At 33.8% G+C, this 137605-nt stretch overlaps 14 protein-coding genes, 1 non-coding gene and 1 pseudogene across 17 annotated transcripts; 13 read left to right on the top strand and 3 right to left on the bottom strand.

Annotated features, from left to right (window-relative positions):
• The first annotated feature begins 21167 nt into the window (after nucleotides 1–21167).
• LOC145581429 (uncharacterized) lies at nucleotides 21168–23281 on the top strand. Its single transcript, XM_081638435.1, has 5 exons — nucleotides 21168–21532; nucleotides 21641–21691; nucleotides 22092–22139; nucleotides 22339–22410; nucleotides 22855–23281. The coding sequence occupies exons 1-5, from the start codon at nucleotides 21229–21231 to the stop codon at nucleotides 23229–23231; spliced, it is 852 nt and encodes a 283-aa protein (XP_081494561.1). The 5' UTR covers nucleotides 21168–21228; the 3' UTR covers nucleotides 23232–23281.
• A 914-nt stretch (nucleotides 23282–24195) lies between these two features.
• Nucleotides 24196–25564, top strand: LOC145581422 (non-specific lipid transfer protein GPI-anchored 9-like). The gene is made up of 3 exons (XM_081638433.1): nucleotides 24196–24529; nucleotides 25004–25084; nucleotides 25269–25564. Exons 1-3 carry the CDS (start codon nucleotides 24217–24219, stop codon nucleotides 25349–25351), a joined length of 477 nt encoding a protein of 158 aa, XP_081494559.1. The 5' UTR covers nucleotides 24196–24216; the 3' UTR covers nucleotides 25352–25564.
• Nucleotides 25565–31048: 5484 nt separating this feature from the next.
• Nucleotides 31049–31624, top strand: LOC145567525 (non-specific lipid transfer protein GPI-anchored 9-like). The gene is made up of 2 exons (XM_081626826.1): nucleotides 31049–31373; nucleotides 31551–31624. The coding sequence occupies exons 1-2, from the start codon at nucleotides 31049–31051 to the stop codon at nucleotides 31622–31624; spliced, it is 399 nt and encodes a 132-aa protein (XP_081482952.1).
• A 9332-nt stretch (nucleotides 31625–40956) lies between these two features.
• LOC145567518 (non-specific lipid transfer protein GPI-anchored 3-like) lies at nucleotides 40957–41770 on the top strand. Its single transcript, XM_081626817.1, has 2 exons — nucleotides 40957–41281; nucleotides 41691–41770. The coding sequence occupies exons 1-2, from the start codon at nucleotides 40957–40959 to the stop codon at nucleotides 41768–41770; spliced, it is 405 nt and encodes a 134-aa protein (XP_081482943.1).
• A 4632-nt stretch (nucleotides 41771–46402) lies between these two features.
• On the top strand, nucleotides 46403–49274 carry LOC145581416 (non-specific lipid transfer protein GPI-anchored 9-like). Its single transcript, XM_081638425.1, has 3 exons — nucleotides 46403–46769; nucleotides 47202–47264; nucleotides 48975–49274. Exons 1-3 carry the CDS (start codon nucleotides 46454–46456, stop codon nucleotides 49085–49087), a joined length of 492 nt encoding a protein of 163 aa, XP_081494551.1. The 5' UTR covers nucleotides 46403–46453; the 3' UTR covers nucleotides 49088–49274.
• Nucleotides 49275–50054: 780 nt separating this feature from the next.
• Nucleotides 50055–53319, top strand: LOC145581409 (non-specific lipid transfer protein GPI-anchored 7-like). The gene is made up of 3 exons (XM_081638421.1): nucleotides 50055–50444; nucleotides 51024–51059; nucleotides 53066–53319. The coding sequence occupies exons 1-3, from the start codon at nucleotides 50132–50134 to the stop codon at nucleotides 53158–53160; spliced, it is 444 nt and encodes a 147-aa protein (XP_081494547.1). The 5' UTR covers nucleotides 50055–50131; the 3' UTR covers nucleotides 53161–53319.
• A 1400-nt stretch (nucleotides 53320–54719) lies between these two features.
• LOC145594778 (FAM10 family protein At4g22670-like) lies at nucleotides 54720–60444 on the top strand. The gene is made up of 11 exons (XM_081651114.1): nucleotides 54720–55044; nucleotides 55140–55176; nucleotides 55293–55448; nucleotides 55881–55968; nucleotides 56056–56133; nucleotides 56239–56303; nucleotides 56796–56936; nucleotides 57706–57822; nucleotides 57913–58248; nucleotides 58411–58468; nucleotides 59968–60444. The coding sequence occupies exons 1-11, from the start codon at nucleotides 54935–54937 to the stop codon at nucleotides 60057–60059; spliced, it is 1278 nt and encodes a 425-aa protein (XP_081507240.1). The 5' UTR covers nucleotides 54720–54934; the 3' UTR covers nucleotides 60060–60444.
• A 10866-nt stretch (nucleotides 60445–71310) lies between these two features.
• LOC145581399 (MYB-like transcription factor ODO1) lies at nucleotides 71311–73912 on the top strand. The gene is made up of 2 exons (XM_081638412.1): nucleotides 71311–71752; nucleotides 72735–73912. The coding sequence occupies exons 1-2, from the start codon at nucleotides 71490–71492 to the stop codon at nucleotides 73390–73392; spliced, it is 921 nt and encodes a 306-aa protein (XP_081494538.1). The 5' UTR covers nucleotides 71311–71489; the 3' UTR covers nucleotides 73393–73912.
• A 7480-nt stretch (nucleotides 73913–81392) lies between these two features.
• On the bottom strand, nucleotides 81393–81480 carry TRNAM-CAU (transfer RNA methionine (anticodon CAU)). The gene is given in 2 exon segments: nucleotides 81393–81428; nucleotides 81443–81480. It is a non-coding gene; the product is annotated as a tRNA-Met (tRNA).
• Nucleotides 81481–92553: 11073 nt separating this feature from the next.
• LOC145594758 (flavonoid 3'-monooxygenase CYP75B137-like) lies at nucleotides 92554–95045 on the top strand. Its single transcript, XM_081651096.1, has 2 exons — nucleotides 92554–93753; nucleotides 94218–95045. The coding sequence occupies exons 1-2, from the start codon at nucleotides 92833–92835 to the stop codon at nucleotides 94839–94841; spliced, it is 1545 nt and encodes a 514-aa protein (XP_081507222.1). The 5' UTR covers nucleotides 92554–92832; the 3' UTR covers nucleotides 94842–95045.
• A 436-nt stretch (nucleotides 95046–95481) lies between these two features.
• Nucleotides 95482–97997, top strand: LOC145594722 (cytochrome P450 71AU50-like). Its single transcript, XM_081651059.1, has 2 exons — nucleotides 95482–97004; nucleotides 97222–97997. Exons 1-2 carry the CDS (start codon nucleotides 96063–96065, stop codon nucleotides 97867–97869), a joined length of 1590 nt encoding a protein of 529 aa, XP_081507185.1. The 5' UTR covers nucleotides 95482–96062; the 3' UTR covers nucleotides 97870–97997.
• Nucleotides 97998–98271: 274 nt separating this feature from the next.
• On the top strand, nucleotides 98272–102329 carry LOC145594731 (carnosic acid synthase-like; annotated as a pseudogene). Its single transcript, XR_014102865.1, has 2 exons — nucleotides 98272–100957; nucleotides 101049–102329. The product of XR_014102865.1 is annotated as a carnosic acid synthase-like (transcript).
• Nucleotides 102330–102441: 112 nt separating this feature from the next.
• LOC145594740 (cytochrome P450 71AU50-like) lies at nucleotides 102442–105489 on the top strand. Of its 2 annotated transcripts, XM_081651085.1 has the most exons (3): nucleotides 102442–103994; nucleotides 104082–104746; nucleotides 105354–105489. In XM_081651085.1, exons 1-2 carry the CDS (start codon nucleotides 103062–103064, stop codon nucleotides 104724–104726), a joined length of 1578 nt encoding a protein of 525 aa, XP_081507211.1. In that variant the 5' UTR covers nucleotides 102442–103061; the 3' UTR covers nucleotides 104727–104746; nucleotides 105354–105489. The 2 variants fall into 2 exon arrangements, with proteins under 2 accessions (XP_081507211.1, XP_081507204.1); XM_081651078.1 differs by lacking the exon at nucleotides 105354–105489 and having other exon boundaries at nucleotides 104082–104896.
• A 128-nt stretch (nucleotides 105490–105617) lies between these two features.
• Nucleotides 105618–107191, top strand: LOC145594769 (flavonoid 3'-monooxygenase-like). Its single transcript, XM_081651106.1, has 2 exons — nucleotides 105618–106735; nucleotides 106815–107191. The coding sequence occupies exons 1-2, from the start codon at nucleotides 105791–105793 to the stop codon at nucleotides 106998–107000; spliced, it is 1131 nt and encodes a 376-aa protein (XP_081507232.1). The 5' UTR covers nucleotides 105618–105790; the 3' UTR covers nucleotides 107001–107191.
• Nucleotides 107192–107714: 523 nt separating this feature from the next.
• LOC145594714 (amine oxidase [copper-containing] gamma 2-like) lies at nucleotides 107715–119963 on the bottom strand. The gene is made up of 5 exons (XM_081651046.1): nucleotides 119075–119963; nucleotides 109699–110387; nucleotides 109354–109467; nucleotides 108615–109162; nucleotides 107715–108515 (listed from the first exon to the last, which is right to left on the bottom strand). Exons 1-5 carry the CDS (start codon nucleotides 119673–119675, stop codon nucleotides 108311–108313), a joined length of 2157 nt encoding a protein of 718 aa, XP_081507172.1. The 5' UTR covers nucleotides 119676–119963; the 3' UTR covers nucleotides 107715–108310.
• Nucleotides 119964–120760: 797 nt separating this feature from the next.
• On the bottom strand, nucleotides 120761–132870 carry LOC145581389 (frataxin, mitochondrial-like). Its single transcript, XM_081638406.1, has 5 exons — nucleotides 132520–132870; nucleotides 132059–132131; nucleotides 124347–124394; nucleotides 124156–124250; nucleotides 120761–121123 (listed from the first exon to the last, which is right to left on the bottom strand). Exons 1-5 carry the CDS (start codon nucleotides 132777–132779, stop codon nucleotides 120994–120996), a joined length of 606 nt encoding a protein of 201 aa, XP_081494532.1. The 5' UTR covers nucleotides 132780–132870; the 3' UTR covers nucleotides 120761–120993.
• Nucleotides 132871–137605: the final 4735 nt, after the last annotated feature.

Raw genomic sequence — 137605 nt, 5'->3', positions numbered from 1 at the left:
GTTTGTATTTTGATCGAACTAGGTACAACCAAATTCTTTTTTTTTTTTTTTTTTTTTTTTCTTTTTAGGATATATTTGTACCTAGCTCTAGGTACAACTAGTTGAATGGTAAAAGAGCTTGCTATAATCTTGTGCCCTTGAACTTTTTTTTTTCTTCCCATTTTCTTGTTATATATTGATCCATGCATCAATCAAGTGAATTTTTGAGTTTTAATTTGACCTTAATGATCGAGTATTTTTTTTTTTTAACCTTAATCATCGAGTAATTGATTTAATTTTATTCAACATGAAAATTATATGCATAAAGAGATGTTATTATAATTTTAATTCATACAATATGTATAACAGTATAAAATATGAAGTATGCATTACATTTATTAAGATACATGAATTGAATGCATTATCTTCATCATAAGCTTGTACTGATTTTACTATTTTTGATGATGAAGATTCGAATTCAAGCCTTGTTTTGCCTCCATCTTCCTCGCCAGATTCGCCACCAAGTAATCTCTTATCTTCCAATCCTAGAATTTGCTATTAGGGTTTTTTTTTTTTTTGTTTTACATATACGGAGTATATACTTTATATGACATGCATCATATTAATAAATATGATAGAATATATAAACCGATTTAAAACCGATTCTAGGTTTCAACCATCAATTTAAACTTTTGATTGAGTTGATTCTTTAACAAAATATTTACTGATGATTTCATGATTATGCAATTTGAAGGTATTAGTCCTACAGAATCTCCCGTTTCTCCACCTACAGGTAACATGACTTTTTTTTTTAATCAAGTTTGTTTAATTTCATATTCAATTTATATTTTGTTATTATGTGTAAAATTATACGATATTATTGTTATTATAATGAAATTTAATGTTGTCAATTTGATACGAAGACGTTCCAACTCCATCAAGTCCCGTTGAAAATTTATTTCCACCAACGCCAGGTAATCTTTCTTGATCATACAATCAAATTTTATATATAATGGAATTTAGACTAATTAGTTGCCATCTTTATAAATTAAATATGAAGGTCCACCAATCCCAACTGAATTATTATTTCCCCCAACACCAGAACAACCAGGTAAATATTTTTACATCTCCATTTCTTAATAGTTGTATTTATTTTAACTGTATACGTTAGTCAAAGATTAATTCAACGGGATAATAAAATGTACTACCTCCGTCTCATATTTTTTACAACTTAAGAATATTTTATATCTTACAAATAATACCTTAAATTTGCAAAAAAATATGAAGCGAAGGTAGTATTTTATATGGTTTACTTGATAATATAAAGATAATGAGTTAATTACATTGTTTATATCTCTTTCAGCTACTGATAATGATACTGGCAATGGAAGCGGTGATGAAAATGACGACAGTAATGCAAAGAAGATCGGATATCCAATGGTCTTAGTTTCTAGTAGTGCACTACTCCTGATTTGGGCGATTCTATTGTCTTGACTCTTTCTTAATATATACTTTGTACTACTTCCATTTTTGAAAGTTCGACTCACTTAATTACTATTGATGTGGTCAAAATAAAACAATTTTGACCTCAATTTAAGATTTATACAATAGAAATAAATTAGTATGTGTTAGTAATTTGGGACCGGAAACAAGCAATAATAAACAACAATGCCAAAAAACAATAAAAATAACACGAGCAATTTATGGGAAACTTTGTTACCCTTCTCAAAGACAATCTCACTATTGAATTTGAGCTACAAAACCAAAATTACAAACACTTTTAATGAGCTCACAAGTTCTCTAGTATTTGCACTCACAAGCTACTAACAACTACTCACTCTCTTATGTTTTCACTCAAAACCTTAGAGTAAGTATGTTATTCTCCCACTCCTACTTGTGCTTAGTGATGCTACAACAAGACCCATGTTATAGCTTATATAGCACTCTACCAAGTTTGGCTTATTCTACAAGCCAACTATAAAGTGTACAAAGCACACTATCACAAAAGGAACCAATTAAGTCAACATTTGGCTTACTCTACACACTACCTTGCATGGCTTATTTCACACACTACTAATTGATTGTCTTATTCTACAAGCTATCCTACTAGTGGTAGACTGGTAGTAGTGAGTCTTGAACACAACAGTATGTGAGGTCTTATTAGATTCCCTTTATCATAAATTTTTAAAATATCAACTTTTTATAATTTTCACTTATACATAGCCAAATATATTCATGGTCAAAAATGTTCATTGAAGACCACACAAATATAAAGTGAGCCGAACTTTAAAAAACGTTGGGAGTATGAAGTACTTCGTATTATATTAATATGGAACGATTAATTCTCACTCCAATGTTCTTTTTTAAAAAATAAAATGTTATAACACAAGTAGCCTAAATTGAGATTTCATCCTAAAACTAATTGACAATCACCTAAAAATCTCCATCTCAAGTGTGAGCCTAGCTATACACTTCCCCCTGAACAAAATCACACCCAGAACTATATATACAGAGTTAACACTAGGTAAGGCGACACTCACAAATGGTCCTTAACGCCAAGAAAAAGAAGCCTACAAACCAGAGCCCAATTAAATCGAGGTTTCATCGTAAAACCAATTAGTAATAGGAGGAGTAGCTTGCTTGGATTACAAACTGAAAGCCCTTTGCTTTCTTTTTCAATACGGGATAAACACCGCTCATACTTGTACCTAACATAATATGTAGTATTTTAATTTATTGGTCAAAGAGATCTTTATCAACCTCTTTTTTACTATTTATTTTATTTAGCAATTTTGACTTTATATCAATCATTTGTGTTTTTCCCCTCTAGCAAGGTTCTCTCCTTAGAAGGGTTTTTTGGTTCCCTCTAGAGTTTCTCTCTTGGAAGAGTATTCCTAGCCTCCATTGCTAGGTTTTTTTTTATGATGGTTTTTCTTCTTCCTTTTCTCTTAATCACTACCATCTTCATCCTTCCCTCTTGGTCTCAGTTATGAATCTTTGTAGGGGATTGTACTGGTGTTTTTAACGATGGTAAGCCCGAAAAACTTTTTGATTGCTTTCAATAAATACATCTCATCCTTGAGATGATGATTTTTTTTTTCTCTTGTGTTTATTTTCATTTTCTCTTTGTATGGTGAGATTTGAAAATTTAGGGTTTCATAATCTCCATAGTATTTCAAGTCAAAGGACTACACATCAGTAGATTTCAAACCGATTTAGCTAAAGCTAACTCACATATTGTTTTTCTTCATATCGATGAAGCTAAGTGTTTTATTAGGGTGATTGTTGATCAAATCTATGATATATTTAGTTTTAAGGTGTTATGTTTTTGTGATGAAATTTTTTATTTTTGTAAAAATTATATGTAAGTGCCGTTTGAATATATTTAATTAATGAAATCCCTTTTCTTCTTTTCAAAAAAAAAAATATTGATCAAAGATGCATATGATATCTATAATTAAGACTAGCAAACACAACATAAATTATTGGATAAAATAATATTCGATCTAAGAAAAAACCACAATAATTGTTAAAATGATTGGTCTTTATTTATTTTTTTCTAAAAAAAATCATTATACACCCAGGTATACCATGCGCATGATATATCTGATTTTTAAAAGCGTATAAAAAAAACCAAAAAAAATATGATGGCAAATAAATATAAAGTACACATGCAAAAAAGTCAAAATATTTTTCTCACTGATTGAAGGGATTGAGTTGTAATTTATATTCCATATTATTAATACGAGTATCATTTTTCTAGAGACATAGAATTTCATTTTTTGTATAGAGAAAGAAACATTTTTTAAATTTTTTTTTACATATATAAAAAAAACTAACGTCGAATTTTGAATTTCAAAGTGATTCAATGTAGAATAATATTACGTTTGGAGTTGGTTTTAACGTATGAATGAAATAATAGAGAGATGTAATTAACGAAATTGTTATTGAAAGAAAAAGTATTACCCAAGTTATTTCTATATTTTTTTGTTTTTAGTGTTATTTTTTGAGGTTTAGGATGATTTTTTTTTTTTTTTTTTTTTGGGATTAGGATGAAGTTCTTTCTCATTTCTTCAATCCATATTCATCGTTTTTAATTGGAATGTATGATACGAAGTATATGCTATTTAAGTTTGATCAATATGTTCTTTAGGTTTGAATAACGTTACTCCGTATTTTTATTGCAAATTAAGTTTTTTAAGGCACATAAATAAAAGATTATATTTTAAAATATTTGATGGGTTTCAATAACATGAATTATGTTCTATTTAACTTGAATAATATGTTCTCTTGGTATGTATAAATGCATGTAATAAAAGAACAAATTAATCAAAACAATTTATACACGTCGTAGTACCTAACAAACTCTTCTCTAATCTTGGTGTTCAAATTATTTTCATAAAATTGCTCATTTAATGACCTATTCTAATAAACTCTTTAAAAAACGTGCCAAAAAAAGTGTATTGCATTTAAATAAAAATCTTTAAAATTAAATAAGTTCCAAGACCTTGTGTGCAACTTGTATACATACATGAGATCAACTATCTATTACATCGTTGAATAACTACGAAGTATAAGCAATACATTACAGAACAAGTTGTAGAGGCAGAATACGTCTTCGTGGTTGAGGCACACTAACTTAAGTTCATCTATTAATCTAATGCAAGTAGGAACTTAACTAATGCGCTAAGTTAAGTAATGCGCAAAGTTAAGGGTTGCAAAGAGCCATCAGATCATCACGCGTACATAATGAAGAATGTGATAATTAAGGTGTAAATTTATATCCGAGTGTGTATAGAATAAAATTCATACGTAGATACATATATCATTCCTCGATATACAAAAATTTTAATTTATACGTGTGCTTTTGTGACTTTGCTTGTCATAAAATTGCTTTTGGAAATTGTATAATTAAGTATAATCTTAGACATTAGAGGATGTTAGGAAATTTTTGTTATTTAGCCAACTTTTTATTTTGAATTGAAATAATATTAACTTAAAATTGTCAACGTATTCATATAGAGGGATCAGGGTGTTAATAGCAATTGTATATTAAGTCAACTTTCTTAATTATTACAACAACAACAATAAAATGTCTAGAATATTCTATTCCGCATTAGTACTCAAGTTATTATATGACCTAGTGACCTAGTGTATGTATGACCAAATAATTTCTCATAACCAACATGTCTTATTAAAAAACAAGAAGAGATAAATTTGGATGTTAATTTCGGAAGCAGACTCGTATATATATATATATATATATATATATTGATTAAATCTAGAGAAATAATAACAATAATCAAGAAAAATGATGGGAAGCGAGAGAAGTATAGGATCAATAATTCGTAATTTCGACAATATTATTAGTCGGAATAAGGGGATCATTCGCACAAGAAAGCGTAGACCGATCATGCTTGTTGACAATTAGCGATTGTATGGAAGATTCAAGCAGTATTCTTGATTGTTGTCCAACCATCAAAGACGCCATTGCAGATGAAAGAGAATGCTTTTGTTTGACAAAGGAGATTTTCGGACGCAATGCCTCCCATGCCAGAACTTGGTCTAACATTCTCATTTTTTGTAACGTTACTGCTTCGTTAGACTCCTTATGCCCGGGTGAGTTCGTTACTTTGACTTTTGCATTATTTATTGAATGTACGTACAACCACAATAATCTCATGTCTTTGATACATGGATAAGTCAATGTATGTATTAAGACACATCGTTACATATTCATGTACTGACTTTGGCTATTTTGATTTTGAAGATTCTGATTCAAGCCCTATTGTGCCTACATCTTCCTCGCCAGAGTCACCACCAAGTAATATCTCAGCTTCCTTTAATATACGACTAACTTTTTTTTGTTTCAAATATATGGAGCATATATTAATTCTGGTAGTTATTTTTTTTATTAGTTTACTAAACTACATAATCAAATACTTTAATTTTATGACATGCATCGATCCAATGGTACTATATCATGTACTCGTACTAATGATCATGCAATTTGAATTTTAAAGGTATTGAGCCTAGCCCTTCAGAATCTGATCCCATTACCCCATCAACAGGTATTTTTTATAGGAACCACACTTATATTCACATGTCTCAATTTGATAGGCACATTTGTCGAGGTCAAACTTTGACAAATGGTACATATCTTACGTACTAATGACAATGCAATCTGAATTGTGAAGGTATTGAGCCTAGCCCTACGGAATCTGATCCCATTACCCCATCAACAGGTATTTTTTTTATAGGAACCAGAAAATATATATAAGCAATTATTTGTGAAAATTTATTCAATTAATAATTAACTTGTACGTACCTCTTTTGTGTCATTCACATGTCTTAGTTTGATCAATACATTGTCAAGGTCAAACTTTGACAAATGATACATATCGTTCGTACTAATGATAATGCAATTTGAATCTTGAAGGTATTGAGCCTAGCCCTACAGAATCTGATCCTGTTTTGCCGCCAACAGGTAATATTTTTATAGGCATCAATATATGTATAGATCATGATTCAATTGGTTAATACTAGCATGAGTACATTGCATGACCATACTTGTTTATTCGCGCTAAGAATGTCATTAAAAATGGCATGAATCGATCTCAGTATCACGTTAAATCGGGATGAAAACTCTAACCACTTAATCTATCCATTACTCTCTTGAAATAGTAAGATATGATTATGATGAATACACAAAGGAAAAAAAAAATTGGTAATTGGTGCCAAAAGAGTTATTGGATGGATTATGCATGGATGCCAACTTTGACATAATAAGTAGTTCTAGCTAATTAGGGGGGTTTTTTTTTAGCATAAATGTAAAATGAAAATTTTATAGTTATTATTTGAACCATAATTTTTTAAATTTTTTTTGTATTCATTTTATATGCTAAAATTAACTCAAAATGGGTTTTAAAAAATCATAACTTAATTAAGAAAATAAAAAATGAATGAATAGTTAATTTTTCAATTCGGATATTCAAAAGGAATTTATAAAATAAAAAATTATTTTTGTAACTATTTTTAACATTTGAAAATAAATAATTCAAAATCAACAAATTTAATCTGTCTATTTTTAAACATTATGGTTGCACCATAGAATCATCCTACTAATTGGCTCAAGATCACTTCTTAATCAAGTCATTGTGTCATTATGTTTTATTTGTTATTTAACTTGGTAAAAGCAAGAATCGTATGTAATATAGGATGAATTATGTAAATTAAACTAATTTAACCTCAAGTCTTAAATAGTACTATTTTTTTTTTTTTTTTTTTTTTTGGACAGCCTAAATAGTACTATAACCAACTAAAACTACTACTTAACCTAGTTTGACTATTATATAATGATATGAGTATTAATGTTGTCAATTTGATGCGAAGGTGACCAAACTCCATCAAGCCCCGATGAAACTTTATTTCCACCAACGCCAGGTAATCTTTTTTTATTGTCCAATCAATTTTTTTCTAATGGAATAATTTACACTTATTAATGTTTTTTAAAATGAAGGTCCTTCAAACCCTTTTGTGTATCATTGAAAGAAAAAAAAAGTAAATGAAGGTCCACCGTCAATCGTTAATTCATTTTTCCCTAGCAACATCAGAACAACCATGTTACTAGTTTTACACTTATGTCATTTCTTTATACTCAAACATACTCCGATCCATTTAAATATATTTTTTCTTCTATCATGATCTTCATTGTACTAGTGTACTCAAACCCTAATACTCTTTTAATAAATACTTCCCTATCAAATTTACTATTATTACTTTTTGCCTAGAATTATATGCTGGTCAAAGTTTTACACAGAAAGAGCAGTTTATATAGTTTATATCTCTTGCAGCTACTGATTATGATACGGGCAATGAAAGTGATGAAAAGGATGGTAATGATACTAGCAATGAAAGTGGTGATGGTAATGATACTAGCAATAATGGAAGTGGTGACGAAAGTGATTATAATGATACTAAGAACACAGGAGGTGGTACCAGCATAAGAGGTAGTGATAAAAATGACAGTAATGCAAACAAGATCAGATATTATCAAATGGTCTTATTTTCTAGTAATGCACTCTTCATTTGGGCAATACTATTGTCTTAAAATTCTGCGGCAACTATAATTTTTTTTCTTCAAAAATACCTTTATCATCTAAGCGCATTTTTGGAATCGTTATAAAAATGTTGTATAAATTGGCTTGGCTTTTACTCTTTATTACTCCCTCTATTCCTCAAAGAATGTTATGTTTGCCTTTTTAAGTATTTTCATTTAATGGTTATGTTTCAACTATTTTAATTTTCGATCAATACAAATTAACCCTTGAAAGCTATGCAAAAAAAATCCTCCTCACTTACTTACATTATTATATTCATTGTATATCCCCATTTTTGTATAACAAAATGTTCATTTTAAAAATCTCTTTAATTTAATGGATTAAGAGTGTGTTCTATTCACATGATTTTTACTTATCTGAACTTAACTAAACTTATCTGAACTTATCTGAACTCATCAACCCTTATCTGAACTTATTACACCTTATTTTCACTTATTTGACCTTATTAACACTATAAGACTTTATTAGACATTATTTGTCATTCTTGAAACATATTGTGTAACATATTAGTAATATGAGTATATATATAACAATATATTAAAATAAAAGCAATAAAATATGAAAATATTAGCATTTTGATAATTTCAAATATAAAAAAAAATAAACACTGAAACAAGCAAAAGTGTATGTTGCAATAACACCAAATAAAATTTTAATCTTCTAATGCTTCATCATCATCATTCTCATCATCTCCTTCAATTCTTCTGTATCATCCTCTACGACACCTCCAACCGACTTCCATATATCTTTTGTTTAGGGGTGTCCATAATTCGGATTAAAACTGAAATCCAATCCAATCCAAACCGAATTATTAATTCGGATCGGATCCAAACTTTAAATCGGATCGGATCGGATTAAGATTTTTTGAAAATTCGGATTTTCGGATCGGATTGGATTGAACCTAATCGGATCCAAACTAAACCGAAAACCGAATTATAAAATTAAGCATGTATGAATATGACTCAAATATGGACTGCTTGCTGTCTTGAGTTACTGCTGCTAGCTACCTATTGTTGAAAGTTAGTGGCTCTAACATGGTGAAAGTTTTTACTTGCTGGTGATGTTTTCCTATTTGGTTCTTGATGTTATTATTGTAATGGTGTTTCCTTATAGGTGTAGTGGTGTACTAGTATTAGTTACTATTGAACAATTTATTTTATATAATCATGTCTATTTTAAAGATTTGTATTAATATTAAGGCTTGGACAAATGTGATTTTTATAATTGTATTTGTATTTATTTTCATTATTGTATGAGTCTATTAGATGCTAAAAATAAAAGTTTTAATTCGGATTTTCGGATCGGATCCAAATAACCGAATTTTAATTCGGATTGGATCGGATTGGATTAGGAGAATAATTCGGATCGGATCGGATTGAAAATTTGAAAACCGAATTATATTTCGGATCGGATTGGATTTGAGCTAAATCCAAACCGAAAACCGAACGGACACCCCTACTTTTGTTATTTTATCCCGAATACGGTTCATAGCTTTTTTCCTTTGGATATCATACAAATTATAATCTGCTGTAGTCTCCATTTCTTCAACCTCTTGAAATATTGGTATCCCTAATTCGTATAGACGGATAAAATTGTGAATCGTAAATGTCGTAACAATGATAGACAATTGAAATGCTTCATCCATCGGTGGCATCATCTTTAAGATTTTCTATTTTTTCTTTAATACGCCGAAACATCTTTCAATTGTTGAACGTAAAGAGGAATGTCGATAATTATAATGCTCTAAGTTTCCAATAGGTAGGTGGACCCCTTTCTTCAAAATCTGGCAAATGATACCTCAAGTCTTTGCCCATATGCGGGCTTAGATATCCAAGAGTATTTGGATATGCCGAGTCAACTAAAAAGTATTTTCCTATTCATTCAGAAGAAAATATTAGTATACACTAAGATAAAAAATGCACAAAACAACAAACACTCTAAAGCTATAGTTTAAAAACCAAGGTACACGTACTACTCAATTCCGAAATTCGTATAAGTTAGCAAATCATGTCCTTGTATATGAAATAAAATATTGTCAACATAATGTAAGATAGTATAACATATTTCAAACTTAGTAGCTAATATAGACTTACGTATGTAGCTTGGTTGTCCATCAAGTATACTTTTTATTGAAACTACCTCCGCAAAACCTGAAAAATATAGTACGAAAATAGTGTATTAGTATCAAAATAATGAAGTTATCTACAATACTCATAAACAAGCTCTCGTACCTTCTTGGTGTTTTGTGAAGATACATCTAATTAGTTGTTGAATAAGAAAAAGCATGTGCGTGCATATATATATATATATATATATATATATATATATATATATATATATATATATATATATATATATATATATATATATATTAGTAATGGTAACTAAACGCATGCATGAAGAAACTAAAACCACTATTTTATAGCTTAAAAATAGTGTGTACTTGACTTTTAACAACATGCAATTAATCACTATTCTATAGCTTAGGAATAGTAAAAACTTAACGGTTAACAACACTACTACTTTATAGTTTTGAAATAGTAAAAATTCTCCTTTGATTTTGTTGTTGATCTGACTTTCATTCTCATTAATTTCCCTTTGTTTTTTTCACAAAAATAATAAACTTGTTGATTTGCTTAAATTTTATATAAGCAAAATTTATCTAGTCTTACCATAACTTATGAGTATAACGTTACTTTAATTTTATTTTTTATGCAAATGTTACTTTATTCTTATATGAAATCATGATAATAAAACACATAAAATTTTACAAAAAAAAAAAAAGTGAAAAGTAATCTTGATTAGTAATAACTCTATATAAATATAATAAGTGGAAATAAGGTGAGGAGAACGTTAATTTAGAACTTATTAACCCTGAACTTAACTGGACTTATCTGAACTTATTAAACCTGAAATAAGTGAAAATAAGGTGAACAGAACAGACCCTAACATAAGCAACATGTATACTTTACATTCATTGGCTATTACAGTAAAATAAAGTATTTTGATGGGATGGCTTAACATAATTAAGCACGCAATCTCTTTTAAGGAAAATTTGTCAATTACTACCGCAAGTTAATACTATTTTGTAAATTACTACCACAAATTAAAAAAGTTGTGAATTACTACCGCAAAAAATTTTAAGATGTTGCGATTACTACCAAACCTCCGTTAAACCCAACTATGACGTCTTTATATCACTTTAACCCATGGTTAAAGCCCTTAACCATGACGTCATTATATCCCTTATCCATTTTCTTTTTTGAGGGGGGCTGGTTAAAGCCCTTAACCATGGTCAAACACGGGTTAAAGTGATATAATGACATCATAGTTGGGTTTAATGGGGGTTTGGTAGTAATCGCAACATCTTAAAAAAATTTGCGGTAGTAATTCACAACTTTTTTAATTTGCGGTAGTAATTTATAAAGTGGTATTAACTTGCGGTAGTAATTGGCAAATTATCCCTCTTTTAACGATAGATTCATATTTCATCACAATTCTCCAAAACTTCACTTATTACATTTTGCACATACATTTTTTTTAGGTTAACATATAGTTTCTCTCATAGAATATAGGGATAGACAAAGTATCCTTTCATATAATATTTATCCCACGCATTTACACACACTTTATTAGTAAACTTTCCCAAGCCCACAACCATAATTAGACATGCTTGTTGGATAGGGTAGCCCAATGACAATAGTATCGAATTCAATATTAAAGGGCCCTTAATTGTCATAAACTTTATTGGATGGGACTTTAATTGGGTAAAGTTTGCATATGACCAAAATATTTGCCTAATTTAATAGATAATGAAAAAAAACATTGATATATCTTTGATCATAAATTCATTATACTTAATTAATCATTGCTTATATTCAATTCAATTAATACTTTTTTTTGGGAAATTGTTCCGTGTACCCCTGAGGGTTTGAAAAATGCACCGTGTACCCTTGAAAACTTTCAAATGTACCATGTACCCTTAAGGTTTGTTAAAAAAAAAAAAAATCATCACATACCCTGATCGTCTTACAAATGCACATATCATTGACTTATCAAACTAAAATTATGCCCAAACAAAGAATCAATTTTAGTGCTTTATATTTATAGAGTAAAACCGCCTAAAAGCATAAATTACATCAAAATTTAAACTCCATCGATCATTCTAAATCCTAAACTTTAAGGTGTTAGAATTTGATTTATGAATTAAGTTTGCTTGATAATTAAATGTTTTAGCATTATACTAGTATTACACTGTAACAATTTAATAGAATTTGATGCTTATAGCCTATATAGGGTCTCAATTTAACAAAATTATCATTTGTTATATGAGTCTAGGGGTATTTGGTGCAAGTTCTTACAAACCTCGGGGATACACAGTGCATTTGAAAGTTTTCATGGGTACACGGTACATTTTTTTAAAGCTTAAGGGCACATAGAACAATTTCCCAATTTTTAATTGACATGTTTTGGCTTTGCGAACTATTCACATAACCTACTTTTACTTCGTTTTTTTAGTGTAAAAAAAAAAAAATCATACATGGTCTTGTTAGATTCGTCTCAATGTCGTCTATTTTCCAATCAAACTTTTATAAATTTTTGCTGATAAGTAATCAAATAAGTTTACATCTAAATGTATGCATTGACAAATGTGGCTAAAGAAATATACTTCGGCCCACCCATTATGAACCCCTCACAACCTAAATGTTAGCCCGACATGTTTTTAGATGTACTCCCTCCGTGACATATTACTCACAACAAAGGGGTATTATTTGTGAGACATAAAATATTCCTTTCTTGCGAGTAATATGTAACGGAGGGAATATAAAAATGCGATCTTCGGTGATTCGATTAAGAATGGACCCTAACCCAGCCTGCCTAATAACCAGTTTTGGCCAAATTATATCATACGTGATACCTACCAAGTATCACAATTTTAATTCCACCTACGGCTACTATTCTCTTATTCTCAACGTACTGTACTTTCGTTTATAAAAAAAAAGTCAAACTCAAAATTTTCTGAGGTCAACTGCCATGCAACTTGCGCACGTTCACGTGTTTAGCGCCATGCATGTCATTCTAGAAGTTGACATTGACCAACTGCAAATTAAGAACTTTTTTTTTTTTTTTTACACACAAATTAAGAACTTAAAATAAGGCTAAAGTTTTCATAACACTATCAGCGCTCACATGAACAATGAATGAGAAGAAATTTACAAAATGTAGCTAATTAAGGAAAAACTTAGTCCGTATCATAATACATTAATATCCGAATATACAAAAAAAAAAAAAAAAAAAAAAAAGAGTACTTGATAGAATTACTACTTAGATTTTGACCCTTTGATTTTGTTTTACTTAGAGAAGTATACAGTACAGAACCATTTGGTGCATGCACATTGCACATGACTATATTCTAACATCAAGAATTAATTAAATTAAAGCTAACAAGTAGGAGTATAAAACAGAAGTCAAATATTATGTTCAACCATTATGCATTGCTACGTACGTACGCTATAGTATGTCTGGCAAACCTTCTAGAAGTTGCCTAATTAAAAACACTTGGTTCCTCTTTAAAAAAGAAAGAAAAAAAAGGGATTGTGTGGGCGTGATCAGGATTATTCGAGTTACTCGATCCACAAGCTGTATATTCAATTAGCTTAGTTAATCAATAACCTTTACATTATTAAAAGAATATCAATTATTAATATTCTTTTAGCTCTTTTATTAATATTTTACTTGTAGAAGGTGGCTATAAATATAGCATACTCTTCAATAATAATATCTTATGATCATATTTACAAACACATTAAGTATTGCATAATATCATCATAAGCTAGAACTTTATAAAAAAGGGTAGTGACTAGTGAGAGTATACAATTACAAGTTAATTAAGCATGAAAATGAAAGCGGTGTTGTTGGTGTTGTTGGCAGTAATGTTGACAACAAAATTAAATAGACCTTCACTAGCACAAGACGATGAAGTCGAAAACGCGGGATGTTGGCTCAAAATATCGAGCTGCCTTGGTGATAATGATGTAGCATTGTGTTGTCCAATTATCCAGCAAAAAATAGACGATGAAAGAGACTGCTTTTGTTTGATGAAAGAAAATGTGCTACAAAATGCAACTGTTGCGGCTTCCTTCTCAACTATTCTTACTTTTTGTGATATTTCTGGTTCTTTTCAGACCTTATGCCCTGACGGTAAGTGCAATCTCGATCTAATGGAACGTACATTATTGTCAAATAAAAACTCGAATTAAACCATACCTTGATCTGAAAGTAAATGAATATTAGAATTGAAGCTTGATAAGGAATTCAAATTACTACCTCTGTTTATAATTTATTAGTTTGCAACAAAAAAAAATATTATACTCATATATCTTACAAATACCTCTTTGTTACACACTTACACATAATAAGAAACAAATATATTCTCTCCATTCCTAAAGAATTGACACATTTAACTTTTTTTTTTTCACTACTAACATAATAGCTTTGACCATCATAATATAGTTGTGTTTTAAAACAAAAAAAAAAATGAAATATTTTGTTAGATAGGTATTAATTTAAAGTTTTATATAAAATCTTAAATTAGGTGTATTAAGAATTGACACATTTGACTTTTTCAATATTAATATACAGTTGTACATAATTAAAACATATTTTATCAAATAAATTGCATTGGCATGTTGCATGTATGTCAATTATTTAGGAATGGAAGGAGTAGTAGTTTGGCTTGTTTAGGTACTCTGTTTTATTTTAAATTAAACGTAACAATTCTCATTACGCACTTGTTAATGCATTATTATTTCTATTATTATATTTTTATATTACTAAAATGTAAAAATTCTAAAAATATACATGATATTATTTAATTAAAGTATAAATCGAGATGGATCTAACAAGATTTCACATGTATCATTAATATATTTATTACTAATATATGAAATTTATAAATTTGATATTATTAACTTAAAGTATAAAACGAAATGAATTTAACAAGATCACACGTCACTATAATTTCTAAAATTATAAATTATCAAAGTTAGTCAAAATTTTGCATGGCTACAGAAAAGCTGATATATATCGCATCTCTATTTTGAAGGTCCTCCTACGAGTTCTACCCCTACTACCGAAGTATCAATTCCATCATCAGATGAGTCACTACCAACAGGTAACTTTGTCATGTGATGCAAATATATATATATATATATATATATATATATATATATATATATATATATATATATATATATATATAATTTCATCCTTTTTTCTAATATACTTGGAAGAATTGCAACACTTCACAAAAAAAATGTTAGAATACTTGTAACACACTATAATTGAAAATATATATATATATATATATATATATATATATATATATATATATATATATATATATATATATATATATATATATATATATATATATATATATATATATATATATATATATATATATATATCTTAAAAGTTGATTAATACCCTTATTTAAAACTCATGGTCTACTATTAAAAATACATTAAATCATGTAAGGTCCCCTTTTTTTTAAATACCATAAAAAAGTATGCGTTGTAACTTACAAGTGTAAAAGAGAAATTATTTCTTATTTCTTGTACATTCACAATTTCAATATAAACTAGTATATGGACTAGGGTTTTACATACATACATAAATCACTCCTTGTCTAGTTGTAAGTCTTTTAATTAAATATTTTTTTTCTAGTAGAACACGCAAATTAATTTTACCAGTACTCATATCAGTATAATCCCACATGACTATATTTTTTTGATGATCAATGTATGTAATTAATTATAATTATGTATTGTGATCCATGTTTTGATGTACAACAAACAGATGTTGGCGAATGCTGGCATAGAATATCAGAATGTACCGATTCAAAGTCTGATTCTTTAGATTGTTGTCCGATCGTTAAACAAGCAATAGCAGATGAAAGGGAGTGCTTCTGTAGTAATTCCGATGCCGACATCTTCTTTCAGTATCTGGCGCTTTGTGAAATTCGCGACTCTTTCGACACAATCTGCCCTAGTAGTGCTAGCCATGGGACAACAGCCAAGATACCAAAGAGCGCAAAGCCCCTAAACATAAAAGGAAGTACCAACAATAATGTTGCACTTTCTGTTGGATTACTTCCCACTTCACTCTTAATTATTTTGGCCTTATATTTCTTGGTATTAAAATGACTATGACATCCTCATTTAAAGAATTTTGATTTGTGCAAGCATTTGTTCAATAATATATAAACACTTCCATATATAATTACAGTGAATGATTTATTTATTTCTATCTATACTACTCTCATTTTTATATTGATGGTTGAAACTCGGGATCGGTTTATATACTCTATTACGTCCGGTACATGAGAGCCACCCTTTGGGCATCAAATGGCATTGGCCTCTCATACCTAACGCGAAATATTCCACTTGAAAATTTTGAAAAATGGACCTATTAAGAATCACCACATGCAAGTGTCCCTACACATTGGTTGAAAAAGAGAGAGTTAATTACCTTATAAGGCTAAGGGGCTACTCTTTCTATCACCACATGGTTTTGGGATAGAATATCCTTTGGATTCGTGAAGTGAACTCTCACTCTTGGTGACGGGTGCGGCCCAGACCAGTAAAACAGAAAGTAGGAGAAGAATGAAATTTGAATCGGTGACCTTTATGTCACGCGCACTGACTCTTAATAATACCATATTAAAGTACAAACTCAATTAAAAATTTATGTTGATGCTTGAAGTTCAAAATCGATTAATATATACTCTGTCAAAATTTAATGAAGTAATCCATAACCGACGGACATCTAAAAATTCTCTAAGATACTCTAGCTAGCTATAACTAAAAAATAACAATTAATTCAACTAATTATTATGGCCAGCCATATTGAATTTGTATTATTATACTATTATATATATACACTTACTCCTATGCACTTTGATCTTTTGCGACAGTATTTAGATACTTGCTCCATTTCCTTATATTGTGATTTGTGAACTTGTAATAATATGTTACTAATTTCCCCAATTAGTGGTTCCTTCATATCATATTTAAATATTTTAAAATTGTTTTAAACAAAATGGTTCCTTCATAAAATATTTCATTAATTTATATATGATAGAACCTCATTTCAATTCACTTCTAGCATTGAGCCTTTTTCTCTTTCTTAACTCCTATCTTTTTTCACATAAAAATTCTATGGTGGTCTTTCGTAAAATGACTGTCATTATAATAATATTTTATTGACTTTTTTTTTATTTATTTTTTGTGTCAAAACTAAAAATAAATGTTTTATATAATATATATATATATATATATATATATATATATATATATATATATATATATATATATATATTTTCAAAATTTATTTTTAAGTTTTTATCTTTTATAATTAATTCATGAATTATTTTTTAATTTCAGTAATAATAATAAAAATAAAATTTTAAAAAACAATTAAGAAATTTTTTAAAAAAAGTTAAAAACTATTTCAAAATTAAAACAGTAAATGAATTCTAAAAATTATGTAAATGAGTTATAATTTTGGACATAAAAAATAAATTAAATTAAAATCATCCCATAAAAAATTTAGTATGTAATGGTAATCATCTTAAAACTAACTACTATTGAATCATCTTTTTTCACAAGGTGGTTTGTTGGCTTGAAAGAAAAAATACTCTGTATGTATCGCATAAGGCCTTTGCTATTGTCAAAAAAAAAAAAAAAAAAAAAAAAAATCGCATAAGGAAAAATAAAAGAACTTGTAGAATTTCCATAATCTTATTGTTTAAAGGTAAACTCACAAAATTGTCACATTTTTTGACATGAAGATAACAGTGACAATGGTAGTAGTGGAAGTAGATCAAGGCATTGTGTCTTACCGGGCCTTCACGGGCCGTGTCTCACCATGCTAGGTAGTGGCTCGTGCCGGCCTAGGTACATGATGGCAGGTTATACCGTGCCGGGCCACCAAATGGCACACCCCAGTCCAAGTCATGGCACACCCCAGTCCAAATCATGGCACCACCACGTGTCTACTGCATCGGGTCGTGTCGGGCCACAAGCCAGCCTATTATTTTTATTATTAATTGAAAAAATTATTATTAATTAATTAATTTTAATATTTTTATTTTTATTATTTATAATTCCTTATTCTTTATATTCTTTATAGTTTTTTAAAATTATTTTTATATTATGGGTCGTGCTGGCGGGCCAAAAGCTCGTGGCGAGTTCATGTCGAATTTTTATTTTTTATGTTCACGGCACGGCCCACGGTTCACCCCTCGTTCCTCGTGCTGTGTTGTGCCGCTAGCGGGCTTGTGTTGTGTTGGGCCGCTTGGTGTGCTCGTGCCACCCGCGGGTCAGCCCGGCCCATACCCAGCTCTAAGTGGAAGCGACAATACTCATATTAACAAAATTTTTGTAGTATAATTATCATATCATAACTAATGAAGTGTATTACTAGCTCTATTAAAAACATTATGTACTTTTTTAATTAATTGTCTTGATGTTATTGTGCACAAGTGGATTGAATTTTACTGTAAGGTTTTCCTTAAATAACAAATAGAGTTTGTTTGGAGAAAAATAAATTCATCGAACACTGTTGTCGATAATTATAGGGTTTTTTTTTCAATGCCTATAAAATTGATGTTGGATCCGTTTAATTTGATGTAAAATATTTTCATAGAAAATAAATTTTTTTTTTTTTTTTCTATTTTCATTTGTTTGGTTTGTGAAGGGGTGGAAAACAATTTTTTCAATGGTGGAAATTGCATCCTAAATGATAGACCTCATTTTTACTTCCCTCCTTACCTCATCCATTCTCACTCCTATTTCATTTTTCTTTTACTTTTTTTTGTATGCAATCAAACTAAGAAAAATTCATTTACAATTGTTTTTTTCTTTAAAAATAGGTTTTTTTAAAAAACTAATTTAATTTTTCATTGAAAAGGTTTTTACTAATATCCAATGAAAACTAAGTCAACTCCCATGCTAGTTGCGCACGTTCATGCACACATTCTAGAAGTACTTGTATTAATGCCCTCCAATTCCGAAGTCGTACCTTACTGGCTGATGACTTATTTAAGAGGCCCTAAAACTTCAAAGTTGACATTGACTAATTGCAAATTTGGAACTGTATGTCAATTTTTTTAAAAATCATAAAGTCTAATCCTATTGTGTTTTAATCTGTGTTACGTTTGATTTTTTTTTTTTTTTTTAAATGTTACATTTGACTAACACATAATTTTAGTAATTAACTTAAATAAAATAAGAGGTAAATGGAGTAGTTGAAATATTAAAAATTTGTAAAAGAAAAAGAGAGTAAGGTTAATAATTTATTGAAAAGTAATGAATGTGAGAGGAAAGAAAAATACTGAGTATTTTTTTTTATATATAAAAAAAAGGTAGTAGTGGATTTGAGTAAAGAACTTGAGAACAGAACGATGTAATATTAAAATGTATTTTTTTATCAAAATATATATATAACACTTATTAAAACATGATCGCATTGATAGTGTTACCCTTATTAAAACATAAAGTGAATATTAGTATTTCAAAATTAGTGGTCATTGCTCTACAATATAATAGTGTTTTGCTCTGTACTCCCTATGTATTCTGTATTAACCATATAGACATAACATTTTTAACATTGTATAGTAAGAAAAATATGATGTAAGGAATATACTTAGAATTAGAAAATTGAATCATACATAAATATATATTTCATTAATAATTAGTGAACAACAATTAACTTGTATCCAAATTATAATTACTTCGTATTATAGAACAAAAATTTCGATAAAGGAAGTATCTTATGTATCGAACTACAAAAAATAATCATTATACGCTCGTGTGTAAAATTAGACTTCACATTCTCCCTGACATACTACAAATTTAATTATAATACATAACATGTGTATCATACATTTTTACCCCCCTCAGATCCTTGTTTTCTATGGCTTTTGTATGATCTTTGACGTATTAGTGAAATTATGCGAAGTTGATCCTTCAATTGACACTATAATGAACCTAACAAGATCTCATCCATCAATTAATTAACTTACTTGGCTTGATCCAATATTTCAATCCACCGTTAATTTGTACAAATTGGGTAGCATGTACTTAGTATAATTTAACGATTATAAAATTTATATAATAGTGGATTTTTTTTTTTCAATTTTTTTAAAGAAAAAACCCAACTTAATTTTATTTAATTTTGTCAAAGAAAAATTACGTACAAAACAATTTCTTGCATGCACATGGGCACATGGCTGTTCCATAAACAACTAAACAAGAAGTCAATAATTAATTATACGTATAAGCTTACAAGTAGGAGTATAAAAACAGAAGTCAAATGTTACGTTCAACGATTATGCATTACTACATAATACATACGCTATTTATAGTATTATGAAATGCATGTCTGGCAACTTTCTAGAAGTTGCTTATTATTTCTAGAAAGCAATAATACTGCACTGGTGATGTAAATGATATGTCATATGACTCATATCTCATGTAGAAGGATGAACATGATGATAAAGTTTATGTGTTTTCAATCATTCAGTGTACCACAAACACCTTAAACACTCACTTTTTACTCCGCCCAAATGAGGAAAAATAAAAAATTATTCTTTATATACTCGGATGTATAACAAAATTTGTTTCGTGGGGTTATAGTGCGTGCTACTTATACTTTGTGTTAGTGTGCTACATTACATATCTCGTAATAATAGTACCATAAAAATGCATATAATTAACGATTGTGGATTTGTGGTGATAAGAATGTAATGTAATAGAAAGTAGAATGTACTATATACCTCTAAATACTTTTTAATAATAAGTCACAGGCGAGGTAGCGTCCATTTGTGAGACACTGAAATACTTAATTATTGTATCAACCTTTACATTATTTTAAAAAATATTGGCAATTATTATTTTTTAAGTTCTTTATACATAATTAATCTACTCCTATGAAATTGGCTATAAATATTACATATGCTTCAATATCATCATATAATTATATTTACATACTCACATTATTATATACACTTCATAAAGCTAGAGCTTTAAGAAAAAAGAGAGAGTAATTAAGAGATCGAATAAGCATGAAAATGATGAAGATGGTATTGTTTGCAATAATAATGTTGACAACAATATCAATTAGAACTTCACTAGCACAAGACGATGAAGTCGAAAACGCGGGGTGTTGGCTCAAAATATCGAGCTGCCTTGGTGATAATGATGTAGCATTGTGTTGTCCAATAATCCAGCAAGAAATAGACGATGAAAGAGACTGCTTTTGTTTGATGAAAGAAACTGCGCTACAAAATGCAACTATTGATGCTTCCTTCTCTACCATCTTTACTTTTTGTGACATTTCTGGTTCTTTTCAGACCTTATGTCCTGATGGTATGTACAACCTCGCTCGATCTCCTTATTCCATCTCATAGCTAATGCATCATTTACTTGCGAGATAAGAAATAATAACTGATTTTGCTATTTTTGTTTATTATGAAGATTCTGATTCAAGCTCGGCTCCACTGGTGTCACCAGACTCTTCATCATCAAGTATTTACATCTCTATCTACAATTTTATATACTACCTTATTTTCATATTATTCGCAATGATTTGACATAAAGTAGAGATCGAGGAAAAATGTCTATCTTTACAAATAATATGAAACGGAGGTAGTACTTCATTTTATTAGACAATAGTCCAAATCTGATACAAAAATATGGAAATCAATGTTAAATTAAATCCGATATGAAATTTAGTAAATGTGATTTAAATCCAATTGTCATTCCTTAATACATGTGTGTTGGTCGTGTCATTCCTTAATACATGCATGATGATCATGTTACATTATTATACTTGTAAGTTGTAATTAAGTTTTGTCTTATAATCAAATTATATACTTACTGCGATCCACTAATAAATTAAGTTTACAATTTTGAATTGATTTTGAAGGCGGCTCTATACCAACCTCAGCTCCAGTAGAAGATCCCTCACCACCAAGTACGTGTAATTTATTCATATGTGAATTAATTACTTATTTTCATATGAACATTTTGTTATTAATAAGATGAGTTTATTAGTTGTACAATGTTGGTCTAGTACTCCGTACAATGATTTATAAATACCTATATATATACGACATACGTATTATTTAAGTGGCCGCATGTACTAATATACATAGCATTTCTAAATTTTGAAGGTCCTACTTCTACAACTTCTACCCCTGCTACCGACGTATCAACTCCCTCGCCAGATGAGTCACTACCAGCTGGTAATTTCTTCGTTTAACTTGATGTATCAATAATTAAAACATTTGTTCTTTCAAAAAGTATGAATTTTACTCATTATCCTACTTGTATATTCATAATAATGACTAGTGTATACATAGATTAGGGTTTTTAATTATCCCTTGGCTAGGAGAACAAATCAAGCTTTGTATCATACCATATAGCTAATGTGTTACGAAATAATTATCATTATTATTACTCGCATCACCATATAGAATTAATTAAGCTCTCGGACCTCAAAGTCCAAAGTTAAGACTAGTGATGCTTGTACATTTTCACTTAACCATTGGATCATATCATAATTTATTTATGCGTGGTAACCAAGCAAAGTTTGGTCTAGTGATAAGGTTAAAAAATTAAAAAAATAAAATAAAAACATGCACGTGAGGTATATTTTGATTTATTTTTCATGTACAACAAATAAACAGGTGTTGGCGAATGTTGGTCAAAGATATTAACTTGTACTGATTCAAAGTCTGAGAATGAAATATCAGAGTGTTGTCCCATTGTTGAACAAGCAGTAACAGATGAAAGTGAGTGTTTCTGTGCTGGTGCCAAGATCGCTGTTCTTGATGATCCTTCAAATGCCGACACTTTTGATCAGTATTTGACGCTTTGTAAAATCAGTGAATCTCTCGATACATTATGCCCTAGTTCAAATAGCAGCACCACAGGAAGTCGGATTCCAAAGAAGACGAAGAACAGCCTAAACATAAGTGGAAGTAACAACAATAATATTGCACATATAGTTGGATTACTACCTAGTTCATTCTTGATTATTTTCGCAATAACTTTCTTGATTTAAAATAATTATAATGTCTTGATTTGAATCATTGTATTTTCAAGAGTTATGATTTGTTTAAGCATTTGTTTTCGATCACTTGTTTTTAATAAATTCTACATCCACATGATATTGTGAAAGATTTTGTGCTTAATTGTGAAGGCTTGAGTTTGAGGTGGGTTATTATAAAATAGAGATCACAAATTTCACACTTTAATTTGAGCATTTAATTTTTAAATGGACATCTCAAAATTTACTATAGTATTCTTATTAATATCTTATAATGTAGCTAGTTAAATTAAAGACTACTTTTTATTTTCATTATTATTAGTCCAATATGTACATTTATCTTCATTTGTTTGAATTGTAAAAATATTATATACCCATACGACGGTTATTGATCTGATCTACGTGAAACTCGTGAGGATATGAGTTAATTCCGTCCATTTATTTTGATGGAAAATATTTTCCAGGAAAATGATGTCTAAAAAAGATACGTGACCAAGTTAATATGGCAGCCAAAAAAGAAAATGGGACGAAAAGCCTAGTCACGGAGTATATATATAACCATATCCTAAGATTTCAACTTCATACATGATGAGTTGTGAATATGGTATAATTAGTTGTTATTCATAATCTATTGTTAAATTATCTTAATATATATCATTAAATTTATCAATTAATTACTCCTTAATTAGTACAACATGAAAATTTCTCAAATTACAGTTAATAACGAAGTTCATGTGATGTATTTAAATTAGTTAGTGGCCAACATGTTACAGCTATTTACTACAGATCAAATTACACCTTGGCTTAAAATTGCCAGGTCCATTGATATCTTAAAAAATCTGCTACATTCTAAGATTCATCCTATATATACAACCAATCCAAAATTCTTCAACAAATCAAACATATTTTCAATAAAATATTTTTTTCTAGTAAAATCAAATTCATATATTAGTACACTAATAAGAAGGAAGTTTTTCCATCCTAGTAGAGATCATATAAAATGGCATTTGAGAAGGTGATGATGATCATGGTACTATTCGCGGTAATGTTGGTATCTACACATGCTCAAGATCCAAGCACGTCGTGCATTCAAGCATTGATGCCTTGCGCGCAGTTCATCAATGCCACTACCAATCCACCACCAATGTGTTGCGGCCCTCTTACGGAGGCGTTCAAAACACAGGTGCCATGCCTTTGTAATATTTTCGAGAACCCTGAACTTGCCACCACTTATCATGTCAATATGACCCAGGCCATGGAGCTCCCCATCAAATGTGGCATTAAAAATGTTGATACCAGTCTTTGTAAAAAAGGTAATATTCTTATTGTTTTATATATATGGCTATTAAAATTATAATGCAACTAGTTACAAGTCCTTAAGAGTTTGAGTGATTAAATTTTACATAAGTATTCAATTTGTTGTACCCTTTGTTCCTTTGATCTTATAATGTGGTTTTTAAAGGTCATAAAAAAAAAGGAATATAAAAAACAATTTTGAAATATTGATCAAATTTGTTGGAAATATAATGTAAAATCATGAAAATTTCTAACAGTCTTTCCAATTGAATGGTCAAAGTTGTAGTTCGCTAGTAAACATACAAGCCAAATTGGAACGAACAATTTAAAAAGCATACTCCTAAAAATTTGCTAATGTAAAACTAAATTGCAGCGAATCTAATAAAATCTTGTATGCCTATTTTTATTCTCTCGTAATTCTCAAACATTCTATTCCTTTCATAACTTTGTACAAAAGTAAAATTTATTTACAACTTATTTGATATTTATAGTAAAAGGAGCAGCACCAACTAAATCTCCAGTAGCTGGTGGTGAAACTACAACTTCATCTGAATCATCTCCAAGTCCCGCAGGTAATTACTACAATTTTAAGATTTCTTTTAGTAATTCTATTCAAAATCAGGATTCAAAATTAATATAGACATACTTTTCACCTCGTGTTAGTTGCCACATATGTAACACTGTATTAATCCATATTATCGAAGTAAATTGAAATAATTAACTAGTTATTGAAATTCATCTTAATTAATCTTGCAGGAAAGAGTGCTGCAAACATCGTTAAACGAGCGGGACCAATTTCTAGCTTGATGTTGGTATTGGCGGGATTAATGTTTTATTAGGAACGTCTACACTCCCAACTGGAATACACATATATAATTCTTGATTAATGCCATTCTTATTAGTGTAACTACTCGTAAATAATTAATATCCGTGTTCATACATAGTATGGAGAACGGATTAAAATGATTTTTTTTTTTTTTTTTTTTTGAGATTGTATTATTGGATTGGCGATTTCGATCTCTTTAATTGGTAACATTGAGGTTGTAATGGATTATTGGTGGTTACATGCAATTCTTTTTCGAATTTCACGAATAAGCTCTACATTGTTCGAAATTTATATTACTAACACATTGCTATAATAAACCACACATACAAACTCTTAAATAGACCTGGTTCACACTAATTTATTGTGGACCACTTATAATAGAGATATTATGGTCGTTTTATTAATTTAATAAAAAGGTCACTATGTTAAAATAATAGTCATTATGTTAAAATAAAAGTGATTGTGTTTTATAAAGGTCATAAGAGATAAAAAATTTTAAATGAAAAATTTAAAATACCGGTCAATATGAATAATATAGGTCACTAGGTTAAAATTAGGATCATAATATCATACTTCAGTTTGCAACAATATTAAAATCACACAAATTTTATTAAAGGTTACTATATTAAAATTAAGGTTACTATATTTAATATTAGGGTCACTATGTTCAATACAAAGCCAGTTACGCACATGTAGAATTTCGGGTCCACAATAATAGTATTGTGAACCAGGTTCATACAAGTTTTTCTAAACCTTACAAGCCATAATTTTGCATATCATCGATAATAATTAAGATATTAACCTTTTGTACGTACTAGTACTTATATAATTGGATTATAATTATTAAAATTGACCTCATATATATGCTCTTTTTATGCTCAGAATAAGGGGGAAAAAGTTCATTTTTTTCGAATAACTAAATATACTCTGTAAACGGTTTTAAAAATATACTATACATATATATATATAGGGGCGAAGGGACCGGGGGGGCTGGTGGAGGCCCGGCCTCCCCGGCCCTTTATTATCAACTCTCGGCCCCCCTTAAAATATTATATATAGCGTTGAAGACACATAAATTACAATAAATAAGGTTTGTCACATTGGTTAGGTAATGATTGGTTAATATGTTTAATTATTTAATATTTTTGGCTAATTTTTAATTTATTAAATGGACCATTAGATCAAATTTTAGGGTTATTTGCTAATTAATTTATGAAAACACTAAAGCTACATATAAAGTTAATGACGGGAACCTGCATCATATTTTTAAAAATTCTTCTTTATTGATTTTTTTAAGTTATGTAATTTCATTTAATTAATAAATTTCTTATTGTTATTTACATGATTGTGATTAGTTGTTTACTTGGTTAATATGTTTAATTATTTAATATTTTTGGCTAATTTTTAATTTATTAAATGGACCATTAGATCAAATTTTAGGGTTATTTGCTAATTAATTTATGAAATCAAAAACACTAGATTTTTTTTTTAAAAAAAAGTTAATAATCAACAAGAAGAGGGTTCCACTTCAAAGGCAAATTTGAATCCCGAAAGTAATTTGAGTGATGATAATGAGCAAAACACAAATTTTGAGGGGCAAAATGATCTGGAACTTCAATTCCCAAAACTGGTAACTTGTGAGCGTGCCTTTTCTGCAATGAATATCGTCAAAACTCAACTAAGGAGTAAAATGGAGGATGATTTTCTTAGAGATGTTTTGGTTGTATACATAGAAAAAGAGATTGTTGTAGAGTTTAGTGTTGAATCTTTGATTGATGATTTTGCTACTATGAAAAATCGTAGAGTACGATTTAACTAATTTTTTTTTTGTAACAATAAAATACTATTTTAAAGCTACGAAATGTGTCAAAGTGATGAAGACTTGGAACTCAAGTTAACCAACCTCGACCATTAAACTATCACTTTAATTTTCTCCAAGTTAAAAGATATCAAAGCATTAATATTATCACCAAAATAGTACTACCAATTTTCAAATTAACAATATTTACTCTCATTTCTATCTCCTTACCAATCATAACGTCGATCATGCACTATTTCAAGGAGGCGAGTGTTATCACATCTTGAACAATTGTAGAAATCTCTTTAAATCTTTTCGTAATGTTTTAGTTTATCATTGTTTTAGGGAGGACAATAAAGTAGCCGATCGATTGGCTAACTTATTAGGTGTGGTTCTCGAAGAAAGGGTAGTTTATTTCGATGCTCCTCTAATCGAAATAAAAAATCTTCTCTGGGAGGACATAGTTGGGGTTACCTCACCCAGGTTTGTTAAGTAGTTTTGCTTGTTTTTTGTTCGGGTTTTTCCACTTTTGCATCAAAAAAAAAAATAACATCGATCATGCACCTTCATTCCTCATCATAACTTAGACAACATATTTGTTGTCCAAAGTCTTAGATCTATGACATCATTGAGTTGAATATACGTAGCTAGCTTTAATTTTTCCCGGAATGGAGATCGAGTAGAGATATAACAATAAAAACCAACTACAATTCTTTCAAAAAAAAAAAAAAAAATTGTGAAAAACTACCCATTATAGTCCAAAATTTGCGAGAAACTACCTATTAAAAAAAATGTTGTAATTGACTACCTAACTTTTGAAAAATGTTGTAATATACTACCTTACACCGAATTATGAAGTTTGACCAAAATTTTCCGGTGTTGACTTGGTCACGTGACACTTAGTGATCATCACGTGGGAAAATTGTGAGAAAATTTGGGAAAGGAAAGGGTCATTAAGTGTCACATGATGGTCACGTGACCAAGTCAACGCCGGAGAATTTTGGTCAAATTCTTCATAATCCGGCGTAAGGTAGTAAATTACAACATTTTTCAAAAATTAGGTAGTTAATTACAACAATTTTGACAATCACCACCTTCTGTTTAGTCCATTTTAGCAATTACTACCTTTTATTTTTTTATTTGAAAATTACCACCTTCTATTTTCAAAAACATCAAAAGTTACCACCTTTTTGCCTCCCCACTACCACATGACGTCATTTTGGGCTCATTCTTTCCTTTTCCTCCCCATTTCCCTCACATTTCTCATTCCTAACTCGATTCTCATCCCCTCTTTCACTTTTTTTCCCCAAACAATCAAAAACACTTCAATTCACTCCTCCAAATCAAAATTGACGAACAATTATTGGTGATTTGGGGGAAAAAAGTGAAAGGGGAGATGAGAATCCAAATAGGAATGAGAAATGTGAGGGAAATAGGGAGGGAAGGGAAAGAATGGGCCCAAAATGACGTCATGTGGTAGTTAGGGGCCAAGAAGGTGGTAACTTTTGATGTTTTTGAAAGTAGAAGGTGGTAATTTTCAAAAAAAAAAAAAATAGAAGGTAGTAATTGCTAAAATGGACATAACAGAAGGTGGAAATTGTCAATTTTCATTGGCCCTGTTCGGTAGTAAGCTTATTGGGGGTATATTAGCTTATTTGACTAACTTTAGCTGATTGACTAGTCAAACAAGCTAATACAAGTGTTTGGTAGTAAGCTTATTCCACTAAATAAGCTCTTTTTGAAAAAGCTCATTTTAGGAGCTTTTTCAATTAGCTTATTCATTAATTATTGTGAAATGACACTTATAACTTCATTTAATTTAAAATCCTATCTAAACTACCTACCCCACAATTAGCTTATTGGTCATTTCACATACTCAATCACCTTTAAGCTATTAGCTATTTACAAAACACTTTTATATAATCAATTAATACAATAAGTTAGTCAAATCAGTTAATAAAATCAGCTAGTCAAAATCAGCTAACTCAATCAGCTTCAACTTTCAGTTTTCAGCTTTCTCCCAAACAGGGTCATTGTTTTTTTATTGGTAGTTTCTCACAGATTCTGGACTATAATAGGTTGTTTTTCACAAAATTTCCAAAGAAAAAAAAAATCAAGTGCGACTTGTATAGTTGTATACAAAGTATGTATATATTTTGATAGTCATATTTTAAAAGCAATGGAATTAGTACTAGTATATATTAGTACATATACATTGGTACTTCGTAATATTCAAGGGAATATCCTAGCAAACTTATTAGCTACTAGTCTACTACTCGTATATTGAAAATAACAACAATGTAGTATTATTTTTTACTGCCACCATATGAAGGTGGTGATGAGTAGATGCGTGATAACAGAAATATTCAAGGATACTTCGTTCATATATATAGCCTCCCTAGATTGGCTCTTGCCATTAATTTTTCTATATTTCTCGAAGACATTATTTGCGTAGACTTGGTATGTTGGTAAGCCATAAGATCAGACTAGCTATATATTACATTAATATATAAGGAGAATAATTTTATTTAGCTAGACATATATATGAACCGGCCTACTTCTTGACAGGCTGACAGCGAGCTTACATTCTAAAGTATTTCATTTTTCAAACAAGTTGAAGATATTTATACAAAGTTTATATATATACTCCCTCGGTATCTCTCTCTATATATGCATTAGTTTGACTTAGCACTCTTTGACTTGATTTTATTCTTTGTACTATTTTATAAATGACAAAAGTTATTATGTGAAGTTTGCTAATAAATTAGTCAAAATATAAATATATATATATATATATATATATATATATATATATATATATATATATATATATATATATATATATATATATATATATATATATATATATATATATATATATATATCCACAATATCAACTTTTTATTAATTTGGCTAAATTAAATGACAATTAAAGATATTAATAATTGTTATTAGAGTTGTGCGTTGGCATATATAAGTCATATTGATGTATTATTTATTCAGATAAAGAGAAGGTATGTATTTATTAGTTAACACAAAAATTAGTGTTCTGATTGATTTCCACATACATCATACATCATACAGCCTATTGTACCTTATTAGATACGTCAATAATCAATGTTAGTTGTAGGCTTAAATTCTCATATTACAAATTCACAAGATATATAAGCACAAGGTGGGGCAATGAAATTATCTTGGTTATATTGTACACGATGTGCAACCGGTCGGATTACCAACTTACCATACATTATATTTCTACGTCTTCTTAGTAGATGGGAAGGACAAGACCGAGATGAGAATTTTAATGGGGCAACGATTCGAGCTATCACCTTTGGTAATATTTAATACTCATACTTGTATAAGAATCAAAATTATTCTCATCCTAGCCTTTACAAAATAAAATAGAATAATGGGAAACTATATTTATAATTATGTTGAATGGAATTCATCCGTTCAACCATTCAACCAAAAACAACTTGCTATTAAAGAGAAGTACATACTTAATTACTATTCCATATAACACACTTCGTATTACAAATTTACAATACTAATCGAGAAGGTCAACCAGCTTAGACGTTAACTCTTAAGGGAGAATCTTTCCCAAAAAAAATAATAAAGCACTTACATGTTGCATTTTAATTATTTGAAAGAAAAATGAAGAAAAAAAATACATTAAGCTCAAATGTATACCTAAGGAAACTCCATTCATCATCATGCACTACAAATCAAATAAATAATAAAAATGACTTTTTTATATTTAATAAGCTACTTACATACATACATACCCAAATAATAAGTCTATAAATAGAAATCAGAATTTGAGTATAAAATTTAACAAACACGTAAACAAATTAAATACATACTTCAATTCGTATATTGTCAAGCTATTTACGAATTACTTAAGAAAACAAAATGAGCAAAGTGTTGTGCTTGGCTGCTTTGATGGTGGTGCTAGTGGTATCAACACCTCTAGCGGCACGATCACAAGATGAAGCTGACGTACCTGACTGTGTTACGGAGCTCGATCCTTGCGGCCCGTTCGTTAACTCGACAACCGCCGTGCCACCCGCCGCATGTTGCCAACCCCTAGAGATGGTGATTAAAAATGATCTCCCTTGTCTTTGTAACATCTTTAGCAGCATTGAGATAATCCAGACTTTGAGTCTCAATGTTACGGAGGCACTTACTCTACCACAACGTTGTGACATCCAATTTGATTTACTTGCTCAATGTGAAGGTAACTTCCTCCAAATTAATCGACTAGCTAGTATTATTATATACGATATATATCGTTGAAAGTTGAAATAATGTGACAACTGATTATTGAAAGTTAAAATAATGTGACAATTGATTGAATATGAAACAAAACATGCAATGGTTCGTTGCTGACGTGGTATTGTTTTTCTAACAACAGCGCTAGCTACGGCTCCATCAATGTCCCCAGCTTCAGCTCCAACTTCAGGTTTGAAATTATGTATTTTTACATGATTGTGATTTTCATTTCATCTTGATATAAATTAATTATTTATAGATTTATTATCTTGGCAAGAAATTAATTGTACTTTTTAGTTTTAATTGACCTTAATTACATACCCTAGCAGTTTAATGATATAAGGTGCGTGCGATTTTGGAGGTTACATACCCTAGCAGTTTAAAGTTTAATCAATGACGTTTATTGGCCTGGGATTGTTTTTTATTAAGAAAAATAAATACTTTGTATATGTTTAATCAATAAGACACTTAATTACAAGAGGGTAACTTTAACAAGTTTATGATAACTTTATCCACGGTAATTTTTAATTTGTAATGAGATCGATTGTATTTAAAGTGTAATCTCTAATAGATACATGTTATGAAGACTAAATATGATTGATTTATACATTTTAAGTATTTTTTAAGGGTAAAATTAATGTTCGAAAAAAGATAACTTTTGTATTATACAAGGACAACTTTAACTCGTCTTACTATAATTAAATGAAAATCTGCCCCAACTAAAAATTTGTGTAATCAATAACATTCAAGCAAGATGCATTTATACAATTATCAATTTGTCAGTTTTCACTAAACATATTTTCCTTTTTTTTCTTTTTTTTTTTCCTAAATAACATATTTTTCATTGTTTTGGTGAGGGACTTATTTAGATTAATGTTATAATTGTACATGAAATTAATTGGCATTAAAACTTTTGTAGGTATGGACTAAGGAAAGTCAGCTGGGTCAATAACATTGCTTGGACTGGATCAGATGTTTGGGCTTTATTCTTCTTTTGTGTTCTTTTGAGGGCCTGTGGGCCTAGGTCCTTTTAATCTTACTTCAATATGTGTTTTCTGTATTGAACTATTGCTTATTTCTGCTCACCCAATAATAAAAGAGAAAAAATTGCATAATTGCTCCACGAGACCATGATGCTCTTTGTAATTTAAGTACTTCATTAAGTTAAAAACGCTATTGTGTTGTGATTTTAATATGCTTCCCCTTTTTTTTTTAATGAGATGTTCTCTTACAATCCATTATTACCTCAATGGGCTCAATCACATTGTTTATACAAATTTCGAGTCTAAATAAATAAAGACGGGAAATAAAGTAACAAATGAATTTATATTAATATGTGATTTTTGGGTACAATCTTTGTATAAAAGTTTATAATAAAATAAACTAAGTCCTCTGATTCTGTTCCGTAGCTTGACGATGACACGTGTGTGACACCTGTAGATTGACGTTTGATGACGTCGACTTGAGTTTAAATGCAGGGTGACGTTTGATGACGATGACACGTGTGTGACACCTGTAGATTGACGTTTGATGACGTCGACTTGAGTTTAAATGCAGGGTGACGTTTGATGATGTCAACCTGTATTCAAGAGTTTTGTTTGAATACACCTGAACGAGGGCTTTGAAGCTTAGTCCCGTTCAAATGTGTTTGAGTGTATCTGAACAAGTCGGCACGAGTTTGATATGCTTGATGACTTACTTCATAGAGAATTCCGTTTGACTTTTATGAGCTCTTGGAATAATGATTTCTGGATCCCTCAATTGATGGAGGAATGGTATATTTATAGGAGATGAGAATCCCTTGAGTGGACTTAGTAGGTTTGGGGCCTGACCCATTTTATGACTTAGAAGTCTTTTAACCTGGTCCATTTAATTTATTTTATAATTCGAATTGTATTTGATTAATTCGGATTACTTATTTGAGTGGGCCAAAAATAATTAAAATGGATTATTCATATGATTTTAATCCAAATTAATTTATTTAATTTAATGTATGACACTCATAAAATTTCCGTGTCTACACACATATAACGTCATATACCAACACTTGTTGGCTCAAGTGGTGATGTCCTAAAGGGAAGTATTAGGTTTGAGCCTCACTGTATACAAAAACTCTTGTTGGGATATTCACCCACCATAAGCCAAGTATAAGTGCGACCCGGGTCAGATTCAGACGTAGTCAGAACTAAGCTCTGGTAAACTGGGTGGATATCCTAGAAAAAAATATAAAACATCATACAAGCAAGATACCAACAAGCATTTAGATTGAACCATTAGATGATCCGATAGCATATCTCTAAATTGCACATACCAGCATGGTTTAATAGTATTAACGAGGTAATAGGGCTTGTTCTCATCAGATTATTTTAAGTTCGGTTCGGTTCGGTTATTCGGTTCAGTTCATCTCCTAATTGCTTTCTCTCATAAAATATTCAGTTAAGTTCAGCTCTAATAAGTTCAGTTCAGCTCTAATAAGTTCAGTTCAATTCAAGTTCAGCTCATTTCAGCAATGAAAATAAGCCCTAAGTACTTAAGTAGTACAATGGTACTAAAATACCTTAAGAACATTTTGCAGTACAGTGTATAGTACTATCTTAGATACAGAGTTGAGCAAGATTTAAGTTTTGACTATTTTTAAAATGAGTGAAGGAAAAATCAAAATTGGTATCGTGCCATCCTTAGGTCAAACTTACATGCATTAATTAGCCAAATTAGGTCCATACCTAGGCTAAATTCTGAACTGCTAATCGTCGCTCCCATTTTACATACTAACGCTCCCTTTTTGACATGAAAGGACGATATTGCCCTTTGTGTAAATTGTAGTGCATAATGGTATAATATCATTCTCGACCCCTCCATTTACTACCACGTGGTAAAAAAAAAAAATCCCGAACTACCACATCCGACCTCGCCCCACCACATTCGATCTACCACCAAAATCCAAGTTTATTTTTTTAAAAAAAATTTATTAAGCATTAGCAACAGGTTTAGGACGATGGATGTCGACAACATTCGGACACCGAAAGCTTCGTCGGAGGATTCCGTAAGTCGTCTTACTTTTTTAAAAAAAAAATTGAAATAAAACATCCGCCTAAAATTTTAGGATCCACGTAGGGGGATCCACTTAAAATTTCCGGATCCACCAAGGAGGATCCTAATGTTTTGGGCGGATGTATGTAGTGTTTTTTTTTTCTTAAATTGATTAATTAATCAAATTTACTATTGTAATCTTTGTATTATTATTATTATTATTATTATTATTATTATTATTATTATTATTATTATTATTATGATTAGTATTAATTTTGTGATTATAGTAATTAGTATTATTATTTTATCAAATTTATTATTGTAATCAAATTTTTTGTTTTCCTGATTTTACTTAATTTTTTTTAGAGAATAAAATGAGAGTAAATGAGAGTATGAGAGTGAAGTGCGAGAGTTGTGAGTATCGTGAAGTGAGTCGTGGCTATTTATTTGATAGGGGTAAAAATGGAAAATCTTAAAAAAAAATGCGAGCGATGCCTAGTAAAAGGGGAGCTACGTTTAACAACCCCCGCTAAAATTTCATCTCAACTAGGCAGGTCATGTCATGTCGCGCCAACAAATCGCTTGATAATTTCTGCGGTTAATCTCCAACTAAGGTCATGCTTCCGCCAATTTTTTTTAAAAAAAGACATTTATGCGCAACCCATTGTCATGAGGTTACGCCATATTTCAAAATTGACGTCTAAGAGTAGAGATGTCAAAAGCACACCCAACCCGACCTAATCCGAAACCGATCCGAAAAATATCCAATTCAGAATTGAAATCGCGTGAACATAACAATTTAGTATGACATAACTTTAAAAATTTACCTAACCCAATCTGTTCATCCGAATTGACACCCCTATCCAAGAGTGCAGTTGCCAGCGTGCCAAGTTGTCCTATGCCAAATTTACTCATGAAGTGTTTAAAAAGATAAATTCTCCCCAATATTTTCTCTCATTTCTACTCTCGTACCAATAATATGAATTTAAAAGTACCAATAATCTTGTTGGTATTTTTTACTCGTATCTTTTTTTGGTACAATTATTATATTAACATAACATGAGATCTAAAAGTACCACCGGATACTTATTAATTAAGTTAAAATTGTCATTAATGACAAGAGTTATTATTCGTGTGTTCTATTCACCTAATTTTTACTTATCAGAACTGATCTTATCTAATCTAAACTTATCTGAAATTATTTGAACTTATTAGACCTTATTTTAATTGTAATTTAATTGCACTTGGGTAATCCTTATTGTAAAGGATTTGATTAAATCATATTTATTGATATTGTTTATAGTTAGCAATCCCTTGATTTACTCTTTAGATTGATAGTCAAAGATATCCCTTATTCTTAGCTAATGTTCCTAAACAAGTACTCCAATGTATCTAGTCGTATTATATTGCTTACTCATGTACTATATATACTCATGGAATCACATCAATATAATTAAGCTTTCCAACATTCTCTTTCTCATAACTCTATCATGGTATCATGAGCTTTTGATCCATCTTTTCTTGCTTCCGCTACTACCATGGTTACACTATCAAAACCTTTTGTTGACACCGACAAATGATGGTGACCATATCAAACTTTCTTCTCGGAAAGCTTCAAACCAAAATCACATTTTTCACTCAACTCTTTTGGCACCCCGTATTTCATATACCAAGAGATGCCATTGATATATATTTTTTTCTCCAAACCCCTTACATGGAGAAACAAACCTTTTTCGATATCCCGTAGTCTACCTACCATGTGTTACCATATACGAAATTCTCTCTAAAACCATTATGGAGAAACATAACATTCTGTTCTAAACCACCATCACCACCATTAATATTTTCTATCTCGCCTTCAATGGTGGTGAAGGATCGGAACCTCTATATTTTTTTCCCTCCCATTTGTTGCGAGTATACGCTAGCAAATTTTTATTTATTTTTAAATATTTACAATCAATGGTTCATGTGTTTAAAAACCGTGAAAAACACCCATTAAACAACATCTTATTCTCTCTCTATATACTACTTCGTATCTTTTTACTTCTTCATGCAACTCCTCCATCTAAAAAAAAATCTCTCTCTTAACTCTAAATTTGGTACGTACACCTCTCAATTGAAGAAACACCAACATCTTGAAGTGGCAATCAACAATCAAGAAGAACATTCATTTTACAAGATTGTACTTTCCCTTTGGCCGTCCATCTTGCGGGGGCGTGTAAAGGATTTGATTAAATCATATTTATTGATATTGTTTATAGTTAGCAATACCTTGATTTACTCTTTAGATTGATAGTCAAAGATATCCCTTATTCTTAGCTAATGTTCCTAAACAAGTACTCCAATGTATCTAGTCGTATTATATTGCTTACTCATGTACTATATATACTCATGGAATCACATCAATATAATTAAGCTTTCCAACATTCTCTTTCTCATAACTCTATCACTTATGAGAACTTATTTTCCTAAATTTAAACTTAAATGAACTTATCTGAACTTATTACACCTGAAATAAATGAAAATAAGTTAAACTATACAGGCACTTAACTTAAACAACCTGGTCACAACATTATGCACCTTCATTCCTCATCATAACTTAGACAACATATGAACTATGGAGTATAACATCATCATTGAGTTGAATACATAGTTTTTTCGACGAATGGTGGGCAAAAATATAACCATAAAATTATCAACTACGAGTCTACGACTAGTAGAGTTGTATACGAAGTTTTTTTAGGAGGGGTTGGTAAAAAGAAGGAATGGGTCAAAACCTCTCATAGGTCTGCTCGGCCCGAATTATCGGGTGAGGTACTTTGGGAATGAGGGATATTAAAAGAGTTATCGGGCTAGGCACTTTGGGAATGAGTAAAATTAAAAAGGGTTATCAGGCTAGGCACTTTGGGAATGAGGGAAATGGGTGATGAGAGAGAAAACACGGTGAGAGAAGTGGTGATTGTGGGTGATGAGAGAGAAAAAAATAGAGAAAGAGGAAGAAAGGTGGGGGTTATAGTAAGGGTATTGGTGTCTATTTACTTAAAATAATGTTGGCGGTGTTGATAAATATTATTTGCGGTGTTTAACTCTCGTGAAATGAATCCTCACCTTAAATTGCCTCTTGTGGGGTTTGATCCCACTCATCCCACAATCTCTTAATTATGAGATGCAAACTTTTTCATTACACGAAGCCTTGTACGTTTGGTGACTGCTAAGTACTCCTTCCGTCCCTAACTTATTGTTTGCACCATTTGGCCCAAAAAGTGAGTTCACATGGTACAAACAAAAAGGGACTAAAGGAGTATATATGGTGGTTATTTTTTTGAAAATAATTGAATTAGTAGTCACTAGTATGTATACCCTACATTGTAATTCGTAATATATATACACTCCCTTTGTCTTTGATATTTGCTCCAGGTTTTTTTTATTTTTTTTATTATTTATTATTATTATTACTTTTCACAGTATACAAAATGTGTTTTAAAACGATTTTATCTCCGTTTCATACATATCTAAAATTATAAAAACTACTATGTATTAATCAAATATTAAATAAGACTTCCAACAAAATCTCACATGACTATATATATTATATATCTTATCTCTTACATATTAATACTCTCTATGTTTCATAATGTTAGTTCCATATGGAATCAATCACATAAAATAAGAAAATTAATATATTTGGAATCTAACATTAAAGTACAACATAATTCATAATTAGTTTACCTTATTTAACTTTTTTGATTTTTTATTAGGAAAACACAAGTCATAATTGCATAATTTAAGGTAAAAATTTCGTTACTTAAAGTTGTGTCATCAATAAACAATCAATTAATTGCAAAAAAATCAAATAATTAATGAAATATATTTAATATAGGTAGATTTTTTTGAAACACCCAAAATAGTATACGGGACTAACATTATGAAACGGAGGGAGTAGAATTTTATGGTAACAGACTTTAATATTTTACTCATATTTTTTTAAAAAAAAATGGGCACAAATAAAGGGATTGAGGGAGTAATATTCTAGGGAATATCCTAATTTAACCAACTTATTTTCTGCTACTACTCGTATATTGAAAAAATAACAATAATGTCATAATGATGCACTTGTATTATTTTTTTACTGCCAGCATAAATGAAGGTGGTGAGTACATGCGTGATAACAGAAATATTCAAGGATACTTCATATATATAGCCTCCCTAGATTGGCTCTTGTGATTAATTTTTCTATATTTCTTGAAGACATTATTTGCCCAGACTTGGTAAGCCATTAAATCAGACTAGCTATTACATAATACATAAGGGGAATAATTTTAGCTATTTATGAACTGGCCTTCATCTTGACAGCAAGGTTACATTCTAAAGTATTTCATTTTTCAAACAAGTTAAAGATTTATACTTCTATATCTCTTTCTGTAAATGCATCATTTTGATTTTGCGCTCTTCACTTATCAATTTTGACTTGATTTTATTCTTCATACGATTATTATTTTATAGTATAAATGATCTATGACAAAAGTTGTTATGAAAAGTTTGCTAAATTAGTGCAATAACGTATGTACATGTCCATAATTACAACTTTTTACATAACTACTTTACTAATTGACAATAATCAAAGATTGATATAATGGTTAGAGATGTGCTCTGGCATGTTTATAAGTCATACTAATGCACTTATTCAATTCTAAGTAGATGGGATGGACAATATCGAGATGAGAGTTTTATCAGGACAACATATTCGAACTACTGCACCTTTGGTAATAATTAATATTTAGGATCTTGTATCAAAACAGCTAGTTTGACAAAATTATTTACCAAAATGGCTAATTATAAAATTTAATTCCCAAACTAGCTAATTTATTAACTTGGAAGGAATTTATCTATTTCTTATTTCCTTTGAACCAGTATGGTTCACCTTTGGTTTATTTTTATTTCCTTAAAGATTTTTTTAAGTTGAAAAATTTAAGCAGTTTACAAAACTACGAAGAACGTAAACAGTGGCAGACTCGCAGATCCCTAATTTCTCTCCAAAAAAAATAAAAATTAAAAGCCCTAATTTTTCATCTTGATCATATCAGTCACAAAAATTTGGATTTCAAGTATTATTGTTCTATCAATCTTACCGCAAATTTATACTACGATAAGGGAATTTAAGATATTGTTCATCTTTTTCATGTCTATTAAATTAATTGTATACTCTTTGTTTATGTCGGCCAGTATGTATAATTTTTTTGTTTAATGTGTATGATAAATCAAACTTACATATATTTATTTCTATTTTTATGTGTTAAAAAAATAGTTGTATTTTTTTTTTCATTTGTTGATTAAAAGTTTGGATCATTTTTTTTTGAGTGGTTGTTTATGTTGTGTAACTTTTTTTAAAATTGAGAATTGCTGCATATATATTATGTTGATTGTTATTGTTCAAATTAATGGGATATTTTAAAGTATGGCATAAGAATTTAAATAAAACCAAATTTTTTTTAAAAAAACCTAATTCTTTTTAAATAAAACAAAAAAAAAAAATAAACATAAAGTGAATCGAACAGGTTCAAAGGAATATTAAAAATAAATAATATCCTTTCAAATCAATAAATTTAGCTAGTTTGGGAATTAAATTTTAAAATTAGCCGTTTTAGTAAATACTTTTGTTAAAATAGCCATTTTGGTAAAAAATCCTAATATTTACGCCAAATAATTTTATTTTTTTTTAATAGCAAAAATATTTCATTAATTAAAAGTCATACGACATCTACAATAGAGATTCGACGTTAACAAATACATAAGATATTGAATCAAATAGAATTTTCCTTCATAAAAACTACGATCGTCGAGTAGATCTTGCACTGCGGAGCATCTCCCGCTTATATCGCTGAAAATTACAGCCTTGTTGAAGAGACAATCTAACGATCTCATTTACGAACAGATGAATCAGAAGGAAAACATCCTCACGGCTACGCCAAATAAAAATTAAAACCATTCCATCTCATTTACAAAATAAAATAGAGTAGAATAATAGGAATCTATTTTTATTAATATACTTCGTATGCTGATTACTGAATGGAAATCATTCGTTCATCCTGAACCATTCAACTATATTAAAACAACTTGCTATTAAAAGAAGTATATACGTAAAAATAAAAATATAATATATTTCAGTACTAATCGAGAAGGTCAAATAATAGCTAGATGTTAACTCGATCTCAAGGGAGGTTCTTTCCAAATATAATTAAGCATATACTTACATGTATGTTTATAATTGAAAAGAAAAAAAATAAAAGGTCAAGATCAAGGTCAATCATATTTTCGGAAATACATGAAGCTCGAACTAATAATACCTAAGGAAACTTCATTCATCATGCACTACAAATCAAATAAATATGAAGAATTATTATTGTTTTTGATAATCAACAATACCAAAAAAAAGTCTATAAATAGAAATCAAAATGAGTACAAAATATAATAACAAACACGTAACAACAAATCAAACCAAACACATACTTAAAAAAAAAATGAGCAAAGTGTTTTGCTTGGCTGCTTTGATGGTGGTGCTAGCGGTGTCAACACCACTAGCGGCACGAGCACAAGATGGCGCTGATTTACCAGATTGTGTAACAAAGCTCAACCCTTGTGGCCCATTCATTAACTCGACAACCGTCGCGCCACCAGCCACATGTTGCAAGCCCCTAGAGGTGGTGCTTAAGAATGATCTCCCTTGTCTTTGTAACATCTTTAGCAGCATTGAGTTGATCCAGACCTTGAGTCTCAATATTACGGAGGCACTTACTCTACCACAACGTTGTAACCTCCAATTTGATGTACTTGCTAAGTGTGAAGGTAATTAACTTTTTCCTAATGTATAACCTATATAATCTAGTAGTATGTACGTACTTCCTCCGTTCTATTAATATTACAACAAGGAGAAAATTACCCATCCCAAAGCACATTTTATATGCTAATTATCTATAATTGTGTAAGAGTAAAAATTATAAAAAGTTAATATTGTGAAAGTATGTTATGAGACGAATCCAACAAGATCTCACATGAATAGATTTTGTTTAACGTATAAATCATATTATATGGTCAAACAAGAGTGATGAATAGTGCAAAAAGTCAATTCTTGCAATATTAATAGAACGGAAGAAGTATAATATATACGTTGTCGAAAGTTAAATGTGACAATTAAGTTATTACGAAATGAAATATGCAATGGTTACTGACGTGGTTATTGTTTTTCGAACAACAGCGCTAGCTAAGGCTCCATCAATGTCTCCGGGTGCAGCTCCAACTCCAGCTTTAGGTTTGAAGTTATATCTTTTTACATAATTGAGATTTTCATCTTTTCTTTGTCTTTATAACTAATAAATTTATGAATTTACGATACCATATCATCAAGATAGTTGTACTTTTTACTTAGGAAAAATTGCCCGGAATAATCCGACTTTTGCCTCATCCGCCCAAAATAATCCCACCTATCGATTATTTTTTAATAATCCGACCTTTATACTTCTCCCGCTCCCAATGGTCCCAAGTGACTTGAAACTGGCTAAACAAGTTACCATTTATAATTTGGAATTGTTTGGACATGTGTCACCACATAGTTGGTTAAAAAATTAATAAAAAAAATTATTGAAAAATTAATAAAAAAAATTTGGAATCTGGTTTGTGCGTGGTGGATTTGCAACGGTGTGAGGGAGAGGGAGGGGGTGGTCGGAATCGGGGAGGGAGAGGGAAGGGATGGTCGGAAACGGGGAGGGAGAGGGAGGGGGTGGTCGGAATCGGGGAGGGAGAGGGAGGGGGTGGTCGGAATCAGGGAGGGAGAGGGAGGGGGAGAGGGAGGGGGTGGTCGGAAACTGGGAGGGAGAGGGAGGGGGTGGTCGGAATCGGGGAGGGAGAGGGAGGGGGTGGACGGAATCGGGGAGGGGAAGGGAGATGGTGGCCGGAATTGGGTAGGGGAGGAGGGGCTGCCGGAATGGGGTAGGGGAAGGGAGATGGTGGCCGGAATTGGGTAGGGGAGGTGGGGCTGCCGGAATCTGGTTTTAGTTTTTTTTTTTTTTTTTTTTAAACAAAAATTATGTTTTTTAAAAAAAAAATTTATTTTTAATTTTTTGACCAATCGTAGAGTGACACGTGTCTGGTAACTTGTAATAACAAGTTATGTGACCGGTTAGGACCATTTAAAGCGGAAGAGGTATAAAGGTGGGATTATTTAAAAATAATCCAAAGGTCGGATTATTATTAGCGGACGGCCCAAAGGTGGGATTATTGCGGGCAATTTTTCCTTTTACTTATACTAGAGTGTATATCCGTGCTAGTGCTCGCCTGCTCGGTATACATGTAACATGTATATTTAGAAAGAAAAAATAATACTCCATAGGAAAGATGGAAGTTTTCTTAAAAAAGTGATGGAAGTTACTTAAAAAAGTGATGGAAGTTACTTAATGGGAGGTTATTAAAAATAATAAAAATAATTTTTTTTTTAAACTCATAAGAGTTGAGGATTGAGGTTTTGGAGAAACCTCATTAACTGACTATGTAATTATAATACAGATTTTATTGACCCTTACTTACACTCACAGCTTAATTAAGAGATAAGGAACCTTGGCTTAGCTTTAGTAAAACTAAGTTGTTCATGATTTTAGAGGTTAGATTTGGTATATAAATACAAAATATTGGCTTTAGGAACCTAATTATTAATAAAAATGTTTTCTTAAAAATAATAAAATGTAAAGAACTACAGTATAATAAATTAAAAATAGTACTTGTATATGAAATTGATTGGCATTAAAAATTTGATAAGTATGGACTAAGGAAAGTGAACTGGGTCAATAACATTGCTTGAACTGGATCAAATGTTTGGGCTTTTCTTGCTTTTGTGAAACTTTGATGTTTCTAATGAGGACCTGTGGACCTGGGTCCTTTCTCCACAATTTCTTTTCTGTATTGAAAATAAAAGGGAAATAATTGCATAATTTCTCCATTATGCTCTTTGTAATTTAAGTACTTTATTAATTTTAAAACGGTATTGTGATTTAAAAATACTTTTTTTTTTAGTGAGTTAAATCATCATACAAGCAATTATATTGAACCTGATAGAGTATAAAACATATTCCTGGGCCTCAACCATAAGCTTAAGCTTTTGGTTGAGTTGGTCCACTAACATGGTATCAGAGCCAGGCCCACGAACTCACGATTGGGGCCTTAATGGCTAAGGTATACTGGGCCAAAACACTATGGACAGCTCACATGTGAGGGGGAGTGTTGAGCCCATGAACAATCCACATGTGAGCATTCTTAGTGTAGTGGTAATGAAATCCCACATTGAAAGAATTCAAGAGTTACCACCACAATATAAGGCTAAGGGGCTACTCCCCTCATTGCCATATGGTTTTGAGGTGGAACCTCCTTGGACTTGTAAGTGGTGGACTTGCACTCTCCCGTGACGGGTGCGGCCCAGACCCGTATTTAACATGGTATCAGAGCCAGCGTGACATATAGGTCACGGGTTCGAATCTCATCCACCCCCCACTTTCAAGTGGAATATTAAGTGCTGGGTATGAGGAGGGCCCATGCTGCATCCACACTTCTAGCCCAAACGGGCTCTCGTGTGAGGGGGCGTGATAGAGTATAAAACATATTCCTGGGCCAGCTTATGTTTTATACTCTATCACTCCCCCTCACATGAAAGGCCCTTTGGGCTTGAAATGTGGATGCAGCACAGGCCCTTTCATACCCGGCGCGAATTAATTCCACTTTAAAGGAGGGGTGGATGAGATTCGAACCCGTGACCTCTATGTCACGTTGCTCTGATACCATGTTAAATAATATAAACTCCTTTATTAGAGTGATTTCCATTGATCAATATTTATAAGGTTACAATGAGAAACCTAATCATATTAGGTAACATAAGATATGTAAAGATATCAAAGATAATCTTATACAAAATATATCTTAAACCTAAGATAAGAATATTCTATAGATATTCTCTATCAGAACCATTAGATGATCCAACAACGTATCTTTAAATGGTACATACCAAGGTACAGTATAATAGTATTAACGAGGAAATAAGTAGTGCAATGTATTTTGCACTATCTTAGATATGTAGTTGACCAAGAGTTAAGTAGTCATGCAAATCTACATGTTTTTTAAAATGAATGAAGGAAAAAATCAAAATTGGTATCGTGCCTTGCCTTCCTTAGGTTGAACTTCCATGCATTAATTTGGTCCATACCTAGCCAACATTTCATCTCCAAAATAGGTCACGTTCACATACCGCTTATAATAAATTCTACTTTTTGTTAACTTTAAAAATAAAAGCGGTACCATGATGACCTTGATCGGCATTGATTCATCACACTTCTGCCAGTTTTTAAAAATTGATATCTATGCACAACTCATTGTCATATTAAGTTAGGCCGTATTTCAAAAATGACGTCCATGAGTTGCTCACGTGCCAGCTTGACCTATGCCAAATTTACCCAAGTAGCGCTTAAAAATCAATAAATTCTCATTGAGATAATAAGATACGTATATTTATTAGTTTGTCCTAGGTGTGTACTAAAACTACTAATTTCTAGATGCATCATATGTATGTAATCTACTCATTGTGACATTGTTGAGGGACAATTGAATTATACAAAGAAGACAGATTCATGTTCATGTTGTGATCTTCATTTTCACATCCTCTTACAAGTCATAATAATTTGCACCATGTGCGCTAACTCAAATTGGTCCTACTCTCCATGTCTACATTATTAGATAGATACAAAACAAAATGTATCACTAAATCAAATTACTTACATAATTTGTCGATTAATCTAACCATCTACTATAAGCTCTATCAAGATTTTATAATAAAAAGATTCAAGTCAAGCCTAAACTCTACTCATGCTAAACTCACTCATCTAGATATTTGTTACTAATAATTAATTGGCAAATTTTCCGTTTTTCATAATAACAAGATATAAATAATTTAATTTCCTATTTATGTGACCTACTCATTAAATCATTTTGAGATAAAAATTGGTCAACGGCCGGAATTTGGTCAAAGGACCCTCCTCGCAACCCAATGTTCATATAAGGACTTTTCGTGCTACCTTTTTTATAAAAGGACCTTCCACACAAGGTCGACCTCATAAAAGGATCTTCCTCGCAAATTTTCCTATTACCTTACTTTGTCATGTTTTTAGTGGCTACAATAATGGGTCCATGTTCCATTAGAATTCAATTAATATTTTACTCCTAATTTTCTCCCCTTTTTTTTGATGATGTGTCAAATTTCTAGTGGTGTTGTATGTAGGGACAACATACAATGAATGTATGTGTATCAGCTCTCAAAAAATTAATCTCTTATAACTTTTATAATGTCACACTAACTTTTATTTCAACATAATAACCTTTATTTTGGTGGTTCACAATAAATTAGTGTGAACAGGTCCATTTAAAAATTTGTAGTCGAGATAAGCACACATATATATTTTGTCGTATCGAGATAGACCTGTTGAATCTAGACCAGGTTATTGGGCGGGTCGGATCAGGGTCGGTTGCGGGTCAGGGTCAAAGAGGGTCACATTTTATAGGGTCAATATAGGGTCGGGCTAATGCGGGTCGATAATGGGCGGGCCTACAAAATATCAATTAAAATAAATATTGGACAAAGCCATTATTAAATACATATGAATACAAATTAATCTATATAATTATTTTTACATTATGTATTTTCTTTATCAACTAAATTGGAAAACATGTTGGCCCTATATTGACCCTACCCAATAAGGGCCCTGTCCATTAATAGCCCTGTCCATTCAAAGCCCTATAAGCTTAGCCCTGATCCTATTATCATTATTGAAACCTAATAAGATAGATATGTTCCAAAAAAAAAATCCAATAAACAAAAACACTATAAAACCTAGCCTAAACTAAAGCTAAATAGTTAAGCCCCCGTGAGTCCGTGAGATAAAATCATTCCAAGTAAAAAACAAAAGGGAACAAACAATCCTTTAGAAAATGGGTAAATTGTCGGTGGTGGTGGTTTTACTGGCGGCGCTAGTAGCGCGCACGGCGGCGCAAGGGTCGGACGGAATACCCTCGTGCGCAACAAAGCTAGCGCCGTGTTTCTCTTACTTGAACGCCACCAAAACACCCGATACAAGCTGTTGTACTCCACTCAAAGAAGCCGTCACAAAAGAAAGAAAATGTCTTTGCGATATATATAATAATCCTGCTTTAATTCAAGCTTTTCATATTAATGTTACTCAAGCTCTTAATCTCATCACTCTTTGTCATATTAATACTGTCAAAGATCCCAGCACCTTTTGCAAAGGTTGGTTATATTTTCATTTATTTTATTGTTTTTGTTCTTTTTGTTTTAGATTTTTATTTTGGGTTTTGTCATTTGTAATTTTACTTGATTTTGGTTTAAAAAGTTTTGATTTTGCTTGGGTTTCTATATAATTTAAGTAGTATTAGTGTGAAATTACTGTTTAATTTGCAATCGAATTATTCAATTAGTATCAAAATTGTTCTTGTAAATTTCGATGTTTTGGATTGAAAATGTTATTGGGTTTTGATTTTGGATTTTGGTATGCAATTGATGATTCTAGTAGTATTAGTGTGAATATACTGTTGATTTCATGATTTGCAATCCTATAGTCTTATTACTCGAATTATTGGATTTGTATTATTGATTAATTTATTTTGAATACTTTTGAATGTGTGATTAATTATTTATTAAATTTTTAACCCTTTTGTTCAGATTTAGCCCAAGCCCCATCTCCATCTTCTTCACCTGCTGCTGGATCAACCCCAACTCCTCCAGGTAAAAAAGCTTCATTTTTGGAATGGCCTTTTGAAATTTGATTTTTCTTAGTTTCTATTTTTGGTTTATTACATTGTGTGTGTGACAAATGACAATAATACTAGTTACAAAACTGAGTGCTTTTTGGATTGATACATTGTGTCTGTGACAAATTGGAAAGAAAAATAAATGGGGATGGTGAATTTTTGGTGGTTGTGAAGTGGGTGGAGTAGAGTCACTATCATGAATTCACTTGATCAAGTGGTTTGTTTTGATATCTGTTTTGGTTAAAGTTTTGATTGAGGCGTCGACATAAGTTTAGCTGGATTTGTTGTACTAGTATATAACTTTGGTTCGTAGCCAATTGTTGCCCGAATTTGTCAAATTTGGGACATTTGACCTCTAAAGACTGACCCTTCTTGAGGTTGTAGTACTTTGTTTACAAGTGACTAATTGCACACTTCAAACAAAGTGCTTCCATTCCACTTGAAGGCCTTTTCTAGCACCTTAGCTTAGGTAAAGGAACCTTAGCTTCTCCTTATGTTAAGCATTTAACATGCGTGTTTGAAAATTGTTGAGCTACTTAGTAAGCAGAATTATACTAGATTGCTGTCTGTCTATCCTAAGTACCTTTTATGATGCCAATTGAATCATTGGTGTCATGAAGAAAGAATAAGGATTGGTGTTTACTTAGACTGTCAGTAGTCAGGAGTTCGCTATCAATTTTCCAATATTTGATTGGTTTGTAGCCTTATTTGATTGAAATAGGAGGGGGGATTAAAGGTGATACTACTCCCTAAGATGAATTTTCATTATAATCAGCCAGTTGCGATTAGCAAGATGGCTTACTTGCCCAGCCCTTTCTCCCACCACTATCACCTTTTGTCACCAATATCCCAGCAATGGAAAGCTGGAGGCCACACTGGCACATTGCCCTCTTTCTCCCCCTGTTTACTCTCTCTGTTGCATGGAATTCTTTTTTTCTCCTCGAATGCGTTTGACAAGAATGAATAATGATAATAGTTTGAGAAATGTTATATTTTCATGAACAAGTTGACCGGGTACAACCTAGTCAAGACCAAGGGAAGCCTGGAAGGGCAAAACTCCCTTCCCCAAGACTAACAAAATCTAGCAGAAACACCTGGTAATAACCACTAATATCAAAAGTACTATACCTATATCTGAAATTGTTTGCATTGGTCATTTGCTCGAGTAGTCCGTCTGAACACTAGTGTTCTGCAACTCTGCATTCAGTCCAAGCGGTCTGCATTCTGTCAAAGCCATTGCTTCGGTCTGCATTCTGTCAAAGCCATTGCTTGACCTGCTGTATTAACTAAGCGATTGAAAGAACAGATGTGGAATTGATTTAGGACTTTCAGGGCCATTCCCACATATAGGTTAGAGTTGAACATGTAAAATGCTCTTTGATGGTTCCAAACAGGCAACCCCCCCAACACACACACACACACACACTCTCTCTCTCTCTTCCCTCCGAAAGGGAACAATATTATGAACTAGAAGGGGTGATTTATTTTCCATGTGGTCATGTGGCAAGATTATGTTGATGGATTTTGATGTTAATTTTATTTGGTAGCATGACCAACCTCTACATATATGCTTTGTAGTAAGTTTGGTACTGGTAGTTAGGAAAGCCTTTATACATTAATTTGCATGAAACCCGTGTAATTTGGATGTACTAAACTGAGCTAATCATCTGATCAATATTTGCAGGGGGCTCGTCTACAAGCAGTCCTCCTGGCAATGCTGCCCCTAAGATCACAGGAGCTGGTTCGGTTGGAATAGTTTCTATCTTACTTATGTTTGGAGCATATACAATGTTTTAGTATGTGCTTCTGCTCTTTTGATATCTTTAATTAACTTGTGTAATCTAGAAATTATTCCATGGTGATCATAATCATCATATCATTATTGTGGAAGACATCAATTCTGATGAGGCCATTCAGTGTGTGAACATTTTCCTGAGTATCTAATTAATTTTTAAGTGCTTTCTTCCATCACAATTTGATGTTATACCTGGGTATTGTCTAATTCCCTCATTGATTCATTGACCTTGATAAAATTGTGCTACGTGAATTGTTATAACAGTGTAGTCTCTTAAAACCATACTTGTGGTTTGGAACATTACTTAAGCTGAAAGAATCGCAGTTGGCATAGATAAGTTGTAATCTCTACCAACTAGGCAACTACTCTTTGGTGAAGCCGGTTTACAGCCGTGACTTCTCCCGGCTCTTATATAAGTGTACTTATATACAGTTGTGTTAGCACGTTTGATTCTTAGTCAGTACAAGACTAATTATAAATTTACAATCATCTAAATAAAATCACACCAATTCAAGCAATATCATCAACCACTCTAGCTAATTAGAAGGCTGAAATTGGATTGTTTATTCTCCTTGATCAACAAATAGTAGAATGCTTACGTTAAGATATTGAGCAAGGTGACGCCATATGTTGAAACTTTTCAAGAGAATGTTTTTATGCTACGAAGTCAAGCCCATTTAACACTCTTACAACTTTTCAAGGAGAATACTTTGGACGATAGAATATATTAAAACAAAGTCATGAGCTAAGCTTTTTGGTATGAGGAATAAATGCAAGAAATAGGAATGTAATTTAGACATGAACGGAGTAGAATATTAAGCGGCGAGTATAGTATACATCTATACAATGAGTTTTTTTTTTCCCCTCCAATTTTCAATGAATATAAACTCATTCATACTAGTCATCTTCTAGATAGGCCCCACTTTCACCTGCCCCTCAACTCCAAACCCATAAAATCACAGTCCAACATTCAAAACAATCCCAAGAAAACTCCCCAATAAACAAGAACAAGAAAAAATATCTTTCTTACTCTCTAAAGTTTAAACATGAGCAAAATCTTTGCTATATTATTGGCGGTAGCGCTAGTGGCGGAGCTAGCGGCGGCGCAAAGCTCCGGCGAAACACCTTCATGCGCGTCGAAGCTAACGGCGTGCGTAAACTACTTAAACTCCACCACTACGCCGCCGCCGAGCTGTTGCAACCCACTTAAAGAAGCGGTTACCAATGAAAAGCAATGCTTATGCAATATATACAATAATCCTGCTTTAACTAAAGCTTTTGGTATTAATATTACTCAAGCTATGAATCTTCCTAAGCTTTGTCATATTGATACTGGCAAATCTCCTAATATTTGCACAGGTTTTTCCTTTTTCTTAATCATCATTATTTTGATTTATTTGGGTTGTTTAATTTGATTTATGAGCTTAATTATTTGGGAATTTTTAAAAAATTACATGTTTTTTCTTTAGGATTGAATAATTGACTTTTTGTTGTTTGATCAATTTTTTCTTTATGATCTTATTAATTACTCCATATTCTATAGAAAATTATTGATGATTGAATCTTCTTGATTATTGTGAATTGAAAAGTCAAACTAAGATAAAAAATAAAATAAAAAAATTCGGCTAAAATGGAATACAATTTTGTGTTCACATGCATTTTGATGATTCAACTTCAACTAGGTGGAAAGAAAAAAGTTAATAAGTTGCATATAGAAAGTTCAACAAGTAGACTGCTAGCCTCTTAATGTGAAATATATCACAATTTGTACATTGTAGTAGACTATTATATGGTAATACTAATAATACAAGTGTATAATCCCGCGAACAACAATGAAAATGTTATTTTAGGCTACTATATGTATATCAATTTCTACATTTACTTTGATGAAATTGTTCTAATACTTTTTTCTATGTATAATTATTCCCCCTTGGTCAGGTTTAGCAAATTCCCCACCATCTTCAACTCCTTCAGGTAACATACTTTTTGATTTTGTCATTTGGTTTAAAGCCTTTAAATTTGAATAATTAATTCGCTTTTATAGGCATTTCAATAATGTTGTTAGTTGCGCTGTACTTGAGAATAACGTGTTGTCCGTACTTTGCTTGAATGCCATGTCCATTTTTTTTTTTATTATGCCCTACTTTGGACACAGATTAAATGTAGATGGTGGTGGTTGATTAAATGGTTGTTGTAAATATGAGGGGTGGAGGGTAATTGGGTAACTAATGTGATGCAACTTAATTCTTTGAATACCTTTAGCATTTGTTTCTTGTAAAGAATTGTCAGCACAACAACATATACTAGTTACTGGTACCATAGACCTATGTTACTCGGACTCATAAAAATGTCGGACCTAGATATGGTGTCTTGCTTGCTATTTTGAACCAGTTATTATCATTGCTTGGAACTTATAACTAGTACTAGTATAAGCACAGGTTCATAGAGTATGAACATGCTATGAAGTATATTTTTATTTTTATTTTTATGGTGATCAAAATTGCATTCTTAGAACGTAGAAAATTGTTCTTTCACATAGAGGTCAAAGAAAATAAGTTGAAGTGATTGAAATATCAAATCATTATCAAAACCCAGTCCAATTTACTCCTAACAATCTATCATACTAGCTTGTAATTGTTGAGGTTTGTAGTGAATAGTTCCTTTATATCAATCCACCTAAGTACTTAGAAAATCCTTGGCTATTTCCATTTGTTATGCTGAAAACACGCCATGCATTTTGTAAGTATTGTTGAAGTTTGGTGAGTTGTTTCTTAGGAGTATTGGACAAAGAAATTTTGTTTGTTCTATTACCTTTATGATGCCAATTGATGTGTCATCGAACGAGGATATTGTTATTGAATGCATTAGTGTTAGGTTTGAATTATTTTGGGGCATTCCTAGTTCCAAGTCTTGGCTAACTATCTTGACTAGAAGTAAACGTCTCTCGGTCTCTGTTTTTCGATGTTTCTCCTAGGAAAATAGCCAGCTGTGATAGTCATGTACCGTATACCTACCTAGACTATTATTCATTTTCTGGCACTTCCATCTTTGTATCTCTTGATGACTCACTCTTTAGTCTTTACGAATCCACCCGCCAGCCCCTCCTTGTCTAGCAGCTAACCCCTCCATCTATTACTTAATGTCCATTAATTTGACACTAGCACCTTAATTCTTGCTCTTTTACTTGTATCTTTTCATGATTACATCTTTCTGAATCTAGCATTTTGAAGCGAACTTACTTAAAAACAATCGATTACTTTGTATGGGAGAAAAAGGAAAACCATTATTGGGTCCAACCAAGCAGTAAGTTATCATATAGGCAATGCTTGGCTTCTCTTCTCTCCATCAAGAAAAAAGGGAATGGCGGAAAGGGTCAGGAACTAAAGTATACTCCTCCGATCTTAATGTCAACCTGTAAGGTCTGTAAGATAAATCTTTGCCGCGTGAGGGCCAATATTATTCCGCCTTTTGCTATGAGATTAGCTGGTGGATTTCCAAAAACTATATGGACTGAGTAAAAGGAAAGGAAATTTGATGCTTTACTCTTCCCTCCAACTTTTAAAAAGTGCAGTACGCTAGCACATTTGAAAAGGTGTTACAGCATTAATGCCACTAAATCTACAATCAATAGAATGAAAACTCCCTAAGTTTTTCATGGAGTCCTATTATGCAATGTGAAATTTTGATGGGAGTTAGAGACGTTTGTATTTCATACTTGATATTATATTACGTCGGTCTGATCAACTTCTGCTCATATGCTTATTACTGAAATTGAGTATACTGCTTGCTTAATTGTACTATTTGGAAATCATGTTTGTTTTATTGTAGCTTTGTATTCATCCAAAGGATGATTTTGGCTGGATATGTTCCTATTTCTTACTTCCTAATTGACAAAAAAACAAGTTATGTCATCGGAAAATTGTTTCTGTAATTTGAATGAACTGACATAATTTGTATCTTTGTTTGAATAATCTTTGCAGGAAGCAGTCCTCCTGGCAATGCTGCTGGCAGGATTACAGGAGCTGGATTAGGTGCCATCTTACTCATGTTTGGAGCATTCTTCATGTTCTATTAGATTGTATTGCATGTATTTTCAATTTTCACGTATATTTTCGTTACCAGTTCAGTTTGCTCCACATTAAATCAAAAGTTGATGATCATTGTTTGCCTCGGGTGTTTATGTATTTATTTATCTCCTGTTATACTAGTATTATGGTATATCTTTATTTTTAGACGACAGTGTATGTCAATTTTATAATTTGTTAGTAGTGTAAATCGATTAATAAAAATAAGGTAAAAATTACCTTATATTTATGTTTTGATTAATTTCTACGGAATACTCCTTTACTATAGAAAATAACTAATAAGTTGTCTTTGAAAAGACCAGAAAGGAATTTAGGAATTTCATTCATTAGTTTCCTAAACCCACAACCAAAACATAACTAAGTTCATGAACTCAAGAAACTCCTAGTTCAAATTGAAAGATATATAGGATGGATAAAATGGGAGGGTACAACTCCTTGACAGCAAACTAATTATCTAATCTCAGTCTTTCACAGCATAACCCGGTACAGTACCGCCATCGGCCCGTGTAAACCAACCATTACAACTTCAAAAGCAAGTCACTAAACAAGCTAAGGAAGCAGAAAGAGGAAAAACATACCATTACCTAAAGTTACTAGGAGTACTAGCACCAATAGTACTTAAAATGGTTGTAATAAGCAAAAACCCAGAATAAGAAATCAATCATGGCAGGCATGTAGCAATGTTGCTCCTAAAGTAGCATTACCTAGTCATCGATCTATCCAACGCAAATGCCACTTAAGTATTCTTGTAATTGATCATTGATGACTACTTAAGCTTAATAGTGTTTTCAATTGGCATTTACAAGTGCTTTTATATTGTATACTAAGCTTTAGACTACTTCTATTGATCAATTTAAATAAATGAAAATGTTTGTAAACTAATCTATATGCTTAAGACAAACAATTGCTAGCCGGTGAAAAGGAACGTTAAATCATGGTAAATTAATTAGGAAAACAATCTTATATATGAATTGAATATTGAATCTTTAGTACATTAATTAAGATTGATTAAAAGAGGGCATGAATCAAGCTAGCACATAATTGGCTTGACATGGTATGACCGTATTCAGTTTATCATAAGTCTGGCACAACACGAGAGACACGAATTGAGCCACAAGTTATACATGGCACTACTTGCAAATAAGAGCCTCCTATCATAGCACAATATATGAGTCTACCTAGCATAGACTCTATTTCTAAAAGATCGACACAACATGACTTTTCCATAACGTGTTTCAAGATAAATACTACTCAACTCGTTAAAGATGATATGGTGATACCCACAAGTCGACTTACAGAGTTACAAACCTACACGAACCATCTCATTCACAAATGCATGATACAAATACACGTGGAGTGTATGCACCACTGCACCCCTATTTTATGCACAAAAGCCCAAAATAAAGACTAGAGAGCAATCTTAAAAATTTTAGGTTTGCCTTTTGGAGCAATAAGAAACGACACCTTGCAAAAATAGGTCATATAACCGTATTTCCCAATTCCAATATTTTCGACGGTGAAATGCATTAATACACTTCATACCCCTAATAAAAGAAAATCATCCATTTAGCAAAAGAAGCTACTAGAAACAATTTAGGGGTTTCAATCAAATTAAAAGTTTCAATTCATTTCATTATTTCCCTTAAACCCTAAATATTTATTAATCATCTTCAACCTTTCTACTCATTTTACTGCGAAACCCAAATTTTTGTTTGATAAATTAATTTCTGCAGATCTTAATCTTATAGCTCGAAGAAGATAACAATGGATGATTCAAAAGTTCAGCAATTGAAGCAATTCGTTGATCTCTGCAAATCCAATCCTTCCATTCTCTACGATCCTTCTCTCTCTTTCTTCCGCGACTACATCGAAGGGTATGAATTTCCGCCATTGCCAAAACCTTAGTTTAATCTCGTCGTTTCTCTATCCTCTTGATTTTTCTCATTGTTTTTGCATTTGTTGGTTTCAGTCTTGGTGCTAAGCTTCCTACTTCTTCCGACAAATCGGTAATTTGTTTCTAGGGTTTTTATTTTTATTTTTATTTCGATTATTTTTATTTGCTTGTTAATTTGTGCAATTTGTGTGTGTATGTTATAAATGTTGTTTGAATTTGTGGATTCAGAAATACACTGTTGATGATGAGAGTGACGAGGATGTAGCGGATGCTAAGCCGCATGTTGAAGAAGTAGAGGAAGAAGAGGAAGAGGAGGAGATTGTTGAATCTGATGTTGAGTTAGAAGGCGAAATCGTTGAGCCTGATAATGATGCTCCTCAGAAGGTCTTTTCATTTTATCTATTTTGTTGATGCATTTGATTTGGTTATTATTGGAAATGTGAGAATTTTCATGTGTTGAACTATTTGAAATGAAGTACTTGTATGATATTTGCTGCTAAAATGCTTGAAAAATCGTTGTTATTCGGTTAGGTTTGGTGAATGAACTTTGTTATTGGAATATTGATGAATAATTAGATGGTAAGAAATTAAGATTCTATATCATTACCCTGAATGCCTCTGCCCAAGCTTCGGCCTTTGACGTTGTAAGTGTAGGGTAAGTAGCCTTATGTGAACAATTGTGAAGGGTGTTGTGCTGTCTTTATGAGTGAGGATTTTGGATGGTGGTTTGAACTGTATTGTTTGAGTTTGAGTAACAAAATGCTCTCCTATAGTTGCAAATATATTGACTCTTTTGTGTATTGGAATTTTTTGTAGATGGGTGATTCTTCGGTTGAAGTCACAGATGAAAACCGTGAGGCGGCTCAAGAAGAAAAAATGAAGGCAATGGAAGCAATTTCGGAAGGTAATTACATCATTTATGTTGTAAAGTTTATTGGGTGTTTTCTCAGCTTTCCCTTGTCTTATTCATGTGTGCCTTTTGGGATATTAGGCAAACCAGAGGAAGCAATTGAGCATTTGACATCAGCTATATTACTCAATCCGTCGGCTATTATGTATGCTACCAGAGGTAAAACTTCATGCTCTGTTTAGGTTATACTTTGTATTTTGATATCATTGTTTTAATTGACTGTTGTTTTAGTGTTTTACTGATTTGTCATCTGCTGCTTCACAGCTAGTGTGTATGTAAAGATGAAAAAGCCAAATGCTGCTATACGTGATGCCGATGCTGCTTTGGAGGTAACATTACACTTGAAGATTTTTTAAACTGAAACTGATTGGATAATGGTTTATGAAAACTCCTCTTGCATAGCTGATTGACTGCTATAGTGCTATATATGTTGCATTTATGTACTGAAAATTTGAAATTTGTTTATTTATAGTTGTCATAGGGTTTGAATCTTGTTGTCAGTTGCCACTGTAATAATGGTCACTGTAGCACTTTTGTGGGCAAATTTGTATGGTTTGCCACTGCCTTAGACTTATATTGCGGTTGTGCTAAGTTCAAAAACCCTATACATTGCACGGTGCAGTGATACAACCAAGATTTAATACCCTTGTACTATTTGAAGAGTAAATGCCTGCCCTTTGTAGATATGATATGATATGTTGAAATGGATAGTCTTCTGCCCTAACCTTTGAATAACCTATTCATGTTCAGTTTGCTCAATTTTTATCCTTGAATGGATTTCATATTGCAGAAGTCTTTTAACTCCTCATTCCTTTTGCCAGATAAATCCTGATTCTGCTAAAGGGCACAAAGCTCGTGGCATGGCAAGAGCAATGCTTGGTCAGTGGGCAGAGGCTGCTAAGGATCTGCATGTGGCCTCAACAATCGACTATGATGAAGAAATAAGTGCGGTGCTGAAAAAGGTGCTACCAATATTGATTTTTTTATCCTGCATATTCGTTTATATCTGTTATTATTGGTTTGACATCCCAGCGTTACACAATCTTACATTGATGAAGTATGTTGAGGGGGGTTTCTTTCCTTGTTAGCAGTAACAGTTGAGCAGGTTAACAGTAACAATGTTATTTTCTATCTACATACTCTACTGGTTGGATGCATTTGAATGAGATGATAGTGCAAGCTATAGAGATATAGTACTTTGTTAACTCGTTTGGCAGTAGTGTAGTTAGCTGGTTTAACTAGCAGTTAGCAGTTATTTAGCTGTTTTGCTCACTAGGATATAGCAATCACCTAAATGGACAAGCATTTTCTATATAGGGACCAAAATGCTGATGCAAAATGATTTTGTAACATACTAACATTTGGAGTTTTAAACCGCTCTTTTACAACCGTTATTGTTATTGTGACCACAATTAATATTTGATTTCCTGTCTAGAACCAGCAATACCTGGCGTTAGGAGAGGGTGAGGCCGCCTTCATGTAAATTGATATTTTGGTGGTGGTTGGGGGGTGGAGCCAATAGGATGCTGGATTAGTTGATTCAAGAATTTGGGTCAAAGCTCTGTTTTCAAGGAGTTATGGCGTAATATTGTGTTTTTTAATGTGAGAAGAAACTAGGAAGTAACAACTTTTTTTTTTGGTCTTCCTGTTGTTTTTGTTTGTTTGGGATGGGAGTTAGGGTTCTACTTTGTATTCCTATATATGTTTACACCTCTCAAATCGACCTATCAGGTTGAGCCCAATGCACACAGGATTGAAGAGCATAGGAGGAAATATGATAGGCTGCGCAAGGAAAGAGAGGAAAGAAGGGCTCAACGAGAAAGACAGCGCAGGAAGGCTGAAGCACAGGTTTCTTTTTTTTTTTTTTTTCATTTCTTATGATCCGAAATTGTGTTATTGTGTTTACTATGCAACTGAAATGGTGATGTTCCTTTTTAGGCTGCCTATGAGAAAGCCAAGGAGGAGGAAAAGTCATCTTCAAGTAGATCTGGCGGTATGCCTGGGGGGTTCCCTGGCGGTATGCCTGGAGGGTTCCCTGGTGGTATGCCTGGAGGGTTCCCTGGTGGCATGCCTGGTGGGTTCCCAGGAGGCATGCCTGGTGGGTTCCCAGGAGGCATGCCTGGAGGATTTCCAGGAGGCATGCCTGGAGGGTTCCCAGGAGGTATGCCTGGAGCGGCTGGAGGTATGCCTGGAGCCACTGGAGGTATGCCAGGAGCTGCTGGAGGTATGCCTGGTGGAATGCCTGGCAATGTTGATTTCAGCAAAATATTAAATGTGAGTTGAAATGCTGTTTTGAAATGGTTTTTACGGTATTTCCATATTGATGATTTGCCAGCCGTACCTTTTGTAGTACTTGATACTTTTATCTCTTTATGCTTCCTGTTTCTCCAAGCCTGAATTTGATTTCTTATATGGTAATTGTAATGTTTGGATCAGGACCCTGAGTTGATGACGGCCTTTAAGGATCCAGAGGTCATGGCGGCTCTTCAAGATGGTAAGTACTAATGTCATTCAGCTCTTTCTGATGTGGTTAATGCACTAATTATGGATTTTGTAATTTTATATTGCTATCTCAACGACTAAACTTCACACCTTGTTTGGTACAAGGTCATGATTTGTTGGAATTGTAATGAATTTTGTACACAGTTTGGTTGGTACTCTGTATTAATGGTCTGTGAATGACCAAAGCTGTACACAATACCCCTACACTTCTATACATGTGCTCTTATTGATTTTCATGATTAATCATTACCACCAGTGACTAGACGCTGTGATGAAAAATGTGAATATTACCTCGCACATTCTTATGGATAACTCCATGTCAGTTTATAAGCAAAATCTTGATTCTTAAAACTTGATGAGATTGGATAGACTATAGAGGTATCTTTCGGCCTGTGATAACCTAGTTTAGTTTTAGTCATCCGACTTAATATTGATTTGTGTCTGATTAAGTGGGCTGACTTGCTTGTTAAAAGTGACCATTTGGTGGTGGGGTGGGGAGGGTTCAATTTCTGTATCTAGAGACGTCAAATCCCATATTACCACATTCTTATTTAGAGAGAAGGGTGTGGATTGTTTTGGTTTTGGCCTTAACCCATTTTATGTCTTGTCAATGGAATGAGTTTTCTTTGTGTTGTTCAATAAACATGTCTAATTATTCCCGTTTCAAAATCACTTCCATTTAATGTTATACATTGGTTTGTGAAAACTTAGCAGCTATTATGAACATTTTTAAATTATTAAGAAATACTGCATTGGTATAACATACAGACAAATAATACTATGTTAGTGCATTGCTTTTTATATGATTGGAGTAATTAAAAAGCTTTTTGGTTCATGATTGTGCACTCCTTGCATGCAGAAGGCAATGTTAGCAAATATGTAGGGTGCCCTAATGTTCTATTATGCTTCATTGCATTATTGGCTCAATCGAGTTGCTAAATTTGTAGTGTGTGGATTGTGGCCATGGAGAGCAGAGCATTTTACATTATTTTTCTGGACAAATTATCTTGTTTTCCTTGCATTTTTGAAATTGTTGTAATTATATCTGCTGTTCTGGCCTTACCACATTGTAGGCCTTTTGGGTGTAGGGTAGAGATACAGACATACAGCAGCGTGAAATTATATTTGCTAATGCTAAATGCTGTGGTTATATTTGGGTCATCTCCCCATAAATTTATTTAAATAATGTTGGCTGAGACTGAGTTACTGGTTAGAGTTGTAGGACTTGCTAATTTGAAATGGGCCTGTCCAAGAATTTGTATTTACTTCTGGTTTAATCTTTGTCATTTCTCATCTTTCTATATTAAGTATGAATTGAGTTCTAAAATTTGATGCATGAAAGAATGTAAGTTTTCTATTGACTAGGTATCATATCATTTGTTTTAGGTCATTGAGATTTTGAATGTCGGCAATCTCCATCCTGATTTTACTCTTTACATTTGAAGTCTGCTCATAATTAAGTTTCTGAAATTTGATTTGGTATGCTTACAGTAATGAAGAACCCAGCAAATCTGGCAAAGCACCAAGCAAATCCGAAGGTGGCCCCCATTATTGCTAAGATGATGGGCAAATTTTCCGGTTGATTGTGGAGATACGTCTGTTAGTGAGACAAAACATGGTGACAAAAAGAATGAGTGGTCTTCCTGCAAAAATTTAAAGGATTGAGTGGAGGTACTTAACTTCGGCACTTTTGCCCTTTTAGTTGACCTTATTGTGCATGTTCCAACATTGATGGGCTTCACTTTTATATATTGCTAGACAGCAGCTAGTTGTAAGTCATGCTGTGATTTAGATGAAACTTGTATCTTGATTTAGAGCAGATCTTATAGACCGATTTTAAAGATAGTTGCTGTTAATATTGCACATTGTCAGCATTAGTTTTATGGAACTTTGGAAATTTGTGCAGTTGTTTCGGTGTCATACTGTCATCGTTATAGTTGAGTTCAAATATTGGATTGTTTTATTGCATCGAGTGTTCTATTTTTGCTAGGAGTATTTCTGCATTCGGTCCTCATGTTCTTGGTACAAGGATTCGAACCTTAGGCACGGGAGTTGAGTGGTAAACTAGCATACCACTTAACTGAACTCATTGTTTCCATGTTAGTAGCAAGATTTGGGAAACAGATGGTTAATTATGCTTATTACAAGATGTTGGTTGTATGAATTAATTTAAGTAGAAGGTACTTAATCAAATTCCATTGGAGTTTCATCTGGATTTATAATCCCCTTTTTTTTAAAACTAAAATTATTACATCATTAATTAAAATCCATGAAAGAAGTCAAAAAACAACAAATGCGAAAGTGTATATCGAACTGAATCAATCCATTTTTATTGTAGTAACGTAATCTATTTTGCATAGGATCCTAATATTCTCCAATTTTACTATAGTAACGTAATCTATTTTGCATATAATCCTAATATACTTTGGACTAGTACGTATTTTGCAACTGAATATGATGTTATTCTAATATGGCTCCTATTGGTTAAGGACTACTTACCCCCACAAGAGGAACTTCCGACTTTCTTAGTAAGTGTTACTGTCATACGAAACAGAATATACTTGAGATGAAGCATCATTATTCTTAAGAAAATAACTCGTTTATTTGATTCTGCTTTGATTATGACAAATGTTCTCAAAATTTTTAATTTTTATTTTCCTTTTTCCTAGGATTATCCATATGAATAAATGAAGGGAAATTCCCTAAAATTTATTCTTTGATTGTGTCAAACAAGTAATCCAAGTACATAATTACAAAGTATGAGTATAATTATTAAAAAAAAAATTAATAAAAAAACGGCTAAATGTTCTTTACAAAAACAGTCATATGTTCTTTACTAAACAGCTCTATGTTCAGCTGGATATACTATGCTTGGTACTTTAGTACATATGACTCTACGAAGAAATTTTCACTGGTCAGAATAGGAGAAGGGGTGGTGATATATAATGGTTTTGACTTTAGGAGGGGGTGTCTTCTAATTTCGTAAAAAGCAGGTGGTAAGTTCAACAAAGGATGATCTAAGAGAATGGTTAATTACAAAATTTCCTACTCCGTAAAATTTTTTTACCCTGAATCTTACGATATACTACTTATTTACTTTAAGTGCTATGTCAAATATGGCATACGAGAAAACTCAATAAAATTAATAAGGAAAATTTGCAAATTGTAGTCATTTAAAGTTCGTATTTTTCAAATTACAGTTATTTAAAAAAAAAATTTGTAAATTGCAGCCCTAAAGTTTGTATAAATTGTAAATTGCAACCCAATTCAATTTTTTCATTGGTTTACATGTCGAAAAATTTTCGGTTAAAGTTTTAGGGGTCATTTTAGGCTTTAAGGGACCGTATTGAGCTCAGAATTAGCAAAAAAAATAACGTTAGTGTCTCGTTTTGCGTAACAAAAATGAATCGATTAATGGAAAAGTATAAAAATGAGACACTTAGGTTATTTTTTTGTTAATTCCGAGCTCAATTCGGATCCCTAAGGCTAAAATGACCCCTAAAACCTTTACTGAAGATTTTTTGACATGTAAACCGATGAAAAAGTTGAATCGGGCTGCAATTTACAATTTATACGAACTTTTGAACTGCAATTTGTAATTTTTTTTTAAAATGGCTACAATTTACAAAATACGAACTAATTGGCTGCAATTTGCATTTTCCAATTAATAAATTGCAGAGTATCTATTTATCCCCTTGCATTATCTCGAATGTAAAGAAAAGTAAACAATTATCTAGATTGAACTTCTTCAATTATCTAGATTGAACTTCTTGTACACTAGTATGAAGTTTCAACTTGCGTATTATTACTGTAGCATATAGCTTAAAACTTACCATTAAATATTCTTGTGTTCAGTTTGGTTCCCAACTACTTGTTTGAAATTGTTTAAATGTTGAATCTTTAATTTCACAAGTTATAATTATCAACTCATTCTTTACCACAAACTCCATATTATTACATTTTCTAGGTGGGGCTAATTCTAAGACTTCTCATTCAATCGTTTAGTCTATATGAAGCTTCACTAATAATCTTTATTTTGTAATAAATTCAAACTCGCATTCTCTGCTAATTTTTTCCTTACAATGAAAAGGTAAGTCAAAAACCACTACATTAGTCAATTTTTTTCCTAATAATCGCGTAAATTACTAAAAATTTAAACTCAAAGAACATCATTTAAGTAGTAAGGAGTACTCGACAACAACAAAAACTATGAAGGGTGTGAAGATAAAGATTTCTAAAAGATATGGTGTGTTAGACGTTGTTCTCCTCATATAAAGTGAACTTATTTATTTAAACCTATTTATCGGTTTCTCCCTTTATTTTTACATCTAATATAATTGGACTTGATCAATACTTGATTAGCCCTTGATACTTATCTTATTTGACTAAGTCAATGATTGTATAAGAAATGTGAAACTTGAGACTTATTGAATCTGTTACAGTGTAAAACATATTTCTCGACTTTAACCATCAGGTTAAACTTTTGGTTGAGTTGGTCTATTAACATGGTATCAGAATCAACCTTATAATTATAAAATATTCTAAATTTTAATAATAATGCAAATAATAACCTACTCAGTAATTAAAATTTAACCTCATTCTTCAATAATCGTAACATATGAATAATTAAATGATGGAAGTTAAAAACTTGTTACTACCATAATACCTTATCTTAATTAGTTCACTCAAGTATAATTTGTCGGCAGTTTAGCACTAATTAGTAGTAATTAGTCAACAACATTGTAAAAATGGTAGTTCTTAAGTCGCTTTTAGTCTTTAAACTAATGGTTTAAAAGCAGTAATTATGCAAGTTGCTCTTTAATTCACCTGTTAATCACTACTTAAGGACACGGACTTACCCATGATTGACAGATGTCTATAACGGGAGATGTGATTTGCTTCCACTTAATTAATTAATCCCTGCCTCCTCTCCATTCTACATCACTTTTATTAATCAAATTAACCACATTTTCATACAATAATTATATCAACTTATTACTTCATCTTTTCAAATCACTTAGATCACTAGCTTAATTACTTTCTAATATCTTTATTGACCTTTGTGACACATATATGTCATTTTTAATTCGCTTTCAACCTCTTTGTTCCTGATCTTGAGCCGTTGGGTATGGTACAAGGTTCACCCTGTGCTAGGTCTCTATCTCAAGGTGGCTAGTGAGATGTTGTTATCGTCATGCGACTTATGAGTTATGACGGGGGATAGACATGAGAAGAAACATCCCGCAATCAATTTAGAGGAGTCTCAACCATTAGCTTAAGATTTTGATTGAGTTGGTTTTGCGATATAAATAATCTTAATCTTCTTTCAAAATTCCCCAATGTGATTTTTCACATTTTCATATTTATAAAATATTTTGTATGAAAAAAAAAAATGAGTCCATATTTTTTTATAATTGAAATATAGCTGTTATCTCAAAATCTTTATTTCAACTAGTTGAAAACTATCTTCAGCCAAAAGGAAACAATGTCTATATGACAGTAATCTTTTTTTTTTTTTTTTTCTACTAGTTTTTGGTTGTTTCATACATATAGACACCTAAAAGTCATAAGCCATATGTAAATTTGTACTTTCTCAATATATATATACTACTTGTAGGATATTATTAATAATAGGTCAAATAAGCCAATTTATTACTCACAACAGTCAACAACTGATTGTCAAATAAGGTCACGTGTAATATGAAATGAATATTAAACATAACACTTAGGCATGTTCTCTTACGTTGAAATTCAGTTCAGTTCAGTTCAGTTCAGTTCAGTTCAGCTCAGTTCAGCTCCTAATTTCCTTCTCTTATAAAATATTCATTTCAGTTCAGCTCAATTCAGTTCAGTCAATTCAGTTTAGTTCAGTTCAGTCACTGAGAACAGGCCCTTATGCTATGTTTGCATAACAGATTAGAAGGGAAATGGAAGGTAGGGAAATAGGAGGAAGGGGAAGGAAGGGAAAGTGAAGGAAATGATGAGCTCCATTTTCCCTCCAATTTTGAAGGGATGGTCTTTATTAAAGGAGGAGGGAAAATGGAACCCTCCCTCCCCCTCCCCTTCCCTCCCCCAACATATTATTCAAACAAGGAAGTTTGTCTCCCTCCCTTTCCCTTCCCCTCCTTTCCTTCCATTTTTTGTTATCCAAACATAGCCTTATTGACACATACTGTCGAGACAATCCTTATACTCTCTACTTAAATTCAAAATTCAAATAAGATCATTATAATAAGCATATATAAGTAACAAATAATGTATGAAAATGTGACATATTTATATGCATGCAAATAATGTAATAGTATGATATGTCCTCATAGATACTTGTTCTTGTATTGCTTCATAAAGATCACGAGTGGAACTATCGTACGTAGGACCAAAAAAATTACATAAAAAAAGGTAATCTTGAAGAGTATGCAAAGTAAAATGTAACAAATGTATAGACTACATAAGTGGTATTCCTAAGTAGAAGCAACTTGTACAAAATAATAACAACATATATTTTCTCTAAGTTATCCCAGTTGTAAGCTTAGATTTTGAACCTGTAACTGAAACTGTAGTATGTAACAGCTGAGGTTTTACCCGACAATGCTCAATCTTACAAGCAATGCCACCATACTTTTCTTGTAATTGTGGTTTTATATAATTTTGGACCACATTTTATGTTACAAGGAACTTCTATTCAATAATTATATATTTACTCCATTACTATAATGTACGGAGTACAATACTTCATCCGGGTCTAATAGTCACATATATACATACAGTTTTATCAGGATTTACGAAAAGATTAAATAAAAACCTATCGAACTATGAATGGAAGTAAAAAGATTTTTATAAAGTTAATCATAATATTTTATAAAGATTGAGCGATGAAAAGGGTATATTTGTAGTTACGAATATGTTTTATGAACGATTAGGACAATGTAACAATTATATCTGAACAGATGGAGTATATTTGGTTGATTGATGATTCCATTAAGATAAAGTATTTATATTCTTGCAAATCTGAGATGTTTGACGTGGTTTATTATCAATCATTGCGAATAATGTTGGGGCATTATAAGAACATGGCAGGTGTATGTCAGGTGTGTTCTTATGGTTTTAAGATAATGACATACATTATATTTTACTTAATCTAATTAAGCTCACTAATTGGCAAGTTAAGCCTCATTTGTCTTTCCTTAAAAAGAAGGCATGCTGTAATTCTTGTGTCACAAGGTTATACGAGTACGTACGTACTTATATTTCTTTATTTATTTACTTATTTTAAGTAACCTATGGTAGACGTAATTCTACATCTATCTAAGCTATAATTTTGCGTCACTAGTTATTTTGATGGAGAACATTTAAGTTTCGAAAATTAAATTTATACGCTAGCTTAGGGGTGGAAAATAATTTGACATAATTCTACATCTATTTAAGCTGTAATTTCGCGTCACTGCTTATTTTGATGGAGAACATTTAATTTTTGAAAAATCAACGTTCCAAATTAAATTTCTTCGCTAGGGGGAAAAATATTTTTGTAAAGAGTAGAGTAGATTAAATTTTCTTTTAGTGAGGAAGGTATGTCATATATTCCTTCCTATTTTTAACGATATACTTTCTCTCTTCCCATCCATCTTATCCGTCGTACTTCTTAGCCAAACAAAGGAATACTAAGCTATGTTGCATATACAACTTCATCATTATTATGATATTATCATTATTTATTATCGCCTACCATCCAAGCTGGAGTATTATTGTTAATTGTTACTAAATTAAGAATTATGCTCCTTCCTCGATTCCCTTAGGGTTACGTACAACGACTTGTAGTATACAATTTGTATACTACAAACATACACTCAAAAAATATAAGATTGTCTATTATATGTAAGTCTTAACTTGCAAGCTGTAAGAAAACAGTAATAGTCATTCTCTTACACACATCTGTCACTAATTTAACCCATTAATTTTTCCATAACTTTATGTTAATTACAATAAAAGAAAACACCAATGGCTTCAATTTCATGGTTTGTAATTTAATTATTTTATTAATTGTAAGTTAAGTTAGTAAAATTCGGATATATTTAGGTTATTTGAAGAAGAAATTAAATGTTGCTGACTGTCAAACATACGTGCAATTTTAATGTATAAAAATCCCAGTTGCCATTATATTTATTAATTGCTAATAATGGTTAGAATAGTCTAATTTTTTGCAAATACTTAATTAATTAGGAGGGAAAACAAGATATAACTTTGAAAACAAACCTAGGATTAAAAGACTTACTAAGCACAGCAACTTATGTCTAGCAAGTTTGGCATTGACAATCAAATTAAAGGAGAGGGCTCCACGTTGAAATTTTAGCCTAAACTAGTAATCCAAGTCAATTACTGCTAATTTGGGTTTTAAACTGCTCCCATTTTTTGTTTTTTATGATATAATTAAGATTATGGTTTTGTCTAATGTTTTGGCTTATTGGGTGTAATGTTTATCTTCATAGATGGAGTTTGATTAAATATTAACAACTTCATGATTATACCAATAAAATCAAGAGCTTGTTTTTTGTTGTTGCTAATTTTGAGTTATTAGTTTAAAGTTAGTTCATGTATGTTTTGGAAATTAGCGTAGTACTATATAGTACTATATGTACGACTTAATTATATAAAAGTTCAAAACTAAAATTAATTGGTCTTGAATTCTTGATACCGCAAAGTTATAGCTATATTTTGTTAACAACTTGAAATCAACACAAAACAAAATAAGAATAAAATTGAATATTCAAGCCATATTCACAATCACCACATTTAATTCTACATATGTGTTCTTATAGAACTAGAAATGTAAAAGTTGTGGGAAAATTTGACATATGGATTTTTGATTGGGTTTTGGCTTTGTTATGCTAGCTAACAACTAACCAAAAATGTTTAGTACATACTTCTTAGATTTTTAAATCAATTGAAAAGTTGACGTTTAAGACTATAAGCCAAAATGAAAAGATACTAGCCTTAGAGCGAGTAACTTGTACAATTAAAATTTAAATATAGTAATTTTTACGGGTTTTTTTTACAACTTCGATAATATGAATATAATTAGACATAGTTATAGATTTACAAGTCCTTACATGTGAGTTTATCAATCAATTTATATTTATTTAAGTAGTCAACTTAAAAGTCAATAAAAATAGTCAATCAAACCAGTCAAGTAAAACAGCAGTACACACGCTAATAAAACGCCCTGTTACCTAAAATTAAAATATGAATCCGGATTTAAAAAAGGATCCGGATTAACCATTAGAACAATCTAGAAAAATAAAATTAAAACAAGTGTCAAGAATTTAGAGCTAGTGTGGGCCAAATTCCCAATGTTCAAACACTAACAAAGCATAAATGAAAATGTGGGCAAAGCATAAAAGTGTGAATCTTATAAAATCAATTTGATTGGCTATTTAAAACTTGCCAATGTACACGCATGCGCGCTTTTGCGTCTGGCCGTGTGGGGAAGCTTTGTAACAATCCTTAAACTTTATACTCCTTACTTCATAGTGGCCATCTACCCTTAAGTGTATTCCATTTAACAAATTTTAATAGCAAAATAATTCACTTTAATTTATTTGCACCGCCATTTTCTTGATTTAATATTTTATTAAATCATGAAATTGAGGATAAAATTATGATGCTATCTTAGCTATTTAAAAAAGATGCAATTGAAGTTGTTTGCATTAGGCTCTATGTTTGTAGTTAAAAGGGCTCTAAATTACGCCTATGTATACATCAATATATTATCATCAAGTATGGTGTTTTTGTTGGGGTGTTCAACACAAGTATGGACATTATTGATGTTGAGCTTTGATCAATTATCTATTTGTATAAATAATTTTAATAGATAAGATTCTTAGAGGATATTATAAAATAAGAACTTGCAATTCATAGTTCATCATAATATATAGTAATATTTTGGTGAAATTTCAACATTTTTTTTTAACCAAAAAGGTGAATATGGATTAAAGAAGTATTTCATTAAACATATAAGTTTTTTTTTTTATTATTATATATGTACCTTATTGTATTGCATAATACATAAGGAATCATAAAAATACACGGGAAAAAAACTTTGTAGATTGCATGCATAGCCGTCAAAGAAGAAAATGGCTAACTAATGAGTTGCTCTCTTTAATTCACTATTTATGAATATGCAACTTTACGGCTAACTTTAAACATAAAATATAATTTCTAGAATAGTATTAATTTCAAGATTAATGACTAAATTAATTATTCGGTACGGTGTTCTCAATGCATGATCAATTGATGTTTAATATTCTAAATTTTAACCCTAAAATCTGTATACTCTATATATAATTTTCGCTCCCTTCGTAAATGATATTTGACTCTTCCTTCTTTTGTTTCACGAGGGTTAAATCGTTAACCTTATAATTGATTCAACGAAGACTTAATATTGAAAGTTTCCATCCCTATTTATTACATCACATATTTTGATAATTTAGTACGTACAAATTGACCATAGCTCAGAATTTAAGGATTATTTGATTTTGTGGCTGCTACATGCATCTGGATGGTCTAAATTCTAATTACAATTAAATGGTATGAATCAGTCTCTAACGAACTAATTAGTTAGTTGGTATTTAATATCTTGATCTAGATGTGATTTCATTGACATGGGGATGTTCTTAATTAGGTCTCACTTGTCAAACATATCTTATAGTTATACCTAATGATAATGATCCAATAAGAAAATAAATGGATTAATGAGTTAACGATAGAGCATTGTTGAGAACATGTGTAATGTACTGTGCTCATGTTTTTATTTTTGTTCTTATTCCCTCTTTATTTGGAAAGCTCCCATGTGTAAATCATTTTACAATTATTTAACTCATGAATTGAAAATAAACAGAATAAATATTCAAATCTAATTACAGAGACTTGGGGAGAACATGTGTTTCTTCATTTTCACCTAATTATAAAAATAGGTACATGTACCAAATGATGTAGCCATATTTACCACATTTGAAGGTGTGAAGATCATGAGTTTGCTTGAGATTGAGTCGACAACATTTCTTGTTTATTTTTTCTTGTGTGAGCTCTAACCGCTTGAGCTATCCCCTACCCTCTTGAACATTTCTTATTCATGTTAGCTAGCTAGTCATTTAAAATTACAAGGTCATCACATTCATATTATTGATCAGTGTAGAAATCGGATCAGAAGCATAAACTAAATTATGATCTACAATGCACATTGATATAATATTAAATCAATTTTAGAGCTCTATCTAGTCTTTATCTAAAATTTTTTGTTGAGTAGATCGGATTCCCTAGTTAACATTGATCAAGAGCTTTACATGTAAAGAGGTGATATGATAGAGTATAAAACCAATGCTGAGACCTAATCATCACATGTGATTGAACATAAACTCATAAGTTATAACCTCAATAGGATTTCACTCTAGATCGACAATGTTTCAAATGTTTAATACTCGATTATAGTTTTCGTCATACATCATATTAATTTTATAAAAAAAAAATAATAAAAAAAAAAGGGAAAATTTAATAACTTGCTTAAGAGAAATATGGTCTTGGAGCAATCAATTAGCCAAACAGACTCGAAGAAGATAAGGTGCTATCATGAAAGTGATAGTTGATTATCTTCCAAAGATTATGCTGACCATAGTCTCTAGTCTACGCGCTAACCATGGTTAAGTTGCACCATTCTTTTTTACATTTTTTTTTCTTTTTATTTTTTATAAGACACTCTTTTTAACATTCAATTCTTTAACAAAAGCCAATGAAAACGTAGGGATGACGAAATGGGTGATGCTATGATTGAGTAAGCTTCAAATTCGGAGGGAATGCGATTGTACATGGTTATATTCAGGGAGAAGAATTATTATTTTTACATTTTTTTTACAAGATTTTTTAGAGATATTTTATGCTAATTTTTTTTAATGCTAAAATGATACTTCCACAATATTGTAATATAGTGATTAAATTAACCAAATAATTGATAAATATTGTAATATATTGATTAAAATAATTAATAGTACGTATTACTTTGATTAGTCTATACCAAATTAGAAAAAAGGACCTCGTTAATAATCGATTTAATGTTTTACATTCCTAAGAAGTATAAGTTTGGTCAGTTATTATTTATTGTGTTATGAGCTACTCCTTAATTAAATTTGATTTCAAATATACTTCGTCTAATTAATTTGTGAATGAATTTTTTATAATTGAGCTTTGACACAAAATTAAACTTATACCTATTTAAGTACTTTATCAATTTCATACACACTTTTCAGCTATAGTGAAGTATTTACCAAATTAAAAATAATAGCTCTAATTTAGGGACTATTATTTTCAACTTAATTTCAGTTTAACTTCAATCAGTTTATTTCAGTTCAGTTCTTTATTTTCTTCTCTCATAGATAATTCATTTAAGCTCTATTCAATTCAGTTCAGTTTTGTTCAGTTCAGCTCCAATCAGTTCAGTTCAGCACAATAAATCAGAACATACATGCCCTTAAACGGAAATAAAGACTTTAGTAATTGTTAATTAACATAATATTATTTTAAAAAAATATTAATTAAAAAAAAAACTTTATGCAAAAAACATGTTGTAGGTCTATAGTTGGGTCACCCCAATTCGCACTATTGGCGTGGGACCAAGAAGTTGAAGCACCAGAAGAAGTTAGATTGTTGTTCCCAAGCACCTTTCAAGTAAACCTCGGTGGGGTCTTATCTTTTGTCTCATAAAATTTTATAAATATTTTGGTACCACTTTTTATTACAAGAGGAAATTAACAAAGTCATCCTTTTATTTTTTTTTATATATAGGTTGGTGTGATCCTCATTTCATTACTCATTTGCTCTTTTACAAGTTTTTATTATTATTTCAACTCTAGCAAGGAGAAAGAGCTTACAACATAACACTTTCATTTTATTATTTCATTCTCTACTCTCTAGCATAGTCATAGTCGTAGTCGCGGTGGTGTTAGTGGTGGTGCTTTATTATACGCGTTATGGGACGACAACCTTGTTGTGACAAACTAGGTGTTAAAAAAGGCCCTTGGACCGCTGAGGAAGATAAAAAGCTTATCAACTTTATCCTCACTAATGGTCAATGTTGTTGGAGGGCTGTCCCTAAGCTCGCCGGTCTTCGGCGTTGCGGTAAAAGCTGCCGTCTCCGGTGGACTAACTATCTCCGGCCTGACTTGAAACGTGGCCTTCTTAGTGATGCTGAAGAACAATTGGTTATTGATCTTCATGCTCGACTTGGAAATAGGTAACATTATTTTTACGTCGACATTCATGCACAAATCTCGTACTTTATTTGTAACATAAATTTAAACAATGTGTGCCTTGTAATTAAATTGAATCAATAACTATGCAAAAGTGAAAATGTACAAAATTGTAACGATACTAATTAATTAAAGTCTACCTTTTCTTAAGATAATACAATAATAAAAAGAATCATGGTTAAAGTGAAATCGTGAAAGATTGTAATCGAGTACTCATGAAAACACCATATTAATTATGTTCCTTGAAAAGATCTTATGGTTTGAAAATAATGACATTTTTAGAAATGTTTATGAAGTTGTTACAAATAGTAATTGCAAAAGTCTAAAATTTATTGCTACTCATTTGACTATAAAAATATGTTTTGCTTAAATTAATTGTCTCTAAATTAAAATCTTGACTAGTAGCTAGTACGGAGTACAAAGTAAAATTACTGTCTTAATACCGTAATTTAAATTAATAACGTGAAAGTTAAAATCACACATAGGTAACTTTCCACCGTCAGCTTATATTGTGACGGTGATATTATATGGAATATGCAAGATAAGTATTCTTTATTGAAGTAACTTTTAATTAACCAAATCACCTAACTTTTGCATGACCATGACAATTAACTAGCTACGAGTAGCACATAGTTTCTTGTCGATTAAATTTATCGTAAATTATGACATAATGGCCTTACAAAAGTTACAATGATATTAATTAATTATGTGATTGGTGTCTATAAATAATAACAATGCTTTAAAAAAGCTTGTCTTTCAAATCCCTTTGTTAAGATTTTTTGGCGGTTTTTAATTCGGAGCTTTTTGGAATATAGTTTTCTCTTTATATTCCTTTTTATTTCTTTATTTTTACCTTTTGCCCCGTGTAGAAAATATAGTATGTATGACAATGACGTAAAATTAAAGTTATGTAAACATTTTTGCTAATTACGAAACTAATTACTGATAATTTTGATCATATTTCAGGTGGTCCAAAATTGCTGCAAGATTACCGGGGAGAACGGATAATGAGATCAAGAATCATTGGAACACCCATATTAAGAAGAAACTTATTAAGATGGGAATTGACCCTGTTACCCATGAACCTTTAAACAAAGATCAATCCCCAAATAATCAAATTATTCCAAACCAATCATCTTCATCTTCTAACAACAATAATAATTCCGATATAAGCACAGCTGAGTCCTTAAATCAAACCCAGTCATCATCATTAGAGACAGCCAATAGCGATCCAGCTAATAGCATGTCGGTCATTAATTCAATGTCGGAGGACATTACTAACAATAATAGCCCTCCGACAGAGAATAGCTCGAGTGTTAATAATGATCAGTCTAACACTACGAGCTTAATCGAAGGCATTAGCATTGATAACTTGCTAATGAATTACTTATGGGATGACAACGATGTTACACCGTTGGAGTTGCCTTACTCGTACAATAGTGATCAAACTTGTTTGTCAAGCAATAATGTTGCTAATACCATTACCTTGCCTACATGGGAAGATAACTGTTCGTGGCTATTCGATTGTCAAGATTTTGGTATCCAAGATTTCGGGCTTGATTGTTTCAATGACATTGAAATTATGAACACAATGGATGTGTTAGAAATGAGTAACAATCAATAATAATGATAATTAATTAGCGCGATGGTTCGGGTCATTATCGGGAGTAATCAATCAAACAACAGTCGAGCTACGCACACGTACAAGATGACCACCGAGAAAGCACGTATGTACGTACATGCATGTATGACATATTGACATACGATGCTACAAAATTAAGTAGCATGTTTCCAAATTAGGTTAATTGATTTTCATTTCTCGGGTGGTTGTTTTTAGCCAACCATATGTGAGAATATCATACGATACCAAAGTGATACGAGTACATCATAGTGAAAAAAACTGAAAATAGTGCACTTTTTATTTGTTATTTTTTTAATTAATTGTGCCTGTAAATTATTGTTCAAAAAGTTGATGAGGCGCCCCTTTGGCGTGGTCTTCCTGTGCAAAGGAAAGCCTTTGTACATAAATTATGTACCTTCCATGATGAATAATAATGATAATAATATTTGTTGTCATTTTATAAACAAATTATTTGTTTAGTGTTGTATATAAAGTAATACAATTATACAAATTAAATATTGATTTGAAATTATTTTTCAATTAAGTGCTAATGTGTATACATGCATGAATTTGATGAGAGGATCTTTATCATTTTGAGGAACTTATTAAATGGCGATTGATTTGAAACCTAGTCTTACTTTAGATGGGATGCATGGTTTATAGATCAGACTTTATACAATAGACAATATTAAAACACGGCCACATTTGATAAGTGTAGCAATTATTAAAACATAAAGGGAGTATGTATAATCAAGACCTGTTTGGTTCCGTATCAATAATGAGTTTAACATCATAATTATCCTTGTAACCCTATCTTATCTCCAAATTGACAATTTTTTTTTTTTTGCATAAATGTCTATTGGCACATAATAATAGCCCACCCCTAAAGTGAAAATGGATTGTAATGTTTCCTTTGATATTGGGCTCTACACCGTTCACACATTTTATTATGTTGCCTTAATATTGAGACGTACTTACTCATGTATGTTTTATTATAGAAGGAGTTATAACGAGGAAATGACTAATTTATTTTTGTTGATTGATTAAGAATATATATTTTGACGTACAATAGAACTCAATATTGGGGAGACTACTAGGATGCATGTATAGGCAAATTGCCTATTAAATAAAAAAATAATAAAAAAGAACAGTGTTTTTGTTCTTTTTAGTTACTCCGTATTTATTTATTTGAAGGGTATGATGTGGGGGGGGGGGGGGGGGAATTTGTGTGTTTACACGACACATTATTGTATTAACTATTGTTTAAAAACAATTAATACATACACAAAGAAATAAAATAATAAAGTGGAAAAAAAAAGATGAAAAAGAAATAAATAACAAATCAACATCGCATTAATAAATAGATACAGTAGCAAATCATATTAATTGGTGCTTGTCTAATTAAACTAGTTTATCTTCATAATTAACCCTTAGACTGTCTGTCATGCCACTTTAATATGCTAAAAACTTTATTTGAGTGAATAATAATTGTAGCTTTCCGACTACCTAAGTTTGCCACTAACAAAACATACCCCAACTTTGATACGATCTATCATTATCAATCTATCAATGGATTTTACCAATTTATATTTATTTTAATTGAGTGGCACTACCTAGTTAACTCTAGAGAGTATATACTAGGACTTACTTCTATGCATGCTCCATTACATAAATTCCAGCATTTTTATTGGTTGATCGATTCCTTCTTTTCTTGTGCTTACTTTATTTTTTGTGGTTGCTCCATAACCATAGATACGTAATTACTCCATATAATCTGTCTCAAATTAAGTGTAACATCTGATATGATATCATTTTAAAACTAGTTTAACGCATGTCATTTGTTAGTGTTAATGGTAATGGTTGACATTGCATTATATTAACAAATAAGGTCAAATTTTTTAAATAAAATTTAATTTTGAGAAGTCAAATGTTAAATGAAAACGGATTAATTTGTGAGCATAGAGGCTTTGTGTTACATGTGTCATCTATTGATGATGTATATGCAAGGTTTTGTTATTTGTGGGCTGACCACATGATAAGCAAGATTTTTATTTTTGAAGTAGTGGTACCATGAAAATTAAATTCTAGATAAAGTTGAAGGTTTTCAATTGAAGCATTAGTACTATCGTATATTCTTAGTGAATTGTGATGTATGTAGAATATTGTCTTTCAAATGCATTTGCACTCAACTAACAAGGACATTGATGTGAAGTTTTATTTCATACTCAGTATGTACTTATAGCCTGGAACTTTATTATCAACGATTAAATAATTGTGTAACACATACACGTGTATACAAAAATTGCAAGAGTTCTAAATTAGTCATAAAGATTCAATTTGGGCATAGCTTGTGATAATTCTAACATCACTATATGTACCGAGTATTCTTTCCGTGTTTAAATAGATGAAATGTTTTGACTTTTACAGAGTTTTAGGAAATTTAGTTGAATTTATTAAACGTAGAGTATAAGTTTGAGGAAAGAAAAGAGAGTGAGGGGTTTTGTGAAAACCATTAATTATACGTAGAATATTATTAAACAAAACTATTAAAATATTATTTTATAATAGAGGGAAGTTACTAAAAAAAAAGGAAATGTTTTAGTTATTTAAACACGAGAAAAGAAAAAAGTTTCATTTATTCAAACACGGAGAGAGTATTTCTTTCTCTTTTTCCTTCAAAGTATTTGAAATTTATTCATACAATTTATGCATTTGATTTTTTTTTACAACTCAGAAATGATGAATTTCGTGACATAAAGGCTTCTTAAAATACTTTGCATATATCTCTAGCTTAGTTTTGTTTGGGAAAGGCATTGTGTACATTGAATTATTCTACTACTAATAATTATACCACTCAAATATAAAGGATAAGGACTTTTGCATACTTTTTCGTCATCAAAAAAATATACACTATAATACTATATGTTCATAAATTGCGCTTTAAGCAACAAAATATAAGCACCAAAGTCATCTTTTTTTCAACTTAATTAATCACCTATAGTTTTGTACTTAGTGACATAATCATAGCATGATAAAGTACTATATAGTATAACAAGACAATTATAGGAATTAAAGCTGTAACTTCAATTGATTTAATTAATTTTGTCACACATAATTAACGTTGGTCAGTTTTCATTTCAAGGCCTACCCCATATTGTATGAACAATATATGCGTTACCTTTTGGCGAATCACGGAATTATTACGGGTATATTTGTTGTATAAGAGTAAGTGTATTTGTTTCCGACAAAGTGGGGGGTGTATAATCATAGTAAACTGTCACGTAGTACATCAAAAATATATTCTATGGCACCAAATTATCAGGTTGATTTATTAGCTTTTGGCAATTGTTAATCACGGACGGTAGAGTTGATGAGACTCATGTTAATAGATTACACAATATAGCATGGAGCAATATTATTTACACATATTACATACACACTCTTATAGTCATAGCGTGTGAGAAGGTTGAACAATAATATTAAAGAAGATCAATACTTTATTTTATTGTTTAGTGTAGAATTGTAGATGTCTGTTAACCAACTTGAAGGCATACTTTTTCCATAAAAAAAATGGATTTCTCTATCTCAAGATGTTCAGTTTGTTAATATTATTGCATAGGTAAACACTTGAAAACATAAAAGTTTGTTTGTGTTGTATATAAACGATTAACCAGTTAGAGGTTTCAGTCTCATAGGTTTATTACATAGTAGATGATGATAGTCTAATATTAATAGAACGTTACATAACACCAACATACACCATGACATAAAATACTCTTCTTTTGCACTTGATCGTGAGAGGATGCATAGCGCGACATATAATTGTGGACGACATGGTTCATATACTAACTATATAAAGGTAGAATTACATTCTACGTACACTCACCTAGCTAAGTCTACATCAAGATAAGATGTGCAACATATGAAATTAAAACTGTAAGTAACCAATTTTTTTTGACAAAGATAGTGTATCAATTCGGATCCACTCAATGTAGCAAGTACACATCATATCACATATAATAAGATACGTCTCACTAATTTTTTCAAACTAATGATCAAAACAAAGTATAAATTTTAAGTTAAATCTTTATTTTCTCCTCTTTTATGGAATTTTATAACTACCAACTTTCGCAATTGGTTGCATCATCATGACCACACAACTATAGTTGCTAATGAGCTAGTACGTACAATTATTCACCTACAAGCTTAATTCATACAACACTACTATTTATCTTACCTAAGCATGATAAGAGGCTGATGAATGTTAAGGAGCAATTATTACATAATTAAGAACAACATTAATCCATTATTATATTATTAATGATATAAAATATTATTAATGATGCTTATGAGAATCCAATTTGCTACTGATAGTAACAATTTATTGATGACGTTAAAAAATTCCTTTGCTTAGTACGGGAGTGGAAAAATAATTGAGTATATACACAAATTAAGCTAAAAACGTGATTAATAACTTTAGCATGCTCTTATGCCTTAATTTGCAAATTTTGTTATATCCATCCAAAAGCAACTTATCATAATACATATAGTAAGTTAATGGCTTATTTCAATTTCCCTTTCTTATAGAAGTATACATTTTTTGTTCTTAATTCTTTATTAATTATCGCAATAGTGCTTTTTCATCCTATTCGGTAGCATGTTTTTATTTTTGTAATAATCACAATATTACTGAAATAAAGCTCGCTTATACGAGTAGTTGTACATATTATCACTAGCTAGATTAAATTAAAAAAATTTCCTTATGTTTGTGAATTTGTGTACTTCCAAACTAAATTTACTATGAGTAGAAAGAACATTTTAGAACATAGACTTGAAAAAAGTAATACCGGATACGAGTGTGGGGTATGATAGTCTTGGGCCTTGTTCTGTTCACTTTAATTCTACTTATTTCAAGGTTAATAAGTTCAGATAAGATAAGTTCAAATAAATTCTAATAAGAGGTAATAAGTTCAGATAAGTTAATACAAGTTCACATAAGAGCATATCAGTAAAAATCAGGTAAATAGAACACACCCAACTCCACAGATGTAAAAAGTGCATTAAATTGAGCAACGAACGATGCCTTCCTGCCTCAACTTGACGGCCACATTAACGTTACAAGACTAGAGTGGAATGCAGGGTGATGCCCTCCCTTATGTTAGAATTAGACTTAAGAAGTAATTGAGAACAAAACGGTTTAAGTCAAAACCCATGAAAGCATGCCAAGAAAAATGGTCCTACTATACAAACCCTTGAAGCTAGGGTAGTTTGTGGAGAAATGACCTGGCTTTCCTACAAAAGTAACAAGAATTAAAGATGAGATACTGTATGTTTGGTGTTAGTGGAATATTGAATCATTATTTCATCTTTCTTCATAAATAAAATTTTGAATTATTCTTTTTATCATCTTCTACTTTATATTTATATTGTTGCAAAAACAAAACATATGTCAGTCGAATTGGAGACGTTGGACCGCCCCATACGTACCCAAATTATAAGGTCCCCATTACATTCCAAAGAAGAAAACAACATGAAATTTCATTCATTGTTTTTAAGCCAAGGGGCACAGCCCCATAATATGTAATTTACATTCATGATATGATTAAAGGTATTAAAGTGTCTCGCTCGGATCCTTATAATTTCTATTTCCCATCGATCGACCTCATTCTTGCTTTTTTTTTTCTTTTTCTTTTTCTTTTTTTTTTTTTAAATTTTATATTTATAATTTATATGAAATATTAATGTGTGGAAACACTTTAAGAGATAGAATCAGAAATGAGGTTATTCGCAAGAAAGTAGGTGTGGCGGGCATTGTAGATAAATTAAGGGAAAATCGTCTGCGTTGGTTTGGACATGTAAGACGGAGACCCGAGGGTGCACCGGTGCGAAGAGTGGAAGAGTGGGACCATGGAGGGATTAAACGAGGAAGAGGGAGACCAAAGATGACTTGGTTGGAAGGAGTGAGGAAGGATATGAAGTGCATGGATTTACGTGAGGATGAAGTTTTGGATCGTAAGGGATGGAGGAGAAAGATTTATGTTGATGACTACACGGAATAATCAAATTTGGTTCATGTTAGCCGACCCCACTTTTGGGATTAAGGCTTTGATTGATTGATTGATATGAAATATGGAGTATTTTTTTGTCTAATATAGATAAATTAGACGAAAGACCAAAATTGTATACTACATATTAATTAATTATGCATTTTATAGGTTTTGAAAAACCATTAATTTGAATAATTGTTACCAAAGTTAGGGCTTGTTCATATTTACTAAGCTGAACTGAAATGAATATTTTATGAGAGAAGAAAATTAGGAGCTGAGCTGAACTGAACTGATTGGAGCAGAACTGAATTGAACTGAAATTAAGCTGAAGTAAACCACGTTTTTTTTTTATTTTTTTTTTATTTTTTTTATACGTTATGACCTTTCAATTGGTTTAAAAAACAAAATTATGGAGGCCAACTATGGCATTGAGTTGAACCTGGTTCTTCTTTGGTGAATGGAGCATTAGTTGGTTAGGCATGGTGGCCCTAGCTAAAGATGGCTCTGGGTTGTGCCAAGTCGTGCCTTGTGCCGAGCCTACATGGTTTGGGTTTAGTAAAGCGCATCCCATGGATCGGCCCATGGATCGGCCCATGAGTTTCGTGTTGTGTTAGGCAGAAATTTTTTAAAAGGTTGGCCCTTACACGGTCTAGGCCCACCTGCCATTGTTCCGGCTTGTGTTGTGTCTAAGCAAAATTTCATTAATTTTAGCGTGCTTTGTTATACCGGGTCAGGTTGTTCCATGCCTCACTATTTTTCTCCCAAATAAAGGTGGCTCATTGCACAACCCGACACACGCACATTACTATACTCGGAACTAAGAACTAAGTAACTGAAAACTGAAAAACATTATGGAAGAGATGGAGTATTATTAAATCTTGCATTTACTATACGTGGACCAATTTATCCACTTAGAACTTTAGGAGGATGTATGAGAAATCTCCACAAAAGTGGCCCACAGAATGAGGGTTGGTAGGTTAATGATCCCCCAATCCCCACTTAGTAAACAAGACGAGTTTGGGTGCCAAAGTAAACACCAATGATAGCATATTTTTATTATAATGTTATGGAGAAACAAACACGTAAATAACGTACACAATAACAATAGCATACACACTATCTACAAAGCTAAATTAAAGAGAGTTTGCAAAGTGCCAGAATGCCATTGTGCCAGGAAGGAAGATTATTGCAAAGTGCTTAACTAAAGTACTTGCCATTATTATTATTATTAGTTTCTATATTTTTCATAATCATGTTTATACACTTCATGTGGACCTCTAATTTCTATCCTAACTCAATGGCCTTAGAATTTGGCCATCTGTGCTACAACTCATACAAAAAAAACTACGTGTTTTGACAACCAAAAATGTAAAGCTATATGCCATTTTAGTATGCAATTAGTTCGTGGTGGGTTTTAAGTCAAATAGCAAAAAGGCATTTCCGTTTCTGGCGGCAGCTAATGTACTTATGTATGTCTTTTATGTGTGTTGATTTTTGACACTATTTATACATAATTGTCTAGTTGATTTGGGATATTTTATAGACGAACGAATATATATACTACTCCGTAATAAATAAGGTATCAAGGTACATCGATCTTATATATCTATGTAAGTGTTATATATACGCCCTTTATTTTCACATTTAAGTTATCAATTGAATGACAAATATATGTGATATGAGAATATTACTACAAATGTTCATGTAATACATTTGTGGATACAATTAATTAACAACAACAATAGTATTTGAATATGCTTATGGACACATGTTTATGTGGTTAGTATTGGAACATGTTTATGTGCAGTGGTTTGTCACATGCTTTATAGAGCTAAGCTTAAAAGTTCTACTCAAACTAAAACCAACATGCTTCATCGACAAAGCTCAAGTTCAGCAAACTAAAACCACTAATGTTAGGGTTGAACATGAGCTTGGCCTATTTAAAAAAATAAAAATTGGGGTGAGAGAGGCTCGAACTCTCGACCTCAGGATCACTCAACTTTAGCTATGAGACCTACGCGCTAGCCAACTGCGCCACCACCCCTTTTTGATAAAATTACAGAAAAATAATATATAGATTGTTTTTCACAAGTAAGATTTGTAAATATTGCCCAGTTTTTAGTTTTTTACAGTACGGAGTAATTTTTTATTTCCTGGTTTGTCTGACTTTTGCAAATCGCCGACCAAATATCACGACAAGTCTAACCATCGCGAAACCCTAATTTTCCGGCGATCTCCATCATGTAATCTTCTTCCTCTTTCTTTCTCCTAATTTTACGCCTAGGTTTTTCAATTATTTGTTGATAAGTCGAATTAATTCATGTATAACATATAAGCTGCATTTTCGTTTTGATTTAAGGAATTGATGTTGGTTACTGGCTGAAATTCATCCAATATGTTTATGATTTTCTCAAGTTTTATTTGTGAAAATTGTATATGTCAAAATTTATAAAAAATTAGGGCTTTTTGAGGTATTATATGTTTTTTTTTTTTTTTGGTGAACACGAGGGGCAAGTCCCAAAAGTTGAGGTATTATATGTGAAAATTGGGAATTGTATAAAGACTAGAATAGACCCGGAGACCCAACCTTCTAGTGTACCATACGAATGTGATTATATTATACGAAATGTGATTTTATTATTACAAAAGTGATTATATCATCTGAAACTATTATGTAAATGTATCACTCAAAAAGTGAATTTATCATTATAAAAAGTATCAAATAGTAAATTACATCATTCAAAAGATGATTTTTAAATTTTATCATCCTAAAGATAATTATATAATCTCATTAAATGGTTTAATATGAGATTAAAATATGACTCACAAAAAGATAATTATATCATCTAAAAGAGTGATTATATCATCCAGAATGTGATTATATTATTTGAAAGTGTCAAATTTTGGGTCTACAATTATTGTAGACCGGGTCCATACAAGACCAATTGTATGTTTGTATGATTTTGCTTTTTAAAAAGTTGTATTGCGCGCTTAATTTATTATTGGTATAGAGAGAGTCGTAAAAGGTGACTAATATAACGGGATTTGATCTCGGTGTTTGATATCACTCTACTTTATTCAAATATACTAGTTGACATCCACATTGCGCCGTCTATTTAATTGGCATACATTGTATGATAATATATGATAAATTAGTAAGAGTTTGTACTTGTCAAAGAGTGGAAAACTATGAAATTGTTAGGTTTGGCGAAATTTGTAAGAAGTTAGGAAATTCTACTTTTGGACCATGAGACACATTAGTTGCTCTAAGTTGCTCAATTTGTCTTAAGTTGGGAATTGATTGTGGAATACAACAACAATGTCAAAGCCTTAGTAGTTAGTACCACCAAAGGTTCTATCTTCCGTGTAAGATCCTCTTCTTTCATTTATTGGGAGTGGAATAATTACAATAAGGAGAGAGGGGGGGGGGGGGGGTAGTGTTGAACTGTTGACAACTTGATAGTGGTTTATGAGTAAGTATTTTTTCTAGGGACAATGTAGGTTAAACTATATGATCATTGTTCCAAATCATGGATTACATTTGACTTGAGCTGTCGAAGTTAAAACTGTGTTGATTACTTTGTCCAAGTGTGTATAATTTATATCATTGCCATTTCTTTACAAAGGTCTTTATAATAGTACGTCTTTTTGTTGTTTTTATGATGATATACTGATTGAATGTAGTTGTCCAAACTGAAAAGGTTTGGCCTTGAAAGCTAAATGTCTTGTTATTTTGAATACATGGAGTATATGCTTGATTTGTCTTTTTGTGTTCTGTTATTCGTCAATGTTACTCGTTAAAACTCATTTGTATAGGATTGTGGGTTGTTTACTTACTTCATTGCTATTAGCGTCTTGTTAATCCCATTTAGGCTTCAAAGGGGTTTTGAAGTACCAGCTTGTGGTGGTTTAGAGCAGTACCAGTACATATTTATTTGTTGTACTTGAGATGTGAACATTTTTGGAGCCATAAAACTGCCCTTTTCTACTATCAATTGTAGCAAAGGGTTGTTGCCCTGCAATCCTTTCCTTAAATTTGTTTTATGATTCCGAATCTCTTCGCGAGGTCAAATTTCAGATTTTGTTGTCTCAGTTTAGAGCATTTTTAATGTATATCTTACTTCAATTCTCATTTCTGTTATAAGATAGGAAGTGTTCTGGTGAGGAAAATTGATCAACTATAGAGATTTTATTTACTCATCTTATAATTGAATTTCAGCTTAAACTTCTTGGAAGCTTAGCTTTTACCATTTATACATAAATCATAAATGGTTTGTGAGAAGCCTGCTTTTTGGGAACCTTGTTCCTGTGAGACTATGACAAAGCAGAAGGTTAGGGCAGTTACAGTCAATGTTCAGTGTAGGAATCTGCTGAATAAAGTTTCTTTTGATCAAGATAAAAACAAAAGATTTATCCCCCTGCAAATATGTATCTGATGGTGTTAGGGCATGATATAACATTATTCTCCCCAAAGAATCAGAAATCTTTTATGAATCCCAAAGTAGCTGAAGTAGTCTATGCCCATTATGCAGCAGAGTAGCTCATCTGCTAGTATGGTGCTCATTCAAATGCTTCCTCCAGGCTCTAGTCAGATGTATGGTAGCACTGGTACGTCTCAATAGTTGCTATAATTTTTTATCCATTAGTCTTCATCTAGAGGATAATGCCCATAAGAAAATGTTGCATGATCTTAAATTGCTGACTAAAAGGTTGCAGCATTCCGTCTTCACATTTTAATTTCTTTTAGTCCTTTCAAATAACCTAAATCTTTGTTTTATTAGTAAATGCTGAGCGCAATCAATCAATTATAGTTTGTAGGGTAGATTATAGAGCTCCAAGTTATGAGGATCATTGAACTTCACATCTGGAAAGAACAAAAGGTCAAATCAATGACTGTTTAGTGAAATTTAGGGATGATTAAAGACAGGTTTGTCCAAGGTACTCTTGTTATTAACATTTATATCTTTATTGTCTTACACACACTGTGAATCAAGTTTAAATGATGGAAAGATTTATTAGTTGTCTGATTGCTATTTTGTACAATATGTTTTCTTTTTTGAATATTTGATTTTGTGCAAGCTGAGGTTGCTGCCCAAGTGGTTTGATGTAATCTAATTCGTCTTTTTCACCCACAGAATGAGCAAAAGAACTCTTTGGATCTTCAGTTCTTCTTCAAATATGGCTAAAGGTTATGTCAAACAAGCTTTGCTGCAAAATATCTCTTTTGGGTAAATTTTTTTACACTTGTTCTATTGATGATGTCTTAATAGTATTATGTGGCATGTAATAAAATTGTCTGTTTGGTCTATATGATTGTATATTTGACTGAGATTAGTTATATATGGGGTAGTAGAAGATTAACTTTGACATTTGAATTTAATTCAGGTGATCATGTTAATGGTGCACCAATGTGTCTCTGAAGCTGCAAATTTAAACGCTCTTCATATTTCAGGAGGCAAGGCTACAAGTCTTTGACTTCAAAAATATGTTGCTCAGGAAAGGTTCTATGGATTGAATTCATCTTGCTTCAATGCTTATAAAGAAGCTGGGCTGTACTAAGCTTTTTTTGGATGTCCTTTTCGTCAAGGATAGAAGGCTTACAAATTAAGAGGTTGTTCTACCTCAGAGATTTATGGAGCTCGTTGATGTAAGCTTCTTACTTCCTAATATTTTTTTCGCTCCAAGGTTCGTTGTTACGGTGCATTTTTAACTTCAATTTTTTGTGTTCAGCCTCTGTAGAATGTCAATACATACAATTGAAGAAGTTTAAGTTGTGACATGTCTGTTATTGTGTATTTGACCATAAACCAATTTAAGATGGGATAGAGGCCATAGGGCCAACGAGTATGGATGATTTACATACCCTTACCTGTATAATTTCAAAGAGATGTTTATACATGATCCTTAAGTGACCTACTTCTATTACACCAATGTATCTGACAGCTGTTTAAACTTGAGCTGAGCTAAGCTGTACAGTACAATCAAGCTCCAAACATTCGTTATTCATCAATTTGAAAAATCAATAACCTTCCTGCAACCTAATCAATCCAAATTAAAGCACCAAACATTCGTAACCTATCTATGTCAAAAATCAGTAATTTTCTTGCAACCTGTAAGTTGTTAGGCACATATTTGGTAGGAATCACAGGACATGTGATTTGGTTGTCAGCTTACTATTGCAGATTTGCAGTGTATGAAATTAAATTAATATCATTGCTTTTTTTGGAATGATTAGCTGCTGCATCTAATTTAACCGTTGCAGAGGAAATCTCCATGATTTCAGAAATTTGGGTTCCTACACTATTGATCCTCCTCATTGTGTTATTGTTGATATTCTTCCCCACCAGCAAATAAAACCATAGACAACCACCTCCTCTCAGTAGATCCAGAACTCCAAAACTACTTAACCACCTTGGCCCAAACCTACTATATTCTCTCTCCGGCTTAGAATGAAGCTTTGTGTGGTAATCTCCTTATCGGCTCTGGCTAAAGAGGTTCTTAAAGACCATGACACCATATTCACCAACCATGATGTGTGCATTGCTGTTAGAGTGGCCATGTACAGAGGCCAAAGCATCGTGTCGTCTCCCTATGGTTGCATGGCGGCTGTTGTGGAAGGTTTGTGTGAGAGATGCTCTTGCACTTGATGCCATTTGTCACAGTCACGCAAGAGCTTTGACCAACCCGCATAGGCACGCAAGACCTACGAGATCTCACTTGCATACACTCGCTTTAAGGGAAACGAGCCAAGTGACGATAAAAGCAACTCACACTCATGTTTAAAGCTTGTGAGGTTATAAGGAATAACCCCATGTGCTTAGACCTTAGTGCTAGCGAGTGCTTAGCTAAATAGGCCTTGGGCTTGTCGCTAGCACGCAAGCGCGCGCTAAAAGAACCTTTGAGTATTTTGATGGGTAAAACTCCATAACTATCTATCGTATTGATTGATGGGACTTATTAGGACCCTAATGGATCATACATGGCCTAAGGGCCAAGGTTTAAGTAAAAGGGTTGGGTCCGAGAGCCCATTATTGTGTTACTGTCAGTTGGATATTCACTAGGTTTTCCGGGCTAAATCAAAATAAAGCTCTTTAGGGGGCATGTGCTCACTCAAGGGTCTGTGGCTAACCTAAGGGTGGCCCTATGGCTAGGAGGCTTGGGCATAGGATGGTCTATGGGGACTATAGCACATGAGGATGGCTTAGTTGAACACTTAATAGGACAAACCGACTCGGTGGTCTTATCCAAGGCGTATGTGGGTGGACCAACCTAGCCTATGGCTAAATACGATGCATTGCTAGCCTAACAAAGCGTGGCTTGATATGGGAATGTGCTTGGGATCATGTCAAGAAGTCTATACGGTCTATACTATGGTGGAGACTACAAAGGCTTCCCCATGGAGGAGCAAGCTCGACCTAGCCAACGATGACTATGGTTCCTATGGTGGAACCATGGACTTATGTGGCCATGGGTTAGTCACTAAGGAAGAGCTTAGGCAAAATGTTGTGGTCTTATCACAAATACCTTTAGTGGACCATAATAGTAGGGATTCCTTGATGGTTAACTTAATCATTGTGGATAGCATATGGTTGTCTTGATTCAAGGGTGGGTTGTGTTATGGAGATAGTGGGCGGTTATGGTCACCACCCACACTTCACCACTCTCCCTAAAATTTCAAGACGGTTATGCTGAGGTGGCACGTGACAAATTATAGCTCCTAAAATATAAGTCCATGTCGGTAGTTGGTTGACTAACCGTTACCTTGACTAAAATCTTGTCCAAAGTCAGTTCGGACATGGTTAACCCATTTGCTACAACAATTCCTATAAAATTGGAGCACCAAAGTAGTGGAGCGTTGCCTAGAACGTGGGTAATTATTCGGAGGGAAGAATGGCACGTCATAAGGTAGTTACGCCACTTACTTAGTGCCCCTAGAAAATAGAAGCACTAAGGGAAAATGGGTATGTCATATAAGCATAATTGATGCATGCCTTCTAAAATGTAGGAGCATGACATAGTAGGACGGTTATGAGATCATGCATGACAAGTTCAGATGCATCTAAGTAACCATGCAAGTAGTGGGCAGATACTAGATCATTGGGTGTAGTGGGTAGTTATCCTAACGGATTAGGATGTAGTCAGTGCCTATAAATAGGTTAAGGCATTCATCTGCTTGGAGCTCTAAAAAGAGATTCTAGAGACAGCATGAGTTGGACACAGTAGTTGGCAGAGACCAACGTTACAAGGTTCGCGGTACGGAGCCACGAATCGCGATCTGATTCGTGCGAACCGGATCGCGTTTGGTGGTCGCGAACCAGAACGTTGAAGGTGGCGACTCCTAGTTGTGGCTGAGCAAACACGGTTGTTCTTCCTCTGCAACCTTTAATGGCTTTTTTCCCAACATTTTTAATGCAGTTTTCTCTCTCTTTCTTCTTTCACGTGTATTTTCTTTTTTAATTTATGAAGTTTTTTGACTTTTTTCTCCCTCCTCTCTCCTGATTTACCTAGCAGTAACATTTTTGTTTTTATTTTTTATTTGTGCTCACTAAGGGTGGCGGCTAGGGTTTTGTTTTACTTGGTAAAAAGCTTAAAGGCCTTAAACCTATATTTGTCTCTCAACAACTTGGGCTTTTTTTAAATAAACAACTTGGGCTTTTTATTTTATTTACTTTTTTTAGCAGTCCATTCACCTAGATATAAAAACTTTTCAATAAAAATCACCTATATAATTTTTTTATTAATTTAATTATTTCGTACCCAATTGTACCGGATTCACCACGGGTAGCGTTCCGCGTATTCGTTTCCGTACCACGTTTCGAATCGAATCCCGTCCCGTGTAACGTTGGCAGAGACAGCATAGTGAAGGAGCATCACATCTATAACTACCTTACCTACAAGTTGTCATGAAAGAAGCACTTTGTTTGAACCCTGTACTACCCTGCTGTCGGAGGCTACACCATCCTCAAGGGTTCCCAAGTCTTCATCAATGCATGAGCTATTCATTGAGATCCTTCAATATGGCCTAACTCATTAAACTTTGACCCAAAATGGTTTGTGAATGCTAAGTTTGACTTTGGGAATGACTACAATTACTTTCCCTTTAGCTCAGGCATACATATTTGTACCGCTGACAAGATGGTCATATTTTCACTAGCCTCTCTGTTACATTCCTTTGATTTGAAGTTGTTGGAGGGGGAACAGTTAAATCTTCTGGCAAAGTTCGGGATTGTCTTGAGTAAGAGAAAGCCTCTCATGGTGATCCCTAAGCTTATCTAGTCCATCTCTATATGAATAAGTAAGCTCTGTGCATTATTCTCAGTTGTGAGATTTTATCATATAATTTTATATACAAAAAAAGTGTTTTGTTAATGCATAACATTTTGAGTAAATAAGAGGAATGGTTTATTATAATTAACGGTATATTGTAGTTTTATCATTTTTATCAACTTATAATTTTACAAAATATGACAAGGTGTCACGAGAGGTGCTTTGGTGGGTAATGTTGAAAAAAGGTATCCCATGAAGGTACTTTGACCAGGTTAAGGTTATGTATCGGGATATGTCAACAAATGTGAGGACATGTGAAGGGTTGACAAAAGATTTTCCTATTACACTTGGATTGCATTAAGGGTCAAGGGTCTGCATTAACCCCTTTCCTTTTTGCAATGGTTCTAGATGAAGTAACTAGACCAATTCAAGATGAATTACCATGGTGTATGCTGTTTGCGAATGATATTGTTTTTATGGATGTAACTAAAGATGAAGTTAATGCCAAGTTGTAGCAATGGAGGCAAAGATTGGAATCTAGAGGGTTAACCGAAGTCGGAGTAAGACTGAATATTTGGTATGCCGCTTTGGTACTCAGAGGTAGTGAGTTTGTATGGAAGGGCTTGACCATGAGTGAATGCTTTAAATATCTTGGGTCAATCATCCAGAAAAATGGTGACATTAATTAAGACGTGACCCACGGGATTAAGTCGGGGTGGCTTAACGGGAGAGTGGCCACGGGAGTGTTATGTGACCGAAGTATTCCCTTACAGTTGAAGGGAAAATTCTACAGGACTGCCACAAGACAAGTGTTGCTCTATGGTCCAGAATATTGGGCTTCTAAGAAGGAGCACATTAAAAAGATAGAGGTTACAGAAATGCGAATGTTAAGGTGGATGTGCGGGAACACTCTAAGAGATAGAATCAGAAACGAGGTTATCCGCAAGAAGGTAGGAGTGGCAGGCATTGCAGACAAATTAAGGGAATACCGTCTGCATTTGTTTGGGCATGTAAGACGAAGACCCGAGGGTGCACCGGTATGAAGAGTGGAAGGGTGGGACCATGGAGGGGTTAAACGAAGGAGAGGGAGACCGAAAATGACTTGGTTGGAAGGAGTTAGTATATGAAGTTTTTGGATTTGCATGAGGATGAGACATTGGATTGTAAGGGATGGAGGAGGAGGATCTTTGTCGATGGTTACATGGAATAATCAAGTTTGGTTCATGTAGGCGACCCTAGTTATGGGATTAAGGCTTTGATTGATTGATTGATTGATGTTTCTACGTCTTCTTTAACGATCTTTGCATCAAGCTATTTTGGAAAATTTGGCAACTGATGAGAGGTTAGTTCAGCTTCTGCTGTTCAGATTGACCAAGCACTAAACGTTTGTTATTTATGCATATCAATATATCATAGTTCAATAAGTTTCTTGCAACCTGGTTAATCCGCCAAAATCTATTTTTATTTATAGTGTGATACTAGTTTTGTTTATGCAGGGAGTCTTTTGATAGCAAAGTAAACTTATCTATTTTGGTCTCCTTGTAAGTTAAGAATATATCAGATTATCAGTAAACTATGTTGGGTTGAAATTGTACAGGAATGCAGAACATTACAGCTTTCATAACTTATGAATTATGGACTCTTGCTGCCATGAAATAGTTTACAGTGGCAGGATATTGGTGAGAGTCGTGAGACAGAAGATTACTGGAGTAGTGACTTGTGACTGTAGGATAAGAGAAGGATAATATTAGGAGAGTTCATTTAGGAACTTCTGCATTTACTATTTTAATCAGTGTGCTTCTATGAGTGTGACTGTTGATTAGTTCTGTTTCTCTAGTTTACAGTGGCAGGATATTGGTGAGACAGAAAATTACTGGTGTAGTGACTGTGACTGTAGGATAAGAGAAGGATAATTTTAGGAGAGTTCATCTAGGAACTTCTGTATTTACTATTTTAATCTGTGTGCTTTTATGAGTGTGACTGTTGATTAGTTGTCCATTCTTTCTGTTTCTCTGAGTTCTTCATTTCAATTTTCAGGAAGAATTCGATCAGTTTTTTTAGTTGGTAAACTTGGGTAATGCATCTTGAAGGAATGTAGCTGTGATGACATGAATTTAAAGTTTCCAGTGTTTTAAACTAGCAATTGATGTTGTGGACCTTATGACAGACTGATATTCATCAATTCCTTACATTGATTTCATGGAGTTAGTTTTGATATTTGTATTAACTTTGTAAATGTACTGAATTATTAATAATCAGTGATTAAGCATGAATAGAAAGTTTTTATGATGGGAATATATGTTAGTCTTTTGTGCATATGTGAGTTTTAGCATGCTGCCCAAGTTTGTTGATTTGAAGGTTTTCCTTTTTCACCAACAAAATGAAGCAAAATAACTCTCGGGAATGGGATCACTACCAAAGAGATTGCAGAAGATATGTAGAACAAGCTTATATCTTCTTTATCTTGTTCTATTGATGATGTCTCAATGGATAACGTGGCATGTGGAAATTGTTTATATTTTAATTGGTCTGGCTGACTGTTAATTTGATTCAGATCAGCTAAGTAGCAAGGATTTAGAAGCAACTTTGCTGTAGATATGAACTTTACTCAGATGATCAAGTAAATGGTGCATGAAAGGTTGCAAATATAATGCTTTAATGAAAATCATTCTCTTGGTATAAGTAGTAAGTCTACAAATCTTTGATTGCGTGCCTAATAAGCTTTGAATTGGAACTGTGATTGTGTTCACCCATTGCTGATATGCTTTCTAAGAAGCAAGACTGTCTTTTCTTCCTGGATGCAACATGCAAGGCTTACATTTTGAAGAGCTGGTATTACCTAGGTTTATGGATTTCTGAACATTGTTGATGCAAGCATCTTATTGTCCAATTCTTTTTTTCCAACCTTTTTGTTACGTTTTTTTTCAAGGTTAAATTTATGTGCAATTTCAGATGTGAAGTTTTATCAAAGTCCAGGGGCAGTTTGTGACATATTTGCTATAGGTTTAAAGCATGTTGATGAACATTACTTCGTATGTGTTTTTAGAGTTAACATCAATATGATTGGTTGTGTGAACCAGATGATGAAAGCTATGCCAATGACTTTTCTTCACTCATTCAAAACCATGCATGGTTTATGATTTCGGATGCGTAAGATTTGAAGCAGCAACTATCACATACGTATATGGAACTTTCTGTTGGGGGTTTCAGCAAGTATATATTTGCCGCTTACCTAGCTGTGGCTAGTTGAGTCCTTGGGAGGTAATTTTAAACTTTTTGTCTTCTTTTTTTCTTGATAAACCATAAACCCACTGAGAATCATTATTGCAAAACCCTTAATAAATAGCAATGCATAAAATTGCTGAAGCATACGCTTTGACTTGAATCACTTGTTGTACATTTGACCATAATCCAACTTAAGTTTATTGGATAGAGCCAACGAGGGTGACCAAGTTTATGTATTAATTACAAGTTTACGAGCCAACTAGTTGAAGTCTTATAGATAAATTATAAATACCACTACAGTAACAAAGAGGTAGTTTGACCTAAGCCTACTACTGAATAATTTGACAGCAGATTTTAGAGGTTATTTCAGAATCAGCAGGCACCAAACATTTTTTATCAGAGAATTTTGTTTGTTTTATATTTTCTGCAATTTAGTTTGAGGTCCAATTTGCTTGACATTTTGGCAAAGGCTTTAAATTTATCCACTCAACTCCCAAGACGTCATGTACAGATTTGGCTGTCAGCTACTGCACTTAATGCGATGTGCACCAGAATATTTAATTAGATACTCTCTGTTTCTGTTTATTTATATATTTATTTTATGTTTTTATGTATCCATTAATAATTTTTTAACTATTTATTTACCCGTCATTGGTTTAATCTATTTTTCAAACACGCTTCCTTTGTCCCACAATATTTACACATTTTTACTCAGTTCCACTTTCACCTATATGTTTCTTACATCCACTTAATTTTTCCCGAAACAAAAGTCTACATAAATAAAAGTGGACAGAGTAATATATTTATTTATTCAGACTGATTAGCTGCTTATTTTATTTGATTGTACTATTATTGATCCAACCATTTTAGAGGTTGCCTCAAAAAAAGAAAGAAAAAAGCCACCATGATTTCAGAAACCTGGATAATTCTACTACTGACCCTCCTCACTGTGTTTTTGGCTATAACCTTCTTCACCAGAAAACAGAACCACCACCAACCACCACTCCCCCCAGGCCCATTGGGCCTTCCCATACTAGGGAACCTCCTCTCACTAGACCCAGAACTCCACACTTACTTTGCTTCATTGGCCCAAACCCACGGCCCAATTTTCTCTCTCCGGCTTGGGACGAAGCTCGGTGTTGTCATCTCCTCTCCTGCTCTGGCTAAGGAGGTGCTTAAAGATCATGATGTCATCTTTTCCAACCGTGATGTACCCATTGCTGGAAAATTGGCCACGTATGGCGGCCACAACATAGTTTGGTCTCCCTACGGCCCCACGTGGCGGCTGCTGCGTAAAGTCACTGTGAGAGAGATGCTTGGTGCTTCTACACTTGATGCTCTGTATGGCATCCGTCGGCAGGAAACCCGGCAGATGATCCGGGGATTGTCGGAGAAAGCGGGGACGAAAACGGCGGTTAATCTAGGAGAGGAGGTGTTCTTGGTGGTGATCAGGGTGGTGACAGGGATGTTGTGGGGTGGTGCCATGGGGATTGAAGAGAGAGAAAAGGTTGAGTCGGAGTTTAGAGTGGCGGTGACCGAGTTTGTAAGGTTGTTGGGTGCACCGAATATATCAGACTTTTTTCCGAGTTTGGCATTGTTCGATTTGCAGGGTATAGAGAAAAGTATGAGGAAGTGTGCTAAGTGGTTGGATGAAATTTTTGAGAATGTGATTGATCAACGGCTGAGAAATAATAGGGAGGGAGATGGCGGGAGGAAGAAAGAGAAGGATTTTCTGGAGGTTTTGTTGCAATTAAAGGATGATTATGAGGGTGAAGGCAATGATAAGGTGTCATTTTCCATGACCCATCTTAAATCTTTGCTCATGGTATGCTTCTTTACTGTAATACTCTTAATTACAGTTGAAAATTATAACTGATAATTTTGCATATTTACTGCTTCAAGATATGATTTTGCCTTGTGATTGACACTCTTAGTAGGACCATACTGATTGAACTTTGGTTTGGCTACATGAATTAGACTGAACTTAATCTGAAGCTTGTGTAGGCCTCAGTTATCTTAAGCTTATTATGTAATCGCTGTAGATTTGGGTATTAGTGAAGTTAAACCTGATTATGGTTGACTCTGAAAGTTGTAGGCTACTATATTTTAAAACACAACAATGTTTCCGTAATTGAAATTTGAAGACAAGTAATTGTGATGGAAATATAGGTCCTCCCCTGTTTAGAGTCTTGCTCATCTCCAGTGTCTGTTCTTTATTGTTCCACCATTATAAAACAATACATTTCATTCTGTTTATATATATTAATTATTATGTATTTTTATGAGCAGGATATGGTGGTGGGAGGAACTGACACAACTTCAAACACAGTTGAACTTGCAATGGCAGAAATAATGAACAAACCAGAGGTGCTGAAAAAGATCCAGCAAGAGCTGGACACAGTGGTTGGAACAGACAGCATGGTGGAGGAGCATCACATCTATAAACTACCTTACCTGCAAGCTGTCATGAAAGAAGTACTCCGTTTGCACCCTGTACTTCCCTTGCTAGTTCCTCATTCCCCGAGTGAGTCCTGCATTGTTGGAGGCTATACGATCCCCAAGGGTTCCCGAGTTTTCATCAATATATGGGCTATCCATCGAGACCCTACAATATGGACTGACCCATCAAAATTTGACCCAGAAAGGTTCTTAAGTGCTAAAGTTGACTTCCGTGGAAGTGATGACTTCAATTTCTTACCTTTTAGCTCAGGCAGAAGGATTTGCGCTGGGATAGGAATGGCTGAGAAGATGGTGCTGTTTTCACTGGCCTCACTGCTACATTCTTTTAACTGGAAACTGCCCGAGGGAGAACAACTGAATATTCAGGAGAAATTTGGGATCGTCATGTCCCTGAGAAAGCCTCTCATAGCAATCCCTGAGTGTAGATTATCTAGTCCATCTCTGTATGAATAAGTAAGCTCTATGCATTATTCTGCTCTTCTGTATGTTGCTTTGCATTTCAGGTTTTATTTTAATCATGTAATTGTTGATGCACAATAAAAAATATTCTTAATGCATATAATTTCGTGTTTATAAGCTTTTAACATTGCATTCCTATATATTACCTACAGCATTGTGTTTCATTAGCTTATATAAATTATTTCCTCCCTATGATTATCCAAGATGTTTGCCTTTTCCATTATGACAATTTTTGTAAGGCAGTTATTGTAAGCTATTATAAGCGTTTTTGTTACATTGATGAATGACTAATACTCACATCAAGATTCTATAGCTTTTGTCAACCAAAAAAAAAAAAAAAAAAAAAAAACCTTGGCATTTTAGAAATTTGACTGCCTTTATATTCAAGTACCAGTTTCCTTAGTTTCTTTATTTGGTTGCCTTTTATTCAGCTTTCTATTTTGATTTCTGACCAGCTCTTAGAACTCTTTTTGGATGCTGGTCTTTCGGCTTCAAAGCTTCTGCCGGGTGGTGGGTTAGCTAATTTTTCACCTGCTACCTACCTTCCCCTTTTGTTGGTTAGCTTTGGTTTTTCAAGGATGCCCATAATCATCTTTATGTAATATATTATCGTCGTTTCTATTAAAAAAAAAAGTACCAAATATTAAGTACATAATCAAATTTCATCCATGAATTATCTCTAAATCTGTTTCTTGAAAGCAAGTGACATTATCATTTACTTTGTAGCAAATCAGCACTATACATCTACTTTTAATTTTGATGCTAGAATTAGTGTTTAATTTTATTTGCAAATCATGGTAATTGAGCAAGAAAGAAAGTAATTATCAGCTTAATGTTATTTTTTCATACCTGAACATAATTCAATCATTCAACACCACATATGAAATGCAGGTGGACCCTTGTTGAGCTTACAGTGGATGATATTTTGACATTTGTCTTGATACTGGATATATCATCTGCACCTTATTTGTTATTTGACTAATTTCTACCTTTGCTTCAGTACCATGTATCTGTGATGCTACCTCCGGTCATTTTATTTGCAACTTTTGAATATTTTATACCTCACAAATAATACTCAAATGTTGCAAATTATTAACTGAGGTAGTCTTATTTTGCCGCCTATTTATTGTAAACTATACATGTACTGTCACCATTAACTATCAGTTAGGCCTAACCACTTCAATCTTTTCTCTTCATCTTCTCACAAAAACTAGCATGTTGTTGCCTGAAGCAACCAGTGTGTGGTCATGGTGGTGGAGTTCTAGCAATAAGGAAGGCGAAACTTTGCGAAACATCTTGACCACCCTTGCTCCCTTGTTCATTATTTTCTGGTTCATTTTCGCTGCCAGGAAGCAAAACAAGGAGAATCCTCCTTTGCCTCCTGGACCGCGTGGCCTGCCTTTAGTTGGATACCTCCCTTTTCTGGATTCCAATCTCCATCATTGCTTTCACAAGTTAGCCAGTTTATATGGTCCAATATTCAGATTCCGGCTTGGAAGTAATGAATGCATTGTGGTCTCCTCATCGTCTCTAGTCAAGGAGGTGGTTAGGGACCATGATGTCGTGTTTGCGAACCGAGCACCCCTTATTGCTGCTAAAAGTCTTTTGTTTGGGTCGATGGATATTGCCTTTTCCGATTATGGTGTTGAATGGAGAAAGATGAGAAGAATATTTGCCACTGAGATGCTTAGTAATGCTCGTCTTGATGCCAGTTATTATCTAAGGAAACAGCATGTGAAGAAAATGATAAATGAAACCTATGAAAAAGCTGGTCAGTTGGTTGATATAGGTGACCTAGCATTCTTAACTCTTGTTGGTTCTGTTATGAGTATGGTATGGGGGGATACATTGAAAGGGGATGAGGGGTCTGTCATTGACTCTGAATTTCGAGCTGTCGTAAATGAACAGCTAGAACTTCTAGGGGCACCAAATATTTCAGATTTTTTCCCTTTGCTTGCTAGGTTTGATTTGCAGGGAATAGAGCGCAAAATGAGGATAATCTCAAAACGGAATGAAGAGATTTATGATAAAGCCATACATCACTATGCTGGAGAAAGTATTCAGCGGAAGGATTTCCTAGGGCATCTCATGCAGCTTACCAAATTTGAGGATCATGCAACATCACTAACCTTGCCTCAAGTTAAGGCCATGCTCCTTGTAAGTGTAATATTCCCTTTTTATTTATTAATATATATATATATTTTTTTTTTGCTGATTTTTCAATTATATACTTCCTCTGGTCTTTTTAGTTGATACATTTTTGCACTATTCACAAACTACACTTGGTATAAATTAGGATGTTGTAGCTTGTGTGTGCACATAATATAAGTTTATTACTTTACTGTATATTTATCTGCAAATTGGTATCTTTTAGGATGTTGTGGTTGGGGGAACAGATACAACAGTTGCTATGGTTGAGTGGGCTATGGCGGAGATATTGCGACACCCAGAAGTACTGAGGAATGTCCAAGAAGAACTAACTGAAATTGTGGGATTAAATAAAACAGTTGAAGAGGTTCATTTGCCTGAGTTAAAGTATCTTAATGCAGTTGCAAAGGAGACACTTCGTTTGCACCCACCTCTCCCTCTCCTCGTTCCTCATTGTCCAAGTGAGCCTTCTACTATAGGAGGGTATCACATACCAAAGGGTGCTCGTGTCTTCCTCAACTTATACTCTATTCAGAGGGATCCCCTTAATTGGGAAGATCCATTACTGTTTAAGGCTGAGCGGTTTTTAAGTGGGTCTGCTGCTGAGAAAATGGACTACTTGGGAAACCATTTTCAGTATCTTCCATTTGGGTCGGGAAGGAGAATGTGTCCCGGAATTCCACTTGCAGAGAGGACATCAATGCTTGTTTTGGCTTCAATGCTGCATGCTTTCCAGTGGAAGTTACCAAATGGCACAGTGGAGGTTGATTTATCAGAGAAATTTGGAATTGTTGTGAAAAAATCAAAACCTTTGATTGCTGTGCCGAGTCCTAGACTCTCCAACTTAGGTCTCTATTCGAAGAATGATAAATAATATTCGAATACTACAGGGCCTGGCTATCTGTACTTTAAGAATAATAAAGAGACTAAAAGAGAGATTGTGATCAGCTAGAAGAATATATTGCATTATTGCAATAATGTGTAATCCATCAAGTACTATAATGATTATATAGTAGTTTTTTTTTCTTGCTTGAATCAAAGTGTTCTTATCTTTCTTGCTGTATTTTTTCTAGCAGAGAAGACAAATCTTTTCTCTCTATACAGTGCAGTGGTTAAAAATTCAGATACAGCGGAACAAGGCACTTGTATCAGGTTTGATAACTCATCTTGCTTGCCGCATATCTCTTTTAACGTTAAAAGTGTGGTGGCATCTTAGCCAATTATATAAATGTATTGTGTGATTTACCTGCCTTTGTTAATCATATTAGTTCTGTTCGTAAATCTATTGTAACCTTATCTAGTTATCTGGTTGGTCTGGTGGCTGAGTTGTTTTTGGTCGACTGTTATCTTAGATTCTTTTAGTTGCATGAGCCTGTCAAGCTGTAATCAGGGCAACCTAGAAAGAGATGTGATCTTGTGGTCCTAAATGGTATTATCTGTATTTCGAGCCAACGGATGTAACAAAGATATATGACTAGTGATGTACAAGATGTTAAATTTTGCTTTCCATTTGCCTGATAAGAATGTAAAATGCTGCTTTCCATTTGCCTTATAAGAAGGTATTCTTGCTCCCCACATATTTTCCCTGCAAAAATCTATTAGTTGCCGCTTGTTTACTCTGTTACATTATCATTTTTGTCATTGCCCTCCATTACTTGGATCTTCATAGATGAAATTTGTTTTTTTGTGGCTGTTATCCTAGCAAGGAGGGTTTTCTTCCCACCACAATCCACCATTATGTGATGTCTGAAAGTTTGTTCTTTTTCAATAAAAAAAGTCAGATTCCATTTTATACTGTCACAATAAAAGAAATGTACAGTTGTTAATACACATCTTTGCAACAAATTTCCTTATTAATTTTTTCCCCTGTTACTCCGGTTAATTAGTTGGCATTGATGTATAATAGATAACCAAGAGAAGATGATAATGTGTAATTTAATCATGTGATTTGATGTCTATAATGTAGTTGCTTGTCTTATGAATCAGAATTTTCACATTTTTCAATTGTCAGATACATATGCTGCCAGAAAAAATCTTTAGTTTCAACACAACCAATTAAACATGGTGACTATTACTCATAGGATCAAAGACACTTCTTGTCAGGTTTGATCACTTGGCTCAAACGAGTTGAATTTAGACTGGATGGAGTATAAACTGTGTTACTTTGTGCTAGCTTCAGTGAATTATTTTTCCTGTGACTATCAAATATGCTTTCTCTATATACTATCTCAGCAAGAGCACTTACAGTAGAATTTATCATCGTTTCTGATAATGTTCAATTCTTTCATGTGCAACATTGCAACTCCTTCCATTCTAGAACTGTAGAAATGAGCAGATTGTTAACTTCAAGCTGCAAATTCCTTTTTCAGTACATGCTAATCATGGGTTGAAGAAGGAGGTATAAGTTCATAATTCGTACTTTCGTGTTTTATTTTGTTTTTTGTTTGAGATGGATCATTTAATCTACCCAATAATGTTTGGTTATGACTTTTCCTTAGGCTAGTGCCTGTACGAGCCTCGTGCGGCCTTCAATCCAGAACTTCTTATTTGTTGCAAGCCTAGAATATATGCATTATATCATTTCTCAAAATCATATGAAATGTTGTCCCTTTCTTCATCTCTTCAAGCATTAACCACCACATATGAAATGCTGTCCTTTTCTAAAGCTGTCAATGACAATTATTTGTCTTGTTGAGACTTCCTGCTGCAAGTTAGCCAATCATCTGTCTCATATTTATCATGTGTAGCTATAATATCTTCAGGATATTTTGAGGTTCTGAGCACCACATATGAGATGCAGGTGGACCCTTTGTAGATCTTGCAGTGAAAGGTACATATTTTGTTAAGCCTTTCTGCATTGCTAGAGAATGAGCATTCTGTCATTTGCTTCATTTCGGAATTGCTTCATTATTTTTTCTGAGGTTCCTGAACACAATTCAGTCACATAGTCCAGTACGGCCATATATTCCTTAAGCTTAACCAAGGCCTGCCTATGCAGTTCAATACCTTCATTTCCACATACCTAACATGTCACAGGAAGCAACCAGTATGTGGTCATGGTGGTGGAGCACCAGCAATAAAGCTGATGAAACTTCCCGAAATATCTTGACCATCCTAGTATTCTTGTTGATTATGTTTTGGTTTGTTTTCAATGCCAAGAAGCAAAAAAGAGGAAGCCTCCTCTACCTCCTGGACCTTATGGCTTACCTTTTGTTGGATATCTCCCTTTTCTGGGCTCCAATCTCCACCACAGCTTTAATCATTTGGCCAGTTTGTATGGTCCAATCTTCAAAGTCAAGCTTGGAACTAAAGAATGCATCGTGGTGACCTCCCCATCTATAGTAAAAGAGGTGGTCAGGGACCAGGATGTCATTTTTGCTAATCGAGGAGATCCCACTGTTGCTGCAAGGAGTGTTTTGTTTGGGACAATGGATATTGGGTTCTCAGATTTTGGATTTGAATGGAGAAAGATGAGGAAGATTTTGTCAGTCAAATGATGAGTCGTGCTAGTCTTGATGCTAGTTATCATCTCAGGAAGCAGCAGGTGAAAAAATTGATCTATGATACTTATAGTAAAGCTGGTCGATATAGGCGAATTAGCTTTTTTTACCCTTCTCAGCTCAGTCATGAGCATGATCTGGGGGGATACACTGAATGGAGAGGATGGTTCTGTGATTAATGCTGAATTTCGAGCTGTCATAGATGAAGATGTGAAACTCTTAGGGGCACTAAATATCTCAGATTTTTTTCCTTTGCTGGCATGGTTTGATATACAGGGGGTAGAGCGTAGAATGAAAATGATCTCTCACCGCCTTGAAGATATCCTTGATTCAGCCATAAATCGTCACAGTACAGGAAATCCAAAATTGCAGAAGGATTTTCTGGGGCACCTCTTGCAGCTTACCAAACTTGACGATCCTGCGACATCACTAACCTTGCCACAAGTTAAGGCCATACTCATGGTATATGTCATTACCAACTATATATAATCTTTCAATTTTCTCGTCCTTGTTAACAATATACTTATTTAAATTTCATTGTTACATTTTTAAGGACATTGTGATTGGGGGCACAGATACAACAGCTGCTATGGTTGAATGGGCTATGGCAGAGATGCTGCAGCATCCACGAGTAGTGAGGAAAGTCCAAGAAGAATTAACCGAGGTTGTGGGATTGAATAATACAGTTGAAGAGGTGCATTTACCAAAGTTGAAGTATCTAAATGCAGTTGTGAAGGAAACACTTCGTATGCACCCATCTTCTCCTCTGCTCGTTCCCCATTGTCCGAGCAAAGATACTAGCGTAGGGGGATATATGGTACCAAAGGGTGCTCGCATATTCGTTAATGTATATGCTATTCTGAGAGACCCAAAGCTTTGGGAAGATCCATTACTGTTCCAACTAGAACGTTTTTTAAGCACATCTTCTGCAAGTGTAGACTACTTGGGCAGTCACTTTCAATTTCTTCCATTCGGGTCTGGCAGGAGAATATGTCCTGGTATTCCACTTGCAGAGAGGATGTCAGTGCTTGTGTTAGCTTCACTGATGCATGCTTTTGAATGGAAGTTACCAACTGATACAACGGAGGTTGATTTCTCTGAGAAATTTGGACTTGTTGTGAAAAAATCAGAACCTTTGATTGCTGTGCCAGTTATCAGGCTTTCCAGCTTGGAGCTATATTCATACAATGATTAGCATTTTCCAGAGCCTATAAAGCTAGTTCTAACACAATAATGTTGATTCCATCATGTAATTTAATGATTATAATGTAGTTACTTATCCAGAGCCTATAAAGCTAGATATTATGCAGTAATATTAATTCCATCATGTAATTTGATGATTATAATGTAGTTACTTATCTTTCTTGTATCAGGATTATCACATATTTCAATTCTCAGAAGATATATATGAAACAAAAACACCATCCACTTCGGCTGACAATCTCTAGTTTCAGCCTTCCCTCTGTTAATAACTCAGTCAATAGAAAGCGATGACTCAGACTTAAGGGAAAAAAGATACTGCTTTACAGGTTTGATAACTCACCTCACTGCATATCTTTTATTGTGTGATTATCTGCCTTTGTTAACCATCTTAATTCTGTTTGGCAATCTATTAGAGAACGCGTCTGAACACCATTACTTATCTGGTCGGTCTGGTGATTGATTTTTTTTTTTGTTTGACAGTGTTGTCTCAGATTCTTTTTATTGTATGGGGCCTACGAGTCTTTCAAGCTGTAATAAGGGCAATTTAAGCTAGAAAGAGATTTGATCTTTTGGTACTAAATGAACTGACTTAGCAAAGATGTATGAGTAGTGTCTTGCAAGATGAGGCTTATTTCTGCTTTCTGTTTGCCTTATAAGAAAAGGCATTCTTGCAACCCATATATTCCTCCCCCCTATAAAAAATCTATTTGTTGCAGCTTGTTTACTCCGTTACGTTATCTTTTTGTACGTCATTACCCTCCTCCATGATTAGGATCTTCCTAGATGAAGTTTGTTTTTTGTGGCTGTTTCAAGGGTGGTTTTCTTCCCACCACAAATCTACTAGTTGCTATGAAAATTTTGTTCTTTTTATATAAAAATGTCAGCTTTCTTTTCACAGAAAAAGAAACGTACACTTAATAAAAATGTTTGCAGCAAATTTGGTAATGATCTTTCCTTTTAGGCTAGAGTCTGTGTGAACTTTATGCTGCGGCTGTAAATCCAGAACTTATATGTTGCAATCCTAGAATAGATGGTATGATATCATTATATTCAATGATTAGGATCTTCCTAGAATAGATGGCATAATATCATTATCTTCAAGCATTAACCACCACATGTGAAATGCTGGTGGACCCTTATTAGAGCTTTCATTGACTAATACGAAGTACTGATTTTGTTGACACTTTCTGCTGGCTGCTGCAGTCTCTTCTTTGTCGTGTATCATTTCAGGAAATTTGAGGTCCTGATAGCATTCTTCAGGGATTGAATTTTGAGGTCCTCAGTACAAAGCACACTCTCATATATACCTTTAGTTTACGAAGTTTGTCTATGAATTTCTCTTGCTTCATTTTCACATACTAACATGTCGCAGGCAGAATCTAGTCTGTGGTCATTTAGCTGGAATACTAGCAATGAAACCGATGAAACATTTCAAAATATGTTAACCATCATAATCCCTTTGTTATTTATTATTTGGTTCATTTTCTTCATCAAATGGCAAAATAAGAAGAGATTTCCTCTGCCTCCTGGACCGCGTGGCTTGCCTTTAGTCGGATATCTGCCTTTCCTGGACTCGAATCTCCACCAGAGCTTTATAAACTTAGCCAGTATATATGGTCCTATCTTCAAAGTCCAGCTTGGAATGAAAGACTGCATTGTGATCACCTCACCTTCTCTTGTAAAAGAGGTGGTAAGGGATCATGATGTCATTTTTGCTAATCGGGGAGATCCCACTGTTGCTGTCAAGAGTTTTATGCTCGGAACTGATGATATTGCCTTCTCCAATTATGGGCATGAATGGCGAAAGATGAGGAAGCTTTTTGTCAGTGAGATGATGAATAATACGCAGCTCAATGCTAGTTCTTATTTTAGGAAGCGGCATGTGAAGAAAATGATGTATGAAAGTTATAGACAGACTGGTCATGTTGTTGATGTTGGTGAATTAATTTTTTTGACCATTGTCAACTCACTGATGAGCATGATGTGGGGCGATACACTGAAAGGGGGCGAGGTTAATGCTGAGTTTCGAGCTCTCATAACTGAACTAATGGAACACATGGGGGCACCAAATATTTCTGACATGTTTCCTTTCCTTGCTAGGTTTGATTTACAGGGAATAGAGCGTAGAATGAAGATAATCTCTAGTTACTGTGAAACTATATTTGATTCGGCCATAAATCATCACACTAATGAAGAAACTAATAAGCAGAAGGATTTCCTGGGGCACCTCTTGCAGCTAACCGAATTTGATCATCCTACATCACTAACCCTGCCTCAAGTTAAGGCCATGCTTATGGTATTTACCATCTCAAGCTATTTATTTTTTTAAAATTTTCTCGTTCTGTTTTGTATGCTTATATATCTTAACATTATTATTTTGTAGGACACTCTGATTGGGGGAACTGATACAACTGCTTCTATGGTTGAGTGGGCTATGGCAGAGGTGTTGCAACATGTAGAAGTAATGAGGAAAGTCCAAGAAGAATTGACTCAGATTGTGGGATTAAATAGTACAGTTGAAGAGGTTCATTTGCCCAAGTTGAAGTATCTAAATGCAGTTGTGAAAGAGACACTTCGCTTGCACCCACCTCTTGCTCTTCTCGTTCCTCATAGTCCAAGTGAGCTTTCTACTATAGGAGGGTATAGCATACCAAAGGGTGTGCGCGTCTTCCTACATGTATACGCTATTCAGAGGGATCCAAATTTTTGGGAAGATCCATTGCTGTTTAAACCTGAGAGATTTTTAAGTGGGTCTGCTGCTGAGAAAATGGACTACTTAGGCAACTATTTTCAGTATCTTCCATTTGGGTCTGGAAGGAGAATGTGTGCTGGCGTTTCACTTGCAGAGAGGACAGCAATGCTAGTATTGGCTTCACTGCTTCACGCTTTCCAGTGGAAGTTACCTAATGGCTCAGTGGAGGTTGATACATCTGAAAGATTTGGAATCGTCGTGAAAAAAGCAAAGCCTTTGCTGGCTGTCCCAAGTCCTAGACTCTCTAGCTTGGAGCTTTATTCACTTGAATATTAGCTTCTTAAAGAAACTATAAGGTATAGATAAGTAGAATTCTCATGCAATAATGAATAAATTGGTCGGTAATGTGATAGTTGTATCATAGTTACTTTTTTCCGCTTGAATCAAAAAAGTTTGTACATCATTTAGCATGTGTCTCAATAGCAAATGGTTTTACATTTTTATCACATATTTTTCACATGGTTACTTTGCATTTTTTGATAGCTGTAAGAATATATTATAACTCTCCAGTCAAGCTAGAAAAAGAACTGTTATTTATGATCTAATCTTGGGTGTCAGTTTCTGACAATAATCTGTTTAACTACAACGTTTTCTGCTGTATTTTTATTTATCTAATGCAGTCCTGTCTATAGAGAATGTTATGATCTGTTTACTTTCATAGGATGGAACACATTGAGGCTTGATTTTGATTAGTTAAGCATACTTGAAAGAGAAAAAAAAAATTAAAAAAATGCTGCATCTATGTGGCAGCAGTAATACTCCTTCCATCCTGTATCAGTAGACAAAGAAGACTATTAACTTCGAGCTGGAAATTCTTTTTTGGTACATGCTACCTCTAGATTGAAGAAGGGGTTATTATTAGTTTATGATTCATACTTATTTCATGTATTATTTTGTTTTCAGGTTGAGACCAGATCATATAATCCATCCAATAACCTCTGGTAACGATTTTTCCTTAGGCTAGTGCCTATACGAGCTTCTTGCACCCGTAAATCCTGATCTACTTATGTGTTGAGAATATAGAATATCTAGCTTTATATCATTTCTCAGCAACTTATAGTATCTTCAAGCATTACCCACCACATATGATATGTTGGTGGACCATTTCTAGAGCTTTCAATGACATTTACAGAGTACTTATTTTGTTGAGACTTCCTGCTGCAAATTAGCCGGTTATTTTTATCATATTTGCTATGTGCAGTTCTAATTTCTTCAGAAATTTTTGTGGTCCTAAAAAAAATGCACAGTCCCATATATATCTCTAGCGTTTAGCTTAAGGAGTTTCATTCCAGCACCTTAACTCCTTTCTACAAATATCTCTTGCTTCATTTTCACATATTATGTCAAAAGCAGAAACCCGTCTGTGGCCATTTTGGTTGAATTCTAGCAATAGAACCAATGAAAATTGGCTAAATATCTTCACCATCATAGTCCCTTTGTTCTTTGTTTCTTGGCTCATTTTCTCCATCAAGAGGCAGAGTAAGAAGAAACTTCCTCAGCCTCCTGGACCGCGTGGCTTGCCTTTAGTCGGATATCTACCTTTTCTGGACTCGAACCTCCACCATAGCTTCATAAACTTAGCCAGTATATATGGTCCTATCTTCAAAGTCCAGCTTGGAATGAAAGACTGCATTGTAGTCACCTCACCTTCTCTAATAAAAGAGGTGCTAAAGGACAAAGATGTCATCTTTGCTAATCGCGGAGATCCCATTGTTGTTGCAAGGAGTATATACTTTGGGAGTATGGATATTGGATTCTCCGATTATGGACGTGAATGGAGAAAGATGAGGAAGATTTTTGTTGGAGAGATGATGAGTAATGCTCGCCTTGATGCGAGTTTTGATCTCAGGAAGCAGCATGTGAAGAAAATGATGTATGAAATTTATAGAAAGGCTGGTCAGCAAGTTGATATAGGTGAATTAACTTTTGTAACCATTGTCAGTTCAGTAATGAGGATGTTATGGGGAGATACACTAACAAGGGATGAGGGTATTGCTTGTAATGCTGAATTTCGCGCTCTGACGAATGAACTACTGGAACTTATAGCAGCACCAAATATTTCAGACCTGTTTCCTTTCCTTGCTAGGTTTGATTTACAGGGAATAGAGCGCAGAGTGAGGATGATCTCTAGTCGCTGTGAAGCTATGTTTGATTCAGCGATAAATCATCACAATAGGGGAGAAACTAATAAGCAGAAGGATTTCCTGGGGCATCTCTTGCAGCTAACCAAAATTGAAGATCCTGCAACATCACTAACCTTGCCTCAAGTTAAGGCCATGCTTATGGTATTTACAATCTCCAGCTTCTATTTATTTTCTTTCAAATGTTCTGTTTGTTTTTATATATCTTTACATGATTTTGTAGGACACTCTGATTGGGGGGTCCGATACAACTGTTGCTATGGTTGAGTGGACTATGGCAGAGGTGTTGCAACATGCGCAAGTAATGAGAAAAGTCCAAGAGGAATTGGCTGAGATTGTAAAGATTAGCTTGCTTGCTATCCCGAGCCTCAGACTCTCTAGCTTGGAGCTTTATTTTTGTAAAGATTAGCATTTTGAATAAACTACAAAGCATAGTGAAGAAAAAAGTCTTATACAATTATGAATAATTCTGTAGGCAATGTGATGTTTTGTATTTTAGTTACCTTTTTCGCTTGAATCACAGTGTGCACATCATTTAGCCCGAGTCTCAATAACAGACAATATTTACAGTTATTTTATTGTTATATTGTATTTACTTTATATTTGTAGAGAAGATTACTTGCTTTTTAATTAGGCGCAATCATTTTTTTTTTTTTTTTTTTTTTAACTAAATAAGTTTATCTGGCATGCTTAAACAAGTAATTAATTTTAGCAGAAACCAATGGCTCAGATACAGTAAGAAGGCAATGATATCTGAATGTTTCTTTCAAAATCATGTGTGGCTTCTTAGCCACCCATTTACGAGAACAAAATTGTTTTGTAAGTCACTGTCTTTGCTAGTCAGTATTCAGCTTGCCCTGCTATTTGAGACTGGTTTTAAGTTTATTTGTGTTTTTCCTGCTGTCCAGACATTATTTTTTACTGCCTGCAATTGTAATCAGAGGCAGGCCAGGCAGCAGATATTTTTAAATCTCGTGATCGTGATTGATGATCGATAGATATATGAGTGAATTTTGTTATATGATGATAACTTTGGGTTCTTTTTTACATTGACTGGGTGTATACTCTTCCTCACCATATATTTTTCCAGTAAAAACATTGCTCTACTGCTTAAGAACTCGTGTCAGATGTAACACTGCATTTTGGACCTAAATAATGAAAAAAAATTCATTACATAATCGAGTCTTACACTTTGAACACAAATCTCTCCGGCACAAGTACCTGAGTATGAGCACCTAGGAGTATTGAAGTTTAACTTAGATTTTCACCTGATCTGTATTATATGCCTCGATATTCAGAATCAACAGCCAACAGAATCCTGTCTGCAGGGCTGTTATTTACAATATTTCTATAACAGTATAGCATAATTCATCATAAATTTAGTGTGTTCTTCCTGTATTGTTCAGAAACCACAGTGCTTCAGATGACTGATAAACATCATAAAAATGTTGGCCTCTCATTTTCAAAGATCTATTTTAACACCGGTAGTTTAAGGTTAATCTAATTATTTGTGTTTGTGAAATTGAGCACTGGTAATGCATATCTCAATCTGATGTAAAGATTTAAAACTGGTTTCTGAAACTTGCACATTGAGATGCTTAGCTCAGTGTTGGAACCAAAAGGAAAATATAAACAAACCATAAGACTAGCAGGGAAGCGTATTTTACATGTTGCATGATTATACAACATGTAACATACAGGCTCAGGAATAATGGCCTTTCAAGAAGTTGCTTGGCAAACTGGAAGATCCTTTTCAAAGTTCGGCGGGATTCCAAGGATGGGATTTCTTTCAAAAAAATTGACAGGCTTCAAAGAAAAGCTTGAAGAGACTGTTGGCATGATTGGGAAGTCTTCTTGACACGGTATATGATGGAACCCTAAGGTGTACCACAGCACAATATCCTTGTTCTCTATTTCCCTATCCCTGCAAAATAAAATGCCATCCTTTCTAAGACTCTAAAAATAGTGCATTGTAGATGAACTTGCACATTTACTCCATTTACAAAGGCTGACAGATTATTACCTTTCAGACCAGGTAGCAAGGGTGTCTTCGCCATGGCTTTGGTAAACAAACAACCCACCAGCCCACTCTTCGCTTCTGTTATATGGAGTGACCCATATTTGGTTGTTGGTAAATGCTCCTCTCCTTTGGGGTGGATCGTCAAGATCAAGTAGGCTAGCTGCGGTGCCAGCAGGGACTACTTTATACCCAACAGGGTTCCCTACTCGGGTCTTTTTACTTGGATTAATCACATGAAATTCAGATGGGTCGTAAAGCTTGAGCTTGATTTGTGCATCTTTCTCAGTCTTGGCAATACTCCTTGTGGCTTTCAAGTAGCTCTTCCTAGGTGACTCCTCAGGGGAGGTTTGTTGCCTTTGTAAGTTCACTTTTACAAACGAATTGTCCGATCCATCTACATCCATGTCAAGATAGAATGTGATGTAATGGTCATGGATAACACCAATGACATTTTCAGATAATAATGTCCCATAGAGGCCTTCTTGATCCGAGACTTGATCCAAGTTCGTGTATGGTGTGCCTTTGACCATCAATATGCCACTTAATCCTACCTGCAATAAACATTTGCATCATACTAAAATATGATCGCTTCAACCTAATCTATTCTATCATAACTTGCTAGTACTTTGATTAACTTAGTATACATATGCTCCAAAAATTTGATGTGTAAGTTTAACTAGTAACATGATAACTGTCCAAACAGAAAGAATGCAGGGATGCTATAAGATGCAAAAATACAAACCTTAATGTTGATAAGTCCATCATTTTGAAATTCCCAGTCCACAATATAATCATAGTTTGCTACTGATGCTGCCATTCGAACAACTAAGGTCACCTTTGGCCTTGCCTCGCAGATCTGCATGAAATCATGTAAGCAGACGATATAAGATAATAATGTGATCTTCGCGCCTTCAAGTTTAAGGCCACATGGTAAAAAGATTTATTTACTATGACTATATGAGTACATAACAACTTAAGACTTTAAAGACACAAAATAAGCAACATGTTTCACTGTTAGTGCTTAGCATTTTATCATTTATGTACAAACACAACCTTATATTTCGTAGATTTCTAACATAACAGTTACCTCCATGCCTGTAATCGGACTTTCAGAATGACGCCACCCAATATCACCAGCATAACTCTCAAACACACAAACCATATTTGATCTAACATATGGCCTTCCATCACCAGCAGCAAACACACCATCCATATAATATGCATTCCTTGGACAATCATTGAGCGGGTCAAGAGGCATCGCGGTTAACCCAAACCCGTATTCACCCGCATCCATATAAGTCTTAAAATACCATGCATCACTAGGATCCATATAAGGAACAAACAACTCTGAAGTCATCCCTTTGTACATGACATTTCTTAACTCCCCTGTATCCGGGTCTCGGAACATGGCCCGTGATACAATCACCCCGGCTCGTGGGTCGGGTTTAAGGTGAAATTCCCAATTAGCCCATTTGATCATGTGTCCATTCTCTACAGTAAAGCTTGGGCCTTTGGGCTGCTCAATGGATATTGGGTTGATGGGCTTGATTTTATGGTGGATGTTCTTTTGGGCCGAAAAGCGGTACTCTGTGTTGGCTGCTTGAGGAATGGGTATGTCCCTTCCATTATCAGAAATTTCCAAGACTTGATTAGAGTCCATATCAACAATTACAGTAAGCCCTTCAATGGGCCTCATGTAGAAATTAGTAGTCTCTTCCAAGGAATAGCATTGAATTTTAATCAACCTCCTCTTTTCTTCTTTCTTACCATACCATCCTGCAACAAAGATTAAAATCATTCCGATGTCCCTTTTATGAAAGTTGTACATGTTGCAATTCTAGTACTATTGATATCATGGCCACCATTTCATATACTCGCTTTGTCTAGAATCAATAATCACACACTTTATTTTGTTTTATCACGTCTCAAACAGATTCGCTTTAGTTGCCATTTTAGGTACATAACTACATATGGACTAATGGAGGAGTAAATTTACATGGCAACTTTAATCCCATTTTTTGTATAATTATTCATTATTTAAATGAATTCCCTCTCATCTAAAGTACGATTGTTTTTTTTTTTCTTTTGCTTGTACATACATAAGGAATAAGATATGGATTGAATTTAAATTATACAATTAGATCGTATTATAATTAGAACTGTCAAATGTTGACCCGACCCGACATACTGACTCAAACCCGATTATTAACCAACCCATCTGAACCCCCAAAAATAGTGACCCAAACCTGACCTGAAACCAACCATAGACCCGAGTTGACCCGAGTATGTGAGGCTCGAACCCGAACATGAACTGACTTGGAGATGACCCGACCCGAATGTAACCCGTAAATTATTGACCTGAACTGAACCTGACTTGAACCAGAATTGACCCAAACCCGTTTTAACCCATCAAAACCCGAATTAAGCCCGACTTGTTACTAACCTGACCTGAATTCAACCCAACCTGAATTTAACCCGACCTGTTACAAACCCGACCTAAAATCAACCCGGCTTATTATTGACCTGACCCAAATTCAACCCGACTTGTTATTGACCCGACTCGAATTTTACCAGACCTATTACTAACCCGACCCAAAAATTCAACCCGATCTGTTACTAACCCGACTCGAAATCAACACGACTTATTATTGACTCGACCTAAATTCAACCCAAATTGTTCCCGACCTGATTTCAAATCACCTTTAATGCAATTAGACCACCTTAAATATTATTGTTGATCAAAGCATTTTTTCTAGGGAGACCAAGTCGGTCCATGCCAGAAAAAGAAAGGAGCATCATCCTCAAATTTAAGAGTTAAATATGGTATATATTGGTTGTATGGTCAAAGGAGATAAGTATCTTCCTAAATTATAAATTATAGTTCCCTAGTATATTGCCATATATATTATAGGCAAACAAAATAATTACCTTGATAAAAACGATAATTATCTATTTATAGTTAATAGAACCCGAATATGACCTGACTTGGAAATGACCCGACCTGATTGCAACCTGAAAATTATTTGACTTGAATATAACCCGACTTGACTCCGAGAATGACCCGACTTGGAAATGACCCAACCTGATTAAAACCCGCAAATTATTGACTTAAACCGAACCCGACTTGAACCCGATGAGAATGACCCGACTTGAAAATGACCTGACCTGATTATAACCCGCAAATCATTAACTTGAACCGAACCCGACTCAAACCCGAGAATGACCCAACCAGATTCTAACCTGCAAATTATTAACTTGAACCGAACCCGACTCGAACCCGAGAATGACCCCCTGATAACCCGAAAATTATTGACTTGATCCGAACTCGACTCAAACACGAGAATTACCCTACCGTTTTACCTTGTGAAAACCCGAATTAAACCCGATCTATTGTTCACCCAACCCAAATGTAATCCGACCTGTTATTAACACAACCTAAACCCGACAAGAACCCGATAAGAAATATGACCGTGACCCGACTCAAGCATAACCCAACCCAAACCCGACCCGCATAGGTTATGGAATTAATCCGAATTCTCCCGCCCCGAGTTGATAGCTCTACCCGAAATCTTTAAAATTTCTCAAAAAGCGTGGATATTAACCTTCAATTTGCCTTTACACGGTCAATTTACCAATTTACAACTTGCACCGATTTCATTAACTCAAGCCTACCACGAACTTTTATGACAACAAATAATGATCATTTATGGTTCCAAACATCATTAATCAACCTCCTCTTTTCTTCTTTCTTACCATACCATCCTGCAACAAAGATTAAAATCATTCCGATGTCCCTTTTATGAAAGTTGTACATGTTGCAATTCTAGTACTATTGATATCATGGCCACCATATCATACACTCGCTTTGTCTAGAATCAATAATCACGCACACTTTATTTTGTTTTATCACGTCTCAAACAGATTGTAACCTTTTTATAGTAGCCATTTTAGGTACATAACTACATATGGACTAATGGAGTAGAGCTGTGGAGTAAATTTACATAGCAACTTTAATCCCATTTTTTGTATACTTATTCATTAGTTAAATGAATTCCCTCTCATCTAAAGTACGATTGTTTTTTTTTTCTTTTGCTTGTACACACATAAGGAATAAGATATGGATTGTATTAAAATTATACAATAAGATCGTATTATAATTAGAGCTGTCAAAAGTTGACCCAACCCGAAATACCGACTCAAACCCAATTATTAACCAACCCATCTGAACCAGAAAAAATGGTGACCCAAACCCGACATGAAACCAACCCTAGACCCGAGTTGACTCGAGTATGTGAGACCCGAACCCGAACATGAACTGACTTGGAGATGACCCGATCCAAATGTAACCCGTAAATTATTGACCTGAACCGAACCTGACTTGAACCAAAATTGACCCATACCCGTTTTAACCCGTCAAAAACCCGAATTTAATCCGACTTGTTACTAACCTGACCTGAATTCAACCCGACCCGAATTTAACCCAACCTGTTACAAACCCGAGCTGAAATCAACCCGACTTGTTATTGACCTGACCCAAATTCAACCCGACTTGTTATTGACCCGACCCGAATTTTTAAGAATTTTACCAAACCTATTACTAACTAGACCCAAAAATTCAACCCAATCTGTTACTAACCCGACTCGAAATCAACACGACTTGTTATTAATCCGACCTAAATTCAACCCAAATTGCATTGTTCCTGACCCGACTTCAAATCACCTTAAATGCAATTTAGACCACCTTATAGGTTATGACCCGACTCAAGCAAGACCCAACCCAAACCCGACCCGCATAGGTTATGGAATTAATTTGAATAGACCGAGTTGACAGCTCTACCCGAAACCTTTAAAAGTTCTCAAAAAGGGTGGATATTAGCCTTCAATTTTGGAATTTTTTGACCTTTTTTCACCCGAAAATAAAAATTGCCGAAATGTTTACCATGATCCCATACCATCCAGGAGTCCAATTGGTTGGGTGGAACCATCCAATTTGCCTTAAAAGACCAATTTACCGGTTTACAACTTGCACCGATTTCATTAACTCAAGCTTACCACGAACATTTGTGAAAACATATAATGATCATATATGGATCAAAACGGCATTATATGAGCCCGAGATGTATCCCCTAAAATCTCAATGATTTTCGACACCGGGCCCCGAAACATTCGAAATTTCTCAAAAAAACATGGATATTAGCCTTTAATTTTGGAATTTTTTGACTTTTTTCGCCGGTATATAAAAATTGCCGAAATGTTTACCATGGTCCCAAATACCCTCCGGGAGTCTAATTAGGTGGGTGTTACCATCCAATTTGCCTTTAAACGACCAATTACTGGTTTATAACTTACACCGATATCATTAATTCAAGCCTACCACGAACATTTATGACAACAAATAATAATCATATATGGTTCCAAACGACATTATATGACCCCAAGATGTATTTCCTAGAATTTCAAGACTTTTCGACACCGAGCCCCAAAAACTTCTAAAATTATCAAAAAGCGTGGATAATAGCCTTCAATTTTTGAATTTTTTGACTTTTTTTCGCTCGAAAATAAAAATTGCCGAAATGTTTACCATGGTCTCTAATATCCTTCGGGAGTCCAATTCGGTGGGTGGAACCATCCAATTAGCCTTTAAACGACCAATTTACCATTTACAACTTGCGCCGATTTCATTAACTCCAGCCTACCACAAACATTTATGACAACATATAATGATCATACATGGTTCCAAACGGCATTATATGACCCCGAGATGTATCCCCTAAATTCTAAAGGCTTTACGACACCGGGCTCCAAAAATTTCTCAAAAAGTGTGGATATTAGCCTTCAATTTTGGGATTTTTTTTTTCTTTTCTTCGCCCGAAAATAAAAATTGCCGAAATGTTTACCATGGTCCCTAATACCCTCTGGGAGTCCAATTGGGTGGGTGAAACCATCATATTTGCCTTTAAACATCCAATTTACCGATTTACAACTTGTACTAGTTTAATTAACTCAAGCCTACTATGAACATTTATGACAACATATAATGATCATATATGGTTCCAAACGGCATCATATGACCTAGGGATTTATTCCCTAAAATCTCAAAAAATTTCGACACAGGGCCTCGAAACATCCCAAATTTCTCAAAAAGCGTGGATATTAGCTTTAAATTTTGGAATTTTTTTACTTTTTTCGCACAGAAATTAAAAATTGCCGAAATGTTTACCATGTCCTTAATACCCGCAGGGAGTCCAATTGGGTAGGTGGAATCATCCAATTTGCCTTTAAAAGACCAATTTACCGGTTTACAACTTGCACCAATTTCATTAAGTCAAGCCTACCACGAACATTTATAACAACAAATAATGATCATATATGGTTCCAAACGGTATTATATGACCCCGATATATATCCCCTATAATTTCAACACTTTTCGACACCGGGCTCCGAAACCTCCAAAATTTCTCAAAAAGTGTGGATATTAACATTCAAATTTGGAATTTTTTGACTTTTTTTTGCCCGGAAATAAAAATTGTCGAAATGTTAACCATGGTCCCTAATATCTTCTGGGAGTCCAATTGGTTGGGTGGAACCATCCAATTTGCCTTTAAACGGCCAATTTAACGATTTATAACTTGCACCGGTTTTATCAATTCAAGCCTACCACGAACATTTATGACAACATATAATGATTATATATGGTTCCAAATGGAATTATATGACTCCGAGATGTATCCCTAAAATCTCAAGCTTTTTTGATACCGGGCCCGAAACCTCCAAAATATCTCAAAAAGCGTGGATATTAGCCTTTAAGTTTGGAATTTTTTGACTTTTTTTTGCCCGGAAATAAAAATTGTCGAAATGTTTACCATGGTCCCTAACACCCTCTGGGAGACTAATTGGGTGGGTGGAACCATCTAATTTGCCTTTAAACGGCCAATTTACCAATTTACAACTTGTACCGATTTCATTAATTCAAACCTACCACGAACATTTATGACAACATATAATGATCGTAAATGGTTCCAAACGGAATTATATGACCCCGAGATGTATCTCCTAAAATCTCAAACCTTTTCAACACCTGGCCCAGAAACCCCAAAAATTTCTCAAAAAGCGTGGATATTAGGCTTTAACTTTGGAAAATTTTGAGTTTTTTTCGCGCGAAAATAAAAATTTCCGAAATATTTACCATGATCCCTAATACCCGCCGAGAGTCCAATTGGGTGGGTGGAACCATTCAATTTTCCTTTAAACGGCCAATTTACCAGTTTACAACTTGCATTGATTTCATTAACTCAAGCCTACCATGAATATTTATGACAACATATAATGATCATATGCGGTTCCAAACAACATTTTATGACCCCCGAGATGTATCCCCTAATTCTTAAGGCTTTTCGACACTGGGTCCCTAAACATCCATAATTACTCAAAAAGCATGGATATATTAACCTTCAATTTTGGAATTTTTTGACTTTTTTTTCGCCCGGAAATAAAAAATTTCCAAAATGTTTACCATGGTTACTAATACCCTCCGGGCGTACAATTGGGTCGGTGGAACTATCTAATTTGCATTTAAACGACCAATTTACCGGTTTACAACTTGCGCTGATTTCATTAGCGCAAGCCTACCACGAACATTTATGACAACATATAATGGTCATATATGGTTCCAAACTTCATTATATGACCTCGATATGTATTACCTACAATTTCAATAATTTTCGACACCGGACCCTGAAACCTCCAAAATTTCGCAAAATGCGTGGATGGATATTGGACTTCAATTTTGGAATTTTTTAACTATTTTTCGCCGAAAATAAAAATTGCCGAAATGTTTACCATGGTCACTAATGTGCTCCTAGAGTCCAATTGGGTGGGTGGAACCATCCAATTTGCCTTTAAACGGTCAATTTACCGATTTACAACTTGCACCAATTTCATCAACTCAAGCCTACCACAAACATTTATGGCAACATATAATGATCATATACGTTTCCAACCGGCATTATATGAACCCGAGATGTAATCCCTAAAATCTCAAGGTTTTTCGACACCGTACCCAACCTCAAAAATTTCTCAAAAAGTGTGGATATTAGCCTTCAATTTTGGAATTTTTTGACTTTTTTTCGCCCGAAAATAAAAATTCCGATCCAAAAATACTTACCATGGTTCCTAATAACCTCTAGTAGTTCAATTTGGTGGGTGGAACCATCCAATTTGCATTTAAACGTCCAATTTACCGGTTTACAACTTGCACTATTTTCATTAATTCAAGCCTACCACGAACATTTATGACAACATATAATGGTCATTTATGGTTTCAAACGTCATTATATGACCTCGAGATGTATCTAATTAAATCTCATTTCTTTTCGACACCTGGCCCCGAAACCTTAGAAATTTCTCAAAAACAGTGAATATTAGCCTTTAATTTAGGAATTTTTTTGGCTTTTTTTGCCCGGAAATAAAAATTGCCTAAATGTTTACCATGTCCCTAATACCACACCCAACTGACTCAGCCAAGAGAGAGCCCATGGCAACCATGCAATCTCTGTCCTGAAATAGGATCAAAAGGATCTATCCCTCCGGGAGTCCAATTGGGTTGGTGGAACCATCCAATTTGCCTTTAAACAACCAATTTAATTGCCGGTTTACAACTTGCAAAGATTTCATTAACTCAAGCCTACTACGAGCATTTATGACAACATATTTTTTCTACACCTGGCCCCGAAACCTCCAAAATTTCTCAAAAAGCGTGTATAATGCCTTCAATTTTGAAATTTTTGAATTTTTTTTCGCCCGGAAATAAAAATTGCCGAAATGTTTACCATGGTCCCAAATCTCTCCGAGAATCCAATTGGGTGGGTGGAACCATCCAATTTGCCTTTAAACGACCAATTTACCGGTTTACAACTTGTACCAATTTCATTAATTCAAGCCTACCACGAATATTTATGAAAACAAATAATGATCATATATGGTTTCATACGACAATATATGACCCCGAGATGTATTCCCTAGAATTTCAAGACTTTTCGATACCGGGACCCAAAAGCTCAAAAATTTCTTAAAAAGCGTGGATATTAGCCTTTGAATTTTGGAATTTTTTTTACTTTTTTTCACCCGGAGATAAAAATTTCCGAAATGTTTACCATGGTCCCTAATACCCTCCGGGAGTCCAATTGGGTGTGTGGAATCATTCAATTTGCTTTTAAACGGCCAATTTACCGGTTTACAACTTGCAACGATTTACCAGTTTACAACGGCCAATTTAATTAACTTGCACCGAACCCGACTTGAAACGAAATTGACTCAAACCCGTTTAATCCTTCAAAACTCGAATTTAACCCGACTTGTTACTAATTAACCTGACCTGAATTCAACCCGACCCGTTCCTAACCCGACCCGAATTTAACCCAATCTGTTACAAAATCGACCCGAAATCAACCGACTTGTTATTGACCTGACCCAAATTCAACACGACTTGTTATTGACCCGACCCAAATTTTACCATACTTATTACTTACCTAACCAAAAAATTCAACTCAATCTGTTACTAACACGACTTGTTATTGACTTGACCTAAATTCAACCCAAATTGTTCTTGACCCGATTTCAAATCACCTTAAATGCAATTTAGACCACCTTATTATTATTGTTGATCAAAGCATTTTGTTTAGGGAGACCAAGTTGGTCCAGGCAAGCAAAAGAAAGGAGCATTATCATCAAATTTAAGAGTTAAATATAGTATATATTTGTTGTATGATCAAAGGAGATAATTATCTTCCTAAATTATAAACTATAATTCCCTAGTATATTGCCATATATATTATAGTCAAAGGAAATAATTAGCTTGATAAAAATGATAATTATCTATTTATAGTTAGTTGAACCCGAATATGACCTGACTTGGAAATGACCCGACCTGATTATAACCTGCAAATATTGACTTGAACATAACCCGACTTGAATCCGAGAATGACCTGACTTGGAAATGACCCAACCTGATTATAACCCGCAAATTATTGACTTGAAAATGACCCGACCCGATTATAATCCGCAAATTATTGACTTGAACCAAACCTGACTCAAACCCGAGAATAACCCGACCTGATTCTAACACGCAAATTATTGACTTGAACCAAACCCGACTCGTTCCCGAGAATTACCCTAACCCGTTTTAACCCGAATTAAACCTGACCCAAATCCGATATGAAGTATGACCCGACATTACCCGACTCAAGCATGACCCAATCCAAACCCGACCCGTGTAGGTTATAGAATTAATCTGAATTGACCTGACCCGAGTTGACCCGACCCAAACCCGACCCGTTTAGCCGAATTGACATCTCTATAATATTAAAATGTATTCATAATAACGCATAGATAATCTTGTACTAAAAACTGTTAAAGAAAAGTGAAGATTATTATAAGAGACTATAAAGAATTAAGAAGGATAATACCAGTAGAAATGGGCAAGCAAGCTAAGTCCTTCAGATCAACCCCACGCGCCACCACCGTCCGATTAAACTCCTTACTCCCGAACGGTGTTAATGTCGCCGTATTCATGTCTTCAATAGTCATAGTCGGGTAGCCAGACCTTTCACCAACATCAACAAACTCAACCCGACCCGAACCCAAGTCAACAATCATCACGTGTGTCCCTCCATCCACTCGTGCTATAACAGAAGCCTTTCTAGGAGGAAGAGAATCCCCTTCCTTCCATCTCATGACAAGTGGCTTCGGCGGCTCCTCTAAGACAACTGAGTGAAGTGCGTAGCTCTTAGCTGCCTTAAAGAGCGCGTGTGAGATGACAATGGATCGGACACGGTTCATCTCCTGGACCGTAAGTGGGTCCAGGGGATGTCGTGCCACGTCCGACACATGGACATGGCGAGTGAGCTTACGTGGTGGCGGCTGAAGTTCTAGTTCAGCCGCCGCCTTGTTAACATAATGGAAATTCTTAGACGAAGGAAGGTCGGAATTTCTAACAAATATGAAAATAAAAAGAATGAAAGTTACAATTAGAAGTGAAAGCAAACGTAGGAACTTTTTTCCTTCCATTGTTTTTAGGTGATATTTGAGTAGGACGAGTGAGTGAAGTGGATGAAAAGAGTGTAGTAGTAAGAGTGATAAATAAGAGTAATAACACTAGTAAGGAAGGACACTTGTTTAAGCAAGAATCTAAGGTTGTTTTTATTGTTGCCGTAGTATAATAGGATACCACTAAGATTCAAAATAACGAAATTATAAAAGTACAAAAAATAAATGAAAAATAAAATGAAAATATAATCCATTGTTCGTATTCTATGATTGAAGATAAAGAAGGGAGGAAATATTTGGATTCCAAAAGATTCCTTTGTTGTGATGTGGGACGTCAGAAGTGTTAATCCAATAGATGGATTACTCGTTTAATGAAATAAATCATAGGTTATATTATAACATAATTATCAAAGAAACAGAAGTAACACAAACCAAATTTAATACTGAAGTAGATAAGTTACCTTCATTACGTATTATGCTATTAGGCCTATTACTAATTTACACCTTTGACATATTATTCTATTACTAATGTACACCTTTGAAATGATCATACTCGTATTATATACTTCGTATCACACATTAGATATTAATACGAAGTACTCCATAATATTAATGATGATCTAGTTTGATCCCAATACAGTATTTTGTAATTGTTGAAAGTAAGAAGATGAGTATTTTTTGTGCTGTTTTAGTAACCACAATAAAAATATGTCTCATTTTCTTCCAATTGGCAGCCCTACATAGAATTTCGTGGCCAAACGTAGTATACATAATACAAAAAACATTGGATTTCTCACTTCGTTTACGCCAAGAAATTTAAAACTAGATATTAATTTTAAAAATTGAAGGCATAGAATCATTACATCATTTACATGAGAGTGGCTGGTTGCAGATTTTCATTAAAATTTGGCAAGTGCACATTAGTTTTATCCAACAATTAATACAAGTAAAAAATAAAAAACGCACAGGAATTTAGGAGGAAAGAAAGAACCATGTAAATTAAAAGTTTTTGTTTCCTTGTGTGAAGCTTTTTAAAAAATAGGGTAAGAAGAAAGAATATGCCAAAGAACCTGAAATTAATAATTACTCCGTACTCAATAACTATGTCGAAATAAAAGAGAGATAAAACTTCTTATATATTTTAAGCAATGCATATTTTTTTTATTCATTTTTTGAAGATCTCCATATAAGAAAAATAAACAAATAAAAGATATATTAAAAAAAAAAAATTATTCCCTAAGGTATACCTATCTCTTGGTATACCTAGTTGCATAACAAAGTTCCTCGTAAAACGGTGGTGTCTCATTCCACGGACAAAACACAAATATATGAAAAAAGATTAAGAGAGGTTGACAGATTCACCACACAGCTGCTTCAGCTCGACCTCTAAAATTCCAAGCAAATTTGCTTTATTTCGACGATAAACCCAGGCTTGAGTGCTGGGATCCCAGTCAAATCTTGAAGGACCACTGAAACATAATATTCAAAAGGTCTGTTTAGGGAAGATTAAAAAGCTTGGGTGTTTTAAGAAGTTGGAACAAACAGTTGGAAGAAAAAGGAAATTTATGCACATAGATATGTGTGGATGCTAGACTCCGAATAAAAAAAATTAACTAAGCTAATTTCACCAAAAAAAAAATCCTACTCTGTATCTGTTAGTTGTAAACTTTTAGTAAGGATATTGTGGAAAATCCAATTATATTCTACAAGCATTTTTGGAAATGGGGCAACATTTTCAGGACATTGCTGCATGGTTTTTGTGAATTTTATTTCATGCAGTGGGAGTGACATTAATAACAGTTATAGCACATGATGCAGAAAGTATGGACTAATCAAATAGGGTAAGAGAGGATATCATCATTCTCCCGCAACACAAACAAGTGCAGAGAATATTGGAAGTATGGGGAACTGCTTTCACATGGTACACTGATGCTCAGCGTGAAGTATAACTTCTATGGACATAAGCATCACTCATCAAACTGCAAAATACAAATACTACCTCCGAATCATATTATATGCAACTTTGGATTTTGTTATATCTCACAAATAATACCCCAAAGTTGCATATACTACGATCCAGAGGTAGTACATAACTATGGAGATATGTGAGCAGAAAGCTGCTTGCAATGCCTAGCATTGAGAAATGAAGACAAAGATACATTTATGTGGATAGAATAACAAAATAGCCTCTAATTACTTTAAGAATTGAGAACTATATAGGACATTCAATGCCTAATCTGCCCAAACCCATGATAATAATAATCAGAAAACTATTGAAGCTATTAGTCTATACTCAAATATTCATGTATATTATTCGGTTAAATGTATTTGAGCCCATACAGAACATTAATGACTGATAAGATGAGAGAACTTACAGATGCTGCAGGAATTTCCTAAATAGATAACCTTTACCAATTCCTTTTGTAGTGGGAAGGGGATTTAAAAATTCAATTGTTTGGGGTATTCTTTCCTGTCTGATTTGCATCTCCCTCCCCTTCCACCTCCCAAAACAATCCTTATCACAGGAATCAGTGAGAATGCTCATTAATGATTCAATATGGTTCTGATGGTCATTCTTTCAATTGTTGCAGCATTATCACAATCATTTTTGTGTAACATTATCCTCATACACCAACTTTATCAGTTGAGAGACTATACAGGCATGATTGGGTCCATCTCGAGGGCAACTGACAAGCTTTGAAGGGCAATCATTCTGGGTAGTAATTTTCTAAGGGAATAAGATGGCATCTAAAAAGGCTGGCAGAGGCTTTGGAAAAAAAAACAAAAAAACTCATAGGGGGTATTCAAAGAAAATGGGCTGATCTTTATTTGTGTCAAAAGTCATAACGTGTCAACTAAAATAAAAGAGGAAGCACATATAACCTATCCATCTCGAGTAGATGGGTCTAGAAGGTGAATTTGGACAGGCATTGTTAAAAGTGTTGACAATAAAACTAAGAGGGTTGCAGACAACTAAACGTAAATTGTTGAAGGTGAATCATAAACTGTAGTAAGAGCCTATCTTGTTTAAACAGTTCAAGTAAAAAATCACCTACTGAGCCATGTGATGCAAAACCCAGAGACAGAAGTACCAAAAAAAAAAAAAAAAAAAAAAAAGACAAACTACCATGGAAAAAGGGCAATAGTTTAAATCAGACTTTCACAAACGAACAACACTTAATCTCAATTAGTCAATTGTACTTGGGTATAGACTATGAAACTACTCCCAATCAATCAATCAATCAATCAATCAAAGCCTTAATCCCAAAAGTGGGGTCGGCTAACATGAACCAAATATGATTATTCCGTGTAGTCATCAACATAAATCTTTCTCCTCCATCCCTTACGATCCAAAACTTCATCCTCACGTAAATCCATGCACTTCATATCCTTCCTCACTCCTTCCAACCAAGTCATTTTTGGTCTCCCTCTTCCTCGTTTAATCCCTCCATGATCCCACTCTTCCACTCTTCGCACCGGTGCACCCACGGGTCTCCGTCTTACATGTCCAAACCAACGCAGACGATTTTCCCTTAATTTATCTGCAATGTCTGCCACACCTACTTTCTTGCGAATAACCTCATTTCTGATTCTATCTCTTAAAGTGTTTCCACACATCCACCTTAACATGCGCATTTCCGTAACCTCCATCTTTTTAATATGCTCTTTCTTAGAAGCCCAACATTCTGTACCATAGAGCAACACTGGTCTTATGGCAGTCCTGTAGAATTTTCCCTTCAACTGTAGGGGAATGCTGCGGTCGCATAACACTCCCGTGGCCGCTCTCCATTTAAGCCACCCTGACTTAATTCTGTGGGTTACGTCTTGATCAATGTCACCATTCTTCTGGATGATCGACCCAAGATACTTAAAACATTCACTCATGGTCAAATCCTTTCCATCCAAACTCACCACTTCATTGCTTGTCCCCCTCTGAGTGCCAAAACGACATACCAAATATTCAGTCTTACTCCGACTTAGCTTAAACCCTCTAGATTCCAACCTTTGCCTCCATTGCTCCAACTTAACATTAACCCCGTCCTTAGTCTCATCCACCAAAACGATATCATCCGCGAACAACATACACCATGGAACCTCATCTTGAAATGGTCTAGTTAATTCATCTAGAACCGTTGCAAAAAGAAAAGGGCTTAATGCAGACCCTTGATGCAATCCGATTGTAATAGGGAAATCTTTTGTCAACCCTCCGCATGTCCTCACATTTGTTGACACATCCCGATACATATCCTTAACTAGGTCTACATACCTTCGTGGGATACCTTTCAAAATTTAATTATCCATTCTTTTAGTTTCAATTTAAGTCGTAATTATTATGTCAATTAAAAGCCACTTTATAATACCAGCACAATATTTTATGTCAGCTAATTATACCAGTGTAACATTAATTTAGTAGTATTCAAGATATGCGTGCAGCTGTTATCATACCTAGTAATACAAAAGAGGGAGTAAATGTAAGCAAGAATACTATTTTCTAAATTACCTGACTGGAGAAGACAACCAGATCTGTCTGTTCGGCGTCTGTTTATTCACCACGTAAGTGCCCAGATCCCCTAGTTTCATGGTGAGAACTTCATTCTGCAATTAAAAGTTCTTTTAACATAACACTCCATATGGGATTTGTAGGCATGCTAGGGTGCAATACAAAATTTATAGGAGCAAAACAATTCTTACCCCATAATCTACATCAAACCCATCAACATCAACACTATCACCATATTCCTGCCAAGCATGAAAGCCATGTCAATAATCAAATATACCTAGATAAACCAAAGACTTGAATATATAATCTAAAAACCAATCAATGCAAACCCAAACACATAAGCATCACAGGGTGCACACACAACACAGGCCCTGGCATACTTTTTTGAATAAACCAAAGCTTACAGGAAAACATATATTTCATATAAGACCAAGTAGCAGTAAGTGCAAGAACGGGGGACAAATTGCACTTGCAGCAGCAGAAAACAGATTATATACCAGCCCAGTTCCATGAATTTCCCTGACTGAGAAACTCTCAAATCCTTCTGCTGTCTCAGCCCACAGAAAATCTAGATAAATTATCCTATCCTACAGCCAAACACTTATAGCAGTTCCCAGAAAATTCACACATTCTGTTCTAACCACTAACATCACAAAATATCCACAAAAGCATTTTGTCACAATATATTTCTTCTCCTTTGCCCTTCCAAATCCCACAAAGAATACTTGAAACAGATAAGTCTGTGAGATACCTGGTACTACCCAAGCAAAGCAAAAAGCCTCTACCAAACATTACTAACCATCTCACAATGTAGGAATATGTGTGAGCACATCTCAATCTTGGTACAACACAGCATGCACATATCCAGCGAAATAGCCATCCTGTGGTCATTTTCTTTAGAGCATTTAATTCGCCCCAGCACAAAAGTCCACACAAATGCTCTTGCCTTCAAAGAAACTTTTAAATTCAAATAAATCTATGGACCAGGAATAAGCAGACCAGAAGATTTGCAAGAAAAGGTGCCCATTGTATCCCATATCAGTATATCACTTTCTATTTCCTCTGGCTTTGACAGTTGTGTGACACCTGACACCCTCAAAAAGAAAAGTGAGCTAATCTAATTCTCTATCGCAAGGATGCCTTTGTAAACAAAAATTCCAAACATTAATAGCACAAAGAAGATGGGTGTTCCCTTCTCCAAACATCCTCCCAAGAAGATCATGAAATAAAAAATAAAAACAAAAAGGGAAATAATAAGGTCTTATTCACAAGTGTAGACAGGAGAAACAGTTAGACAACAAAGACAATGTCAGGAGAATTTACAGTCAACAGAGAAAATCATACATTTACAGAAAATATGATCAATTACACCAACTACAATTCATCCTTTCTGTAGAATAACGCACAGAAACCTGAATCTGTCATGGAGAGTAACTGATAGAAAATATTGAAAAAGGTATACCCATGGAACTCTCCCCACCTCCCCTTATGTTTGGCTAAACAAGGGTAGTATTGTGTCTTGGGTGCTAAAAATTTCCAAGTATGAGGGAGGGCCAAGGCACATGCTATGACTCAAGGGAGGTCTCCTAAGCAAATCAAAGTTTATGAGAGGAGGCGCAAATCAAACAAAGGGCAGGTACTCCATGAGCTGTCACAAGAAGACAAACAAGAAGATTTTCCACGGAATGTTGAGGCAACAGGGCGGCAATTACCTGGAGGAGAAGAAGACAAAACTTGTAATGATTAGGTCACTGATTTAGGAGAGAATGCTGAGTATATAACGCAGAAGAATGTAAGAGAGCAGGGCATGTTGAATGAAGTAATTTTGTAGCCGTAAAATAGCAGTAGAGTAGCCTCCAAGGTAGAACCTTTCTCCATTGTAGTTTCAGCTTTTAATCAATCAAAGATTCCAGCTTTACTCTCTTATTACCCTTGTTTATCTGTTAGCTTAGTGTTGAACTTGGCAGTCTATAGCAGCACAATGCCTAAATGTGGCCATGTAGGATGCTGATGCGGCTGCCGCTGCCAATGAGCATGCCCACGCCCTTGCGGTACTGATGCTGATGCTGCTGCTACTGCTGCCCAGCCAAGGCATAGGCACTGCTGTGCTGCCCAAGCCAAGGTACGCCTAGGCATGAGGGTAAGGCGCTGCTGTCCAAGTGATTGCACACCCATGTCCTAGGTATGGGGCATGGGGATGAGGAAAAATAAACTCATCCCTAAGAAACACCTATTTTGGCAAGTGGCCAAAGCAAGGCAATGCAAGGCTTAGTTAAGGTAAGGCAACATAAGCCAAGGCAACGCAAGACCAAGCCAATGTAAGTTGGTAACAAAGCCAAGACAAAGCATCTTAAGACATAACAACGAAGGATAGGCCAAGGCATGAAAAAGATGGTTTCGGGCACCAAGTAAGCCTTTCGAGGCCCTTTGGAAACCTCAAGAAGCACCTGGTGGCATATTCTTGTTGGATCCAAAAATGTTCTCCGAAGGCTATTATACATGAAATCGGATCATTTTTTTGAGATTTCGAGACTTAGTATCAAAAATTCAAGGGATGGTAGGGAATGCATCCAGAAGTCATATAAAGTTGTTTGGACCCATATACGGTCATTAGTAGATCACATAAAGGCCCATGAGGGAGGCATATATACTACCTCCGTTAATTGTTATCTGCAACTTTGGGTTATTATTTGAGAGATATAAAATATTCCAAAGTTGCAAATAACAATTAACGGAGGTAGTAGATAAATAGCTAAATTGATAGTTTAAAGGCAAAGCAGACATTTTCAACCGCCCAAATTGCCTTGGGGGATCATTTCCGGGTCCGAAGAAGTCGAAAATTTCCTAAAACTGAAGACTAATCCACGCTTTCGAACCAAATTTGAAAATAAAATAAAAAAAAATAAAAATTGAAGTGAAGTGAACATGTAGGGAGTCCCTCGTGGTCATTTTAATATTTGTCAAATGGAATTAATTTGAAAGATATGCCAACATAAAGCTCCAACTATGAAAAAAATTTGGAGGAAAATCCATTGGATCTCAACAAAATAGAGACAATGTATGCAGATATCAATTTATATGAAAATTTCACTAAACATAGAGTAGAATCATTGCTTGTGGAGAGCAACTTTCAAAAGAAAATCAACCAATTTTCTCAAGATGTAAACCATAAAACTATAACATATTTGACAGAGAGAAGGAATATTGATATTTTAGTCAAAAAAATCCCTTACACATTATATCTGAATCTCAACAGAATGGCCATTAGCTCTGCTACACTGATGATTCTAAATGTCCAGTAAAATATAGGGCCAATATAGTTAGTTAGGATGCTACAACAAGATACTGTATGATAGGATATAAGGGCAAAAGACTCCACTCTAACGGTTGGGCCACATGAAGCAAAGTACGGCCAATGCTCTAATCAAGAAGTAAATGATAAGAGGCTACCACTTCTGATAAACAATAGTCTTATAAAAATTATAATCCAAATGCCAGCGCACTGCAGAACCAATGGGGTCAATACACCTTTTCAGATCATGCCCAAGTTAGAAATATTTTGCTACGTATTAATATTATCGATATTCATTTTTCCATTTTAAAAGGAAGAAGTCAATCAGTGCTACCAAGTCAAAATATGTTGATACGCTTTTAAGTTTCACACTTTCACCCTGTATCTAAATCACCAATGTTTATAAAAAATAAAATTAAAAAAATAAAAACTTTTTTCCTATTTCTTTCAACTTCTTTTCTTCAGATGTTTCGTTTTAAAAAAAAAAAATTTAAAAAAAACACTCACTCACACACACACACTCACCAACCACTAACCACCCACACGCGCGCACACACACACACACACACACACACATAATAGCAGAAAATGTCACAAAAGCTGAGGAAGCAACAGTTCAATGTAAAAATAGAAAATTCACTAAATCTCTGAAGAACATAGAATTTCTAGCCACCCATACCACATAATTCTCTGAAAACCATAGCTCCAAAGAAACTCCCCATACTCCTCTGAATCAAACATACCTTGTCTTAAAGGTCCTAAACAGCAATTATTTAAGTCCATATTTTTCCACTAATCTCAAAATGTCATGCCTCGAAAGCAATAACATAATAAAAACAAATCCCTGCATGCCACCACATTTTTGTTTTACCTCAAGTCCTCAAGTGATATATCCTGTCTCAAGGTGAGCAACAATTCATTATGTGGGATCCACCCAAGACTGCTGGTCAAGCAGAAGAAATTAACTCCCTAGATGTCAGACTTCCGGATTGAAAAAAAAAAGGACTGGAGGAGTTTTAATGTGGGCCATCATGATTAAGTTTTGGCAAGATTTGCAAGTGAAGATTCGATTAAAAAAATCTTAATCTGAAAAATATCTCATAGTAACAATCCATAAAGCCACAACTATAACATACTCAACAAAATAAAGTAGTTCCCCAACCTCCCCTACAATTTTTTTTTTAATTTACTTCAATATTCTTATAGTTTGTATAAGCTACAAAAACCTTTTGAGTTTCAGAATGGACTCCAAGACCCAAACATTCCATATAATGCCATTAAAAATTATATCCTTCAAGTCTTTGACACTAGGATCATACCACACACACATCAATTAGGTTAGCTAAATTATACCCCTAACTCTATCTCCTTCAAGACTTCAACACTCCTTTTTCCCCTAAAGCATTTCCTCTACATTCATACATATGTTCTTTCTGTTCTCACACTCTCTTACCTCATTCCCATTTAATTCTTCTTTCTCAATCTCCACTCTACTTTGCGTTCAATAATAAGAGTTTGTCAATCACTTCAAAATTTGCATACCAATCTGAATGTAAATCCTTTATTCCACACCAAATTGCCAATAGCAACTCAGATTGACAAAAAGTCTCTGGCAACTAAATCATATCATGATTTTCTCCTAAAGCATCATAACTGCTAAAACAAATATGAGTACAAAGTACTACTCCGTATGTAAAAAAAATAAAAACCCATAAGGAATCATACAGTGTTGCACACAGTTACTAACAGTGCATTGCTCGTACTTATAGCATAATCATACTATGTAGCGTCTAATTGAGCACTGCATACTAAAAAAGTTATTATTTTATTATTTTTACCGCTATTGCTCATCTTACTGTAGACAATAATAAAGCAATTATGTCAACGACATAATAAAGACCGCCTCTCACATTCCATTTAGCAAAATAAAACCTATGTAACCATATTGCCATCCCTATTCAAGGGAAATTCTAACTTCTGATGAATTTCACAAGATAGTAACCTACAAGAAGTCTTCAGTAATCAAACTAGTAAGGAACAGGTGACAAATCAAACACTAAGATAAAATCATTTATAGCTTAGCAATATGCATTTATGCCAATCAATAGCTGTGAATCAAACACCCAAATGGCTGTTCAATCAAAAGGCGTGATGGTACAGCATGGTAAAATAGTGAGCTAAATAAAGGAATCCATTTTCTCTTCCATGGTCATATACGGTAGTAGACCTAGAGAACAACCAGCTGATAACAGCAAAAGTTGTCTTCAGAACAATTAAAAACTGTCATACTCAGTTTCTGGCAAATTTAAAACAAAAACCATTTGAAGCACACATACCTTCAGTGTTTCAACAGGTAACAAAGATACAATACATAACACACCTCAAGGTGATGCCTCATAGGATTCTCTTAACACACCTAGGGACAAAAGGGGATTGCAAAGCTGCATCTGCATCCTTAGGTACTTCAAGCCAGACAAGAGATTCACAAATCTTTATCAGAATGAAACACCATCCTGCACCACATTGTCTAGCCTAGTGATTGAAAAATTACAATCAGCCTTTGATATAGCAACACTTGGGAGACAAGGAGCTGGAAGCCTGGAAGGTAACATAGAAAATTTCTAAACACCAATTATACAAAACAAGTTATACTATGGACTTATGGAGACAAGTACTTTCTCTCAAGCATACTTATTGCATCAATTTATTGCCAAGTTCACTGTACTAAAATCCTTAACTTTCATAAGAATTCCACACGGGAAAGTACAAATGTCTGTATAATCCTATATCCCTAATGACCACTTCAGCTTCACAAGCTTACATTTAAGCTTTCCTTGTGATTATCAAAATAAGAAGTTGACAACTAATTCTAAATTGGCCTAAACTCCATTTAAAGGATAAACTAATATCTAAATCTTCCCATACCAGCTAGGAGCTGAGTTCATAAATTCACCCAAAAGTCCATTCCACAGGGTCAGACATTAAATTTGGAGATCATAAGTTCATAACCAATCAACCACCAAGTAACAAATTTCATTAATTCATTCTAACAACATTGAAAGTGTGATAGAGCCTCGCGTATTTGGTCTATGGTCAGTATCAGTACTTTTTTTACTAGAGATACACAAGGGGACTTAAGGAACTCTTCTCTCAAGGATAGGTTTGACCTTTGCATTTACACGAATTAATCAACTACTGTACTAAAAACTCTATCCATTCCTATACATATACATTCACATTTTTGCTTGTAGTACAAAATAAATTTCACAATCCTAAGTTAACTCTATCATTAAAATACTTTCTTCCTACCTCTTCCATCCCATCAATACTTTCTCGATCCCATACTCTATTTTACTCAAAGCATAGACTGTTCTTAGCCTTTGTTATTTCATCTAAAAATAAAATTTTATGTACTCCATATCTCACCACCCACCTCAAAACAGATATAATAATCCTCAGTAGTAGTTTGCAGAAATGAAAATCCTATACATAAATAGCACCCTAGCTTCTAGAAATTGGAGCACCTCAAGGCTTACGCTCAAGCTCAAGCACTTTACAAATAGAGCTTCAGCACAGCTACAGGAATAACAAAAGCTAACACAATCATAACCATTTGAAGGTCAGCAGAAACAGTCTCTATTGTGAACTACTTGCAGCTTTAGCAGTCAAATTGTAGGTTCAATAATTTTCAGGACATATAACCGATGAACCTTGATGCTGTTGACCAAGAATATATCCCCTATGACTATCCTTTACTCCAAAAATTGCAGATAAAAAACAAAAAATATACACAACCAACTCAATTATGCCAAAACAATCATTGTGCAGTTTCTGTACAAGTTCAACAACCTATTCTATTCAGGCTATGATCTCAAAGCAGCTTTTGACACGTCCATAAGTAACTTTCATACATATGTAGAATTTCCAGATGTCTCTATTGTTCTCCATCAATTCCATAACTGGCATGAACCCAAATTACAGCCCACTATAATTGGCAGATCATCAATTGATTTTACTAGTCATTAACTCTCTTTACTTCTTTTCCCAAGTCCTTTAGAAACAAATATCCTGATCTCACAACATGCTATGTCAGGATATCTTCGTGTGTTTTTGCTGTCAAACACAACTTGTTATTTTAAGCTTTCCCTAAACTAAAAAATCACAGAATGCGTACACTACAACTCAACTACCTAAAAACACCAGAAATATCAAAATATGTATATATCAGGGGCCTCAAGCATCTATAGAGCCTGCTTCAACTGGGTACAGTACAAACCTAATGCAAACCTTTGGAATAAAATGAAGTATCTACAGTGGGAAAATCTAACGGACCAAAAAGGGCACCTGCTCTTGCAAAAGAAAGACAGACCTTAACTGAGATTGAAGTTACATAACACAAAAGAACACCTCAAATCTCCACCAATCAAGAAAAGAATGAGCCAGCCATATCAACTACACTAAATCTTCATTAAACTATGGTTCATTTGTTAAGTTCAGTACAAGAGAAAACACATAGCTTGTATACAGCTACCAACACTCCCACTTGCCATACAACCATTGCAATGCGTTTAATATCTTAAATGACGATTGGCATGAAATTCATTGTATAACCTCGAGTTTCTCGAGCAGATGATGAATGGTGGAATCCGCTAGCCGATGAAACTCGTCTTCCTGAAGCACAGAACTGTTTTCACATCAATTATTATCACAATTGCATCGATATACACTAGTATCACAAACAGCATCAGTGACTAGCAATAAGGAATTTGCATTGTTCATAAGCTGCTTATTCATCTAATCAAACAAAAATTCTTCAACAATAAAAGAAAGCAAATAATTTCTAATTATATAAACAAAATGTATACTTTCAATTCCAACAATAGAGTTTCAAATTCAAACTAACCCAAATCAATGTTCTAAATTAGCAACTTCCTAATTCACATACAATCGAAAAACAACCCCCAATTCAATTATTTACAGTTCCAAACTAATCAACTAAATTTGGCCCCAAAAAACCCTAAACTCTAAAAACTACTCGTACAACATATTGAGAGAAAGTTGAGAGTGAGTACCTATAATCAATGGGAGCGGGAACTTGAGATTCGTCGACAACATTGGTAGAGAAAGTTCTAGAATTGCAAAGAGAAGCAGCATAGAAAGAACGCAGTGAAGAAGAAGAAGAAGATGATGATGGAAGTGGTGATTCCAGAAGATTACAGAGGGTTCTAGAAGGAAGGAATTTGGTGGGTGTAAAAGACGCCATTTTTGGATGGCATTGTAGGGAAGAGAGAGACAGACGAGTGAGAGAGACAGCTTGCCGGAGTTTCCGCATGTTTTCCGGTGAAGGCGTTTAGAATGCGGCGAGGAAGAGCACACAAAGAATACAGGGGAAATACAAAACTATATGCCAATTTCTTTTTTTTTTTTTTTTTTTTTTTTTTTTTTTTATGTATCGAGGATTTGATACATGAAAATATTATATATATATATATATATATATATATATATATATATATATATATATATATATATATATATATATATATATATATTTTTTTTTTTTTTTTTTTTGACTATATATATATATATTGTATCAAGGATTTGTTCATCAAACAAGTATTATCAAGGATATATATACGGAGTATTAATATTCTTTAAAATAGGTTCCAAAAAAAAAATACTACCTCTGTTAAATGTTTTCTGCAACTTTTATTATTTTAATCCGCTAAATATTATGTGCAACAAAAAAAAATTCTTTCCTCTTTTAGTAAAAAAATACTAGTCAAATGTCAATTTTACCCTCATTTAAAAAATTAAAATACAATTTACTAACTATAATCAGATTTAATTAATCACTAATTTCTCACCCAAATTTTACACCAACCAACCCAATCTAATTTATCAACTCTTCATCTTCAACTCAAGAACCCCAGAACCACCTTCATCTTCATCTTCCCCCTCTCTCTCCTCTTTCCATATCATTATCTTTCTTTTTCTTTCTCTCTCTTCATCTTTCAAGAAATTGAATTAGTGATGGGTTTGTTGAATTGTTGGTGATGATTTCGTAGTGGGTTTCTGTCAGATCTATGGGGGCTTTCATAAGAATGGTGGTGGTGGTTTCGTGGGGTTGATGGTGGTTTTTTGTGGGGTTTTCGTGGTTTCGTGGGGGTTTTCGTGGGGTTTCGTGAGAAAGGTGGTGGTGGTTTTCGTCAGATCTATGGGTTGGTAGTGGTTTCGTGGGGGTTTCGTGGGGCTGGTGGTGGTTTTGTGGTGGTTTTGTGGGGCTGGTGGTGGTTTATGGGGTTTCGTGGACCTGAATGTAACCTACAAATTATTGACTTGAACATACCCCGACTTGAATCCAAGAATGACCCGACTTGGAAATGACCCAACCTGATTATAACCCGCAAATTATTGACTTGAACCAAACCCAACTTGAACCCGAGAATGACCCGACTTGAAAATGACCCGACCTAATTATAACCCGCAAATTATTGACTTGAACCAAACCCGAATCAAACCCGAGAATGACCCGACCTGATTCTAACCCGCAAATTATTGACTTGAACCCAACTCGACTCGAACCCGAGAATTATCCTAACCCGTTTTAACCCGTGAAAACCCGAATTAAACCCGACTTATTGTTCACCCGACCCGAATGTAACCTGACCTGTTATTAATCCAACCTAAACCTGGCCCAAACCCGATAAGAAGTATGACCCAACGTGACCGACTCAAGCATGACCCAACCCAAAACCGACCCGCATAAGTTATGGAATTAATCCGAATTGACGCGACCCACTCTTACCGACCCAAACCCGACCCGTTTACCGAATTGACAGCTCTACTCGAAACCTCCAAAATTTCTCAAAAAACGTGGATATTAGCCATCAATTTTGGAATTTTTTGACTTTTTTTCACCCGAAAATAAAAATTGCAGAAAATGTTTACCATGAACCCTAATACCCTCCGGGAGTCCAATTGGCTGGGTGGAACCATCCAATTTGTCTTTAAACGGTCAATTTACCAGTTTACAACTTGCACCGATTTCATTAACTCAAGCTTACCACGAACATTTATGACAGCATATATTGATCATATATGGTTCCAATCGGCATTATATGACCCCGAGATGTATCCCCTAAAATCTCAATGATTTTCGACATCGAGCCCCGAAACGAAATTTCTCAAAAAGTATGGATATTAGCCTTCAATTTTGGAATTTTTTTACTTTTTTTCGCCCGGATATAAAAATTGTCGAAATGTTTAATATGGTCCCTAATACCCTCCGGGAGTCCCATTGGGTGGGTGGAACCATCCAATTTGTTTTTGAACGGCAAATTTACCGATTTACAAACTTGCACCGATTTCATTAACTCAAGCCTACAACGAACATTTATGACAACATATAATGACCATATATGGTTCCAAATGACATTATATGACCCCGAGATGTATTCCCTAGAATTTCAAGATATTTCGACACCAGGCCCCGAAACGAAATTTCTCAAAAAGCATGGATATTAGCCTTCAATTTTTTAATATTTTTTTACTTTTTTTCACTCGAAAATAAAAATTGCCAAAATGTTTACAATGGTCCCTAATACCCTCCGGGTCTCCAATTGGGTGGGTGGAACCATCCAATTTGGCTTTAAACGACCAATTTATCGATTTACAACTCTCACCGATTTCATTAATTCAAGTCTACCACGAACATTTATGACAACATATAATGATCATATATGGTTCCAAACGGCATTATATGACCCCGAGTTGTATCCCCTAAAATCTCAAGGCTTTTTGACAATGGGCCCCGAAACCTCCAATTTCTCAAAAAGCATGGATATTAGCCTTCAATTTTGGAATTTTTTGACTTTTTTCCCATGAAAATAAAAATTGGGGAAATGTTTACCATGGTCCCTAATATTCTACGGAAGTCCCATTGGATGGGTGGAACCATCTAATTTGCCTTTAAACGGCAAATTTACCGATTACAACTTGCATTGATTTCATTAACTCAAGCCTACCATGAACATTTATGACAACATATAATGATCATATATGGTTCCAAACGGCTTTATATGACCCCAATATGTATTCCCTAAAATTTCAAGACATTTCGACACCGAGCCTCGAAACCTTCAAAATTTCACAAAATGCGGATATTAGTCTTCAATTTTGGGATTTTTTGACTTTTTTCGCCCGGAAATAAAAATTGCCGTAATGTTTACAATGGTCCCTAATACCCTCCGGGAGTCCACCTGGCTGGGTGCAACCATCCAATTTGCCTTTAAACAGCCGATTTTCCGGTTTACAACTTGCACCGATTTCATTAACTCAAGCCTACCACGAACATTTATGAAAACAGATAATGATCACATATGGTTCCAAACGACATCATATGACCCCGAAATGTAATCCCTAAAATTACAAGACTTTTCGACACCCGGCCTAGAAACCTCCAAAATTTCTCAAAAAGCGTGAACATTAGCCTTTAATTTTGGAATTTTTTGACTTTTTTTTTTCGCCCGGAATAAAAATTGCCGAAATGTTTATCATGGTCCCTAATACCCTCCGGGAGTCCAATTGGGTGGGTGGAACCATTCAATTTGCCTTTAAATAGCCAATTTACCGGTTTACAAATTGCACCGATTTACCAGTTTACAACGGTGAATGTAATTAACTTGCACCGAACTCGACTAGAACCGAAATTGACCCCAACCCGTTTTAACTCGTATTTAACTTGACTTGTTACTAACCTGACCTGAATTCAACCCGACCCGTTCCTAACCTAACCTGAATTTAACCCAACCTGTTACAAACCCGACCCGAAATCAACCCGACTTGTTATTGATGTGACCCAAATTAAACCCGACTTGTTATTGACCTAACCCGAATTTTACCAGACCCAAAATTCAACCTAATCTGTTACTAACTCGACTCGAAATTAACACGACTTGTTATAGACCCAACCTAAATTCAACCCAAATTATTCCTGACCTGATTTCAAATCACCTTAAATGCAATTTAGACCACCTTATTATTGTTGATCAAAGCATTTTGTCTAGGGAGACCAGGTCGGTCCAGGCCAGCAAAAGAAAGATCCATCATCCTAAATTTTAAGAGTTAAATATAGTATATATTTGTTGTATGGTCAAAGGAGATAAATATCTTCCTAAATTATAGACTATAGTTTCCTAGTATATTGCCATATATATTATAGTAAAAGGAAATACGTAGTAATTATCTTGATAAAAACGATAATTATCTATTTATAGTTAGTTGAACCCGAATATGACCTGACTTGGAAATGACCAGACTTGATTGTAACCTACAAATTACTGACTCGAACATACCCCGACTTGAATCCGAGAATGACCCGACTTGGAAGTGACCCAACCTGATTATAGCCCGCAAATTATTGACTTGAACCGAACCCGACTTAAACCCGAGAATGACCTGACTTGAAAATGACCCGAGCTAATTATAACCCGCAAATTATTGACTTGAACCGAACCCGACTCAAACCCGAGAATGACCCGACCTGATTCTAACCCGCAAATTATTGACTTGAACCGAACCCGACTTGAACCCGAGAATTACCCTAACCCGTTTTAACGCATGTTCACCCGAATTAAACCCGACCTATTGTTCACCCGACCCGAATGTAACCCGACCTGTTATTTACCCGACCTAAACCCGGCCCAAACCCAATGAAGTATGACCTGACGTGACCTGACTCAAGCATGACCCAACCCAAACCCGACTCGCATAGGTTATGGAATCAATCCGAATTAACCCGACCCGAGTTGACCCGACCCACTCTTATCCGATCCGTTTACCCGAATTGACAGTTATGTAATCTCCGGTACTTAATGCATGCATAACATGGGTATTTTTTTTTTTTTGACGGGTAGTTTAGTATTCCGTAGTTGTTTATAATATAACTACCGTATTTTGCAACAAGTAAGAAATTTCTCGTATTGTTCTAACAATCTTGCAGCCACCAAAGACTACCAATTTTCTTTTGACTGCCAAGTGCCAACAAATGAGCCTATGTACAAATAAAACTTTATCCGCTTGTCCCACATTTTCCAGGCTATATACTCTGTAAAGTTTAGAGTGGGAACATTTATGATTTATCAATATTTTACCTTT

The sequence above is a fragment of the Chenopodium album genome, chromosome 2, assembly GCF_948465745.1.
Source record: "Chenopodium album chromosome 2, dcCheAlbu1.1, whole genome shotgun sequence".
NCBI classification, from domain to species: Eukaryota; Viridiplantae; Streptophyta; class Magnoliopsida; order Caryophyllales; family Amaranthaceae; genus Chenopodium; species Chenopodium album.
Note: the sequence above shows the minus strand (reverse complement) of the source record. Positions and strands in the feature narration are given on the sequence as shown.

Coding starts and splice junctions, on each gene's coding strand:
- LOC145594778 (XM_081651114.1), top strand. CDS start 54,935: ATGGATGATTCAAAAGTTCAGCAATTGAAGCAATTCGTTGATCTCTGC. Junction 56,304..56,795: donor ATGCCGATGCTGCTTTGGAG/GTAACATTACAC, acceptor TCCTTTTGCCAG/ATAAATCCTGATTCTGCTAA. Junction 57,823..57,912: donor GCAGGAAGGCTGAAGCACAG/GTTTCTTTTTTT, acceptor GTTCCTTTTTAG/GCTGCCTATGAGAAAGCCAA.
- LOC145567518 (XM_081626817.1), top strand. CDS start 40,957: ATGAGCAAAGTGTTTTGCTTGGCTGCTTTGATGGTGGTGCTAGCGGTG. Junction 41,282..41,690: donor TGTACTTGCTAAGTGTGAAG/GTAATTAACTTT, acceptor TTCGAACAACAG/CGCTAGCTAAGGCTCCATCA.
- LOC145594722 (XM_081651059.1), top strand. CDS start 96,063: ATGTTGTTGCCTGAAGCAACCAGTGTGTGGTCATGGTGGTGGAGTTCT. Junction 97,005..97,221: donor AAGTTAAGGCCATGCTCCTT/GTAAGTGTAATA, acceptor GGTATCTTTTAG/GATGTTGTGGTTGGGGGAAC.
- LOC145581389 (XM_081638406.1), bottom strand. CDS start 132,779: ATGCGGAAACTCCGGCAAGCTGTCTCTCTCACTCGTCTGTCTCTCTCT. Junction 132,132..132,519: donor CCCGCTCCCATTGATTATAG/GTACTCACTCTC, acceptor ATGTGAAAACAG/TTCTGTGCTTCAGGAAGACG. Junction 121,124..124,155: donor TGGTTGTCTTCTCCAGTCAG/GTAATTTAGAAA, acceptor ATTATGTTTCAG/TGGTCCTTCAAGATTTGACT.
- LOC145594740 (XM_081651085.1), top strand. CDS start 103,062: ATGTCGCAGGCAGAATCTAGTCTGTGGTCATTTAGCTGGAATACTAGC. Junction 103,995..104,081: donor AAGTTAAGGCCATGCTTATG/GTATTTACCATC, acceptor ATTATTTTGTAG/GACACTCTGATTGGGGGAAC.
- LOC145581399 (XM_081638412.1), top strand. CDS start 71,490: ATGGGACGACAACCTTGTTGTGACAAACTAGGTGTTAAAAAAGGCCCT. Junction 71,753..72,734: donor CATGCTCGACTTGGAAATAG/GTAACATTATTT, acceptor ATCATATTTCAG/GTGGTCCAAAATTGCTGCAA.
- LOC145567525 (XM_081626826.1), top strand. CDS start 31,049: ATGAGCAAAGTGTTGTGCTTGGCTGCTTTGATGGTGGTGCTAGTGGTA. Junction 31,374..31,550: donor TTTACTTGCTCAATGTGAAG/GTAACTTCCTCC, acceptor TTCTAACAACAG/CGCTAGCTACGGCTCCATCA.
- LOC145581429 (XM_081638435.1), top strand. CDS start 21,229: ATGAAAATGATGAAGATGGTATTGTTTGCAATAATAATGTTGACAACA. Junction 21,692..22,091: donor ACCAGACTCTTCATCATCAA/GTATTTACATCT, acceptor TTGATTTTGAAG/GCGGCTCTATACCAACCTCA. Junction 22,140..22,338: donor AGAAGATCCCTCACCACCAA/GTACGTGTAATT, acceptor TAAATTTTGAAG/GTCCTACTTCTACAACTTCT.
- LOC145594714 (XM_081651046.1), bottom strand. CDS start 119,675: ATGGAAGGAAAAAAGTTCCTACGTTTGCTTTCACTTCTAATTGTAACT. Junction 110,388..119,074: donor TTGCTTGCCCATTTCTACTG/GTATTATCCTTC, acceptor TCTTTGTTGCAG/GATGGTATGGTAAGAAAGAA. Junction 109,163..109,353: donor ATGGACTTATCAACATTAAG/GTTTGTATTTTT, acceptor TGTTTATTGCAG/GTAGGATTAAGTGGCATATT.
- LOC145581416 (XM_081638425.1), top strand. CDS start 46,454: ATGGGTAAATTGTCGGTGGTGGTGGTTTTACTGGCGGCGCTAGTAGCG. Junction 46,770..47,201: donor TCCCAGCACCTTTTGCAAAG/GTTGGTTATATT, acceptor CCTTTTGTTCAG/ATTTAGCCCAAGCCCCATCT. Junction 47,265..48,974: donor ATCAACCCCAACTCCTCCAG/GTAAAAAAGCTT, acceptor CAATATTTGCAG/GGGGCTCGTCTACAAGCAGT.
- LOC145594769 (XM_081651106.1), top strand. CDS start 105,791: ATGTCAAAAGCAGAAACCCGTCTGTGGCCATTTTGGTTGAATTCTAGC. Junction 106,736..106,814: donor AAGTTAAGGCCATGCTTATG/GTATTTACAATC, acceptor ATGATTTTGTAG/GACACTCTGATTGGGGGGTC.
- LOC145594758 (XM_081651096.1), top strand. CDS start 92,833: ATGATTTCAGAAACCTGGATAATTCTACTACTGACCCTCCTCACTGTG. Junction 93,754..94,217: donor ATCTTAAATCTTTGCTCATG/GTATGCTTCTTT, acceptor TTTTATGAGCAG/GATATGGTGGTGGGAGGAAC.
- LOC145581422 (XM_081638433.1), top strand. CDS start 24,217: ATGGCATTTGAGAAGGTGATGATGATCATGGTACTATTCGCGGTAATG. Junction 24,530..25,003: donor TACCAGTCTTTGTAAAAAAG/GTAATATTCTTA, acceptor TGATATTTATAG/TAAAAGGAGCAGCACCAACT. Junction 25,085..25,268: donor ATCATCTCCAAGTCCCGCAG/GTAATTACTACA, acceptor TTAATCTTGCAG/GAAAGAGTGCTGCAAACATC.
- LOC145581409 (XM_081638421.1), top strand. CDS start 50,132: ATGAGCAAAATCTTTGCTATATTATTGGCGGTAGCGCTAGTGGCGGAG. Junction 50,445..51,023: donor ATCTCCTAATATTTGCACAG/GTTTTTCCTTTT, acceptor CCCCTTGGTCAG/GTTTAGCAAATTCCCCACCA. Junction 51,060..53,065: donor ACCATCTTCAACTCCTTCAG/GTAACATACTTT, acceptor TAATCTTTGCAG/GAAGCAGTCCTCCTGGCAAT.